We start from the raw sequence: 142,334 nt of genomic DNA on the forward strand, positions 1-142,334 counted from the left end.
CACGAGGGTGTGGAGGGGATTTATGATGCCAAAGCTGCGGTTGTCAGGCAGAGACAATATGTCATATGCTTTTTGTTTGCCCTGTGGCTAGACAGGCTTTTGCCATGGCTAATATTCCCTCTCCAAGTGGCGGGTTTTCTCCTGTTTATGTTGATCAAAACTGGGAACACTTATGGTCTGTAATGCAGGATGACACGATACCAGGAGAGGTGCGGTTTGACATACCTTGGTTGTTATGGGGGATTTGGAAGCATTAACCTTGATAGGAAGATGGCTTATTCCAAAATTCGTGCATAAGGGTAAGGAACTTTGGATGAACTCGCAATACCTTGGTATTCCAAGGGAAAACTGGTGATCTCCGGAAATTGGTTATGACGGCACAGGAAAAGTCTCTGCAATGGAATGCTGTTCAGGCCTTACCATCATATGCAGAGCAGCCCAAGTGTGTACAACAGGGTAAACTAGAGGTCAAATGGTGTAAGCCCCCGATGGGATTTATTAAATGTAATGTGGGTTCATCATGGAGGAATAGCTCTTGTTTGTCTAGTGGTGCTTGGATCGTGAGAGATTACCAAGGCCAGGTTTTATACCACGCTAGACATGCTCTGACTGCCTCTGAGTCACGTTTTCTTGCGACACTGCGCACCTTTCTGTGGGCAATAGAGGCGCTTTTGATCTTGCAGACACCTAAAGTGGAGTTTGTAATAGATAATGCTCTGGTTATCGAGGCTGTTAATAACCCCACAGGTTGTCCACGGTTTCATCTGGTTTTAAATGAGATTCTCATGGCCTTGTCTAAGTTCTCTGCGTGGAGATGCTACTCAGCTGCGAGTTCTGCTAACAAGGTTGCGATGGCGATTGCATCGAGTGTCACAAGGGATGGTCGGTTTAAGTCTTACCTCTCACTTGGAGGGCCTTCTTGGCTTCATGATCAAGTGAGGAGCGAGGGGTTATAGTGGTTGTAGTTGTTTTTCTTTGTTCTTTTCTGCTTTTGTTAAAACTTTTTACTTCGATTCTATCTGATGAAAAAAAAACCTTAAAATGTGTAAAATATTACATTCAATTGTTATTAAAATTTTTTAATTAAGATTAATTTAATAAATATAAGTAATTAAAAATAAAAAACGCTGACATATCAAAAATAAAAAAATCTAGAAAAGTAAAAAAACTATATTCAAATCAAAACTAATTTGCACTTGAAAAAATATAAAAAATAAAAATTAACAGCAAAGATTTTTTAAAAATACATATAATTATGAGTTTAAAAAAATTGTTTTCTCCCTCTAATAAAACTATGGACGAAAATTACTAAATATATTTTTTTTAAATATAAACCAATCAGAATTTTCAAAAACTACGATTTTATATCCAAGTAGACAATCAAATTATTTTAAATAACTAGATTTCAAAGATTTTATTAAGATATCAAATTATGATTCTCCTATAATTTTTTTATTTTATTTACAAATTGGTTGGAATTTTCATATTATACTTATGATTACAAAATATGCAGAATTTTTCTGCATGTGTTGTAATTTGAATTTTTAAAAACAAAGATATATTACTCTTTTTAATGTAAAAGATATATTACTCAATCTATGAAAAAAGAATGTTTGTTTTAATTTCAACATTGGCGGGTTGGTAAAACTAAATTTATATAGTTGATGAATTAATAAATTTATTTGCTTACAATTCTAATATTAAAATTACTACTTCATATTTTACAAAATATTGATGCATATACAACAAACAAACAATATAAAACTATAATATACATCAAAAATAAAATACTATAATATTCGAAAATAGTTAGTATTTAAAAAGACATATATAAATTTATAGAACAATTAAAATAAATATTATCTCAAACAAAATAATATTTTTAAAAATATATAACAATAATTTTTATTATTATATTATATATTTTTTTTAAAATGTTGATCCGTGCTTAAAGCACGGGATATCTTCTAATGTATATAGTAATCCTGTTGTGTAATAGGTTGCGTGTGTGTCACTAGGAGGTTTTATTTCTGGCAGCTGGACATTGTGCTGTATTTGTGTATTGCATATTTTAGCTACCTAAATAATCGGATATGTGAGCTTGGTTTGACTAAGGGCTGTCTAAAGTAGTCAACATCTTTCGTTTTTGAGAAATACAAAGTTCGTTTCGAGTATTAAAACCTTTAGATTAAAACTCAGTCTTTGAATTTCCCATCAAGTGTTTGTGGTTGCCACTCATCTCGTAAAATCGAAAATTCGAGGGGGTATTAAACTTGATATTCTTAGCATTTGGTAAGATTTTAAAATTTTAGAATTCTGAAAGATTTTAGGAGATTTGTTTGTGATTTAGAGTTATTCTATTTAAAAAAGGGACAAAGGCAAAAATGCCCCTTTTTCCTTCCACTTTTTAAAAATGCTTTTTGGAAGGGTCCATTTTTAAGGGTACCCCTTTTTTGGTGAAAAAGACTATTTTACCCTTAATGAAGGAAATCTAATTTTCTCTCCACTTCGCCGTGCTTCTCTCCTTCCTCAACCGACGATTCTCTCTCCGTTGTTCATCGGCGATTCTTCGCGGCGATTCTCGATCCTTCTTCGCGGCGATTATGCGCTTTCGTCTCTCGTACACGTAATTCCCGACATTGATTCTGGTTCTATCGCAGGCAGGTTCATTCTTTCTTTGTTTCTTTCTGGGTTTATCAATTTGGACTATCGCTTTTTTAAATTTAGGGCTTTTAGATTTCTTTGATATCGATTTGGAATATGTAAACTCTTTTAAATTTGGATTTATGTTCTTTTAAAACAGTTTTTAAAAGTCCCTTCAGTTTCTTTGATATCGATCCAGATTCAGATCTGATGCATTCAGATCGATAATTGTGTTTGATATGGATTTGAAATTAGTAAAGTCTTGTAAATTTGGATTTTTGTTATCTCTTGTAAAACACTTTTTAGAAAGTCCCTGTTAAACCATTTGATATCAATTTTTAGATCGGTCGTAGTTGAATTATGTTGATAAAGTGTATTGATAAGATGACTTCAGATCGCTAACGTGTGATGTTGATTTTAAAAACCCTTTTAAAACTCTTGTTAATCCGTTGAAAAGTCTAATTAAGTATGTTTCTTTAACAGATGGCATCAAGTGATTTTGAACCCCTTGCACTACCAGAACCAACATATGGTATGGGTTTAGAACCAATTGTTGGAGCAAACATATGTCAACATTCGGACTTAAGCCTAGTTGCCAAAGTTAAACATACATTAGGAAAAGCATCTTTCACGAAGCTTCAATCTTCCTTCCTTGGGCACATCATCGAACTTTCGGCCAGAGACATCAGATTTTCTGGGAAAATATTCCACTACTTGATGCTGAGAAGGCTGAAGACAAGAGGGAGAAACTTATGGTTTACAGTCGACATGCAACCTCTTCGGTTCTCCTTGAGAGAGTTCTTCCTTACAACAGGTAATTATAAAGTGTTTGCAATGGTTTTAAAACCCTTTTAAAAACCCTTTTAAAACCCTTTTAAAACCCTTTTAAAACCTTTTAAAACCCCTTTAAACTTTAAAATTGTTAAAAGCCCGTTAAAACCCTTTTAAAACTCTTTTAAAACTCTTTTAAACTCTTTTAAAACACTTTTAAAACTCTATTGTAAAAGGGTTCTTCCCGTTTTAAAAGTTTTAAAAGTTTTAAAACCCTTTTAAAACCCTTTTAAAACCCTTTTAAAACCTTTTTAAAACCTTTTTAAAACCTTTTAAAACTATTGTAAAAGGGTTTTATAAGGTTTTTTAAAACCTTTTTAAAACCTTTTAAAACTATTGTAAAAGGGTTTTTCCCGTTTTAGAAGTTTTAAAACCCTTTTAAAACTCTTTTAAAAGGGATTTAAAAGGGTTTTAGAACAGTTTATATTAGGCAAGTTTGAACAAACTAACATCGTTGTTTTATTAAACATAGGGATTCAATGCGAACCTATTCATAGAGAACCAAGGAATAACGGCAAAGATCCAATTAGTGAACCATATTCTTGGGCGGTGAGAGGAGATTACACTTTAACTCAACTTCAATATCGACTATTTAATGAACCAGAAGAAGGTGAAGAACCTTTGGATGACAAGGAAAAGGAATGCCTCGCTGCAGTGGTATTAACAGAAGCTATTTTGATGACACCAAATTCAACAGAGAAGATACCTCTGTCTAGGCTTAAGCATGCATCGGATTTCGAGATGTATACAGCCCAACCATGGGGCAAGGAAGCGTATAACATTCTCGCCACATGCATTCAGAAATTCGATAAAAATACTTGGTCAAAAGGTCAGTATAGTGTCAAGGGATTTCCCATGGCGTTATATATATGGGCCTTGAGTGCTGTTCCAATTTTTGGTGATACATTTGCGAGAAGATGTAATTTTTCCAGAACATTCTATCCACTGATTCTCAACTGGCAATCAAGTCGTTTTGCAAGGTTTGATGATATTGTTGAAGCTATTAAGACAGCAACTTGTGTAAGTTTTGAGTTCTATTAAAAGTGTAGTTTTGATTATTTATTGGTTATCTATATTTGATGAGTTTTGTTTTGATGGATTTTGATTATCTTTGTAGGTTGAAGTCAAAACAATAATTGGAGATCCACAAGAATATAAGCATTTGGTTGATAAAGATGACAATGATTTTGAAGAAGTTATTGACTTGGTTATGAAAGGCTATAGGTTGAAGAAAGAAGAATGGTCTTCTAGATTAGTTGATATTTACTATGCTTTGGGAGAGTTGGGTGACAAAATGGGGGAAAAATTGCCAGTCTTTGAGAAACAAGAGAAAATGGAGAAAAATTTGTCAGATTCAGAAAAACTTGACATAATCCTCTTTATGTTAGATGACTTCAACAAAAGACTAGAAGCCATTGAAGAAGCTGTCAAAACCACATCAGGGAAAGATAAGGATAAAGGAGTAAGATTACAAGATCGCACCTTTTCACATATATTGAACACTAAACTCTTTAAACGGAGGTCCTTTTTTTTCTTTTCCCTTTGCAGTCTCACGAAGATGAAGATGGACAGAATAGAAATGAAGAGGTTATAAATGAAAAGGTCAGTATCTATTTTAAAAGTTTTTCTGTTTAAAAAGTGTTTTTAACGGATTTACAACATAACACTGATTAAAGGGCAACCATAGTGACTTAAACCTTTTAAAACCCTTTTGAAACAGAATGTAAAACCTTAAAAATGATGTTGTTATATGTTCTTTTTTTTTTGTGGCAGGCTGGCAAACAAAATGTTGATGGAGATATTGCTAGAGAAGATTTCGTAGAAAGCCAGTCTGCAGATTCTGTCCGTCCGTCAAACACACAAGATGGGAGCTACGCTGCAGATGATGAAAACACTCAAAAAACTGGTGGTGATGATGGTAATTACTTTGAAGAAACACCAAAGGGACATATATCTAGTATTTTTATAAGTTCTCAAATATCCTTTTAAAAGCCTGTTGTAAACCACAATTGTTATCATCTTTGAAGGATAAATCTCCTTCTCCACGCCCTTCTACACCAAAATTTGATCTTCTTTCTGAAGAAGATGAGGTTAGTGAAAAGGATAAAAGCGTGGATAAAGAGAAAGGAGCAAGCAATAAGAAGAGAGTTTTGAGAGAGTGAAAACAGGTAAATCATTAATTTTTTATATAGTTGTTATGAGTATTTTAAAAGATTTCATCAAGTAAACCAAGAAAATGATGAACTGCAGAGAAAGTGTAAGCAAAGCAATGATGGTGATGATGATGTTATGAACAGAAAAGAGGTTAGTAACTAGTTGTAGAAATTGTTATACATTTTATTAAATGTTTTACAAAAAATTGTGATTATCTTGAGGCACTACAGAGGAAGAAGCGTAAACCAAGTGACAATTCAGATGCTGATATTCAAGCTAGAGAAGGGGTATGTATCTAACTTAATTATTTCTATGAGATATTTAAAATGTTTTCCAGTGTATCGATATAAAGTGCGAAATTTTTTTGTTTTGTAAAGCCACAGAAAAAGAAGAGTAAATCTGATGATGTTGGTGGTGTGCAAAGAAAAAGTGAACGAATAACAATTCCTTCTATTCACACTCAGCCGCCTTACACGGCCGAGAAGAAGAAGGACCCAATACATTATCTTTTTCCAAAGTTGATAAGACCCGGTTAGAAGTATTTAGTGACTGGAAGAATTCAAGGAAAACAATGTAAGTTTTAGTTTCTAGCAATAAAAGTAAAAGTTCAAATTAGTCTTTTAACAGATGTATTCATGGTTTTGTAAGTATTCATGGTTATTCTGTTTATTTTTTGATGTAGGCAACTAACAATTCTGGGTAAAAAAGTTGATGCTAAGTGGTTCACAACACTAGAGACGCCAGGAAAGTCGTTAACAACAATGGTATGATTACAAAGCTTAAGGTTTTACAATGTGTTGTTAACGTTTCATGGGGTTTTAAAACTCTTTAAAAGTTTTTAAAGAGTTTTAAAAGGGTTTTTAAAAGTGTTTACAAGAGGTTTAAAAGGTTTTAAAAGGAATTAAAATATGTCTTCTAAGCGGTTTCAAAGATTTACAATGTGTTTAAATTGGTTTACAAGATGATGTGTGACCGGGTCTTAACTTATTTATATGAATTATTTGACAACAAGACTTGTTTTAATCTGTTTTTTGTTGTTGTTTAGCATGTTGATACAGTTGTGAAGTTGTTAAGCAGAAGAGAAGAAAGTCATCCGCACTTCTTTAAAAGCAAAGCATTGACATTGGCTGAAACTTCTTTTTTGAGAGAGATTGATGAATATTACTCAATATTCGTTGACAACAAAGATGAATATGAGTTCCCTGAAGAAGGATTCAGTCAACTCTTCAAGAAAGCACCTACAAACAAAATATTGGCGCCAATGTTGGTTAAGGAAAGACTTTGGATGCCATTGATGATCAATTTGGAGAAGAAGGAGTTGATTATCTACGACTTAGGCAAGCATTTCTACACCAACAAAATTAAAGACAAACAGGTGGGTGCATATGCTGTTGTAATGCCTTATATTGCCCAGAAGAAGTTTGGGATGAAAAATGATACAGAGAAATCTCCGTTCAGAATCAGTATTATAAATTGCATACCTCAGGTAAATAATGTTGAGCTTGTTTTCTAGTTTTTTGATATGGTCTCTGTAAATACTTTGGACTCTTCACTTTGTTTTTTCTTGATAGGTTGATAAGATTGAAGATAGTGGTGTCTTCATGCTGAAGACAATCGAATGTTTGGCTATGAGCATAACAACACATGGCAATCTTAAAAATGAGTCAATTGGTGATTTACGGAAGAAAATGGCGGTTGATATCTTTGCAGGTCAGTGTAGGTTTCTACATGGTTATTTAAACTGGTTTTAGATGGGTTAACAACTTTTGTATTGCAAATGTATTTTAAATGGTTCTAACATCAATTATATTATATTTGCAGAATTACAAAATGACTAGGATAATGGAAGTTTGCATCTTGCTGGTATATGAACGTGATCGCAGGAATGGTGCTTTAGCTTATTGCATCAAGAACAATATTTTAGTTTTTTTACTGTGACACTATTCTAAAAATATGTTAAGTTACTCCTTTTATATATATACTTCGTTTAAGTTTTACGTATTTACAATGAAGTTTAAAACGTTGTTTATCATTTCCGAATCCTTTTAAAAACATTTTAAAACTCTTGTAAAATCCTATAAAATTTATTGAAATACCCAAAAAAAACTCTTTTAATCCTTTTAAAATACGTTTTAAAACATTTGTAAATCCTTTAAATTCATTGAAATACCCAAAACAAACCCTTTTAACCTTTTAAAATTCGTTTTAAAACGCTTGTAAAAACTTTTAAATGGTTTTAATACTATATTTTAAATGATTTTACAATGTTTTTGTATAATAAGGGTGAAAGCCCTAGGCCTAGGCCCAATAGTAAAATATAACCTTCACTCCCCCCCTGTATCAATTGTCCCTAAAAGCAAGGGTTTCTCTTTCAAAAGGTACAGTTTTCTGTCTGGGAGGTTGAAAGTCGCGAAATTCACTCAAATCTGTGTTTGCTTAAATTGGGTTCTCGATTTCGACGGATTGCAGACATGAAATCGTCGGATTGAAAGTAGGAGTCGGCTGATTGGGTACGCGAGGACTTCAAATTGCAATTTCTCTTTGTCGAATTACGGACTCTTCTTCTCCCTCGTTTTTCCTCTCAGTCCTCTATTCGAATTCGTCGTCTCTTCTTCTCTCATTTGTAAGTTTGGTTTGTAATTTAATTTTGACTTCAATTTCTATTTCAATATGAAATTTTATGATGTTTTGGTGAACTCGGAATACGAAGGTTGGAAATTTATCAATGTCTTTAAAAAGTTTTAAATTGGTTTTAAAATAGGATTTATAAGGGATCTTGGGTGCATGTCTTGAATATGTTCTCTGTAAACAATGTTGACAGGTTTTGCGATATGAGTAATTTTGAATATTCTGCGAAGAAACTGTGCTTTCCAAAAAGATTAATCACGCCAGGCACAGAGGGAGATACATTAGAAAGAGTTACTAAATATTCTTCAGAGCAAGCTGTTTTGGCGACTGTAAAGAATGCATTAAAAAGAAAAGAGTTCCAGCAGTTAGAGAAGTCTTCTTGGGTCCAATTATAGAATTTGTTAATCGGGAAAATATCAACTTCTCGAGTCAACTGGTCCACCACTTACTGCAGAGGAGGATTTTGTCTGCGAAAAACGAGCTCTGGTTTGCATTTGATGATCAACCTATGCGATTTTCGCTAAGGGAATTCGTCATTACAACAGGCCTTCCCGTAGGCACTGTTCCATCAGGTACTGTTACATCGAAAAAAGATTTGTGGATGAATGATAAAATGACCTGCAAACGTCTTCTTGGTACTTTGAAAGTTAAAGGAAAAGACATGAAAGCTGAGGAAAGAATTAGATTAGGTGCTTTGATACTAGTGGAGGGGATATTGATAGCTCAAAATCCAGCAGTTCAAATTCCCTTAAAGAATTTGCTGAGAGCCAGTAGTTTTGAGAATTTCTGTAAGTATCCTTGGGGTGAAATTGCTTACGAATCATTAGTGAGAGATGTGAAACAAATGACTGTGGGAACGTTGGCAAAGAAACAGTATGGAATGGCTGGCTTTCCATTTGCAATCCAAATCTGGTTGTTATCTTCAGTTCGACAGCTAGGGGAACATTTTGGTGTTAGGGAAAGCATTTCAAGCCAAAATCAACATCTCCCACTGATCTTGCAATGGCAAAAGACATCTTCCCCAAAATTCAATGAAATAAAATTTGTTTTCGAGTCTTGCAAGGTACCATTACTTCTCTAGAACTATTTTTTTTTGTTTTCCAACAGTTTTAAAACACATTGTAAACCCTTTTAAAAAAATGTTAGTAATGTAATTTAGATTTACAATGTGTTTTAAACAGGTTTACAAGACTTTACAACGGATTTACAAGGGATTTCTAGAGTTAAAAAAGAGTTTTAAAAGGTTTTACAATATCTATATAAGACTTTTGATATATAATATGAATCGATTTTTCTTTGCAGTTTGAAGTGAAAACAATTGTCGGTGATCCCGATGAATATAGCCATTTGGTTATGCCACCGAATGATGAAGACAAGGATTTTGACGAAGTTGTTAAACTTGTAATCCAAGACTATAGGATGACTAAGGAGGAATGGATTCAAGGATTTATTCAAGTTGAAAAGGGAGAACAAAATCAAAAAAAGCGTGTGAGAGAAGCTGCAGGACCATTCTTGAATCAAACTAACAAAAAAAAAGAATATCTTTTAGTGAGAAAATTGACATGATTTTAAAAACATGTCAACTTACTCACAAAAGATTAGTGAGACTGGAGAATCATGTGGTATCACTACTGCTGCTGCAACACCACAATGGGAATCAAGGGCATTTCAAGAAGAGGAAGTACCAGCCTCGGCAACAGCATTTCAAGAAGAGGAAGTACCAGCCTCGGCAACTGCATTTCAAGAAGAGAAAGTACCAGCCTCTGCAACTGCTTCCCAAAAAGAGGAAGTACCAGCCTCTGCAACTGCTTTCCAAGAAGAGGAAGTACAAGCCTCTGCCACTTCTTTTCAAGAAGAGGAAGTACGAGCCTCTGCCCCCGATTTTGAAGAAGAGGAAATACCACCTTCTCCAAGTAAATTTGTAAGTGAAAAAAAAACTTAGTTCCTTTTAAAATCATTTTAAAAGTGTTTTAAAGAGTTTTTAACAAAATCATATAATCGTTTTCAAAGGTTTTGCTAGTGTTTTAAATAGTATTAACAAAATTTACAACATTTCTAGGTATCTAAAGAAGATAATCAAGATTATCAACATGAGAAACATACTGACTTGAGAGGGGACCCAAGTGTTATTCCTGAAGAAAATACCCAGGATACTAATAAAAATGATCCACAAGAAGAGGATATGAATAATGATAAGGTATGTGTTACTTGAATATGATCGACAAATTTTAAAAACCTTGTAAAAACATATTTGAAAATAATTTACATATGGTTAAAAAAATATCATTATTTATGCAGGATGAGAAGCCTAACAGTGCTGATGATGTATACTCAAGTCAAGAAGAAGCGTACACTATTATATCAGATGACGAAGAGTGTATTAATATTTCAGATACTGAAGAAGACCCAAGCCAAGAAGAAGCTCCCACTCAAAAAGAAGACCCAAGCCAAGAAGAAGCTCCCACTGAACAAGAAGACCCAAGCCAACAAGAAGCTCCCACTCAACAAGAAGACCCAAGCCAAGAAGAAGCTCCCACTCAACAAGAAGACCCAAGCCAAGAAGAAGCTCCCACTCAACAAGAAGACCACTACAAGAATATTGAGTTTTAATACATTATAATATAGCGTTTGTGGTGATAATGCTATAGTTATAAGACAGATTTATTTTAGATAGCATTGGTATATTTGTAAACGTTATGATATATTGTTATTTTTGTTTCACGTGTTTTTTTAGTTTGGATCGATTATTTTTAATAGCAATACCTAATTACAAACGTTATGATAGTGATAGGCGGTAAGCAAAAAATTTAGTACCGCCACACTTAGAAAATTTAGGCTCCAAAACTTTTTCCCGAAAGAAATCCCAATCGACACAATAAAATTTCCAAATATTCAGAACCCTAAAATTTCAATTTTTTTTCCTCTCCCACACAAATCTGATTTTCACAATCTTTGCCCAATCTCACTCTCTCCCATACAAATCTCAATCACAATACCTAATCCCAGATCTAAAATTCTATGTTCTTTCAAATCAAAACACTGTAATCCATCTTCCTCTTTTGCTCAATTGTTGTTGATTCTTTCTGTAAATCGGTTGCTCTCACTTAAACGTCGTTTTATAACCAATCCTCTTGAGAGACTAGACTCATCTCATCTCTCTCACAAATCAGAAGGAAGAAGAAGGAATCTTTGTTTTCTCTTATTCCTCTTCTCTCCTCCTTCTACTTTCGATAAAATTTGAATATCTTTCTTCTCTACGAGTGTGTCTAATTCGACTATTTCGATTTTCTCGATTTTGGTATAAAGAAGAAGGGCGGGTATCAAGGAAACACTCCGGCGGATCCTCCGGCGTTTAATGGATCAAAACAACTCGCGGCTCCGACCAAGACTGTTGACAGCCAATCTGTTCTCTAAAGGTACTTTTTTTTTCTTTTCCTTGGATCTTGTTCCAACATTCGCCATTTCAATCTTAACCGCCTTCGTCTTTTGCCTCTTATATGTTTATCGTATCCATTTCATGGTTTCGTATGGTTTCTTAGTATTTAGCTATTACCCATATCCATATTCTTGTGGTTGATGTACTTCTAAATCCCAATAAATGAAGTGCGAGACTTCTACTATATATATTTGCATACAAACTTTTTGTTAGAATGTCTCTGAGAGTACTAAACCTTTAAGATGTTCTTTGTATTTATCTTGAATCATAACTTATCATTTCCCTTTAGTTTATATTTCACAAAGATTCAGTTTTTATTCAGACTTCAGTGAATCACAGGTTCTTAATCCAGTTTTTTTTTTTAATTATTTGCTTAAACGCAGGCTGCAGTCTGAATTGATGGGCTTGATGGTGAGTTTTATCATATTTCGTTCTCTTGCTTTAAAGAAACAGATAGTGAATTGGTTTTTCTAGTTAAGATTTGCTCATATGGTTTTGACTTGGGGTGTTTTCAGATGGGCGTGGTGGTCCAGGGATATCTGCGTTTCCAGAGGAAGACAACATCTTCTGCTGGAAAGGGACGATAACAGGAAGCTATTGGCAGGGAGTATGTTAAATGCTTTCTTTAAATGGAATAAAAGGATTTATTTAACTGGGACTGTAAATTTATGTGGTTCAATGTGTTTGATTGTACTTGGCTAAGGCTCTAATTTCTCTTGGTGGTTGATTATGCAGGAAAAACTAGTTTTTACAAGAGACATCTTACTGGGGAAGATTGGGTGATTCAGAAGAACTATGAAGTATGAACATCAAAGAGTGTGCAAAGGAGTCCAGATATGATAAATCAGCTCGAGAAACTGCTCAAAACGTTTTTTGCTCATGTCCATCGTTTTTAGTTTCTTTCACGTCATTAGACTCTATCGTAGCTATGGAGGGTTTGGCTGTCTCATCAGGTGAAGGGTCTCAACACGTCTCGACTCATCAGGTGAAGGGTCTCAACATGTCTCGACAACCTCCTGTAAGCTCCCTAACTCGTTTCACTTTCCAAATTTCGATTTGCTTCTCATAAGGTGAAGGGTTGAGGTGATTTCAATAAGTTAAAGTCCCCAGCTTTGTTTGTTGTAGAGAGAGATTTGGAGATAACTGATAAATCATGTGTTAGGTGCTTATTCCAATTGGATATGGTACAGAGGAAATAGAAGCTGTTGTGTTAGTTGATGTACTACGGCGAGCTGGTACTGAGGTCACTCTTGCTTCTGTGGAGCAGAAGCTAGAGGTTGAAGCATCCTCAGGGACCAAATTGCTTGCAGATGTCTTAATCTCTAAATGTGCTGATCAAGTTTATGATCTTGTGGCTTTACCGGTTAGTTCTACATTCTGCTTTGGCTGATTCAGTTGAGGATGTTCTTTGAGCTCTAGCTTAATGGTTTTGTATATTTGTTTCGCTGATCTGAAAATGCAAATTGTGAAGGGAGGCATGCCTGGTGCTGTTAGGTTAAGAGACTGGAATTCTTGAGAAGATCATGAAGAGACAAGCTGAAGATAAGCGTCTCTGTTACTTAATTTTTATAGGTACTGGTGGAAACCCGCTTCTTGGAGAACAAGCTGCAGAAGAATCAAAAGATGCAATTGCCAATGCTCTTAAAAGATCAGACCTTGTTTTCATATGTGCTAGAGTATGGAGAGCAAACTCTAAAGTTGAATTCATAGCTGATGCAGTCGGAACCACTGTGGCTTGGCCTAATGACAAGATTATATTCATTTGAGGCTGAAACATTTGAGTTTATGTAGTACTATGAACTTGTATCTTTAGAATGTTTGTGGCTTTGTAACATTCAATCTTATTGGATATTTTAAATTTCTATTAAGCAAATCAAAATTTTTATCAATAAAAAATAATTAATAAAAATAAATAATAAAAAATAAATAATAAAAAAATAAATGTAAACAATTACATTTATATAAATGTTATAGCAATATTTAAAACAACAATTTAAAAACGCTATATAAAGTGTCTGACCTATAATGACGGGCGCAAATATAGCGTTTGTTAAAACGCTATGGTATTGATAGATAGCGTTATTCAGCTGCTATTAAAACTCAATTTTCTTGTAGTGGACCCAAGCCAAGAACAATATCACACCAGCCAGGAAATGGGCAGTTGTAAGTTGTTGAAGTCTTTATTATAAATGATTTTCCCTGTTGAAAATGACATATAATATTTTGTTTCTTATGTTTGTATTAGTGCAAACACCTACTACGCAGGAGAATAATATAAGTGACGAAGAAATGAAACAAATCGAGGAAGTTATAACTTCTTGGTCGAAGAGCGAGGACCTCAAAACTATGCTTTCGTCAATTGATAAAGTAAGTTTGAAAAAATCATATACTTGTTATCATAGGCGTTAAACATTAATAAAATTTGGATGTTCTACATTGTAGTATCTTTGGCAAGGGAATAAGTGGGAAAAAAGTCTATGCCATGGATTTGATGACTAAAGAAGATGTAAAAAAAGTAACAAGGAGGGCAATATTAATTCTTCATCCTGACAAAATTCCTAAAGATGTTACTCCACAAATGAGATACCTTGGTACCAGAATGTTTTCAAAATTAAAGGTTAGTGAACCTCGACTTTTGTTATTTAAAGATTTTATGCACATTTTACTGTTATTTAATATTAACTTATATTTTTGTTTTCTTTTGCAGGAGTACAAGGACAAATACTTAGGTTAAGGAATTTGGCATCTTGCTGGTCGCATCAAGAAGAAATAATGAATGGCAAAGTATTTCAATGTTTAGTTTGCAAGTAGATTTTTAAAAATTGTCTTTTTAATGTTATGTTATTTCTTTTCGCTTGTAAAATTTTTTAAATGGTGTTAATCCTATAAACAGTTTAGTTATACATGAGTAGTTTGTTCAAACTTGCCTAATATACGAGGTTATTGCTTAAAAAACTGTTTTTAAAAACAGTTTTAAAACCTATAAAAACCTTTTAAAAGGGTTTTAAAACCTTTTAAAAGGTTAAATCTTCTAAAACGGGTTAAAAGAATTTTAGAAGTTTTTGAAAACTTTTTTAACATCTTTTTAAACCTTTTAAAAAACCTTTTAAAACCATTGAAACTCTTTTAAAAACCATTTAGAAATTATTGCTGGTATATAAACGTGATCACATCAAGAAGAATATTGAATAGAATAGTATTTCAATGTTTTAGTATGCAAGTATATTTAAAAAAATGTCCTTTTAATGTAAAGTTATTTCTTTTCGCTTGTAAAACCTTTTAAATGGTGTTAATCCTATAAATGGTGTTAAACTGTTTATAGGTTTTAAAAGGTTTTAAAAACCTTTTAAAATCTTTTAAAAGGTTAAATCTTCTAAAACGGGTTAATATTATTTTATGCTTCAAAAGGTTTTAAAACGCTTTAAGAGAGCTTTAACAGTGTTAAAAACCTTTTAAAACCTTTTTAGATGGTTTCAAAACCTTTTAAACGGGCATATAAATCTTTTAAACCTTTTAAACTTTTAAGATTATATCTTGTTTTAAGAAATTTTAAAAGGTTTTACAAATGGTTTATAATGATACATATCAATTTAGTTTGCTTTTTTAAAAGCTTTACAAGTTTTTCTAATATTAAAACAGTTAACTCTGAATAAAAAATATTTTTTAAAATAGAGTTTACAAGAGCAGAAACTGAAATATTTTATTACAAAGAACAAAAACAAGATAAATTATTCAAGAGTTCTTAAAAATAGATATGAACTATCTCAGTTTCCTCTCCCAGCATATTGATTAGTCATCTCTCTAGCCATGGCTTCAAACCTTCTCCTATCAGATTTGTAGAGGTTAGTAAGATATTCAAAGGTCTGTTCCTCATCATTGACCTCTGGTTCAATCAACTTCTCCACTAATTCCTTGAAAACCTTAACAATGGACATGGGAGTCCAATAGTCGCGCCTCAAACGTTTTAGGTGAATGCCTCTCCTATCTGCTACATTTGGGTGGCAAATTCTTGTGATGAAAACAACCTGCATAATCAAGAAATTTTATTTAAAAAACTATTGAGTTGCTGCAAAAAAAGAGTACTAATAATCATGCTTGCTAAAATAAAAAGGAGTATAATCAAAAATAGATACCTTGGGGGGACTTCTTGGGTAATCAGGTGGAAAAGTAAGCCTAAGTTTAAACACTCCCCCTTCATAAGGAGTATTCACCGGTCCGATTAGAGTAGCCTCCCAACGGAAAATGTCGTCATCAACAGTTACTAAAAAAAAGGCAAACACTCAATCTCTTTTATCCTTAACAGTTAAACAAATCTACTCTGAAGATGTATGTGTTTACCTGCTGTGATGTTTGGCGAAAGATCCCTGTTCAGACATCTCAAATCAGTCCTTATAAGGCTTGAAGGAGAATGACGGGCCATTTCTGACGGATTGAAGGAAGAATGTAAATAGATTTTTTGAATCTGGGAGATAATTTGGGAGACAAAGGTTTGATTTTTCGAATCTGAGAGATGATTTAGGAGTTATCGTGAGACAAAATGTATATATAATAGGCGAAGCGTCGCTTTGGTTTACAAAAAGTACCCCTTCAACGCTTAATTAAAACCGAACCAAAGCGACGCTTCGCTTAATACCCCTTCAATAAATTAACCCTTCGAAATCTTATCCATTAAAATCTTACCCCTTCGTGTGTTTCCAAGTGACTCTTCGCATATTACCCCTTCAATCGTCTTCCACAAAAAAAACTTAAGCGATTCGAAATCAAAATTTGAAATCGTCTCTATCTCTTCAAATCATCTAAAATCGTTGGAGGGTTTTGATTTCCGAAGAAGTGAAGGAGACTGAAGATGGTGAAATCAGAAGAAATTTAGAGTTTTTGCAGTGAGAGAGAAGAGAGAGAGAGATGAAGAAGAGTAAGAGGAAGGGGAAGGGGAAGGGGAAGAGAGAGAGAGTGTGGCGACTTACTTTTTACAAGAGTTTATATATATGGTTTTTAATCGTTGTAGGGTTTTACAAGAGTATATATGGATTTCAACATGTTTTAAAAGGTTTTTAACATGTTTTAAAAGGTTTTACAAGTTGTTTTAAAAGGTATATATATATGGTTTTTAATCGGTGTAGGGTTTTACAAGAGTATATATGGTTTTTAACATGTTTTTAAAGATTTTACAAGTTGTTTGTAAATGATTTTAAAACAGTACGACTTGCTATTTTAAAAGGCAGTACAAGTTGTTTATAATGGTTTAAAACTGTAAAATCTGAAAAAAAATTCTGAGAAAATGGAGTTTACAACACCACAGACTGAAAATTTTTTATTAAAAAGAACAAATTCAAGTTGAATTAAAGAGAGAGAGAGAGAGTTAGATAGCTGCAACACAACTAGATTTGTTGTGTCCACACTGACCGCACCTACTGCATTTGTATTGTTTTGAATTTGTCTTAGCCTTTCCATACTCCCATGAATTAGCTATTCTCTTTTTCTTTCGCCTGCCACTAGGTATACGAGTAGAAGGTGGCCGAATAGAAGTACTAACACTCTCTGGAATCTCCCAATACTCCATATCACCTACTGGGTGAATGCTCTCTGAATATGCTAAACGCCATCTGTAAAATAAAAAAGAGGAAGATAAGACTAATATAACTTTGATAAACCTTTGAAAAACCTTGTAAAACCTTATAAAACCTTTTTTAAACTGTTTATAAACCTTATAAATAACTTATAAAACCTTTTAAAACCTTTTAAAACATTGTAAAAACCTGTCGGATCCGTTACTTTAGCAACCTTTTAAAGACCTTATTAAAAAAGAGATTTATAACCTTTCAGTGGAATGATAATCATCAACAAACATGTTTTCATTGAGATTGACATGTTTAGCAGCAGCAATTCCATGTGCACAAGGGAATTTGTCAATATCAAACATACAGCATGTGCATTTCCTTGTGTCCAAATTCACCATATATGTCTTTAAAGCTGCTTTAACCTCGAAGATATTTTCATTTACTTGACTAACTTCAAGCCAGCGGGTAGTATTATTATAAGATTCATTCATCTTATTCCCAACTTTTGTAGTAACATCATATGGATGTCGACAGCTCTCCTCACGTCGTTCATTAAACCACCTAGTCAAAATAGACCTGATTATATCAAACAGGCAGACAATTGGATACTCACGAGTCTCTTTTAACCTGGAGTTAATGGACTCGGCACAATTATATGTCATAATGTTATACCGGTTTGAAGGAGAATATGCACGTGACCATTTCCTAATATCAGCTTGCCAAAGATATTCTCCAAGATCCGGATCACCATTGGAAATTTGAGTGAACAAATAATCAAAATCATACTGAGTGTAAGCTCTTGAAGCATCATGAACAATTGGAAGAAGAGAAGCTGAAGCTCTAAATCGTGTTTCCAGGTTCTTTTGCAAGTGGAAAGTGCAGATCCCGTGATGAGCATGTACATAATTTACTGATAGCGCAGTTGCAATTGAAGAAGCCCGATCAGACACAAAAACTAGATTCTCTTCATCAGGAATAATAGTCTTCAAACACCGCAAAAAACAATCCCATGATGCATCATTCTCAGAATCAACAACAGCAAAAGCAATAGGATACAACTGAAAATTGCCATCCTGAGCTGATGCAGCAAGCAAAGTCCCTTTATATTTTGATTTCAAATGGGCGCCATCAATAGAAATAACTTTTCCCATCAACTTAAAACCTCTAATTGATGCACCAAAAGCCAGAAAACCATATCTAAACTTATTATCAGAATCAGCTTTGATGTAAGTGATAGTACCTGGATTCTTCTTTTCTATCATGTGAAACCACCTCGGTAAAACCTCATAACTATCAGCAGGTATACCCCTAGCAAGTTCTGATGCATGTTCTTGAGCTCTCCATGCTTTTGAGTACGAGACACCAACTCCATGGTCATTCCTAAAAATTTCCATGAGCTGTTTGGGTCTGAGAGGAAGCTTTCCTCCTGCAAAATGGTTACTAACCAAACCAGCCAAAGTCCTTGCAGATGCTTGGCGATGACTAACATTCCTTAAAGCAGAGTCACAGCTGTGCTGACTAATATACTTTCGAAGAACAAAGCTATCTGATGCTTTAGCCTTAGTTGCACGTAGCCTCCAACTACATTTTTCATCAATACATTTAAGAACATACCTCTTGTTGTCTGACTTAAAAGTATGAAACTCAAAACTATGCTTGACTGCATACATCCGCATCTGACTTCTCATTTCTGTTTTGTCTTTGAATAACTTTCCACAAAACAGTGAATCAACATCGATTAGACCAGTTGAGTGTGAAGAACCAGATGGATACCCAACAGAGGTTGTCATGTTACGAGGAACACCCTCGACATATGGATTTGGTATTGGTTGATCCTGAAAGTACAAATCAATGGTTATTTAAAAGGTTTTACAAGTTTTTTAAAAGGTTTTACAAGTTATTTAAAAGGTTTTACAAGTTATTTCAAAGGATTTAATAAGGTTTACAACCGTTTTCAAAAGGTTTTTTTAAGTGTTTAAAATGTAAGTTACCTGAGTATGAGTAGAAGTAAAATCACCAGAATTGCCAGTATATTGACTTGAAGAAGCAACAGGAGAACAATAAAAACGAGGAACACCCTCGACATATGGATTTGGTATTGGTTGACCCTGAAAGTACAAATCAATGGTTATTTAAAAGGTTTTACAAGTTATTTAAAAGGTTTTACAAGTTATTTCAAAGGATTTAATAAGGTTTACAACCTTTTTCAAAAGGTTTTTTAAAGTGTTTAAATGTAAGTTACCTGAGAATGAGTAGCAGTAAAATCATCAGAAGTGCCAGTATATTGACTTGAAGAAGCAGCAGGAGGATCACTCTCGACATATGGATTTGGTATTGGTTGACCCTGAAAGTACAAATCAATGGTTTTTTAAAAGATTTTACAAGTGATTTCAGAGGATTTAATAAGGTTTACAGTTTTTAATAAGGTTTACAACTGTTTTCAAAGGTTTTTAAAACGGGTTGAAAAGGCAGTAAATTACCTGAGTATGAGTATAAACATCAATAGCATTCCCAACTAACAGATTTGAGCTTGTTTGATCCTGAAAAGATTTGTAAAGTATTTAAAACGTTTTACAAGTGTTTTCAAAGAATTTTATAAGGTTTTGTAAGCAATAAATAATTTAAAATTCTAAAGTAGAAAGTTACCTGAGTAACAGCAGTAACACTCTCAATAAAAGGAGTAGAGCTAGGTTGACCCTGATAAAGAAACATTCCTCAAATCAGTTACTTTTCTAAAACAATATTAGAAAGAACAAGAGAATGAGTTTACTAAAAATACCTGCTGTACAATCTCACAAAAATCCTCAACAGTAACACATAGATGAAGAACTCCTCCACTTTGTGCATATTTGAGTTTAAAAGCTTCAAGCTGCCTATCATTTCTAATAAAGATAGGAATACTACCTATAGTAGAAGACTTAGCAGGCAATGAATAACTAAGCTTTAAACATTGTGCCTGAATATCAATGTCAAAATCTTCTAATAGAATTTTTACCAACTCACTAAATCTAGTATTCTCATCAATGTTAATCAAAGAAGCTCCCCTTTCATTATCCATCTCAAATTCCCAATGAATGTTGTTTTTCAACTTCCACAAACCACATACTGAATACAATTCAATCATTTTTACACCCAAAACAAATCCTGACAAAACAAACCAATAAAACTACATTAAAAGAAGAGAGATCCGAACAACTATATCAAAGAATAACAGTAGATGTCCAAAGATCTAATAAAGGACATTATTATCACGAACAGATCTAAAAGAGCAAGTGTTAAGACCTAAAAAAATTCTGACATCAAATTTGAAATCGAAACAACAATCTAATAGCTAACACAAAATTGAAATTGAAATCAAAACAAAAATACAGAAACAAGCTTACACGATGGGAGAAAAAGACTTTATTATCATGAACAGATGTAAAAGAGCAAGTGATTAAGACCTAAAAAAATTCAATTTATAACGGCGGAGGAGAGATTTGCTTTATATCTCCTAAAAATTCAATTGCTCAATACGATGGGAGAAACACTTACACGAAGGGGGTAGAAGAGACGACGAACTAAAAGAGAGAACTAAGACGACGGGAGAAACAGTGATAACGGCGGAGGAGAGATCCGACCGGAGAAGAAGAGATGTCTCCGGAGAAGAAGAGACGAAGACGAAGACGATGGGAGAAACAATGATAACGGCGGAGGAGAGATCCGACCGGAGAAGGAGAGATGTCTCCGGAGAAGAAGAGACGATGACGAAGACGAAGAAGGTCGACGGCGAAGGTATAATAAGATTGTCGGTATAATTATAAAACAAGGGCAAAAATGTCTTTAAAAATAATGGAAGGGTATAATTAAAAATGATCATCAAAGGGGGTATTATTAAAAAGGGGTATCAAAGAAAGGGCATTAGTAACAAATTCCCTTTAAAAATGTTATTCTATGAAATTCTATTAGATTTTACGAGATTTTATAGTAAATTTTGAATGATTTTAAAATATTTTATAACAAAAAAAAAAACTCTATACCAAACGAGTTCGTGTTTGTTCTCGTGTTTGTTCTCTCTCCTTGCATCTAGATTGTTTATAAACATGATTCGAAATTGTTAACTATATATAAGCTTATACACCATCTCTTCCTACATTTTGTATCTTTTGTTTAGTTAATTATCCCATTGTTTGAAGCTTGTCCTTTCTCAGATTGCTCTGATAGTTTAATTTTACGTTTCATTAAACAAAAAAAAACACTGAACCACTAGGTTGCAAGTCACTAAATGAGAATTTTCAAAATAGAGAAAAGAAAAAAAGACTTTTACGTTTCAGTCAAAAACCAAAACAGAGAAAAGAAAAAAGAATTACCCAACAAAGGGAATGAAACAATCTAAAAATAAAGCATAGTCATAGGACTGCATCATGATCCCATATTCATAGCATCAGTCCACATGCTTGCAGCTATATTTTAAATCCATTGTTGAAATCCTACACAAAAAAGTAACATAGCTATAAATCATAACAAACAGCTCCTAATCAAGAGAGAAAAAAAAATGAAAGCAGCGAATATATAAGATACAAAAGCATAATAGAGAGATAACTGAACGATAAGCATAATATAATACAAAAGCATAGAACTATGAAAAAATTTGGAACTTACAAGGGGAAACTGACGGCTGGTGTGTGGAAATAAAACAAATGAGGTTTTTGCCCTACCTCTAATGGTTTTTGCCCGCCACTATGTCCTAAAAAACTATATTTTACCCGGCAAAAACAAATCTTATAACTAGAACATGAAAATATGCAACATGTATGAATTTTGACATAGCATAAACGTGTATACGTTTCTAAGTACTAGTACGTTGCACTATACTGTAGAAACATCCATGGACACAATACTGAAAGTGTATGTGTTGACTGAGTTTTATAAGCTGTCTGAAACATGTCATGGGACTGCTACTAAACCAGGATGTCATACAACATTGTGATATATGAGACAACAAGATAGAATTATCACAGATGTCTCATAGATGGTGTGAAGACAATGAGCAGAACTAACAAAGTTGTTGAGGCACTACTTGACACAATTGCAGTAAGAACATATGTGAAGTTCCAAAGTAGTACATGAAGTTATACAGGAAGCCGAACTGTGTGAGTACTTTGAAGAGTTGAAATAAAGAAGTTTGGGGACAACTTGGACAAGCTAAGAGGGTCAGATACAACAGAGATGGTATCAAACGTCTGAAGCAGTTCTTGTACTAGTTCCGAGAATAATACAGGAAATAGTACAAGAAGCTGAGTTGAAGAGTTTGAGTACAAAGGCTTGGGGTTGACTTGGACAAGCCAAGTGGCGGCTGCTGAGCTGGATGAACATCTTGAATGGAAGATTCAAGATGGGATCATGGAGAGAAACTTTCTTATTTGTTGTATAATAGGAAATTCCTATTTGTTGTATAATAGGAAAATTGTCAATCCTAGTGATTGTGCAATTGTTAATCTCCCAATTCCTATTTGTTGTATAATAGGAAAGTTGTCAACCCTAGGTGTTGGGCAATGGATATAAATACCAAGAGGGCGCTTCATGAAGACTTGCGCGCTTCAAGGAATTCTCAAGAGATGCACACAAGATGTGTGGTGTCGCCCCATCAATAAGATAGAGAGATCTTTTGATGGTTTATTCATCTAGAAAAGAATGATAGGCATAGTAGTGCTTGTATCATATGCAGTTGTAATTGCTATCTTGTTCTAGTGAATTTGTTCTGGACTAGGTCCCGGGGATGTAGGAAAAACCGAACCCCGTTAACAAAGCTTGCGTCATTTACTTTATGCTCATACATACACAAAGTCGATCGTAACTAGACTTAGCCACAAATATGCGTTTTCAAATACCAGTATTCAAACCAGTTGTCTATTTCTTAACTCAATTCACAAATAACTACACCATAGCACACACTTGACCAATGAGCAGAACATCAAATAAGCCCAGTTGTTGGCTAATATTTAGAAAAACACTAACGGACATATCGTTTCCACTAAAGCTACAGAAAAAGAGTAACGAAGGAGAAGACTTACAGTAACATAATTCCGAGATAGAGAGCATCCTTGCATCCTTAGAGAGCATCCACAACAACAAACTCGAGCTGGAGTCCCATAGCCAAAGCTCCTAGCGTTACCAAAATTTGCAGGCTCTGAAAATTGTATAACAAAGCCTGGAGAGAGATACATCAGTTGGGTTAAACTAGTTAATAGAAAAATCTCAGAAATAATTGAAGGACTGGAGAAGACACGGCCAGTAGAGCTACATGAACGAGGAAAAGCAGAGAAGCAAATCGCAGCCATGTTCATTGAAGGTAGAGAAAAAACATAACAAAGGAGAAGACTTTAGCTTTGTAGATAGGTTTTGTAAATTACTAGATATTCACCGGCGGTGGTTAACTTTATAAAAAAAAATGTAATTTGTTTTATAGATTAACTATATATATATAACTAATGTTTAATTTATATGTTTTTAAAAATTTACAATCTTACAAATATAGATATATTAGTTAGTATAGAAATTAGAAAGTATTTTGTTAGTAGTATAGAATCCCTAGTGTAGGAATGTTATATCGACCACTATTACTTAACTATGTATGTTTTGTTCATATATTTATAGAAAAGTAAATGTTATATTCATAAAATGTAAACAAACCAATAAACTAATTGACCCGTGGTTCAGTTGGACCGACTAATTGATCCAGTAACCCGAAAGACTTCCGGTTCACCTTCCGGTCTGGTTTTATAAACATTTTCGTTTATTGATTAGGCTGATTGTTTAGGAAATGTATGTATGGAGAAAATATTGTTTTGTAAAATTAGAAACTTAATAATAATTAAATTAATTATAAACTTAATAGTTAATGTTAAAGGGAGTGGTTCCTATTGTTTTGGAAATTTTATTAGGATAGAAAATTTTGTTTCCAAAAATCAAAACTTAATATTAATTAATTAAATCAAAACAAATTAATAATTAATGCTAATGACATGCTTGTAAATAGTTTGCAACTCCAGGATTTATTTGCTAAATGTCTCCAAAAATGTATATATAGATTTTAAATGATTTTACATAGATTCCAAGTTGAATAACATAGAATTTTAGAAAATTATTAAAAATCATCAATTGAATAACAAGTAATTTTAAAAAGAGAAATACCCTAGAATAACACACTTTTAAGTTTTTCTTCCAAAATTAGCACACATGATCCAATTTTCCAAAACTAGCATTTGTATATTGAGATCATGATTTAATTTAAATAACAAAAATTATTTTTTTTAAAGATCAAATTCACATTCTTAGATCTCAAAGCTCCGACGAAACTTGCGGTGAAGATTTTGAACTCAAATCTTCATATCTTTTCAATTAAGTGTCAAAATCGATCGACTGAAACCAATACAATACAAATCCACATCAATAGCATCTTCACTCACTAGATTATGATCAAAGATCAGAGTTTAATTAAGCTACGGTACTTTTGTCGTCTACAATAGTGAATACGGTGGCGGAGAATCCTTCGAGTACAATTACGATGGATGATTGGGGAAAAGTATCAGCGGTTTTGTTTGATATGGACAGTGACGGTGTGCTTTGTAACAATGATGAGCTTTACACTTTCCTCCGTTGATGTTTTTGGCTGAGATGGGAGTTAAAGTCATTGTGGGTGATTTGATTCCTCTTACGGGAACTAGTAAAAAGCTTTGGCAAATCAATTTTTGAATCTGTTTTCATGTTAATGTGTGTTTAGATTGATTTTGTTGATTTCTTGGGTTGGGCAATGTACACCTGAAGGCATGTCATAAAGTTGTATCTGACTATCTGAGTGTTCATGTTGCAACGGAGATGCTCATGATATTTTCAGGAAAACCATCCTGAATTTAGAAAAATCCTTCCTAAACATCATTCAATCATTTGAGAATTGGTGTTCTGTAGAAGATTGTTGAGTGGAGGAAGATGAGGAAACGGTTTATTAAGAGTAAGAGAAGTTCATCGTTGTCATTGGTTTCAGTGTCGTCGACTTCTTTTGCTACAATTTTTCAGAGACATACAACCTGCAAATCCAAAGTTTGCCATATAGATGCTGGTTTCAGACATTTAGGAAGACATTCATAAAATTCAAAAACATCTTCCTAAAAAATATGAAATCCTTCTTAAATTTAAAGAAATGAGTTTTGTCCCATCTTTTGTTTATGTTTTGCTTTAATATATCACAAATTACTCCATTTATTGAGGGATATTGATTTTGTTTTGTGCACATCATGAGTAATGATTTGATTTGATTTTTGGGTGTTTCAAAATTGTTATAAAAGCTATTCTGAATTGTAAAGGTGTCATTCCTAAATATTATTGTATCCTTCCTAAATTTAAATAAATGTGTTTATAAGTCTCATTTTAGTGTTTTACCTTAATATGTCAAAGATTACTCCATTAGTAAAGGATAATAATTTTATTTTTGTGCATACCTTGGTGTTTACCAATATAAAGATTTTTATTAAATTCATCTTGATATCTTATTTTTTTATGAAAGTCATCATGCAATTCAAAGAATCCGTCCTGAATTTTGTGTAATCCTTCCTAAATAATCATTCATGAATACTTTTGTTTATTAGTTACACTTTCTTACACAGTTTGTAAATGTTTTGGGTTCGAATCCGATATATGCCAAAAAGCTCACCTTTTTTTTATAATGAAAACTATCCTAAATTTTAAAAGATATTTCCTAAACATCAATCAATCCTTCCGGAATAATAATTTTTGCAACAAAAACGAACAAACTTGTTTCCTTTCCACAGATCACAACATAAAAGATCAGTCACAAATAAATGTTTACAAGGCATTATCACAACGTGAAAGACCAGTTACAACTTACGAAAGAAAACAATAAAATACATACCCGACCTCTTTAGAAGTATCTAGGACACTCTCTAAGCTCTCTTGAACGAGTATAGCTTTGATTGCCTAATCTAATCGGTTTCAATGTCAAGACTTGAGATAAATTTTGGATATGAGATAACAATCATGTGGTACTCCTGCTCAAATTGTTACCATAACCTAGCATTATTGTATCCCTTAGTCTACTACTTTTTGCTTCATACTAAAAGCAACTCAAAACCTGCAACCAGAAAATAGAGTTATTTATCAATCTTCAGTTATGCTGAAGGCTGAACCCATATTAATGGTTTTAAAGAACTCAAATTTGAATAGTAGTAGTAAAACTGTTTAACTTTGAATCCACCAAAATGAGTTCTAAAGATCAAAATGTTTAGAACTTGATTCACAAGAAGTTGATGGAAAATTAAGGGGAAAGAACTATAGAGCTTAAAGCATACGTGATAACGAAAAAAGAGCATATGATACTAATAAACAACCGTATATACAAGATCACCCCAAAAACAAAATCATGATCGTAAATTGAAACGTAATGAAGTTGAGCATCAACATCAAGAAGAGAGAGGGAGAGATCACCCACAATATGAATATCTGATTTCAAAGCTGACAAAGGATTTTGCTAAAACTAACGCCAAAATCAATGGGAGTAGAGATTGAGGCAACAGAGTCAAGTCATCTTCGTCGGGTAATCCGATTTCCCATTTCAGAACTCTATCTTGTTCATCGTCGTCACCGTAATCGCTCATCCTAATTTCCTTCCCCATTTTTTCACACTCTCTTCTTTCTCTATGGATTTTAAATCAATCTAGTCCTCTTCAAGCTTGAGCTTTCCCGATCGTCATCGTAATCCAATCTCCCATTCCGGTAAAGCTGCTTCAGCATCTCCAATTAGAGATCCTCGCCGGTGAAGCTGCATCATCCTCTCCAAATTCTTAAGAACCATGGAGAAAAATGAAGATTTTTTTATAAAATATTTTAATTAATAATTTTAGTAATTTGAATATTAAATTAGAAAATGTGTGCTAAATTTGGAAAAAATAAGTATGTGTGCTAAGTTTGGAAGAAAAACCTAATTTGGTGCTATTTTTGAGAATCTCCCTTTTAAATATACCCTAAAATTTTCTAAAATACAAGTTAGTTACTTTAACATGACTTATTAGTTTTTTTTTAAAACATGACTTATATTAACTGTTACATCGTGCCGTGCCGTCGTGGTTTCCCGTGGAACATTTTCTACGCTAATAATAGAGTATTAGGTACCAACCCGCACTATTTGCGGAATAAATCGATTTAAATAAATTATTATGAGTAAAATTATTATTTGAAATTTAAGATTCGTTTGTATAAAACAAAATATGTAAGTCAACTTTTTTCGTTTATTCAAAATAGCATTTATTTTCTGTTAAATACGTTTCACCCGTGAAATATTTAAACTTTGAAAATAATTTTAAGGCGGTGTAAAATACGTTTAATGATGCTATGCTGGCGAAATATTTCTGGCGTCTTATTCATTATCCGACTTCCTTAATGGCTCGGGTAATGCGAGGTCGATATATTAGGAATACACACCCTCTTTTGGCCAAAAAACCATATAACCCTTCCTTTGCTTGGAGGAGTATCTATTCAACTAAGGCACTGGTGAAGCAAGGCGCGAGATGGGCGGTAGGCTCTGGCTGTTCTATCTCGGTGTGGCGGGATCCATGGTTACCGGATATTCGTCCAAGACCAGCTAATGGTCGAGGTCGACTGTTGCTTCCAAGTTTGATGGTTAACCATTTAGTTAATCCAACTACGAAGGATTGGCACTTACCTATTCTAGAGGAGTTCTTCGATCCGGTGGATATACCAATTATTCGGAGTATTGCGGTTAGTAAATTTTATAAGCCAGACTCTTTAGTATGGCATTATACTAAGTCAGGGAAGTATTCGATGAAATCCGGCTATCGGTTAGCATGGGAATTAATTACGGAAGTTGAAATTGGACCTACATGTATGGCTCTTCGAGCCCAAGCGTGGAAACTTGAGGTTCCATCCAAGGTTCAACATTTTTTCTGGCAGGTCGCTTCTGGTACTCTTCCTGTATTGAAACGGCTTGCATATCGAGGTGTCCGATGTGATACCCTGTGTAAGCGGTGTGGTCTGGAGTCAGAGACCATCAACCATGCTCTTTTTGAGTGTCCGCGTTCGCAGAGTATTTGGGATCTGTCTCCTATATCGCTAGATGCAGAAGGCTTTCCATATGCTTCAATCTATGCGAATCTGGATTTTATATATTGGCGGGCGGCACCGCATTTGGGGATTTCTGATATTTCTCTTCGTCTTCCCTGGATACTTTGGTCAGTCTGGAAAGATAGGAATAAAACGGTTTTTCAGGGTATGGAGGCAGAGCCGATAGATATTTTAAATCAGGCGACTAATGACAAGTTATTGTGGGATGATGCCAAATCTTTTACCGGGAGTTATTTAAAACCTCCGGATTCTTTGGATGTTAAGGAGCCTTCTATCCATTGTCAGATTGATAGTTCTTGGAAAAATTTGGATGCTCTACAGGGCTTGGGGTGGTGGTTTTGCAGTGGTTATGATTTGACGCTTCTCTTGGGAGCCCGGAGTCAGCGACGTGGCCTTACTCCCTTACATGCGGAACTTCAAGCCCTGATCTGGGCTATGGAATCTATTTTGGCGGCAAGAGTAGATTGTCAAGCTTTTGAGACGGATTGTGCATAGTTACTCGCGATAGTGCAGAAGCCCGGTGATCGGCCTGCCTTTTCAACTCTACTGGAGGACTTTTCTATGCTCAGATCATCTTTCCCTTCCTTCACCCTGGACAGGATCCCTCGTGAGTCTAATGCAAGGGCAGATTGTTTAGCCCGGTCTTCAAGAACCTTAGTTTCAAAAATTTCTTTTGGAAACTCATTTCCTCCGGTTTGGGCAACCAACCTCGGAGTTCTCCTTTAATTTATTGTTTGGTTGGAAAAAAAAAAGCTTTGATGTCTTTTTGTGTTTCTAGAAACAAATTTACATATTTTATGTTCACATTATGATCTATATCACTATACCATTAAATAGATAAAGCAATATTTTTAGACTAACCGATTTAATTTAAACTAATCCTAAGTCTAAAAATGTAATGAGAAAAATGATAAAAGTGGTAAATAAATGAATAATTTTTTTCCTTGTTTGTGAAATATAATTTACTTTTAATAAGTAAATAGGTTATGACAATCATAATTAAATATATTTTTGGATTTAATAGTTGATTAAATTTTTTTTTTTAAATAATCGAAAAACATTGGTTATAATATTTCAATAGTATATTTATGTAAATAATAATGAGAAATAAAGGTATTTATTGAAAAAATGTACAGGAGCTCTCTAAATGTAATACCTCAGCTTTTTTATGAGAGTACTTCTCTTTTATATATATAGGGGATATTTTTAGGTCGTGGTCTTCATGGAACGTTTTCAAGTGCTAATATAATATTTTCTGATTTTACACATAAAAACAAACAAAGTCCACTATAAACGACGTCGCGGTTGAATATTTTATGTTTAGTGGATTATAAAATTAACTTTTAGCGTTAAGGATAATATTCTTTTTTTTAATATATTTATTTATTTTCTTAACTGGATTATACGTTTATAACTTTTGTTAACGTTAAACTGATGATGGAAAATCAAGTACGATGTTGAGTATATTAAGTTGAACTATGTGTTTAATTTTGTTCATGTATTTTCCAAAAGAACCAAAAGATCTTGTATTGTAAAAAAAAATATATAAAATTTTATCAAAGTACTCTTTTCTCTTTTAAATGTCAGAAAATAAGTTTTTATAAAAACAAATCAATAAAAATAGAGAAGTTTCAAAGTTTAATTTGTACTGAAATCTTTTATTAATTATACTTTTTTGTTTACGCCAAATTTTTTTATTATGTAGATTTTTTTTTATAACAACAAAGATAATATGATATTATGTTAAGATAGTGGAATAGTACGAAGAAGCAAAGAAAAGCTGGTGGAAATTATTGCGAGTATTATATATAATTATCAGCCAATGGCGATCTCATTTTTATTATTATTGAGAGTATGATCATCGTCATTATTCATTAGCCAAAGAGGTTCGATTCGACCTTCTTCTTTAATGGTCGTTCACTACTTCCTTGGCTGAAGTCGTCGCTAAGAACACTGTCAGGTTATTTCTTACTCCGTTACACTTTTCATCGATCATTCAATTCGCTTTAGCTTTTGGCACATCCTTCATAATTCATCTCTCTCTCATTTGGAAGATAATTTCTTTTTTTTTACTTTGGATATTACAACTATTTTTTGGACAGTTATTGCAACAGTATTTCGGTAACTTATTTTTTTGATGAAAGTGAATATCGATTTTGTTAGAACGTTGAATTCAAAACCAAATAAAAGATCTGCGGGTGTGTTGCTTTGCTATTTTGTTCATGTTTAGATGACAATATATGTAGAACCTTACTTTGAAGTTTGAATGATGGTAAATAAGTTTTAGTATAGCATTTAAACTTTAGTTGGAGACTAATTGTTTCTTTATGGCCTTATTTGTTTGGAGAATTACGTCATCAGAACAAAAGGGTTATACAAGGATAATTACTAGTTATGATGACCATACGTGCAGATAACTCGGAAACTATATAATAGATATGGCTCCAACCGATATGATTTATGAGCCAATCTTGGAGCACGGAGTTTTCCGGTTTGACTGTTCCGTGGAGCATTAGGAAGCCGCATTCCCTAGTGTTTCATTTAAGAACAGCAAAGACAGGGAAGTGCCTATTGTATCTCAAAGTATTCCAACATATATTCCGACGTGTGATAGTATTCAGGAGCAACAAGTTGTCACTTTTGAGGTTAGCGTTTGTATTTCTTTTTTTCTTCTCAAACTGGTCTTCGATGTCAATTTTGACATGATCCAAGAGCAAAAGGTTGTCACTCCTAAGTCTTAATGCTAACTTGTGAGTTGTGATGCAGTTTTATCCGGGCACATCGTTTTATGGGACGGGAGAAGTTAGTGGCCAGTTGGAAAGAACAGGGAAACGGGTGAGTCATTCACTTAGAAACCATCATCAACTCGTTACCCTAATTAATTTGGTGAGTATAATGTTCAGGTTTTTACATGGAACACTGATGCATGGGGATATGGCCCTGGAACCACTCCACTGTACCAGTCACATCCATGGGTACTAGTAGTCCTTCCAACTGGAGAAACACTAGGGGTTCTTGCTGATACAACACGAAAGTGTGAGGTATATATATATGATTATTTTAGCTCGTTGACTCATTCAATTTTTATGGACCTATATCTATCTTTTTCATTGTATTGATATATATTTTCTTGTCTAGATTGATCTAAGGAAAGAGGGAATTATAAGAATTATCGCCCCTACATCATATCCGATAATCACCTTTGGTCCATTCTCCTCACCTATTGCTGTCTTGGAGTCCTTGTCGCATGCCATTGGTAATTTCTTATTTGTGCTTATTTGGTTTTTTGAAAAAAAAAAGATCATTGTTTATGCAAGTTGTATGGTTTGAGACTAGTGTTTCGTCTTTACTTTTTGTTCTCTTCTTTTACTTCTCCTTGGTTAATACTATTTGTTGTTTAATTAAGTTATATTGTCTATATATCAGGAACTGTCTTTATGCCTCCAAAGTGGGCCTTAGGCTACCACCAATGCCGTTTTAGTTATATGTCTGACAAGAGAGTAACTGAGGTCAGTGTTTTTGTCCATATATATATTCGGGCTCTTTAGTGAAGCTAAAGAGAGGAATGCAACTTTATGATCAGTTACCTTGATGATTACAGATAGCTCAAACATTTCGTGATAAGAAGATTCCTGCTGACGTGATATGGATGGATATAGACTACATGGATGGCTTTCGCTGTTTCACATTTGATAAGGCATGAATGGTTATTCGTTTAGATCAATAAGTAGAAACTTATCAGTGCTTACCATGGTTTACGTAGACTAAATTTTACAAGTTTTAGGTATTGACATTATAAGAAATTTATGTAATACTATGTTCAGGAGCGTTTCCCGGATCCTAGTGCTTTGGCAAAATATCTCCATAACAATGGTTTCAAAGCGGTCTGGATGCTTGACCCTGGGATAAAGCAGGAGGAAGGTTATTCTGCTTACGATAGCGGAAGTAAAAATAATGTTTGGGTTAGACAAGCAGACGGGAAGCCATTTATTGGTATATATCACTTTCAATTTATGATTGTTATGCCGTCTTGTTATGTTATTTTGATATGTATGCAAATTTTTGGATATTTATGTTTGGTTTCATCAGGTGAAGTATGGCCGGGGCTTTGCGTTTTCCCTGACTATACAAACTTTGAAGCTCGCTCTTGGTGGGCTAATTTGGTTAAGGACTTTATGTCAAACGGTGTTGATGGTATATGGAACGATATGAATGAGCCAGCAGTTTTTAACGTAATTTGGTCTACTTTGCTTTTATCTTTTGATTTCTTAGGTAGCATTTTTATCCAATTATTCATGTGTATTTATTTTTCAATGCCCAGACCGTTACAAAGACGATGCCGGAGAACAATATTCATAATGGAGATGATGAGCTTGGAGGTGTTCATAACCACTCACACTACCACAATGTAACTTTCTTGTTGTACTCTAATCTCACATTTTCTCTACGCACATCTAATGTTATATAAGTATGCAGAGGGTTATTGGCTTTATGGATTATCACCGTTCTAGCGTGGTATTGTGTATGTATACATAATACTATTACCTGTATCTCCATGGTTTTCTTTTTTTGATCCTAAGTCTCTTATGAATGTACTATTACCTGTCTTTGTGTACGTTGATAGGCACTTCAACTTAGCTTTGTCAAGTTTTTCGCTGTCTAGGTCTACGGGACGCTGATGGGAAGGTCAACTTATGAAGGGATGGAGCTAGCTGATAAGAATAAGCGACCTTTTGTATTGACAAGGGCTGGATTCATAGGTAGCCATAGATATGCTGCGACTTGGACAGGAGATAACCTTTCAAACTGGGAGCATCTACATATGTCTATATCCATGGTCCTTCAGCTGGTAAATATTTTAGGTGTTTGCTACATCCTTAATAAAGAAAAAGCATGATGTTAATCTATTTTCTTGCTCATACCATAATAAACACCTTTAAACTGTGACACAATCAATTAAACTGCATTTAGGGGCTTAGTGGTCAGCCTTTATCAGGGCCAGATATCGGTGGCTTTGGTGGCAATGCAACTCCGCGGCTATTTGGACGTTGGATGGGCATTGGAGCTATGTTTCCATTCTGTCGTGGCCATTCTGAGGTGGCCACTGATGATCATGAGCCATGGTCATTCGGAGAAGAGGTACTTTTCTGCTTGCAAATCTTGTAAGAGCCATCACTAAAACATTTTTTTTTAATCACCAAAATAAGAAAGATAACTACTTACAAATTTGCAGCCTTAAAGAAAGTCAACCATTCGTTTGACAAAAAAAAGGGTCAACCATTCATATGTTGTGATTTTTTATGTCACTTATGAAATTTAGTATTTTTATCAGTGTGAGGAAGTCTGCCGTGCCGCATTGATGAGGCGTTACCAACTCCTACCACATTTTTACACCTTATTTTACATTTCCCATACAACTGGTGCTCCAGTTGCAGCTCCAATCTTTTTTGCTGGTACGTTTGTGTAAATGATTGTAATCAATCTCTTGAACTTATGCAATCAAATCTCATACTCAACTTTTTCGTTCTGTCTTAATGCAGATCCTAAAGATACCCGGCTAAGAACTATCGAAAATGCTTTTCTTTTGGGTCCACTTCTTATATATGCAAGGTTTTCTTCTTCCCATTCAATCATTTTGCATGACGAAGTGTTTCAATGCTATGTCAATGAATTTTTGGAAAGAAAAATGACCAGATTTAGATGTACTAGGAGTTTTAGAATGTTGAAGTAATTAGAACCATTTGTTGGGCTTCATGATATATTTACATCTTGTAAGCTTTGGTCATGGAGATGTTTCAAGTGTTTCTAACCTTTTTTTGATAATATAACACAAATAAATATCATCACAGTCATCATTAAAAATTCACCTTATAGTCTTTCTCTTTATAAGTCATTTATTGTAAATAGTTTGAGGCAATTTTTGTTATTTACTCATCTCCCAAACATTTATTCTCATCAACTTGTCTTTGGTTTGTTTCTACCGTTATCTAGCACGTTATCTAATCAGGGATCACACGAGTTGCAACACATATTGCCTAGAGGAAGTTGGTTGAGATTTGATTTTGAAGATTCACATCCGGTACGGTCACTGGCACTTGTGGTCGCCGTATCTCTTTAATTTCATTGGAAAATAACTTAAATATGTTTTTTTTTCTTTTATGTTTTCTACATTAATTTTTCGTTTCATGATGTCAGGATTTACCGACATTATATTTACAAGGTGGATCCATCATAATATTGGCTCCTCCACATCTGCATGTTGGAGAATTTAGTTTGTCAGATGACTTGACACTACTTGTGTCATTAGATGAAAATGGTAAGTTCTACACTTCTACTTCTCTTAGTCTTCTTGTTTCAACTTATTTATCAAATAGCTATGTTTTATATTGAGATAGATATCATAATGTAAATTAAGAGAATAACTAGTTTACATTGTCTCGGTTAGGGAAAGCTGAAGGAATCTTGTTTGAGGATGATGGAGATGGATATGGCTACACTAAAGGAAGATTTCTAATTACACACTACATTGCTGAGCAACACTTCTCCACTGTTACTGTCAAGGTTTCAAATAGTGAAGGAGAGTGGGAGAGGCCAAAGCGCCGTGTTCATGTCCAATTATTACTAGGAGGCGGTGCAATGGTACTGCTCCTTCTCTTGTTAATTTTTTTTTTGTGTAACTATAAGTTCAAAATAATTAAATATAGATAATGTTAAACAGCTTGATGCTTGGGGAATGCATGGAGAAATTATCCACATTAAGATGCCTTCAGAAAATGAAGTTTTAGAGTTAATATCTACAAGCAATGAGTGCTTTAAACTTCATATGGGTAAATTTTATCTTCTAATTTTGTCTATAGCTACTTTTCTAATAAGCTTTGTAGTTATAATTAGGAATCAATTTTGTATTTTCTACATACTCATCATGAAATAGCTACACCGAAATTTTAATTCTCATAGATATTAATTCTAAGGGTGTTATTGTAGAAAATACAAAACTGATTCCTGAAAAGGAAATGTTAGCTGGACAAAAGGGAATGGAACTTTCAAAGGAACCAGTTGAGCTAAACAGCGGTGATTGGAAACTTAATATAGTTCCTTGGATTGGTGGAAGGATATGGTCCATGACACATGTTCCATCAGGTAATGCAGCGATGAACTGCTTTTATTTTTGTATACGTACTATTAGGCTTGAAAACGTTGCAAATCGCATAAGAAAGATATACTTTCGACGATCTTTTGAGGATCAACAGGGGTTGCATTTCTATATTTTCTCAAGTTTTCCTATTAGCTCTCCCTAAAAACCTTCTCCTGCCATGATTAACACTTGTTTTTTTTTTTTCTATGGTCGTATAAATGTAAATAACTAAGTTATATATAGAAATTTTACAACCTTAGAATCAGCGTATGGTGGACTGTTTGATCATTTTATGTCTAGATTGAATTTTGAATATGCAGGGATTACAACTCTGGTTGATTACAATTTGCAGGAGTCCAATGGCTTCATAGCAGGATAGATATCAATGGTTATGAAGAGTACAGTGGTACTGAGTACCGGTCAGCTGGATGTACTGAGAAATATAATGTCATTGAGTGAGTTTATACTTTGACGATCTCTTCCACTTATGCATATTTCTTGCATGTAATGATGTTGACATGTACACACAACTATCCTCTCTCTTCTTGTTATCATTATTTATGTTACCCAATTTATAGTTTCATCTCGTGTAGGAGAAATTTGGAACATGGAGGAGAAGAAGAATCTCTTATCATGGAAGGTGATGTAGGTGGTGGACTGGTTCTTCGGCGGCAAATAAGTATACCCATTGACATTCCCCGAGTTCTAGCATCGAAGCCCGTAGTGTTGGTGCTGGCTCTGGTGGATTTTCAAGGTTTGCGTGATTACTTCACATTTTCCTTTCTTTTTGCATCATGTCTATGTTTTTGCAATAATTTATCTACATCATATATTCTACCAAGAATGAAAAAAGAGTACATAGACTTTCGTAAGACAAGCTGCAAGATCTGGATCTGGCATACATACCAATATATTGTAATCTTGTTGAGTAGTTTGAGTAAGTAGAGTGTGCAAGTTAACCATTCAAATTCTTCTGTCTTTTTCTTTTCCTTCTGTCTGGAAAATGATGGTCTTTATGGTTCTGGTTACTAAACGATGCAGGCTAGTATGCTTAAGAGTCCATCCAACTTTCACTCTTTTGCATCCAACTGAATCTTTTGTCTCCTTCACATCGACTGATGGCTCAAAGCATGAAGTTTGGCCAAATTCTGGAGAGAAACTATATGAAGGGAACATCTCCCACATGGTAAGTATCTTCATGCTCTTCCCATTTTCTAATCAAATAGAGAGAGGGTTGTGATCCTTCAGTTCAGCTTAGCAGTAAAGAAGAACTAAAAAAACCAGCAGAGGCTTAGCAACTTTAAACATGCGAAGAGCCTTTCCTTATTGATCGACTATAACATTTGTGGGCAAACAATCTTCTTCTATGTTTCTTCCAGGTGAATGGATGTTGGTGGACAATAGCCTCAATCTACGTCTGGTAAACAGGTTCGATGTTAGTCAGGTCTTCAAATGTATTGTCCACTGGGACTGTGGAACCGTTAACTTGGAGCTATGGTCTGAAAACCGACCTGTATCCAAGGAATCTCCTTTGAAAATAGATCATGAATATGAAGTCCTAAGTTTCCCATAAATGTGTTCGCACAGTTCAGTTTCCTACTTGGATTGTTTATTATAAATACAAAATAAGAGAATGAACAGTTGTGGTTTCGATTTAAATTATCTATGTATGGGACATTGTGTTATATTTGATACTCCCTCTGTCTCATGAAGATTGATGTTTTGAGACTTTCACACATATTAAGAAAATTTTTAGTTTTTATTTGTTAATTAATTTATAATTATTTTTTGGTAGAGAGAGAAAATATAAACCAATAACAATTCAAAAATTTTAATATTTTTAATGATTACTTCTTGAAGTTTGCAAAACATCAATCTTTGTGGGACAAAAATATATCCCAAAATATCAATCTTTGTGAGACAGAGGGAGTATTTCGCTACCTAAATAATTGAACTCGGAGCTTAATTAGTAGCCAGTTTGACTAGAGCGGTCTAGTATATGTGGAGCCTAGGACATAAAAAAATCATTCGGATTAATGATTAAATCCGGTTTTTGGTGTAATTATTTTGGTTCTATTGGTATAAATGTATAACAGTTGAGAGACAGATGAGGAAAATAGTCTTCTCTTTGGTAGCATATGTATTCACTTCCAGTTTGTTTCAACTTTCCACTTTGTACGGTTCAAATTTCCTATATGGCTCTAGTCCATATTCATTTTTTCTCTCCTAACTAGTTCACATTTATAAATCATCCCCTATATATTAAAAGAGAAACATTCTTGAAGAAAAGCTGACATGTCATGGTCAGAGAGTTCTGTGCTCAATTTATTAGTTACTTGCCATTAATATTCTATAATATTATATAAAACTGCCATTACTGTTCAATTTATTTATATACACAATATTTTGTTCCTATAAATTCTAAAATTGGTAAATATTATTCAAATATTAATAAATATTATCCTCTACATATTTTTGAAATTATTTTCAAAACCTATGTATTATAATATAATAAAAATTATAACATGATATGTAAAAAATATATATTCTAATTGTTAACTCAAAATTATAACTTTGAATAATAGATATTGGAAAATCTTTCAAAAACAATTTGACCGCATCTTAAATTTATTTTAAACTATAAAATATTTAAACTTATGTAAATCCTAATTGTCAGTTTTCCATATAGAAAATTTCTGATATATAAGACTAACATATATTAAAGATTCCTTAATTTCAAAATTAACATATTAAAAATATAAAATCTTATATATATTTTAATATTATTTCTTAAAGATTTCGAATGACGGTTTTTATAGATAAAAAAATATTATATCCCTTATGGAGTATGGCTACCGGGACGGGTTTGACCCGCTTAAGAATTTAGGTCATTCGTTTCAAGAAGTTTTAATATTTTTGATGGTTTTTATCCGTTTCATAATTTACAAGTTTTATACAATTCTGATTACTCACTAATTCGGTAAACGTTAGATTCGGGTATGTTGTTTTGTGAATCTTAATTTTATGCTGAAACTTTTATTATTTCAAAAATCACAAACTGAATGAAACCAAACTAATATAATTTTGAACTGTAAATAATTTAACAAATAATTATATCTACAAATGTAATTCTATGTGTACATAATATATTACAAATCTTATAGTAAACATAGTTTTTGAAATCAATCACGCACGTACGTGCGGGTCCATACCTTTTTTGAAATCAATCACGCACGTACGTGCGGGTCCATACCTAGTAATCATCTTATTCAGGAATCATCTTTATTAAAGTCACAAAAGAAACTCATCTTAAGGAACATTCGAAATCTCATGAAAACCAACTAAATAATTTTAAAAGAAAATCATGTCACTGCATTAACGAAAACAAAACCTAAATCCCGAAATATCACCATGAAACCTAAAATATTAAGCTACATTAAACCACACAAATTTAGACATTGCTAAAACATCAAGGTCAAGATATTTTTTCATTTTTTATAAAATAATACAAAAGTATTACTAGTTTACCATTATTAACAATCAACAACATTTTTAACACTTTTAAAAATACAAAAAATGAAGGTCAATATGTATGTTTTTTTTTCCAAATATGTTCCATATTGCCGAGCAGAAGGACGTTACGTTATCAAGCTTGAGAGAATACTTGTTAAAGGGATCTGCCACTGCCAGTAGATGCCCCAGTGACTGAAGGGCAAGTAAATTAATTTTACTAGAAACAATTTGTTTTATCGGAGTCTTAATAAAAGCTTTGGAAACAAAATTATAAGTTTACAAGAATGATTTTTTTTTTCACTGAATAAGTTTATATTTTTAATGCATCTAAAATTAGTTTGATATGAAATTAAATTTATGGAAAAAAAAAAATAATATATATATATATATACCGGTTGATAGCAAGAAAACTGAACGATTGTCAATAATTGTTATGTATCATGGTGAGGCAATCTCCCAACACCAGTAACATTGGTAGAGGCAACTCTAGTAATAGCTTGAACATCATATTACATGGAACTGTTGGTTCGAGGTTTAATTAGTGAAATATATATAACTGCGGAATAATATTTAAAACCTAGTTTGATGTGCATAGTTCTCTGAGATTCTGTCCACCAGAATCTCCCAGTTGCGTTTGTGATTAAAATTGAGAAGCCATTTCTTGTTTCATATGCAGACATATTTGAGGTTTAGAAACTCAGGTTCAGGAGACAAGGAAGCAGTTGAGCTCCCTTTTAACTCATTCCGAGGTGTATGATGATATGAGAGTTAAGCGACCAAATAGTGTGATCTTGGATGGTAAGCCATGCATTGAGAAGACATTGCCTTTAAGGACATCTCCATCGAAGATTTCTAAGCGTATCTTAAAAGTTGCTTAACATTAAAATTAAATCAAAATGGGTCCCAAATCAAAATACATAATAAATAGAAGAAACCATCCTATGTTAAAGCAATTTTTGTTAAAGGATTGTGTATGTGTCGGTTTATGATTGGTCGGACTAATTAAATAAGAAATTTTGTTTTTCCGCGTGTTTTTTTTATCTTTTCTCTCTTTCGTTTCACGACTCTTTCTCGAGCGATGCCGGTGACTGGGATCAGAAATTCTTTCTCGGCAATGCGACGCTGGTTCGCCTCGAAATCCCTCTCCAGAGAGGAAACATCGTTTTGGCTATTCTCTTCTTCTTCGGCGACGCGTTTCCTCAAGTCTCTTCTTCTTCGGCGACGCGTTTCCTCAAGTCTCTTCTTCTTCTTCCTCTGCTTTCAGATCCAAGACAGACATGTCCGCTAATTCTCATCCTCCTAATTCCAAAAACGTCCTCTGTAATGCAGCCGCCGGTGCCGCCGCTGGTAAATATATATATATATATATATATTTAAATATATATATATATATATTTAAATATATATATATATATATATATATATATATATATATTTAAATATATATATATATATATATATGCTCTGATCTCCTTCTCTTTCCTACTAAACTTTTTTCTTGAATTTTTTTTTTTTGATTGATTGAAAAAAATTTCTGATTCTTTTTCAGGGGTTTTTGCGGCTACGTTTGTTTGTCCTCTTGATGTTATAAAAACGAGGTTTCAAGTTCATGGGCTTCCCAAGCTCGGTGATGCCAACATCAAAGGTTTCTCCTTTTTTTTTTTCTTTTCTTTTCTGATCAACTCGGGAATTGGATTCGAGGATTGCGCTGATATATATCATCTACTTTATTCTGATCAGGTAGTCTAATTGTTGGCAGTCTTGAGCAGATCTTTAAGAAAGAAGGCATGCGTGGCTTATACCGCGGACTGCTCAACTGTGATGGCTCTTCTCTCCAATTGGGCCGTGAGTTTTTTTAACTTCTTCTTTATATATGATTCGTCTTTCCACTTGTTGGATTCTATTGGACTTATTGGAGCTGTAAGACTTTACTTTTGCAGATTTATTTCACAATGTATGACCAGCTCAACTCAAGAGCTTTCTTTGCTAAAAAGGTTAGTAGTAGCGCTTTTTTTACCTCAAACAAAAAGAAAAACAAACCTTCTTAATCCCTTATTAATATTAACCTCATCTAATCAAACTTCTTCTCTGTTTGTAATTAGATGTGGATCGCAAACTCAGCGTTGGTGCTAACGTATTGGCTGCTTCTGCTGCAGGAGCTGCTACTACCATTGCCACAAATCCTCTTTGGGTTGTCAAGACTAGACTTCAGGTCCGTTTTTTTTCTTTTTCTTTGCTTCATCTATGCAATCATAAGGAAACAACAAGGTGGGGAACGTTAATTAGTTGTAGTATACACAACACCTGCTTTTACCAAGCTATTTTGGTATAACAACTAAATTACTTAGTCCTCAAGAACCTCACCTAACTTAGAATGTTGTTAATTTGTGTCACGATAAGAATCTATTTCCAACACCTTATTGATTCTCCTTCAGACACAAGGAATGAGAGCGGGAGTTGTGCCATACAAAAGTACGCTTTCTGCTCTAAGGAGGATAGCTTACGAAGAGGGGATTCGAGGATTGTACAGGTTTTTTTCCATCTTGCCAACACTTTTTTTTTTTTTTTTGTTTTCTGTTAGCATATCAAAGGTCTTTTTTATTTATTTATTTTAAAAGTCTTTCCATTTCTCTCGCTCTTTGTGCTACCAAAACCAGTGGTCTTGTGCCTGCACTAGCTGGTATCAGTCATGTTGCCATTCACTTTCCTACATATGAGATGATCAAAGTCTACTTGGCCAAGAAAGGTACAAACTGATGATCCATAAATCTTTTGAATTGGATGAAGTAAAGAAAACGGTAAAACCTTTGTGGAGATGAGATCAACTAAAAAAAAGGTTTGTGAATAAATCAGTTGATAATCTCAATGCTCGTGATGTAGCAGTTGCCTCTTCCATTGCCAAAATATTTGCTTCCACATTAACATACCCGCACGAGGTGATTTTGCTTGATTTTCAAGGTGGATCTGTTCGAGGACGATAGAATTCGAAATCAACGAAGGTGACGTTTTTTTCTTTAATTTCACTCGCTGCTTCTTTGTTTTTGATGTCACTTTGCGGTGTGAGATATGTTTATGCAACGATGAAGCTACAATCTTTCATAACTTCACTGATAAAAAGACCAGTTTTATGATTTATCAGCTACTGATTGGTGATTAGGTTTAGTGTTGAATAGGCAATGCTTCATTTTATGGTGGAATTGGAAATAATTTGGGGGCTTTGAGTAGCTTGGAGAGAGTTGAGATCCTCTATTTTGATTTTGATTTCCGGATTCTTTTTGATTCTGCACTATGTAGTATTGTTACTTGATGATCAGATTCTGAGTTTAATTGAGTCTTGAGATTTAACTAATAGTTTTATTGAATGAATCGGTAAAGAAGGACTCTATCGTATGAGTTTAATTTGGTAGTTCTGATGTCGATCTACTTTAGTGTCAATTTTATGGTCTAAGTCAAATATCTCATGGATATTGTTTAAGTCAAACAGTGAGAGATTGCGGGTGTTTTGAGAGGGTCACCTTTTCTTGCCCCTATGATTTCAGGTACCATGTTCTGTCTTCACTTGATTAATAATGTGATTTGGGAATTGATATTAGTAAAATTAATAATGTGAAGGCTTTCTCTTTGGCAAATTGTCTGTGGATCAGGGACTTCAACGCAGAATCACCGCTACTATCAACCAGTTGCTGCCTTGGGTTCGGGGATGCAAGTCTTGCTTTCTTGGGGAACTTCTGTCATCAGCTTCAGGATGTTGAACTCTATGGATTAGATGGAGTGACAGATGCAGGTGTGAGCGAGTTACTTCAGAGCAAAATTGTTGGCCTAGTGAAGGTGAATCTGAGCGGATGTATAAATGTTTCAGACAACACAGTGTCTGCAATTTTGTTTGGAAGCAATGATCAAGTTTGTGTTGTAAAAAAAGTTCTCTTGTTTTTTTTTCAAAAAAATGTTAAGAAACTTGCTTTATAACTTTATCAATGGAGGCATATATTTTCTTTGATCTTTAAAAAGTTCTTAATTCAAAAATTTGTACTTTAGCAATTTGTTAACAAACTTATCAATGGAGATGGTGTAAGCTTATAGTGTATTAATTACTATAAGTTTCCTAGTTAGAAGGTCTTTGGTTTGTTCACCTATATATATTTGAGATATAAGATCACAAAGGAGGGTTTGTACTATTTCAAATGGAGTATGTTTGTTCGTCACCTGGATTTATCTAATGGAGGGTTTTTCTTTTTTTTCTTGCGTGTGGTCTGTGGTACATACGTAGTAATCAAGAACACAATTAATAGAATTCCTTTTTATTGATGAAAATATATATGGTCGATAATATTTTCACAAACATATAATTTAAGATAGATAAGTCTGCTTTCATCATAAATACCAAATAACCATATATAGAAGGAAGTCTATATGCTTCTTTTCTCCTCTCATGGACCACCACCGGGAACTTTGTATACTGAAACACCAAACACCAATATGAGACTTTGATTTTAATGTTACTTACATCATATATGTTGTAGATGGAAAAACGAGATAAATATTTTAGAGAAAGTGGTTACCTCCACAGTAAGAGCCAGGAACTAATAGATCACCACATGCGTGAGATAATAAGCTAAGCTTTCTCACATCAAATTGCTCCGCAAATCGAGGGTTGACAGCATCACAAAGGCAATACATCTTGTCAATTTTTAAATTGTTACAGCATTGTGGAATAGGAGGGATGAATGGGGTATTCAGTCTCAAAGACTTAGAACAATAAACAAAATCTCCATAACCTTTTGTTACGCTACATCCACGATAAGGTTTGAACGATGATGTTCCTGTAACAAGCAATATAAACATAACAATATAAATCTTCATCATCTTCAATTCGTTTTTTTCTCTCTATGATATGTCTTCCTCTTATAAATCATTACATATATATATATATATGTATACTAGAAAGTTTATTAAGGAAATTTCTGACTGGCAATTATGAAAATTACCAAAATACTATAGTCAATGCAATAAAGAAGAAGAAAAGGAAAAAGGAAAAATAATATTATTTACAAAGAAATACAATATTTTTATTGCTAATTTTCCATTTTTAAAAATCAACAAATCTTGCAATTATTAATTAAGGAAAGAACAAAAAAAAGTAAGGGTTTTTCCCTGGTAATTTCGTTAGTGAAGGCAGCCGCATATGATTTATAGGCCAGATATCAAACAAGGCCAAATTTTTAAAAAGGGCCGATAATTATTTAATTAGGCCCAAATTGTCAAAAAGGAAAAGAAGAAGTCGCCTGAACTGAAGAGATGATCATCGATGGTCGGCGGCGAACAAGGAAGAGCTATGATGAGTTGCAGCGACGACAAGTTAGAATTGTGTAAATGAATCGTAGCCTTGAAGGTCTCTCTTCATTGCAGTTTCAGGAAACATAGGAAGAAGAAGAAGTCGCGAGACAGAGTTGTCTGCTGCATTAAAAAGCTTGGACTTAAAAATCACGTCTACCAAGTGGTTGTCTTCTAGAGGTGCAGCTGTGTTTATCACACCACAAGATGTAGGGTAGGGTTTAGCATGCTAGTTCATATGAGTATCGCTATCAACCAATGTTTGGTTAGATGCAGTTTCTTGATAATAAAAAAGGTTGCAGCTGTTTGAAGTTTTAGATGGTAATATTGAACCGACGGCTTAGTGTTCCTCCTTAAAAGAAAACATATAGCAGCCTAGCAGGTTTTGTTGGGGCTAATCTATTCTCAGGGATATTTCTTTTAAGGAGAAGATATTGTTTAAGGACTAATGTATGTTTTTTTACGGCTGTAAGTTATATCATTGGTTCTCCAGTAGCTGTAAGAAGAGTCTCAGGGGTATCACTTAAATTGCTGATATGAGGCAAGGTTAAGATTTGATGGTCGGAGAATCATAGCTAGTTGCCTCAAGACTTGAACTAGTGTGGTTCTTTTTTCTGTTTTTTTGGACTCACTGCAAGAGTAAAATTGTGAAGGCTAGCTTGGAGAACCACACTACTTGGCAGAGGTACATACATATGACGTTACATTTCTTAACTATAAACTAACTGTGATGTCCAATATTATAAACTATAAACTAAGTTTTCAATTATAAACTATACACCATGAGACGTCAAAGACTGTATAAGGTTGAGCTTTTAAAGATGTAACAGATCATTCGTTTGCAATAAAAACACTTAGAAGGCTACGTACGTCTGCTTTAAGATAATTAAATAAGTCTGCTTTCATCATAAAATACCAAATAACCAATACATAGAAGGAAGTATATATGTTTCTTTTCTCCTCTCATTGACCACCGGGAACTTTGTATACTGAAACACCAAACACCAATATGAGAATTTGATTTTAATGTTACTTACATCATATATGTTATAGATGGAAAAACGAGATAAATATATATGAAAAAGTGGTTATAATTAATGTTTAATTACCTCCACAATAAGAGCCTGGAACTAATAGATCACCACATGCGTGAGACAGTAAGCTAAGCTTTCTCACATCAAACTGCTCGGCAAATCGAGGGTTGACAGCATCACAAAGACAATACATCTTGTCAATTTTTAAGTTGTTACAGCATTGTGGAATAGGAGGGATGAATGGGGTATTCGGACTCAAAGAGTCTAAGCAATAAACAAAATCTTCATAACCTTTTGTTACGCTACATCCACGATAAGGTTTGAAAGATGATGTTCCTGTAACAAGCAATATAAACATAAAAATATAAATCTTCATCATCTTCAATTCGTTTTTTCTCTCTATGAATATGTCTTCCTCTTATAAATCGTTAAATATATATATATATATATATATATATATATATACTAAAAAGTTTATTAAGGAAATTTCTGACTGGCAATTATGAAAATTACCAAAATACTATAGTCAACGCAATAAAGAAAAAGAAAAGAAAAAAGGAAAAATAATATTATTTACAAAGAAATACAATATTTTTATTGCGAATTTTCCATTTTTAAAAATCAACAGATCTTGCAATTATTAATTAAGGAAAGAACAAAAAAATAAGGGTTTTCCCTGTTAATGCATTGTATTGTTCATGGTTGTATATAACATAACATCCTAAAGAACAGCTTAAATATTCATTTCGTGGAAAGAAAACTTTTCATACTTGTAAAGATTGAAAACTTGTAATGGTTTCATCTGAGAACTTATGGATCTTTTTTACAAGACAAGTAAATGTTTTCTGGTGCCTCTTGGGGTTTGGGAGAGCTTACTGTTGTAAAACAAACCGTAAATAAAGTTGTTTACGATTCCAAACCTTATGATCGGTATTTCAATCAACAATCGTTGGGAAAGATCACGACAATCACAGTATTGCAAAACAAGTGACTAATAAGGTCATCATCATATTCATATATATAAACGAACAGATATAGCATCGTCTTTACATAAGTTCTAATATAGATTAGACAAGGAAATAGAAAAACACATTTTCATAAGTGGGCACAGACGCGCGCTGCCTTGTAGATCTTCCCAGGTCGACAGAAGTAACCATTGGTAGGGGAACAATGCACATCTTTCGAACAGATGCACAACCCCTCCAATGCACAACCTTCTGTATCTACGGTAAGGTCGCCTCCCAAACCCAATACTGCGTCTGTCCATTTGCTTGAAAATAGGCCTAGTGGGTCAAACATCTGCTTCATCATCAAGAAAAAAGCTGCATCCTGGTACTTGTCAATGGCGTTGATAAATGCAACGTTTCTGTTCTTGCCCCAATGTGGCAGCCCCTCGTACTTGAACAAACCCATCTGCTCGATCTCCTCGAAAAAATCTTCATACATCCGAGGCATCAACGGGTCTCTGCTTCTATAGTATGTAAATTCGAATTCCATACCCTCAAATTCGATGCCCAAGTATGCAAATGATGGTTGAACATACCGGATCAACACACCATTGTATAAATCGAGTCCGCATAAAGCCTTTGGTTCGATCTTGACCAGACTTTGGATGTCGCTGATAAATGCCTTCACGTTCCTAAGGGGTATGGTGAAAGTGGTCTGATGAAAAAATTGGCCATGTATGCGGGAGTCCCAGGGACAAGCCGTGGCCAATGCATCTTCTTTACTATCCAGACAACCTCCTGATGACATCATATCGCTGTGGTTTCCAATCACTGGATAGCCAGAATAATTCATACCTGCATGCAAGATTTGAAACATTACTTCATAATCTGATTTCACATATGATATACCATCATTATTAATTTTTCAGTCTGTTATTTAATAGTCTGTTATTATTAATTTTTCAGAGTAAAAAGGAACATACCATCATTCGACAAACCATATGATAGACTATTAAAGTAAGCGGAAATGCCCTCCGCCACTGTGCAAATCTTTTCTGAGTTCCTTTCCAATTCTAGCTCTTCTTCTATTTGTTTTTTTAAGATAAATAAAAACGAATCACAATTATCTAAATGTTTTAACTTTTTTGTAATGAAATATATAGTAGAAATGAATGTACCTCTTGATCTTTGGAATGCCAGCAATTTTGAGTTTTTGGCTGCGAACAGTAAGGAATCATATGAGCCACTGCCAGGGATGTCCACTGAAACCCGATCATCCATCCGGTAAGTGACTTCTCCTTTGCTGGGGTACCACATTATATCAGGAAACTCGTACCGACTTCCGTGCTTCTCAACCATCTCTACAAGATCGCTATCCTTAATGGTCATATAGCTGATTGATCTTTTGAACATTAACTCCAACTGAACCGTCACCTGAAAAAGGAACCATACAAAGGTTAAATCATTTTTCCAAACAAGATTTAAAGAAGCCTATTATGTATGTATCTTAGCCGCAAAACAGTTTAATGAAGAAAAGCAAACCAGTCAATTAGATAATTCATCTTTGATATAAACAGAAAATGTAAAGTCTTTTACCTGAGATATAACACCAAATACGCCTAGAGAAACTCTAGCGGCGTCCAACTCAGTGAAGTTGCTCTGCTTGAAAATTCTAACCATGGAGTACCCTTGATCAGGAGGAGCAGAGGTTACCATTCGCATCTCGATGACGTAGTCATGAAAAGCAGTTCCCCCATGCTCCCCATCCCAAGAACTTCCGTGGGCTCCGGTAGACATCATACCACCAACTGTTAGCCCCCACCAGTGTGGCGCCATTCTCAACGCCAGTCCGACTTTTGCAGCATCACCTATGAGCTGGCGCAGTGAGACACCACTGCGCCAGAGACAAGTTGATTTTTGGATCATGTCACAGAGCAAATCAACTGGAACATCTACTAAGTCCAGTTCTACTCCCAGTAATTACTACTGATCCCAACAACAATTGCAGAGTATAAACAACAGAAGAGAAGAAGAAGAAGAAGAACTCTCACACTCCTTCCGATTCGAACTACAAACAAAACGTCTCTCGATCCTCTCGGGTCTCGGCTCTCGGGCGTCTTTCAAAGTAAACGCACGGGCCTCATTTTAGTCACTAGGTTAGTACCCAAACTTTGTTTTTATATATACTAGGATGTCGGCCCATGCGATGTCGGCCCGTGCATTTCCGCACACCAGAAAGTGAAAACTTGAAATGACTAATATTGTTAATTTTACATTTTGAGTAGAAATTTTATGGTAATTCTTTAATTATAGTATAAAAGTCCGAAATAATGACTAAGATGAATCAACAAATTAATTAAATAAATTTTTTGTTGTATCTATAAAAATCGATTCTTTGACAATAAGAGAATAATGTTAAAGATATATGAATCAAGTCTTACTGAATCTTACTCAGATAATCAATTTTGAAAGATATTCAAATAAAACAAAATTTAAGTCATTATTCTATCAAAATTTACAAAAAAAATAATAAGATAAGCAGGGAGGAAGAGCTAAATCATTATTCTATCAATTACCTAAATTAATACTTGGAAGATATGATCGATGTGGGTATTAGGTGAAAAATGACACCAAACAAAAGTTAGATAATTGAATATATAAATAAAGTAGATAAAACAATCCATGAGTGAATCAATGTTGATTAATAAATTGAAAAAAAATAATACTCATAATTTTTAAATTTGGAGGTGTTATCAAAGAATAAAATCTCTTTTCAAAGTCCATAAAAATTTATATATAAAAATAAAAAGATGTGAAACAAAAATGTAGGACAAAAACAAGTGCGAACATTGAAAGCTGGGAGTACGACGAAGAAACACAATTGTTGGATCAAAACATTGTAACTTTTGAGATTATTAACAAATTTAAACAGTTAGAAGAGATAATAAAAAAAATCTCATCCGTTAGATTTAAATTGACCCATAAAAGTGGGTTTGCTATAATATATAAACATATAAATCTATAAAAAATTAAAAATCACAATAAATTACATAGATTACTACTTGGAAGAGATGATTGATGTGATTTAAATGGAAAACGACACCAAACAAAAGTTGACAAAATGAGCAAGAATTGATAGCAAGGCTGAAAGAGTGTTTACTTTGAAAGACGCCCGAGACCCGAGACCCGAGAGGATCGAGAGACGTTTTGTTTGTAGTTCGAATCGGAAGGAGTGTGAGAGTTCTCTCTTTCGGACAAATCTTTTTTTATTTGTCGTCAACTCGTTCGGACAAATCTCACACTGTTGTTGACTTAGTTGTATGTCTTTCCCGGTCCTAGATCTATCTGGTCTCGTCGATTAAACCCTCAATATATAGTAAAATCGATTTTCATCCTCCAATTTTCCTTGTAAAACTAATTGGTCTATGGTATCGTGCTAAACGGTGGCGTATTGTCCCTTTATTATTCACTAGGGTTCACATTTTTATTTACCATACGGCGGCGTAAAACTGGGGACTTTGCCTCATTATAGTCACTAGATATATACCCAAATTGCGGGTTTGTTTTTATATATATATATATATACATTTATTGCAATACCTTTTTTACTTCTTTTATTTTTACATTTGAAAAATTAAAAATTATATATTACCGAACTAAATTAAGACATTTATACGAAGAAACAAAGAATATTAAATTTTGTTTAAAGTTAAATTTTATTTTAAACTTATTTTTGTTTATAAAAACTATCAGCATATTTTTTAGGAAGTAAAATAATCATACAATTTGCACATTTGATTGGTAGATATAAACATTTCATCATCCTATAATTCTTGTCTAAAAATTAGGTATTTAGATATATTTGTATTTAAGTTTCTCAATTAAATATCATGAGACTCTCAAATTCTCTTTTATCGAAAAGATTTTCATGCAGCTTGGTTAACTCTTTAATGGTTATAATTAAAATAGACAACTTTCCTTCCAGCTAGCTATTCAATTTCTTGAATATAACTCTAGAATTTAATTTAATTTCCTTCTTCTTTTCTCTCCGTATTTTCCTAAACCAACATTATATCATTGATTTAACTATCTTTCATTCGACAATGAACAAAACTCTGATTTTTTTCATATATAAATTTTTTATTTCTCTAAGAACACACTTTCATGAATTTCTATACAATAGTAACCAAATTACCAGTCACTGCTACAACCCTTCAAATTGTTGAGAAATTCTAGCGCCTAAACCATATGTTCATATCTTTATGGTTTACCCTAAGAGGACGAAGCAAATCTTTGGTTTTACTCTTGATACTTTTTTTTTCTTTTGGTGATGCTTCTACTTACTTAAAGAATACATCAACATGTTCTAAACCTCTCTAGATTTCATATATAAATATTAAAATTATTTATAATATGAAAAATAATAAAAGACATGAAGATGTTTCAAATTCCTCTTTAATTTTAAATATGTTTGCTTTTAAATTAGATTGATATGTGTCACTCTCTCCACTGCTGACGTGTCCATTCATATGGAAAGAGTTAGCAACTTTCATAATATAAATTATTTAATAGAATCATGAGTAGAGTTATTTGAATCCTCCTCTTCTGATGCTCAGCTCAGGTATTAATCAAATTGAACAGTGACGAAAATTGGCCAAGCCTTCAAACCAGCCATACAAGATTTAGAGAGGATAACTAAGAGAGGTTCGAACCCTTTCGGCTGGGGTCAGTGATAGTGTGATAATTCTTTCGAATTATGGAAGCATATGATGGCGTCGCTTCTCTCTGAGGGCGATTTTCTCTGCGATCTGCAGATCGGTTTTTCTTCTGTTTCTCCTTGTCGGAGTTTTGGTCCGATTGAAGTTTGTGACACTAACACTGTAATTTCTTTCGGGGTCTTTCTGTCAAAACGGTTTTGTGGCAGTTTCTTTTGTCCGTTTATGTCGTTGGATAACCGCTCGAGGAAACCGCCATGGACAATTCAATATAAATTCGGGATTCCCGGCATTTCTTCTCTTCTATCCTTGTTCTCAAATCATCTATCTCTGATCATCTTCTCTAAACTGTTGAGTATGAGTGATTACATCAGAAAATCTCTTCAAGATTTAGACTTGGGCATAACTGATGCCCCTGTTCCGCTTCCGCCGCAATTCATTGCAAAAGCGGTGACCGCTAATCGGTACTCTTTGGTGGTTTCTACGGTACTCATTGTTTCTTCTTCGTACTCCCATCTTTCAAAAATCACACCTATTAATTTTTACATCTTTTTGTTTCACACCTCTACGTTTTACAACTCTGTATTTTACACCTCTTTGTTTATTATATATAGATTTTTATGGACTATTAAAACAAGTTTCGATTTTATTGTTTTCTGAGTATTATTTAATTTTAAACTTACAAGTTAATAAATAAAATCAAAGAATTGATTTATTGGAGTGTTTTTTTTTTTAAATCTGTATATATAATAGCAAACCCACTTTTAAGGGTCGATTTAAATCTAATAGATAAGATTATTTTTATTGTCTCATCTAACGGTTTAGATTTGTTAATGATATCAAAAGTTGCAATGTTTTTCTTCTTCTTCTTCTTCTTCTTCTTCTTCTTCTTCTTCTTCTTCTTCTTCTTCTTCTTCTTCTTCTTCTTCTTCTTCTTCTTCTTCTTCTTCTTCTTCTCTTCTGTTGTTTATACTCTGCAATTGTTGTTGGGATCAGTAGTAATTACTGGGAGTAGAACTGGACTTAGTAGATGTTCCAGTTGATTTGCTCTGTGACATGATCCAAAAATCAACTTGTCTCTGGCGCAGTGGTGTCTCACTGCGCCAGCTCATAGGTGATGCTGCAAAAGTCGGACTGGCGTTGAGAATGGCGCCACACTGGTGGGGGCTAACAGTTGGTGGTATGATGTCTACCGGAGCCCACGGAAGTTCTTGGGATGGGGAGCATGGGGGAACTGCTTTTCATGACTACGTCATCGAGATGCGAATGGTAACCTCTGCTCCTCCTGATCAAGGGTACTCCATGGTTAGAATTTTCAAGCAGAGCAACTTCACTGAGTTGGAAAAAAAACTTGCAACTGTTGGGATCATTAATAATTTTAAACAGTTAAATGAGATAATAAAAATAATCTCATCCGTTAGATTAAATTTGACCCCCAAAAATAGGTTTATTAGAAATAGAACAATGCGAAAAGGAATAAAATAAACTTTGTATGAGTGAAGGTTTATGTTTTTATAGATCATTGATGTTATACTCTTTTCGAACTATATGACCACACATATAATAATAATAATCTAAAAGAGAAGAAATTAACTTTATTCGTATTTAACCGAATGGACACTAACAAGTTCATAAGTAGACACAAACATGTTCATTCGTAAGCTTTTGTCATTGGTCGGTGAGTTTCATAAATCTATCTATAATTTTTTTTGTCAACCATTGGGCCACAACTGGCCGGTCTATTAGCCAAATCTCTACATTCGTAGGGAGCAGAAATTGATCCCTGGTGTGATGGTGCCTTCTACAATTGGACTTACCTCCTTCTACTGCACTAAGGTCACTTCACATCTATCTAGATCTATTACAATACAACGCAAATATAAAAATACCTTGAATTGAAAATTGATGCAAGTTAATTAAAAAACACTCCAATAAAAAATTATTTGATTTTATTTATTAACTTGTAAGTTTAAAAAATACTCAGAAAACAAAAATTTGAAAGTTGTTTTTGTAGTCCATAAAAGTTTATATATAATAAACAAAGAGGTGTAAAATATAAAGGTGTAAAACATAGAGGTGTGAAACAAAAATGTGCAAAAATTAATAGGTTCGATTTTTGAAAGATGGGGGTATGACGAAGAGATGCAAAAATTAATAGGTGCGATTTTTGAAAGATGGGGGTAAGATGAAAAGACACGATCATTTGAAGAAAACAAAAACTTACAACTATTGGGATCATTAATAATTTTAAACCGTTAGATAAAATAATATAACTAATTTCATCTGTTGGATTAAAGCTGACACAAAAAAAGTGGGTTTGCTATTATATACAGATATATATATATATATACATTTATTGCAATACCTTTTTTACTTCTTATATTTTTACATTTGAAAAATTAAAAATTATATATTACCAAACTAAATTAAGATTTTTTTATGAAGAGGCAAAAAATACTAAATTTTGTTTAAAGTTAAATCTTATTTTAAACTTATTTTTGTAGATAAAAACTATCAGCATATTTTTTAGGAATTAAAATAATCATACAATTTGCACATTTGATTGGTAGATATAAACATTTAAACATCCTATAATTCTTGTCTAAAACTTAGGTATTTAGATATATTTGTATTTAAGCTTCTCAATTATATATCATGAGACTCTCAAATTCTCTTTTATCGAAAATATTTTCATGCAGTTTGGTTAACTCTTTAATGGTTATAATTAAAATAGACAACTTCCCTTCCTGCTAGCTATTCAATTTCTTGAATATAACTCTAGAATTTAATTTAATTTAATTTCCTTCTTATTTTCCTAAACCAACATTATATCATTGATTTAACTATCTTTCATTCGACAATGAACAAAACTCCGATCTTTTCATATATAAAATTTTTATTTCTCTAAGAACACACTTTCATGAATTTCTATACAATAGTAACCAAATTACCAGTCACTGCTACAACCCTTCAAATTGTTGAGAAATTCTAGCGCCTAAACCATATGTTCATATCTTCATGGTTTACCCTAAGAGGATGAAGCAAATCTTTGGTTTTACTCTTGATACTTTTTTTTTCTTTTGGTGATGCTTCTACTTACTTAAAAAATAGATCAACATGTTCTAAGCCTCTCTAGATTTCATATATAAATATTAAAATTATTTATGATATGAAAAATAATAAAAGACATGAAGATGTTTCAAATTCCTCTTTAATTTTAAATATGTTTGCTTTTAATTTAGATTGACATGTGTCACTCTCTCCAGTGCTGACTTGTCCATTCATATGGAGAGAGTTAGCAACTTTCATAATATAGATTATTTAAAAAAATCATGAGTAGAGTTATTTGAATCCTCCTCAAGATTTACAGAGGATAACTAGCCATACAAGATTTACAGAGGATAACTAAGAGAGGTTCGAACCCTTTCGACTGGGGTCAGTGATAGTGTGATAATTCTTTCGAATTTTTTTTGTTGATTCGGTTCGTATTTCGGTTTTGTTAACCAAATATTTCTAAACAAAAAAAAAAATCGGTTTGAATAAGTTGGTTCATTTTCGTTTTCAATTTTATATCTCCTCCTATCAGAAAAACATGTTTTGATTCCTTATTTTTAATTTGTTTCAATAATTCAGATCGATTAAACCTGATACAATATGGTAGCACTAACCTTTCTTACAAATCACATTATTCATGTAAGTATATATACCAAACCGGCGAGTAAATAAAAATGGCGGCGGTTCTCAATTCTTACCTTATATATTAAAAGAGAGTTTTTGGTGCTGATGAAGACAAAAGTGTGAGCATTCCTTTTTTAAGCATCATCATCCCTCTAGTGTTGTATAACTGATGTTGCTTCATCTTCATGGTTATGTGATTACTAATTTTCTCTGCTGTTGTTTGTTTTGTGCCATTTTAAGATGTCATGGCCATGGGGAGGCTTTACAGACCAGTCATTACGGTTTCCTTAACAAGGTACTCTCAACCTTTCAAGTTTCCTAAACCCTTGTGACAACTAGCAGTATAGCTTTTACCTCTGTTACTGTATGTATCTTGACATATTTCGATTATGGGATTACTTAAGAGTAATCATGGTGACTTCGGTGTCAAATTGCTTCACTACTTGTCTAAATTTCATTTTCTGTCCTATTTTTGGATTCCAGTGTTATGGAGAATTTGTGGAACCTTCTTCGGCAATGTCAACAGAGATGTAAAACCTAGCTAGTGAGGCTTTTACTGTGCCAACTAGGTAACTTGTAGCTAGCCACCACAGAGGCATGAAACTTCAAAGACTACTATGCAGTATATACCAAAGTACAGCTCAAAGACAGATCGGCGTTCAAGTTTTCCGACAGACCTCTAGATAACTAGCTTTCAACCACTCTAAGTAAGGCTGTTGTAGCCCCAAGCTGATATAGTAGCGGATGGAACACATAAAAGTACCATTGTGCAGTAAATGCAAATGCTATATCACATCTGATGCCCAAGAACCACGCATCACTTTAATCTCTTGAGTTAGTAATTGTGGACAAGTCACAAATTACAGAAAAGTCCAATTTCCAAGTTCCTAAAGTAAGAGTCGTGGCTTTCATTTAAGAGAATTTTTTTTATGTTCCTCATTTGTCGAGTGTAACAATATGGTGGGATTTTTTTTGCACCTGACGAGCAGTGGAAAAGATTCGAGCAGGTCAGATGAGAAATGGCTTTGGAAAAGCTCTGCACAAAGCCTCTGTATAATCACAGCTTAATCTGCTGGTATGATCCTTGGCTCCTTGCTTATGTTCTGTTTTGCTAGCTTCTCTACTTCTTACATAACTAAAGAACCTTTCTAACTGTGTCTGGAAAATTGAGCAGGTGCAATAGTACAAACATGAGAGACAAAGAGAGAGAGAGAGAGTGCAATGATAGTCCTGAGTCATTGGACGATAGTTCTGAGAAGACCATTTGTTGGATGCACTTTAAGAAGAAGCTTGAACAAGGGTGGAATAAAGCTTGAAGACAAGATGAAAAAGAAGAAGAAGTCGCAGAGGAAGTTGTTTCAGAATTGGCCAAAGTGTATTGTAGACTCCAACTTTGATTTAGAAGGTTTCAAGTTCCTGCAATCAAGGCTCCCAAGCTGCACACACGTGAGGATTGTTAAAACCCTTAACCGACTCTGTTTTGTATATACCGCGGTGTTGCCACACCTGTGAGAAGACGTTGGGACTTGGGATAAAAATGTTAGCTTTCTTTTTCTCTGAATCGTCATCCTTATTGTGTTGTATAACTGGTATAATCATAATCTTCATGGTTATGTGATAACTAATTTCCTCCACTGTTGTTTCAGATTCCTGGAACAATCATGGTAATGGGGAGGGGAGGCTTAACAGACCAGGCATTATGGTTTATAGTGAAACCAGACCAGGGTACTCTCAAGTCTCAACCTTTCATGTTTCCTAATTGAAGTTCCCTGAACCCTTTGTGAAGACTAGTTAGATGACTTACTTATTCACCTTGCTTTCCAAGTATCTTTGCATGGTTATAATGTTAGAGTTTTGATTTGAACAGAGTAAGAAAGCAAGAGAAAAAACAGAGTATGAATATATCACAATCTTGTATCGATTGTGATTAGAAACTCAGTATAAGAAAGAACTTTTTATTGATCTCGAACTATATTTTTACATCCATAATAAAATAGGTTTATATACGTAGCAAACAGACACAACAAGTGAATCGTTGTGTCTTGTAGTTCTATAACTAAACATCACACCTCAATCTGTCACGACTCTAAATAAAATAAACTTAACATAGACATAAACTCAATTAACGATCAACATATAACAATATATCCACCTTGTTTTAGTTTGTAATGTTACTGTACCTTAAGCTTTTTGGATTATGGGATAAGTTAGAAATATTATGCAGATTCTTGACTCATCAATGCAGAGATGCTTCCTTACCTATATCGCTGCAGCTTCTACAGGACATGTATGAGAACAACCCTGAAGTGCAGCAGACGAAGATTAAGTTGTAAATAGTGTAAAAATAGCTGGAAAAGTTTCAAAAGCTTCGGTGGTGACATGGCGGAAAGGAAATTATTATTGGAAGAGATTCAGGATTTAAAGGAGCCACTACAACGTTACACTGACCCTTTTTCTTACATCAGCTAGGAAAAGGGGTTTCATGCTTAAGGCTGACATATACTTGTGACTCTAGTAAAACGATTCCGCCACTTTGTACCAGCTAGGAAAAGTTTTCGTCATCGACGATATTGTAAGTTCCATGTGGGGTGGGGGAGATTTCATTTATTGATATGTACAGTTTCTACAGGATACACTGTTAAAGAACAGCTTAAAGCAGACTGAAATAAACAAAGAAGAATACTCTCTCATTTCCCTTAACCCCTGGATGTAATGGTACAGTAACTTCTTGGGTATGCTGTAACCGTACAACTTGCTTGTATATGCCAATCATGATGGTTCTTGATGCTGTGACGGTTAAGTGCATCCATGATTTCAGCCATAGTCATCACGTCTTTCAGGTCCTGATCGTTTGCAAACACAAGTATGACCGAGCTTTGAAGATCCCCATGACCAAGTAACCTTGAGAGCTCCTCTTTCCCGGAAGAGATCCTCACTCTGTCTGTGCTATAGATAACCATAATCAGCAAGTCATCAACGTTTGATTTTTTTTTTTTGTGGCTATTCTTATAATCAAATTGAAAGGTATCTGGAGGTTTTTAAGTCAGCAAATGTACAGTAATGGATATGTAAAAGGATATGCGAGAGGCGAGTTGCTCAAAATAACATATCCTTCGATAGATTGCATCAACATGATGAAAAAATCTTGGACGGACCCAAGAAAACAAAATACTTGTGCACAAGATGGATAAGAACTCTGAAAAACATTATCCTCCACTATACACCTAGTTCATGTCAATAATGAGAGTACACAGCTATTAACATCATAAAGGATACAGATGTATATAGCAATAGGCTTACCCCAAAACATCATTAGCATTAGGCCCGAGTAGTCCCATACCTAAAACTCTTAAGGAAAATGACAAATGACTTCGTTTTTGTCTAGCTAATCATTATCATTTATCAGTATACTTTACAGAGTAGAGCAGGACTGTACTTTTGGTTTTAAGGTTAATTTCAAACAAAGTGATAGCTTTTATTAACATGTAAAGAGGCAAGTCGAGGTAAAAATGTACAAAATGACGAGAGCCAACATCAAGAAACATATCCATTAAAATTATAACCACAAACATGTGAAAGTGATTTATATGTGGTCATACAGAGGAAAAAATTCCAGCAGCCATCATACAGAAGCTTTGGAAGGAATGTAAAAGACTATAATCATTACCTGCATTTTATCAAAATAGGCATGTCCCTGTGCTTCAATGTATTTTTTAGGCACCAGTACCTGTATAATTTAAACCAAATACATGATTCCACAGATATAACTAATAGGATATTTATGGACTAAATCAAGACAATGACTAGCAAAGATCTTGGTTCGAAGTGGCAAGTCGGCATCTTAAACTTAGATAAAGCTCATGCTACAATTGGGAAGCTCTTCTTTAGCCAATTCTAGAAAATTCATGCCATTTTGGAAGAATAATGAGCAGAAACTGCGGGCAGAAACAAAGAATCGCAGGAACGTAGTGTAACGTACCTTTGAGGAAGGATATTGTTTCAGGTGTGACTGGACTGATCAAATGAAGTTCAAGACTAGCAGCAACCATTTCTTACCAGCCATTCCACCACCGACAATGGCAATGTCATGTTGTGGAGCATCGTCAATAGAATTTCTTTTTGCATTACTCTCCTAAATCATTTAGTAAATCGAGAACAAAACCAATAAAAGACATTACAACCCGACATTACAACATTAAAAACGGAACAACTGATAAGCTAGTCCAAGGCTTGAGCAAGACCTATGTTTTTCTATAGCAATACCCGCGGAGGTTTAAAGCATGCACTAACACTAGTATTGTTTACATTGTGTGCTAAACACATAAAGCAAGTAACAAAGTCTATGTTTACATTGTCTGCTAAACACATAAGGCATGTAACAAAATCCAAAACAGGCAATGATAGCATCTCATAGCTCAAACAGCACAGAACCTATGTAAATGCATCAATAGATGAACTAACCCTATTAAACCCAATACTGTACTTAGCTCCACAATCAAATCCATTATCCATAAATATTAAAACTTTTGCACATCATACCCATTTTGTTGGTCGATACAAAGAAGATGAAAGATTGCTGAACCTAGACTAGAAAAATAGAGAGAGAAGGACCTCGAGATTGACACCAAAACTTGAGTAATAGCTCCGCCGGCATTGGATTGATTCGGCATTAGAGATTCCTCTGGTTGGCGAACTCGGCGCTCAGATGTGTAAGGCATCTATTTTCTACAGCGGCCTGCAACTTCTCTCGGTAGTTGCACCACTTCTCTCAAGCTAATATTTATAAACAAAAACAGATTCGGTTATCAAATTTTTTACAAAAGATCAAAGTGTTGTTTCTCAAGATTTAACACCAATTACTGACATTTTCTACCTGCATGCTTCATTCACTCAAAATTGCTCTCAGCCTTTCGTTTTCTTCAACCACAAACAAACTTAGAATCTTCAATAAGTGTAAAGATATTCCCTACAATACTGGTACTGCTGACACGCTGCACCCATCTGCATCTCTCTCGTCTATCAATGAACGAGCAAGCCATAGCTCAGATTGAAGTTGATTCATCTGCAAGGGAGGTGTTTACAAAAACATTCACATTGGTAATATTTATAGAGTTTTGTTTCATCATATGGAGATTAAGCTTCAGAACAAGTCTTACCTCAGCTGAAAGTGTCCTAAGCTCTTGATCTCGAGCAGCTAAAAGATTTGCGAGATCAACCTAGCAAGCATTATTATAAACTTAACTGTAGCAAGAGTAGTTAAGCTATTTGATATTATAAAGGAAGCCAGAGCCAATCCTCACCTGAGGAGTATTGGTGCACGAAACCTGAAAGCACAGAGCACTTTATCAATATCAAAAGCACCAAAAGTGCTTTGCCAAAACTGTTGGTCTCAAATTGGAGATAAAGATCGGTTTAGAATTTAGTTCCACATTAGCATATAACATTCATTCCAATGGTTTTTTCCATTACAAACCAATTGTAAGAACATTCATTTAGTGTTCTGATTTTAGGAAACACAGTTAAATTTGGCATCAAAAGGATATGTCAAGAGCTCTGTAACATCCTGGAATATAAAAAACTAGCGACGTGACGTGATAGGCAACCAGCCATTCACAGATGTATAAACCTATGAAATCATAAACGAGACCAGAGCCAATTCTCACCTGAGGTGTGCTTCCATGATCAGATTGTTGGTAAATGCTGAAGAGGAGAATATAATGACTTCAACATGTCAGGACGGGAATTAACAGAATTGCAATGCATGCAGCACATAACCTGAAATCACACAGCATTTATCAAAATCAGACAACACCAAAAGTACTTTAGCAAAAGTATTGGTTTTAAATCTAGTTCTACAGTAATATATAACATTTAGTCCACAACCCCAAAGTAAGCATTTTCATCCAGTGTTCTAATTTTAGGCAACACAGTTAAATTTTGCGTAAAGAGATTATGTCAAGAGCAGAACGAGTCACTCACCGATGTACAAACCCATGAAGAAAGCCATCGCACATTGCTTCAACCAACATGATGATGATCCTGCAGTCTGCAGAGTGCAAATCATATTTACATTAAATAGTTTTCCTCCACCCACACATATTATAAGTGTGAAAGAGCACAACCAGAGTTTTACAACATTAAAAAAAACGGAACAACTGATAAGAAAAGAGAATAAGCTATTCAGAGAATCCAAGGAAGGCTTGAGTAAGACGTATGTTCTTCTAAAGCAACAGCCGCGTAGGTTTAAAGCATGCACTAGGATTGTTTACATTGTGTGCTAAATACATAAAGCAAGGTAACACAGTCTATGTTAATTCCAATCAGAATGAAAGCAGAGAGGGAAACAGCAGAACAAACAAGTGTGGGTGTGGGTGGGCTTTATCTCAAACAAACAGCAGACTCAAATCTCATCAAGTCTCTGGCTTTCTCAATTCCAATAGTCAACAACACATTTCTACTCTTACTGCAACCTCTAAGATTTTTTATAACAAAATCATTAAGCAAGTCAGAGATGAAGAAATCACCGGCGAAAATAAGAGTGTGAGCTTGGCCGCCAATGAAAGCTCTGATATTGTGATCACTCAAGTCTCCATTATAACTCCAAGTTTCTACACACACACACACATACACACACCGTCTTCTACAGGAAACACCAGTCGGACCCAATTTCGAATTTCTCCAACTAACCCACTTGAATGATTCGATCCCTGAAGAACCCTCGACTCGGGAAATTCAAATTAAGCCGGATTTGAAAGAGATGTTGTTATGGGTAGTTAGAGGCAACAACACTGCGTTACTAACGACTGTCGAAAGAACAGAACTGGAGAAGATTTGTACATTGCTCTCAATCTGGGGAGGAGACTGTAGCGGAGACGCCGGAGAGAGAACAAGGAGGAGCCAAGGGAAAAGAAATATGACTTATTATTTTTTTTTTTAAATAAATTTAAATTAAATCATGGACTTAATTAATAGCTAAGTAATTAAAAGATTATTCTTTCCAAATTTATATCCTCACTTAATTTGTTACCCCCATCATATTGTTATTATTTCATAATTTCAATCTCAAAATAAGACATTGAAAATGTTTCTAAATAAAATTGGAATATAAAATGATTAAGCGTAATAATCTGAGTTTATGAGCATTGCTAATCAAAAGCTCTATGAATAATAACAAACATAGTGCAAGGGAATAGAAATTTTAATGAGACTATAAGAGATACAAATGTGTCCAAGATATTAAAGAAGGTTGTTGGTGGAGGAGGAGGGTGTGTTACAATTTTTGTTTAACAACCTTAAAACCTTTTTGTGTTTTTATCCTGTTGGAATTTTTTGATTTAAACTTTTTATTTAGTGGAAATTAAACCCTACGGAATGATGCATTCCATTTATGTTATTAGTTTAAAATGTTACATTCTCTCCATAATTAATCTGATCTTCGTTTGATTTGAATATTACAAACCATGAACAAAAATATATATATACATATTAATTTGGACTGAATCTATTATATTACATGTTTCTATTGGATAACAGTCATTGAATTAATTAATATCCAAAAGTAAATCTTTATAAATGATAAGGTAATACGGATTCCTTACTACAAATACTTTTGAGTATTTTTCGAAAATTACTAACTGAAATCTCACTAGATCGGATGAATGTCTTATTTCTGGATTCCAACATTTTGGATGTTTTTTACAACATATATTTTAGATATTTGTTAAAAGCCATAGTATGAATTTGAGTAATATTAAGTATATTTTTCAGAATAAAATATTATTTTTAATTACCTAAAAACATGTGTGTAATCTGGTAGTCAATCCTCTTTTTTTTTTTTTTTTTTTCTTGTAACCAACTAATCGATTCGGACACTACTTTTATGTGTTAAAAGTTAAAACAATAACTCATCTTGATCCAGAAAAGATAAACTACATTATATATTTGAGTTACCCTAAAAAGATCTAGTGATCCGGACCGGATATGGATATAGGATCCGTTGACCCGCTCAAAATTTGAACACGAAGAATAAGTGGGGGAACATTTGAAACACAATGTAATAAATTGATCTCTAACGAAACGAAAGTATAAATAAAAATATTCATCTACTTTTCATTTCAAATGCTTTTTTACACATAAAGAATACTTTATAACACCCTCAGAAGAACTCAGAACTCTGTAGGTCGACTGTAAGATCTGTACCCCACTTCCCTCATTGACCGTTATTTCCGTTTTTAGTTAGCATAATATTATATATCTTTGGTTTGAGCTTGCCCAAAAGGGACACGAAAACAGCCTATTTTTAGAATAACGATTGGTACGTCTTCGTATGCAAAAGCAAAAATATAATAATTGTTAAAAAATAATAATAACTCTGAACAAAAGTAATAAGTGACAGAGACTCACCATCTCCATCTTCTCTCTTTCATGGCAAATGAGTGGGATAAACTAAGAAAAGAAACCTCAGAATACCAAAATCTCTAAAACAACTTTTGTTACTCCATCTTTAGCTCTTGATTCAAGCTTCTGATTCTTCATCTGTCAAATCTTCTTAAAGGGGGCGTTTCTCTGAAGCATCTCCTTGCAGTTCTATATCGGAATCCTTGGAACCTCTTTCTTTGCCTGTGAAATTCTTCTCTTCCGATGAGCAGATTTTGTCGTTGACAGTCTATGCATGGTTTTGACTCTCTTAGTTGCTGGTCTACTCTTCGCTGAGTTATATGGATTTTGTTGTGATTTGGTGAAGGAGCTGCGATCCTAAATATTAAGGCTTGTTCGCCGTGAGATACAGACAGGTTGAACCAAAATCTGAAACTGTCCGGTCTAAGCTAAGGGAAGGTCTTGTCCAAGTTAATCATCATTCATCATTTTCCTCCGGTTCATGAGGTCTTCTTGATGCATCGTTCTCTCTAATTTACCTCAGAGTCAGTATATTTGGCTTCTCCTGCTGGTGCGAGTCAATTCAGTATCATCCTTTTCCTTTGGAAAACACAACAGCAGGTATATTTTAGACTGAGGATTGACCTATATTAATTGCTGATTAAGTTATGCCAAATCTTTTGCAATTGGAACCGGTTATCTAACATGGTTTATTTGATTTCGGCACAATGATAAAAACATACTTGCATAATTTGGGCACGCGCGTGTAAAAGACATTTTACATTACTCCACTTTAATTATACACATATATCAGTGCATGTGTATTTCCATCCTTTTAAAATACTCCACTTTGTTTTGGATAGGTACCATGAAGGTGATTCACTTCATCGTTTTCTCCTTCTTCGTTATTGTTACTGCTTCACAAGATGATGATGGCGCTGCAATGCTAGCGGTCTCGAAGGGCTTTCAACCGCATCCACCTGATTGGTCCACTCGGTCTTCCTTGGCATACTGCAAGTGGAAAGGCGTGGAGTGCAACCGCATCAACCACCGGGTTACATCTCTTAACCTTTGTGGTTTATCTTTAGGTGGCATGATTTCACCAGCAATCAGTTCTCTCCTTGAACTGGTTGAGGTTAACCTCCAAAACAACCAGCTGATTGGCAAAATACCGAGAGTTCCAAGACATGTCAAATTCATTTACAGACCTGGAAATCAGTTGCTTGGACAGAGGCCAAGAGACAAAGAAACGAGTATTTGGATAATCATTGCAGGTATATGTGGAGGAGCACTTGTCTTGATCACCATCAGTATCCTGGTTTACATTTATCAGCTCAAGAAATTTTCTGTGCGAAACATTGAGAATGGTAGAACTAGGGATGTTCATAGGGCGTTGATTAGAGATGGTGCACTTGATGATGAGACTGAACATGATCGTGATGAAGACCGTTTATACCCGTTAGACTCTCTTCGGCAAGCCACCAATGATTTCAGTGAAGAAAATATATTGGGCGAAGGTGGTTCTGGAATCGTTTATAAAGGAGTACAACATGATGGCACCATCATTGCTATTAAGAGGATTAACGTTGGAGCTGTTGATGAAAGGGCAACGAATGAGTTCAAAAGTGAGATAAAAGTACTTACTAGTCTCCGACACAAGCATTTGGTTCCACTTCTTGGATTTTGCAATGATGGAAATGAGAAGCTGCTTGTGTACGAGTATATGCCCCTGGGAACATTGGCGCATCATTTGTTTGAGTGGAGTAACCGTGGTTATACCCCTTTGACATGGAATCAGAGGATAGTTATAGCGTTGGATATCGCACGGGGAGTTCAGTATCTACATGGTCTAGCCAGAAGAAACTATATCCATGGAGACTTAAAGCCTTCTAACGTCCTTATAGGAGATGGCATTAGAGCAAAGATTTCTGACTTTGGCTGTATTAAGCTCATACCCGAGGGAATAGAATCTGTTGAGACAGCAACAGTGGTCGGGACCTTCGGTTATCTTGATCCAGATTATGTTGGTAAGTTAGATTATCGTCAATTAATTTAATCTTAATTATTATATGTGTACGCGTTTGTGCTAATCTAATAATTTTTGAAATTATATTCGTAGGTACTAAGAGGGTTACAAAAAAGGCGGATGTTTATGCATTTGGGGTGATTTTAATGGAAATAATCACAGGAAGAAAAGCAAATGACGATACATTGAGTGATGAGGAACAGAATGTGGTCATGTGGTTACGTCCGAAGATAAAAGATACAACGTTCTTGACGTGGATTGATGGCACGATAGCAACGGACGATGAAACCATTGAGAGCATCAAGAAGATTGCCAAATTGGCAGAATACTGCACTTCTCAAGAGGTTGAACGCAGACCGAACATGTTTCAAACAGTAAATTTGCTGGTTCCTCTGGTGGAGCATTGGGAGTCACCACCTAGTGAAGAAGATACAGAGAAGGACACCACGACTCTTCTAGAGAAGTTGCATAGGTGGAAAACTGAAGCAGACGAAGGAACATCTATGGCTAAGTATGGTAAGACCTTCTTGACTCATCATTTCATACACTTGATCATTTGTGGTTTCTTAATAAAATTCATTCTGAATTACTATATTTGTAGGTGAACCCAGCGGCACCAAATATGAGAAGACCAAGTCACAGCGTTCTTCAAGTCGTCTAGAGGAAATAGAAATGACTAGTCGCTAGTCTTATGGAGTTGTGTGGTCTTGAAGAACACTAAGTTTGACAGTGGTTTTCTATATATCTTCAAACGGGTGAAATGCTCCAGGAGCGGCAAATCCTCCATTGTATTTGCTAATCACTGATTCTTCGCATAATAGACTATATATCTTCTGAAGATTAAATCATGTTTTGCTAATCACTGATTCTTCGCATAATAGACTAGTAGAGATATAATTTTTACAGTAAGGGGGGTTATTGGTTTAGGATTTAGAAAGAATTTGAATGATTTTAAAAGTTATGTAAAATATGTTGTTATTCAATCAAGATTTTTTAAAACTCTTTAAAAATTTGGTGTTATTGGTTGTGGATTTGTAAAAAGTTATCTAAAATCTTGATAAATCTAGTGTTATTGGATTAAGAGTCTTATAAAGTCATTAAAAGTTTTATGTTATTCAATTAAAACAAAAGAATCATGGATTGTTAATGAATTCAAATTTTGTGTTATTGGTTTAGGATTTTATAACATTTCCTTCATAACAAAAGTCATGAAAACTCTTTCATCAAATAGAAAGATTTTGAAAGATTTTATGAAATATTTTACAAGATTAGGAAACACAAATCAGCAAGATTTAAAATAACTTCCTAAACAATCTCTTATAGAATCCTTCATTTTTACTTTCTAATTTTCTATGATTTTAAAAATCAGCAAGATTTTTAAAAACACAAAGTCATTAAAACTCTTTCTAAATCCTAAACCAATACCTCCCCCTAAGATTAGCTTCTTTGAATATAGAATCAGAGGTACTTTGCTTTTTTCAATTGGCCTGTAGTAGACAGATTTTTATTTCGCAGTTGCAAGTAAGCTCTTAGTGCTGGAATGATTTGTTAGGCGTGGTATCTTCTATACTATTAATTGGGGAGTACACTTAGGGTTAAAAAAATAAAAATAAAACAGAATTCCATATAATGCCCCTATTATAAAGGGTGTATCCAAACAGACTTCTAAAGCCAAACACTAAAATTAATATCTAATGTTATTCCGATTATGGATAAAAAATTCAGATTAAGATTAATAAGACGCAGATCCTATATTAGATTTAAAAGATTCGATTTTATATTTTTGCAAATGTTAAGTTTTTCCCTCCTATAATTAAGTCATTTGTTTCCTATTATTTAGATATTATCTTTAAATAATATTTCATTTCCTTACAATTGAATTGTAAAGTAAATTGAAAACGTCCCCTACTAAATTGATTAGCAATATTTTGGTTTCCTTATTATATGGTCATAAATTGATTCGCATTATTAATTTGTTTCCCTTTTGATAAGATCCTAAATAAATTATAATTACAATCAATATTTATAAACTACACAATTAACTCTTATTGTAAAGGCATATTCTTTTCATTATGCCTTTATAATAATATTTAATTTTTGTAATATGCCTTCTTAGCCAATCAAATTAAATCAAAATTTTTCCCCAAAGATCTAATATGTCCTTTGTAGTTGAATCCTGTTAACTTGCTAACCACTTATAAAAAAAACAAAATAAAAACTCAATTACTTTGATTTCCCGAAAGAAACTATCATTTTCCCTAAAATATATTATTATATCACATTCATTTAAATACTGTTAATATAACAATCATGAATTTCGAATTTGTTAGTTTCCTAAACTCACAATAGACATCTTCCAAAAATATTCAAAATTTTAAAATCTTCCCAAAGATAAATGAACTAGAATATTCAAACAATAATATGCTAACTATAATATTTAATTTATAGTATTTGATATATTTGGAAAATTCTAAAGATTGTGGAAGAAGACACTTTACTTTTCTATAAATTCATTTTTATGTGCTTATTTTTTATTCTTACGCTAGACGTCGAATTCCTACGGTGATGGGTTTTCTTATTTGATCGTATTTTGATATATTTTTTGTTAACAAAAAAAACTTCAAATTCCATCAACGGTCAGTTTCGGATTGTTTATTTACTAAAATTGTTTTTTAAAAATATCTTGATATAGAATCTAACTAATGTTCTCTGTAATCGCTAGGGTTAGGAAGAAATTAGGAAGAAATCCCTAATCCCTATAGCTGTTCTTTAATTTAGTGTTGATATTGTCGCTGTCAAGGACATGTTCATCACTAATGTTATCAATAGAGTGTCATTCTCTATCATCCTTTGTCTGCCCTATTACAAAGGTTAAAAGTATGACATCAAACTCCATGAAAAAATTACTTGTGTAACACTAGATACAAGTGATGTGCAATAAGCTAATGTTGTTTATATTGTTGCAGGATGTCATGAATGATCCACACATTGCTGTCTTTGGATTCACATACAAAGCAGAAGCAAATATCAAGAAGTGGCTTCGCAAATCTCACAAGCCGATGACAAATCTCGAACTTCTCCATCTCAACCTTATCTGTAACCATGCTCTCCGGTCTGCGATTCAGGAGTTGGTTTGATTCTTAGCTGTTTTTCGAACGGATTCAGTCCTCCGATCTAACTCGTGTGCTTTGTAATTGGTAGGGTTTGGAAAAAATCGGTCGCTGTCAAGGTTATATTCTTGCTTAGTTTGAAGTCTTTCCTTTATCTGTCATTCATTCTTGGATTGTTTATTTAACATTTTAGATTTGGTGATAATGAAATTCAGTTACTCTAATCTCTTTGGTTTCCTCAGATTTGAAAGAAGAATGTTGAATCGAAATGTGTGTATTAAATGTATCAATGATTTTTTAAAAAACTTTCGGATCCGAAAATTGATTTAAGCTCTGTTCAGGCTGCGACCAATAATTATAACTTAATTCGCTTTGACACTTAATATTGACTTTAGTAGGTGATCATTCTAATTGAATCTGTTTCATCCAATAAGGCTTTTTTAATTGCTTGCTGCTTTAGCTGTTGAGATCATTTTTTTTTTGTTTTAATGTTTCTTTGATGCATGAGTAACTTGGCTTTATTTTGTTATTGTTAGTATGATTGTCTCCGGTTTGATAATTTAAGTTGATTATTCATTAATCATTATGTTTGATTGTTGCAGGCCTACATGTTCAAGTACAATTTTCTTTACGGTCAATGGAAACACAAGAACAGAGATTAGGAGTATGTTGTCGAATCTACCGGTGGATCTTCATTATTTTGATTGGTGAAAATAATTTTGGGGGAAAACGGTGACAGGAGATTTTTTTTTTTATGAGGATAAAAGTTGTTAAGTTCAAAATATCTATACTATTGATTGGAGAGCACACTTAGGGATACAAAAAAACAAGAAAAAGAAACATGACATATATCCATGTTGCCAAACAGGTTCAATTATTTATATAATTAAAAATAAAAAAATAAACAATATATGGTAAACAAAAACTGTTAGTCAAAAATCTAATATTTATGGAAACAATAATTACGAAATTAATTATAAAATAAAAATTACTCTATATTTTTGGAAATAGTTTAAATTTTAAAGTTTGAATCCATAAAAATCAAATAATTTAAATCGAAAATTATATATATATCTATACTATTAATTGGGGAACACATTTAGGGATACAAAAAAACAAAAAAAAAAAAAACATGACATATATCCATGTTGCCAAACAGGTTCAATTACTTATATAATTAAAAATAAAAAAATAAACAATATATGGTAAACAAAAATTGTTAGTCAAAAATCTAATATTTATGGAAATAATAATTACGAAATTAATTATAAAATAAAAATTACCCTATATTTTTGAAAATAGTTTAAAGTTTAAAGTTTGCTTCCATAAAAATCAAAGAATGTAAATCGAAATTATATATATATATATATATGTGTGTGTGTAAACATATTTGATTTGATTTTAAATTGTGAAATATTTACGGAAATAACAAATCAATTTAATACAATTAGATAGAAACAAATAATCATATAACTATAATATTAATTAGGAAGCACACTTAGGTATACAAAAAACAAAAAAAAACATGACATATATCCACTATTTAAACAAACAATCAGAAAGTTTCATTTAAAATAATTAATTACAAAGTTATATTTTGAATATGTAATTTTTATGAATGCAACCTTTACAACTTTGAAAAAGTTTTTTATTACTTCGACATGATCAAATTGAATTGCATATACTGTTTTGACTCATTATTTTTTTATTTTCTTTTATTTTTACCAAACTAATAATAATATTAATTTTTACATATTTTTAACTTCATTTTTTATTTTATCAATACTTATTATAATGGACTTCTATAATTATGGCTCCTAAAGACTTTGGGTTGAATTAAATTAGACAAATTTATGTTTTCTGTCAAAATGTATATATTATAGGTCTTCTCACTATTTTTAATAAATTGCTAATGTAAACAATTTAAACAAATTTTTTAAAAAGTTAAAACCCTGCACAAAAGTGCGGGTTGGTCCATAGGTTTACTTCACAGAAATTAACCCCAAATAATTTTAGTTTTACTAATACATAATTAATTAAAAAATATAATGTAGAGGGAAGATCAGATACGAGACGCGAATGGGTAATTTTTGTGAAAATAAAAACATTATATAAACTATTTTTCATAGAAAAAAAGAACAAGAAATAAATATATCAAGATGAGATTATAAAATTACAATAGTTAAATTAAATTTTATGTGAATCCAAAATATATTGTGAAGCGGTTATTATTTCAAACGTTTAGAAATTTGATGAAGGTAAACCAATATAAGTTTATGTTATAAATGCTATACCAAATAATTATATTTACAAATAAAATGTTATGTGGATGTGAATCTTTTACCTACTTCCTTATTTGTTGAACTAAAATATACAATCTCAAATTGATAAAATATTATTAAAACTACGGTTATAAGATAAAAAAGGGACATACTGTATATGGGATGAGACAGGTTCCAGAAACACATAAACATATATACTATCTTTCTTTTACTATTTTTTTAATGTACTTAAATCTAAACATCTTCTTTCCAAACCAAACTGAAAATAAATTGGTACACAGTTAGATTATGAACGTTAATAACATTTTTAACATTCATAATTACAAATGTAACTCCGCATAATCTAAACTTAATTACAAACTTAGTTCTTTTACAATTAACCCCGCACGTATGTGCGGGTCCAATCCCTAGTTGTTGTGTAAAACTAAAGCTTTCTATTGAGCTAATATTATATCATAACCATGAAAAATTGGAATGTATGTTGTTGTTCTGTAAAACTAAAGCTTTCTAGTGAGTTAATATTTACATTACACTGCTCGGTTATTTATATCACAGGAACTTGTCTATGGCTTTGATAAAGAAAAGTCTGATGTGGTCAAGGCAAGATTAGCTTCTCTACAAATGGAATCAGAGGTACTTCACAGCATCTTTCAATGCCAAGCAAGTGCGTGATCCCACTAGCCACCTGCATCTTCTACCCTCCCTTAGGCTCCGCTCCGATTTTACAGCAAATATTTGGATCTACCCCTTCTGCTATCAGTGTAACCACTTCTCCGGGAGCTCTCATCAAGAACCAAAAAGGGTTGGTGAAGAGCTTTGACAACTCTTCTCTCCATTGCTCATCCCCTGCAATTGCTGATGGTTCCACTGATAGCATTGCTATGAAATGAAGCTTGCAAAGATTCAATGGGATTTTTTTGACTCTGCAGTGTGTTGTTGGTTTAAGAGTGCTGATTTCGTTTTTTGTGTGTTCCTCTTCAACTTGTCAATCCGTTTATATGCTTATGATGGTTCATACTCTGCATCCATTGCCTGTTTATGTGAACAGGATTATAATATTGGACATCACAGTTAGTTTATAGTTAAGAAATGTAACGTCATATGTATGTACCTCTGCTAATTTCAATCCTTCTTCAAGTTCCTGCTGCTTGAAAAGCGTCAACTGTATCTCTCAGTTGTGAGTGGAGGAGACTCTTGTTCTCATCCCTGAACTATTGTGCCTCCTCTCTTTGCACATTCAAAGCTGAAATTTCTTCAGCAAGTGTGTTTATGAATCTGGACTCAGCTCCTTAGACTCTTGCTCTGGCTGCTCCTCTTTCAGATTGTCTATTCCATCTCAAATCTTTCCATGCCTTGTACTAACTGGTGGAGACTGATTAGAGTCATATTCTTCACAAATCCAAAACGATTAAATTAGCTTAATGATACTCACAAACAACTTGTTACAGCTTGACTATCAAGGCTCTCTATATTTTGTAAGGAAAGGCTTGCATATCATTGAGAAGGATTTACAATATATATACACAAAGTCTGTAGGGTTTCACCCATCCTATATTACACATATATCCTTTACATAAATAACTCTCCTATACGCCCCCTCAAGATGGAGGAAGGTGCTGAACTCCAATCTTGACATTAAGCTCACGGAATCGAGGACCAGGTACATGTTTAGTCAAAGCATCAGCCAATTGATCATCCCCGGAAATGTGAGCCACTCTTAGAACACCCGATTGAACATGCTCTCGTACGAAGTGGTAATCTATAGCAACATGTTTCATCTTAGTATGAAACACTGGGTTTGCGCACAGATACGTTGCTCCAACGTTGTCACAATAAATGACTGGAGCAGTAGGTAACACAATGCCCATCTCCTGAAGTAACGAATAGACCCAACAAAGTTCCGATGCCGTATTCGCAACTGCTCTATACTCAGCTTCGGCTGAAGATCGAGACACACTACGTTGCTTCTTTGAGGACCAAGAAATAGGACTTCCACCAAAATAGATTATATAGGCATTTGTAGAAACATAGTTGGCCTGATCACGACCCCAATCAGCATCAGAAAACGCATGAACCATCAGTGGAGCATCGCGGCGAAGAAGAATACCAAGTGAACGAGTCCCATTGAGATAACGTAAGACACGTTTGACCGCCTGCCAGTGCGCAGTCGTCGGCTTATGCATAAATTGAGAGAGACGATTCACCAGAAAAGCAATGTCGGGTCTTGTGAAGGCCAAGTATTGAAGACTGCCAACCACCATTCGATAATCCTTGGCATCCGCAAGCGGTGTTCCCGAAAGCACTGTAAGCGTCGAAGTTGAAGACATGGGCGTGGAGACCGGATGGGAGGTGAGCATGTTTGTCTTGGTTAAGAGATCTGTGATGTATTTGCATTGCATCAAATGTAGACCCTTCGATGTTCTTGTTGCCTCAATCCCCAAGAAATAACTCAACGGACCAAGATCCTTAAGAGAAAAACGTTGAGCCAAAGAAACATGGAACGCCTTCACCAAATGAACCGGACCTGTGATGATGATATCATCCAAATAAACAAGAACATAGAGATAAGCAGGACCATGTTTGTAAATGAACAACGAGTTATCAGCCAATGATGTTTTGAAACCAGATTGTAGCAAAAATTGTCGAAGTTCTTGGTACCACGCCCTAGGAGCCTGTTTTAAACCATACAAGGCTTTCCCACATCGACATAAATGATGCGGTCGGTCTCTATCCACAAAGCCTGGAGGCTGAGACACATAAACCTCCTCTTGTAGAGTACCTTGTAAGAAGGCATTTTTTAATGTCCACTTGCTGAATTGCCCAATCACGCTTCACCGCAACTTCAAGAACCAAACGTATAGTGGTTGATTTAATGACCGGACTGAATGTCTCAGAGTAATCAATGCCATATTGCTGATTGAACCCACGAGCGACGAATCTGGCTTTGTACCTGTCGATAGAGCCATCAGACCGATATTTCAAGGTAAAGATCCACTTACAACTTATAACATTCTAATTCGGTTTGGGAGCCTCCAAGTCCCACGAGTGTTCTCTGATTTGGGCATTAATCTCCTCGGCCATTGCTTTCCTCCAATTTGGATCTTTAAGTGCTTGGGCAACCGTCGTTGGGATAATAGGAGAAAGAGCAGCGGTGAGACTGAGTTTCGATTTTGGTTTGGTGATGTTGTTCTTTGACCGTGTTTTCATCGGATGCAGATTTGGTTGTGGTGGTGGAGACGGAACACGATCAGGCTCAACGGCCGATGGTGACGATGAGGAAGACAATGGTGTCGTAATAGGCCGAGAAGACGATGTTGATGAATCGTGAACTAGACTTGTTGATATTGGGCTCGATGACACAAGAGATGGAGAAGAACTGCTTACTGGACTTTGTTGGGCCGAAGAGGAAGCTGGGTCATGAGCCCTTTTGCTTCTTGTCTCATGATCACGATCAGACGAAGCAGACGAGGACGATTGAGATGTCGACGAAGGCGCGGGTTCAAGCGAGGAGGACGATGACCTATACGGTGTAACAATGGCCAGTGGAGGCGACGAGTGAGGGTCTAAACACGGAGGCAGGTGAGAGGGAGTGGTCAAAGACGGCATAAGCGGCAACGGATTCACCGAGTTCCATTGTGAAGTCTCGGTGACTGACGACGGAGCAATAACCGGAGAGACACCAGATTGATGAGCCGGGGAAAAAGGATAACTCTTTTCATCAAACTGCACATGACGGGATGTATAAACCCGCTGATTCTCGACATCTAAGCACAAGTATGCGCTCTGGGTGAGAGAATACCCAAAGAAAACACACTTAGTGGAACGCGGCCCAAGCTTATTTTGACGATATGGACGCAACCACGGATAACAAGCACAGCCAAATACTCGAAGCTTGAGATAGTTGGGAGTGACCTTGAATAACCGTTTGTATGGCGAGTCACCATGAGAACATCGGTGGGCATCCGATTGATTAAGTAAACTGCCGCCACAAATGCATAAGGCCAATACGAACTCGGAACAAAAGCATGACTAAGCATCGCAAGGCCTGTCTCAACCACATGACGATGCTTTCGTTCAGAGATACCATTATGTTCAAGGGTATGTGGAGGCATCGTAAAGTGTGATATGCCATGATTTGCCAAGAATGATCTCAGGGCAATAAACTCACCACCATTATCCGAATAAAGAGTTCGAATTTTGGTCTGAAACCGATTCTCCACTAGAGCTTTAAAAGCTATAAAAACATTTTTGACTTGGGATTTTTGTTTGAGAGGATAGAGCCATGTGTATCTTGTAAAATGATCAACTAGAACCAGATAGTATTTGAAATTTTCTGTGGATATAATAGGAGATGACCAACATCTGTATAGATGTATTCGAGAGGTTGAGATGAGTGAATGGTGTTTGAAGCAAAAGGAATCTTGTGACTTTTATTGATGAAACAATCCGAACAAGACAAATGTTTTTGTGTGGGAGATGTAACAGGTAAAGAAAAATTTGAAACACAAGATTTTAAAACGGAAAAAGAAGGGTGACCAAGTCGAAGATGCCAAGAGCAGAGATCGGTTTTTGGTGAGACTGAGGCCGCAAGAACATTGATCGAATTATGAAGAACCGGCCACTCATACAACCCATTTCTAGTTCTGCCTTGGAGTAACTTGACCCCCGTGTTCAGATCCTTCACCTGAAAGTAAGCAGGAAAGAACGCAACCGAAACATTATTAGCATTGCATAATCAATACACAGAGATAAGATTCTTTGCAATATCCGGAACATAGAGCAAATCGGTTAAAGCAAGGTGACGAGAAGGCGTAGGAAGTAAACCGGAACCCGTGTTAGCAATCTTGAGGCCAGAACCATCGGCGATTGCAACCTCCTCGCCCCCAGTGTATGGCTGATGAAGGGAGAAGTTAGCAAAATCGGAGGTCAAATGATGCGTAGCACCACTGTCCATGATCCAGTTTGACGGGTTGTATGGAGGAATAGCGGCAACATTGGCACGAGGTTGCCACGGCATGGACGGTGTGTAGCCGCCGGTGAAAGATTGAGAGCCGGAAAGCTGAGGACACCTTCGTGCACTGTGACCGTACACACCACACAGTTGGCAGCGACCTTGGTAACCACGACCCTGGGAGCCACGAGAATTGTGGTGTTGACCGCGAGAACCATAGCGGTTAGAGGAACGATTGTTGGTGTGTTGGCCATTGTTTTTGAAAGAAGCAACATTGGCAGTGACTGGAACAGACGACACAACGGAACCTTGCGACATAAGCTTCAACTCATAGTTGATTAATTTTTCATGCAAAGCCGTGACAGAGGGAGGAGTATCACGGCCATCGATCTGATCCACCACCGGTTTGTAGTCTTCCGGAAGTCAAGCGAGAATGTAATCAACTTGCTCTTCATGTTCATAAGGTTTCCCAAGCAGAGCAAGCTGATCAAACCGATTGACAAAACCTTGAACGTATTCATCAACCGAACGAGAGCCCTTCTTCCAGGTGTGGATTTGTTCACGGAGCTGCTTGATGTGTCCCCAACTTGGACGAGCATAGGTGGAGGAGAGGAGAGTCCAGATCCCAACAGATGTGGATGTTTGAGACAAGATAGGCTGGACTTCAACAGAAATTGCACCCAGCAGAGAGGAATAAATGAGCTGATCTTGTCTCTCCCATAGCGTGTACTCAGGGTTGACTGTGGTAGCACCATTTGTGGTAACAGTGGAAGCCGGTGCAACAACAGATCCGTCTAGATACCCAGCGAGTCCGTAACCAGCGAGCAGAGCCTTAACTTGATGATTCCACATCAAGAAATTAGAGGCGGTCAGTTTGGTTACGTTCGACATGTTGACGGTATGAAGGGTGGTAGCATTAGAGAAGTCAACAACATCAGAGAGAGAAGAAACCATTGAGAAAAACGAACGAAGAAGACAGAGAAAGAGGGGTGGGGCGGCGAAAGAGGAGAGAAAGAGAGAGCTAGGTCAAAGATCCTATAGCTCTGATACCATGTAAGGAAAGGCTTGCATATCATTGAGATGGATTTACAATATATATACACAAGGTCTGTAGGGTTTCACCCATCCTATATTACACATATATCCTTTACATAAATAACTCTCCTATATATTTGTCGATACATACTTGTAAAGATTGTCTTTAGCCTGATCAGTACACCATATAATCATCTCAGATATTTAAGAGCTTGAGATTAACAATTGAAACAGATCCTTCACCAAAACTCTCAACTAAAAAATTTGAATCTCCTCAAAACCATGAACTCCTGCTATATTTTAACAGATTACTTGATCCAGTTTTTTTTTTAAAACTCATCAACAACTATTCTCTACATGAACACCAACAGATGAGCAAAAAGATTGAAACTCCGGAGCTGTCCCCAATTACTCAGAATCTATAAACCAGCCAAGATACAATCTAAACCAAGATCATCTTGAAGATAATCAGACAAGTAGTGTGGTTCTCCAAGCTTAGCCTTCACAATTTTACCCTTGCACTGAGTCCAAAATCTCAAACTTGTCTTTCAGATTTTATTTTAAAAAAACACAGAAAACAAAACCACACTAGTTCAACTCTTGAGGCAACTAAACTAACTATGATTCTCTGACCATAAAATCTTAACCTTGCCTCATATCAGCAATGAAGAGACCTTCAATTTTTTCTCTTATACAGAATCTTCAAGGCTCCGATTCATTTCCACAATTCATGAACTTCTGAACCTACTTCTCATCTTCCTGAGCTCATAACCTTTTGATTCAATTCAATAGATGCCTTACACATCTGAGCGCCGAGAGAAGTTGCAGGCCGCTGTAGAAAATAGATGCCTTACACATCTGAGCACCGAGTTCGCAACCAGAGGAATCTCTAATGCGGAATCAATCCAATGCCGGCGGAGCTATTACTCAAGTTGAGATCTCCCTAACCATCTCATTGAAGAAGCAAAAGAATTTTCTCTCTCCTCTCTCCTGAGGCGATAGAAAAGGCGATTAGATCTCCCTAACCCTAATCACCGCCATTCGCCAGCCTCTCGCCGGTGGGTGAGAAATTCCTGATGACAAGGAAGAAAAAGAAGAGGGGATCTCATCCCCTAGTCCCTAGCACATCCCAATTCGCTCGCTTCGCCTCCGCTTTGATGCTGTTGGCTTCTGCTTGTACCTCTGGTTCAGGCACGCTGGCCGCGGAAATTTCCCCACCCACCCCTCCTTCGGATGCTCCTCTTGCGGTTCTACCGCCTCTCTCGGCCCCTCCGGAATCAGATCTGAGTCCCCAAGTTGCCCCATCTTCTGTGACTGTTGCAGACGCTCCCTCTCCTTGTGTGATTCTAGCGTCTCCAGTTACCGAAAAATCAACTGAACCAATAGTGGATTCGGGTCCTGCTCTCGCTCCTGCGAATATGCGCGAAAACATTCAAACAACTCGTCCTCTGGCTAATCCCTCAGAGCCAGCTCCGGCAGGAGCAGACAGGAAATGGTCATCTTTGTTTGGAGACTCTTCTCCATTAGAGGAAGTAGGCACTCCAACTACTCATATCTCTGGCGCCCCCTTTGTTCTCATCCCTGATGAAAACTTAGATGACGCTCGAGAGGAATTCAAGGACTTTGTCTTTGCCCAGTTCCATGGTAATCCCCCTGAGATGGGTCGAGTAATAGGTGTGGTGAATGCTCTCTGGGCTCGTTCAGGGCCTCGTATTTTTGTTCACAAAATCGGATATGGTGATTTTCTCCTCCGTGTTCCTAACCCTCGGACCCGATCTATCCTTCTGGGTCGGAATGTTTGGAATATAGCTGGCTTTCCAATGTTTGTCTCTCCGTGGTTCCCAGACTTTACTCCGGATTCTCCCCCGATAACTTCAGCCTCTATCTCAGTTGAATTCCGTGGAGTCCCTTATCTCCTGTTTAATCGTCAGAGTCTTAGCCGTATTGCTACGACAGTGGTAAAACCGGTAGCTCTAGCTCCTGAAACAGAGAGAAAAGAAAACTTCGAAGTTGCCAAGGTGTTGGTCAAGGTTGATCTCACTAAGGAGCTCCCCTCCAAGGTAATCTCTGGGTTTTCTAATGGGCGCGAAGTGGAAATAGATGTCTCCTACCCCTGGCTCCCTCCTAAATGCTCAGTGTGCTGTGCCTTTGGGCACAATACTTCTAATTGCCCCTCTCTTCCAATTGGTCAAAGGAAGCGTAGCACCAGGTCTCGTAGTAGACCCCATAGCAGAAGGCGATCACGGCAAGGCAGGTCTAAGGAACGCCCACCGAAGACTTCTGCTAGTGCTAACTCTCTCTTGGTCTGGAAAGTCAAGGAAGGACCGGATGTTGTGCAGATAGGGCCTCCTTGCGCACCTGCTCTATCTGAATCAGAAAACCCTTATCAATCTTGCTCTCTCAGGGAGGAAGAACTTGGCTCCACGAACCAAATTTTAGAGTGGCTCGCAGATGAGAACTTTAATGAACCTGCTCCCATCTCAGCAATAGTTGCAGATACAAATGTTGCAGAGGTTGAGGGTTTGGAAGGTTCCATTCCCCCTGACAAAGGCGAAATAACGGTTCCGGAGGCGGTTGTTGAAAGTGAAACCGAAGGTCCATTCATTCTGGTTTCTCGCAGGAGAAGTGGTCGTAAGACCACGATGTCACATTATCCCCATCATCGATGTTTTTTGTGTGGAATATAAGAGGTCTGAATAGTTCCAGGCGTTAGGACTTTACAAAAGAATGGATCACCATCCATAGGCCACTTTTTGGAGCGTTCTTGGAAACGCATATTCAAAATAATAATGCAAGCAGAGTTGCAAGAGCTATTCCAGTTGGTTGGAAGTATTTTGGAAATTTTGATCACCACAACTCCGCGAGGATTGTAGTGTGTTGGGACCCCTCTGTCTCATTAGTAGTGTACCAGTCCTCTGCTCAGCTAGTCACATGCGGTATCTATATTCCCTCTACAAGTCTAAGTCTTACTGTTTCTTTTGTTTATGGACACAATCTGCCAGAGGAGCGTGTGCCATTATGGGAGGAGTTGATTTGGCTCCATGATAATACTCCAGTTAGTCGCTGCCCCTGGGCGGTGGTTGGTGACTTCAATCAAATTCTTCGACTTGAGCATCATTCTCACCACTTGCACCAGGACGTTGATACTACTGGCATTGACGAATGTACTTTGGCTCTGCAGGACGCTGAGCTCTTCGAAGCTCATGCCCAAGGAGTTCCCTTCACTTGGTGGAACAACCAAGAGTATAATCCCACCTCCAAGCGAATTGATCATGCACTCATTAACCAAGCGTGGGCAGTCTCACATCCAGATGCTTTTGCTGATTTTATGGCGCCACAGCAGTCGGACCATGCGGCCTGCTTATTTCATGTACCGGCAATGAGGCGTCCAGTCAGGAAACTGTTTAAGTTCTTCCACCATGTCATTGACCACCCGGAATTCTACCAGTCCATCTCCCAGGAATGGTCTCCAGGATCTATACTTGGTACTTCTCAGTTCAAACTGGTCAGATCTCTCAGGAAGCTCAAAAAGATTCTCCGGAAGCTGAATAAGCGACACTATAGCGGAATAAGCCAGAGGGTAAAAGACCAAGCTGAGAAAGTGGCAAATTTGCAAAGAAGTCTCCTCTCATCTCCGGATTCTCAAACTGCCTCTGAGGAGCATCAGGAAAGAGTTAGATGGCAGATCCTGCTCAATGCTGAGGAGAAATTCTTCAGACAGAAATCGCGAGTTATCTGGCTGAACCTGGGAGACAGGAACACCTCTTTTTTTCATAAGTCTGTCCTGGAGCGAGCTGCAAGGAATCACATTCATCTCTTGTATGACGGAGACCAACGAATTATGAATGGAGATGAGATAAAGTCCTATGCGGCTTCTTATTTTGAGGGTATCTTGAGTCAAACTGATATGCCCATCTCGGGTGCATCAGTGGACATGCTTAAAGAACTTCTTCCCTTCCGCTGCTCTGATGCACAAGGACAGTCTCTGATAAATCATGTATCTCGAGAGGAAATAGAATTAGTTCTTAAGGCAATGCCTCTCAACAAAAGTCCTGGCCCTGATGGATTCTCGGTTGAGTTCTTTCGAGCCACTTGGGATATTGTAGGCAAGGAGGTTGTAGATGCAGTTCAGGAATTTTTTCGAAATGGCCGCCTTCTAAGGGACATCAACACCACAATCCTAGCCCTCATCCCGAAAGTCCCTCAAGCAAGTCAACTAGGGGATTTCAGACCAATCAGCTGTTGCAACCTGATTTACAAGATCATATCCAAAATCATTGCAAACAGGATGAAGCCAATTCTCTTGGAGTGCATCAGTCCCTACCAAGCGGCTTTCCTTAAGGGAAGAAGTCTAGGAGAGAATGTATTACTAGCATCGGACCTGATCAGAAATTATCAAAAACCTTCATGCCCAAAGAGCTGCATGATCAAAGTGGATATAAGGAAGGCTTTTGACACTGTCTGTTGGGACTTTGTTCTTAAAGTGCTGGAAGCTCAGAACTTTCCACCTCTGTTTTGCACTTGGATCAAGGAATGTATCTCCTCGCCTCGCTTTTCTATCGCCATTAATGGAGAACTTGCAGGTTTCTTTCCAGGGAAGAAGGACATCAGACAAGGGGACCCCATCTCTCCATATCTCTTCATCATGATAATGGAGGTCCTTTCTAGACTGTTAGAAGCTGCGGCTGCAAGTTCTGGAATCCGCCTGCACCCTCTCTGCTCTTCTCCACAGATCACCCACCTACTTTTTGCAGATGACTTGCTCGTCTTCACGGACGGGTCAAGGCACTCGCTGACGGGGGTTGCAGAGGTCATGCGTCAGTTCAAGCTCTTCAGTGGCCTTGATATGAACCCTGCCAAATCGGAAATATTCTTTGGAGGCTATAATGAGGTCGAGGTGGGAGTGCTTAGTGCTTTATCGAGGATCACTGTTGGTTCCTTCCCGACCATATACTTATGCCTACCATTGAATCCGGCCCGAATCTCTATTGCCACTCTCCAACCTTTCCTTGAAAGGATCAAATGCAAGCTCCATTCTTGGACAATTAGGCTGTTATCCTTCGCCGGTAAGATCAGACTCATCTCCTCTGTCATATATGGTATAGTCAATTTCTGGAGTGCGGTTTTTAATCTCCCAAAAGGGTTTTATGAGCAAGTTGATTCTCTTTGTGCTGGCTTTCTCTGGAAGAACAAAGTTGGTTCTGCACGCGGGGCCAGGGTAGCCTGGAAAGATGTTTGTAGGCCTAAAGAAGAGGGTGGTCTTGGCATTAGGAAGCTTGAGGACTACCAAGTTGTCTTTCAGCTCAAGCTTATATGGATTATGTTTTCTAATGCGGGTTCCCTGTGGGTTGCTTGGCTGAAGTCCAATGTTTTCCACCGGAAAAGTTACTGGGAATTGGAAGACTCTCAGAGACTCTCACGCACGGTTCGAGGTATGATCAGGCTTAAACCTCTACTAAAGGATTTCCTTTGCTGTGAGTTTGGTAATGGGAAAACGGCTATGTTTTGGCATGATAACTGGTGTCCTCTCTCTCCTCTGATCGAGACACTGGGGATCAATGGACCTAGACAAATAAGAATCCGGAAGAATGCAGTAGTCTCTGATGCTTTAAGGAACGGTGATTGGTGGATGCCTCCTGCTCGATCAGTACAAAAACAATCTTTTATGGAGCTACTCACTACCATCTCGCCACCAAACGATTTTAATGGAGATGATTCTTATCTCTGGCGACGTGTCTTAGGTACGTTTGCAGGTTTCTTTTCTTCTAAGGAAACTTGGGAGCAGATTCGTTCTCACTCTGCCTTGGTACCATGGTCCAAGACAGTTTGGTTCAAGGAAGCAGTGCCTAGGTACTCCTTCATCACCTGGCTTGCATTTCTCGAGAGACTCCCTACAAGGGATAGACTGCGACGATGGGGGATCAATGTTCCTGCTCAGCGTGTTCTTTGTTCCTCCGGTACTGAAACTCACTCTCACCTCTTCTTTGAGTGTCCTTTCTCTGCCTCCCTATGGGCTGCTTTTGCTTCTAGATTTTGGCCGTCTCCTCCCCAGGATCTCCTTTCTATCTCAGCATGGATCCTCGGTGCAAGACCACATCATCAAGCTCATAGCGCTACACTCCTAAAGCTCATCTTGCAAGCATCCTGCTATGTCATCTGGCGTGAACGTAATTTGAGGATCTTCTCGGATACACCATCAAGTGCTTCGTCAACTCAACTGTTGCTGGACCGTTCAATAAGGGATCGACTGCTTTCCCTTCCCTCCTCCCTCCTTGGCTCTTATTTTAGTTGTATCTCTTTACCTTTCTAGTATGTTCTTCTTTAATAAGTTGTATCAACATGTACAAAAAAAACTTGAAAAGCTTGGTATAAAATTTAACCTTTTTACCAAAAAAAAAGCTATTACTCAAGTTTTGGTGTCAATCTCGAGGTCCTTCTCTCTCTATTTTTCTAGTCTAGGTTCAGCAATCTTTCAACTTCTTTGTACCGACCAACAAAATGGGTATGATGTTCAAAAGTTTTAATATCTATGGATAATGGATTTGACTGTGGAGCTAAGTACAGTATTGGGTTTAATAGGGTTAGTTCATCTATTGATGCATTTACATAGGTTATGTGCTGTTTGAGCTATGAGATGCTATCATTGTCTGTTTTGGATTTTCTTACATGCCTTATGTGTTTAGCAGACAATGTAAACATAGACTTTGTTACTTGCTTTATGTGTTTAGCACACAATGTAAACAATACTAGTGCTAGTGCATGCTTTAAACCTCCGCGGGTATTGCTATAGAAAAACATAGGTCTTGCTCAAGCCTTGGACTAGCTTATCAGTTGTTCCGTTTTTAATGTTGTAATGTCGGGTTGTAATGTCTTTTATTGGTTTTGTTCTCGATTTACTAAATGATTTAGGAGAGTAATGCAAAAAGAAATTCTATTGACGATGCTCCACAACATGACATTGCCATTGTCGGTGGTGGAATAGCTGGTAAGAAATGGTTGCGGCTAGTCTTGAACTTCATTTGATCAGTCCAGTCACACCTGAAACAATATCCTTCCTCAAAGGTACGTTACACTACGTTCCTGCGATTCTTTATTTCTGCCCGCAGTTTCTGCTCATTATTCTTCTAAAATGGCATGAATTTTCTAGAATTGGCTAACAGAAGAGCTTCCAAATTGTAGCATGAGCTTTATCTAAGTTTAAGATGCCGACTTGCCACTTCGAACCAAGATCTTTGCTATTCATTGTCTTGATTTAGTCCATAAATATCCTATTAGTTATATTTGTGGAATCATGTATTAATTATACAGGTACTGGTGCCTAAAAAATACATTGAAGCACAGGGACATGCCTATTTTGATAAAATGCAGGTAATGATTATAGTCTTTTACGTTCCTTCCAAAGCTTCTGTATGATGGCTACTGGAATTTTTTCCTCTGTATGACCACATATAAATCACTTTCACATGTTTGTGGTTATAATTTTAATGGATATGTTTCTTGATGTTGGCTCTCGTCATTTTGTACATTTTTACCTCCACTTGCCTCTTTACATGTCAATAAAAGCTATCACTTTGTTTGAAATTAACCTTAAAACCAAAAGTACAGTCCTGCTCTACTCTGTAAAGTATACTGATAAATGATAATGATTAGCTAGACAAAAACGAAGTCATTTGTCATTTTCCTTAGAGTTTTAGGTATGGGACTACTCGGGCCTCGTATATACGAAATATAATGCTAATGATGTTTTGAGGTAAGCCTATTGACATGAACTAGGTGTATAGTGGAGGATAATGTTTTTCAGAGTTCTTATCCATCTTGTGCACAAGTATTTTGTTTTCTTGGGTCCGTTCAAGATTTTTTCATCATGTTGATGCAATCTATCGAAGGATATGTTATTTTGAGCAACTCGCCTCTCGCATATCCTTTTACATATTCATTACTGTACATTTGCTGACTTAAAAACCTCCAGATACCTTTCAATTTGATTATAAGAATAGCCACAAAAAAAAAAAATCAAACGTTGATGACTTGCTGATTATGGTTATCTATAGCACAGACAGAGTGAGGATCTCTTCCGGGAAAGAGGAGCTCTCAAGGTTACTTGGTCATGGGGATCTTCAAAGCTCGGTCATACTTGTGTTTGCAAACGATCAGGACCTGAAAGTCGTGATGACTCTGGCTGAAATCATGGATGCACTTAACCGTCACAGCATCAAGAACCATCATGATTGGCATATCCAAGCAAGTTGTACGGTTACTAGAGGATGGGCTCGGTTGGATGGCCCAAGAAGTTACTGTACCATTACATCCAGGGGTTAAGGGAAATGAGAGAGTATTCTTCTTTGTTTATTTCAGTCTGCTTTAAGCTGTTCTTTAACATTGTATCCTGTAGAAACTGTACATATCAATAAATGAAATCTCCCCCACCCCACATGGAACTTATAATATCGTCGATGACGAAAACTTTTCCTAGCTGGTACAAAGTGGCGGAGTCGTCTTACTAGAGTCACAAGTATATGTCAGCCTTAAGCATGAAACCCCTTTTCCTAGCTGATGTAAGAAAAAGGGGTAACATTGTAGTGGCTCCTTTAAATCCTGAATCTCTTCCAATAATAATTTCCTTTCCGCCATGTCACCACCGAAGCTTTTGAAACTTTTCCAGCTATTTTTACACTATTTACAACTTAATCTTCGTCTGCTGCACTTCAGGGTTGTTCTCATACATGTCCTGTAGAAGCTGCAGCGATATAGGTAAGGAAGCATCTCTGCATTGATGAGTCAAGAATCTGCATAATATTTCTAACTTATCCCATAATCCAAAAAGCTTAAGATACAGTAACATTACAAACTAAAACAAGCTGGATATATTGTTATAACCATGCAAAGATACCGGGAAAGCAATAAAATCAAAGCAAGGTGAATAAGTAAGTCATCTAACTAGTCTTCACAAAGGGTTCAGGGAACTTCAATTAGGAAGCATGAAAGGTTGAGACTTGAGAGTACCCTGGTCTGGTTTCACTATAAACCATAATGCCTGGTCTCTTAAGCCTCCCCTCCCCATAACCATGATTGTTCCAGGCATCTGAAACAACAGTGGAGGAAATTAGTAATCACATAACCATGAAGATTATGATTATACCAGTTATACAACACAAGAAGGATGGCGATTCAGAGAAAAAGAAAGCTAACATTTTTATCCCAAGCCCCAACGGTATATACAAAACAGAGTCGGTTAAGGGTTTCAACAATCCTCACGTGTGTGGCACACGCTTAACCAATAAAAAACAGCTTGGGAGCCTTGATTGCAGGAACTTGAAACCTTCTAAATCAAAGTTGGAGTCTACAATACACTTTGGCCAATTCTGAAACAACTTCCTCTGCGACTTCTTCTTCTTTTTCATCTTGTCTTCAAGCTTTATTCCACCCTTGTTCAAGCTTCTTCTTAAAGTGCATCCAACAAATGGTCTTCTCAGAACTATCGTCCAATGACTCAGGACTATCATTGCACTCTCTCTCTCTCTCTTTGTCTCTCATGTTTGTACTATTGCACCTGCTCAATTTTCCAGACACAGTTAGAAAGGTTCTTTAGTTATGTAAGAAGTAGAGAAGCTAGCAAAACAGAACATAAGCAAGGAGCCAAGGATCATACCAGCAGATTAAGCTGTGATTATACAGAGGCTTTGTGCAGAGCTTTTCCAAAGCCATTTCTCATCTGACCTGCTCGAATCTTTTCCACTGCTCGTCAGGTGCAAAAAAAATCCCACCATATTGTTACACTCGACAAATGAGGAACATAAAAAAAATTCTCTTAAATGAAAGCCACGACTCTTACTTTAGGAACTTGGAAATTGGACTTTTCTGTAATTTGTGACTTGTCCACAATTACTAACTCAAGAGATTAAAGTGATGCGTGGTTCTTGGGCATCAGATGTGATATAGCATTTGCATTTACTGCACAATGGTACTTTTATGTGTTCCATCCGCTACTATATCAGCTTGGGGCTACAACAGCCTTACTTAGAGTGGTTGAAAGCTAGTTATCTAGAGGTCTGTCGGAAAACTTGAACGCCGATCTGTCTTTGAGCTGTACTTTGGTATATACTGCATAGTAGTCTTTGGAGTTTCATGCCTCTGTGGAGGCTAGCTACAAGTTACCTAGTTGGCACAGTAAAAGCCTCACTAGCTAGGTTTTACATCTCTGTTGACATTGCCGAAGAAGGTTCCACAAATTCTCCATAACACTGGAATCCAAAAATAGGACAGAAAATGAAATTTAGACAAGTAGTGAAGCAATTTGACACCGAAGTCACCATGATTACTCTTAAGTAATCCCATAATCGAAATATGTCAAGATACATACAGTAACAGAGGTAAATTAGCTATACAGCTAGTTGTCACAAGGGTTTAGGAAACTTGAAAGGTTGAGAGTACCTTGTTAAGGAAACCGTAATGACTGGTCTGTAAAGCCTCCCCATGGCCATGACATCTTAAAATGGCACAAAACAAACAACAGCAGAGAAAATTAGTAATCACATAACCATGAAGATGAAGCAACATTAGTTATACAACACTAGAGGGATGATGATGCTTAAAAAGGAATGCTCACACTTTTATCTTCATCAGCACCAAAAACTCTCTTTTAATATATAAGGTAAGAATTGAGAACCGCCGCCATTTTTATTTACTCGCCGGTTTGGTATATATACTTACATGAATAATGTGATTTGTAAGAAAGGTTAGTGCTACCATATTGTATCAGGTTTAATCGATCTGAATTATTGAAACAAATTAAAAATAAGGAATCAAAACATGTTTTTCTGATAGGAGGAGATATAAAATTGAATTCGAAAATGAACCAACTTATTCAAACCGACTTTTTTTGTTTAGAAATATTTGGTTAACAAAACCGAAATACGAACCGAATCAACAAAAAAATTCGAAATAAATATTTTTTTTTCAGCAAAGGAAACTTATTAAGAATAAAATCTGTCAAGGTATAAAGGTTCCATGAGCCATACAGGGGGATTGGAAGAAGCTGAATAAAAATCTAAGATATTACATTCCAACTTAGCTAACAAATGGGCTATCTCATTGTTTATGCGATGAATAAATGAAAATGTTACATGAGAAAAATTGCCAGAGTAGTGTCTGATATCTTGTAAAAGACTATGGATGGAAACATCTTGTAAAGAGCCATTTAGGCAATCAATTAACGTTTTGCAGTCGCCTTCAAAGCATACATTGGTGAAACCCTTAGCCGCTGTTTGTTGAATAGCCAGTAATAGAGCTTGAGCCTCACCTTCTAATGGACTGCTCGCATTTCGAAGAACACTCGAACCCCAGTTAATTGCTTCTCCACCGTGATTACGAATTATCCATCCACCAATAGTTTTCCTTGTATATGTTCTGAAGCTGACATCAAAATTACATTTCACCATTGGAAATTCTGGTCTCGACCAATGGGGGTCAAAGGGATGGTCTCTAGAAACAGATTTTGAAGAATGAGATGGCGTTGACTGAATCCATTCAAAAACATCAGCCTTGGATTGAGATACAACTTGATAATGATCACTAGTAATATTTTGAAAAATGAAATTGTTACGATCCTTCCATATGTTCCACACAACCCAAAAAGGTAGTAGCTTATGTTTCTTAGGCCTTGATTGGAAGAACATATGAAGAAGCTTTTTTAATTTTATCATCCAATCAACATTTATTAGAAGAGCATATAAGGGAGCATTTAGAAGCTGCAGATGCTCTCATATGCTCTCTTCCTGTATGCTCTTATTTGAAGCATTTCCCAAGCATTTGACTCTAAAATATTAATATATATTAAAACAATTTTAAATAATTTATTTATTTTGTAAAAATAGAAAATTATGATTTCATAAAAGATAAATTTATTTGTTATAATATAATATATATGAGAAACTACTTAATGTTATTATTTGAAATAATATAATAATTTATTTAAAACATTAAAATATTAATGTGGATATAATGTTTATAATATATATTATTGTTTTATTTTAGTTTAATGTGTTATATTATATATATTTTAAAAATTTATTGAAATTAAAAATGTAAATATAGATATAAACTTTTATAAAAAATTATAATAGATATTAATTATTTTTAATTAATGTGTTACATTATAAATATATATAATTAAAATTATTAAATTACATATATATATATATATATATATATATAATTTTATTAAATTTATTAAATTTAAAATATATTTTTAAATATATATATATAGCAATGAGTGATAATTAATTTTTTTAATGAAACACATTTAAATTATATATTTTTTTTATTAATATCATATATTAAATATAAATATAATATCTAATACACCACTGCTATACCAATCAACTAAATGTGTTATATTATTCAGAGCATACAGCTTATGCACCTTAATGCTTATGCTGCATAATGCTAATGCTCTAGCATATGTTGTTCCAATCAAGTCCTTAGACAAAGAGAGATCATCTAACAAGTGTATTATAACCGATATATTTATTTCACAATCTGTGCTATGAAAAGGTAAAAGTGGAAAATTAGTTAGATCCCAAACCAACTTCGATGCAGGACATGTGAACAAAGTGTGGTTAATAGATTCATCAGCGCCATGGCATCGTTGGCATAGTGTACTAATATTCACACCCCGAGAAACTAATCTTGTAGTTGTACCTAATGATTTAGATAAAACATTCCAAAGAAAATGTTTTGTTTTTGGTAAAATTTTCAGCTTCCAAATCTTGTTTTTCAGATCAACCGAGCCATGTGGGATGGGAGGGCCGGGAACCAACAAAGAAGGATCAAGTGTAGCCAACCAGTAACCGGATCGAACAGAGTAATCACCAGAAGCATTATAATGCCAAATAAGCTTATCTTGAGAGGTATATTGTGGAATGTATATTTGTTTTAATGCATCAATATCAGTCGGTTTTATCAAACTAACAAGTGCAGATGTGTCCCATGATTTGATACAGCCAGTATCATCGATAAGAGAGGAAAGAAAGCCCGTAGCATTAGGGTCAATGGAACTAACAGGACGCGGGGGATGCTCTGCAATAACATTATCCACATTGAGACGTATTGTTGAACCATCACCAACACAAACACGAACTCCCTTTTTAAGTAGCTCTAAACCCGTAAGAATGGGTGACCAGCCATATGATTATGATTTTTTAGGTGTGGCATCAAGAATCGAAGTCTCAGAAAAATATCTAGCTTTCATAACTTTAGCAAATAAGCTGTTGGAACATGTTAGGATACGCCAAGCCTGTATTGCTAACAAAGCATCATTAAACTTAGCTAAATCACGAAATCCCATACCACCTTCCTTCTTAGAGTATTGTAGCCGTTTCCAAGCAATCCAAGGGATGCCTCTAGACGAAGATGATTTCTACCACCAGAAATGCATCAGTATCGATTCTAATTCAGAGATTAGTCCAAGAGGTAATTTAAAACATGACATTGCATAGACCGGCATTGCCGCTGAAACCGACTTAAGCAGAACTTCTTTCCCCGCAGGAGATAGAAACTTACCGCTCCAATTTGTCGTACGTTGTCTCACTCGTTCAACAATATATTCAAACATTTCTTTTTTCTTGCTACCAAATTGTTCTGGTAAGCCAAGAAATTTCCCTCCACCCCCATGATTTGGTATGTCCAAGATTCTTTTCACAGCAGCTTGTCGATGACCAAAAACTCTTGAGCCAAAAGTGATAAAAGATTTGGAGCTATTGATTACTTGGCCTGAATAGTATTCATATACATCAAAAACATCTTTCAAGGCCTGACAGTTTCGGTTATTTGCTCTGCAAAAGAATAAGCTATCGTCTGCGAATTGCAAATGAGTAATAGGTGGAACTCCATTTCCTATTTTGATTCCTTGTAAGCATTTGGAGGATACTTGAGACTTGATGAGGTAGCTTAAAATGTCTGCACACAGAATGAAGAGATAGGGAGAAAGAGGGTCACCCTGTCTTATCCCACGACTCGGCTGGACCTTCCCATATGGTGTACCATTGATCAAGACTGCAAATTCAACTGAACGAACCGTAGCCATTATCCAGTTAATCCAAGTAGTTGAAAAACCAAATACTTTCATAGCAGTTTCCAAGAAGTTCCATTCCACCCGATCATATGCTTTACTGATATCCGTTTTAACAGCCATATATGTTTGAGAAACTCGTTTCCTTGCCTTTAGAGAGTACATGAGTTCGTGAGCAATCAATATATTATCAGTAACAACACGTCCAAGAATGAATGCAGCTTGAGAATCAGAGACAATAACATCCAAATGGCGTTTTAAACGGTTGACCAAACGGTTAGAAATAATTTTGTAAATGACATTACAAAGACCTATAGGTCGATAATCAGCTAGTGTCTCAGGTTCTGTAATTTTAGGGATCATACAGATATTTGTATTGTTAATTCTCGGTTTCATGTATGCAGTTGTAAAAAATTCTTTAACCTTCTTGGTTATATCCTCACCCACTACATCCCAACATTGTTTGTAGAATCTAGCAGTTAAACCATCAGGACCGGGTGCCTTGTCATCACCAATCATTGAGAGAGCCTTAAAAATTTCCTCAGAAGAAAACTCTTTCGTCAAATCATCGTTCATAGCCTGTGTGACAGTTGGTATGAAATCGGCAAAGTCCAAAGGTGAAACCAAGTGATTTGTTGTAGAGAACATGTTTTGAAAATACTCTGCAGCATGATGTCCAATATCTTTGTCCCCACTAAAAACCTGTCCTTGATCATTCTTGATCGAAGTAATATAATTTTGAGCAAATCTGTTTTTAGTAGAGGCATGAAAAAATTTCGTGTTTCGGTCACCAACATGTAGCCATAAATTTCTACTTTTTTGTTTCCAGTAGATCTCTTCCTGTTTGTAAGCCGTGTTTAGTTGTTGTTTCAATCTGGGGATCAGATCTCTATCTGATCTGTGTAAACTTGACATTGCTCTGTTTAAACGATGTTGAAGCACATCTATTTGCTTAGCTGAGTTCAGATTGCTTTTACGTTTACAAGGAGCCATATATGTATGATAGTGTCATATTTGATCCACAATGGTATGATGTCGTTGGTCTTTACAAAACTTCCATCCCTCTTTAACGTAACTTTTGAAATTAACGACATCCAGCAGTCTCTTATCAAACCGAAAGGGTTTCCGTAGAACCGGATCATGGCAACCAAAGCGGAGCAGTACAGGTCTGTGATCAGACCCATTAAAGTCAAGAAACTCCGCTTCTTCTCTTGGAAATGTAGCTGACCATTCCGAGTTCACCAATACTCTGTCAAGGCAACACTTGACAGTGTAAAAATGTCTCTCACCAACCCAAGAAAACCTATCACCCGTAAAATTGATATCCCAAAGATCACAGTAAGAAATCATATGTCTAAAATCCCGAAATGTCCAATCTGCTCTCAAAGGTCCACCAACTTTTTCATTGTTAGAGAGAATCTCATTAAAATCTCCAACCAAGACCCAAGGTCCATCTTTAGAATGTGATAATTGTTGCAGGTAATCCCAAAAGAAGTGTCTCTGATCTTGAACAGGATGACCATAGACACAAGACAAATAAAACTGAAAGTTATAATATTTAACAGTTACATCAATGATCCTAGCATCCTTAGAAATTAAGGACACATGAACATTGTTTTTCCACAACAAAGCCAAACCGCCACTCCTTTCACAAGGGGGCACAGTAATTACATTAGTAAATCCTAATGAATAAGCAAGGTCGACAACCATATTACAGTTATTAAGAGTTTCAACTAGAAATAGCATATTAGGTTTATAGATACAGCAAATACTATGTAGTCTATATTTAGTCATAGATGCGCCAATTCCATGGCAATTCCAGGAGATGATCGTCATGGACACAGTGGGGGTACCGGGCCCCCCGCGCCTCTGTCGATCGCATTTGTTGCAGAGCAGGAACCAGCAGACTCGACCCGTTCCTTCTTTTTGATCTGACACAGGACCGCCTGATCTTCAGCAGCTTCCCATTGTTGGTAAAAAGCTTCAACCTCCACCCTCTTACGCTTAGTGCTACTCTTTCCCTTCTCAAGAATCTCACACTTATCCTCATGGATGGGAGAAAAAGTGTCAATGAATTGCTTACTAAACTTGGCATGAAGATAACGAAGTCTTTCAGCCGTAAGTTCAGTATCTTCAAATACACTAGGAGTCTCGCTTGGAGAAGAAGAACTCGGGCCAGCACCCGGAGTCGAGTAGTGATTCTTTAGTCTTGGTATTACTTCAAAAGGATCAACTGTTTTGAGGGTATTACCATCATACAGGACATCACGAACAGCCTCAGGACCAGCCATGTTTTGGTCATCATCATTTGGCGGGTCCTCTTGATAGAAATCAGGATCCTCATCATTCAGATCACAGTTAGAAACATCATGTTTAAGAGAACCGCATTTAGCACAGAACTTGCGAAGCCTCTCAAAACGGTACTTAATGATTGTGTTATCACCCACAGTGAATTGAAAGTTACGCTTAAACCTTAAAGGCCAGTCTACATTCCAATCTATGCTAACCCTTACAAATTCAACCATATTGGCATTTTCATCAAAGTCTACCATTTCCACTGGTCCTAATTGATCCCCAACATACCTGGCCATATCATTGGAGAGATAGAGCAATGGGATTCCTCGTATTTGAATCCAGAAGGGGATTATCTTCATAGCCTCTTCTGTGATGTTTGGATGCCAACGATGAACCGTCAACATCCATTCATTGAAGGACCAAGGACCGCGACGTAAGAACATGTTGAGAGACTCCTCCGATTGAAAGACAAACAGAGCCTTTCCCGGCCCTAAGATACGCCCAACGACGGTTCCTTCAACCCCCCAGATTCTGGGCATATGCCCTATCAATGCCCGCAAGTTCTGTTTGTGAGGGTTCACCGTAGAAACCACCAAAGAGTACCGATTAGCGGTCACCGCTTTTGCAATGAATTGCGGCGGAAGCGGAACAGGGGCATCAGTTATGCCCAAGTCTAAATCTTGAAGAGATTTTCTGATGTAATCACTCATACTCAACAGTTTAGAGAAGATGATCAGAGATAGATGATTTGAGAACAAGGATAGAAGAGAAGAAATGCCGGGAATCCCGAATTTATATTGAATTGTCCATGGCGGTTTCCTCGAGCGGTTATCCAACGACATAAACGGACAAAAGAAACTGCCACAAAACCGTTTTGACAGAAAGACCCCGAAAGAAATTACAGTGTTAGTGTCACAAACTTCAATCGGACCAAAACTCCGACAAGGAGAAACAGAAGAAAAACCGATCTGCAGATCGCAGAGAAAATCGCCCTCAGAGAGAAGCGACGCCATCATATGCTTCCATAATTCGAAAGAATTATCACACTATCACTGACCCCAGCCGAAAGGGTTCGAACCTCTCTTAGTTATCCTCTCTAAATCTTGTATGGCTGGTTTGAAGGCTTGGCCAATTTTCGTCACTGTTCAATTTGATTAATACCTGAGCTGAGCATCAGAAGAGGAGGATTCAAATAACTCTACTCATGATTCTATTAAATAATTTATATTATGAAAGTTGCTAACTCTTTCCATATGAATGGACACGTCAGCAGTGGAGAGAGTGACACATATCAATCTAATTTAAAAGCAAACATATTTAAAATTAAAGAGGAATTTGAAACATCTTCATGTCTTTTATTATTTTTCATATTATAAATAATTTTAATATTTATATATGAAATCTAGAGAGGTTTAGAACATGTTGATGTATTCTTTAAGTAAGTAGAAGCATCACCAAAAGAAAAAAAAAGTATCAAGAGTAAAACTAAAGATTTGCTTCGTCCTCTTAGGGTAAACCATAAAGATATGAACATATGGTTTAGGCGCTAGAATTTCTCAACAATTTGAAGGGTTGTAGCAGTGACTGGTAATTTGGTTACTATTGTATAGAAATTCATGAAAGTGTGTTCTTAGAGAAATAAAAAATTTATATATGAAAAAAATCAGAGTTTTGTTCATTGTCGAATGAAAGATAGTTAAATCAATGATATAATGTTGGTTTAGGAAAATACGGAGAGAAAAGAAGAAGGAAATTAAATTAAATTCTAGAGTTATATTCAAGAAATTGAATAGCTAGCTGGAAGGAAAGTTGTCTATTTTAATTATAACCATTAAAGAGTTAACCAAGCTGCATGAAAATCTTTTCGATAAAAGAGAATTTGAGAGTCTCATGATATTTAATTGAGAAACTTAAATACAAATATATCTAAATACCTAATTTTTAGACAAGAATTATAGGATGATGAAATGTTTATATCTACCAATCAAATGTGCAAATTGTATGATTATTTTACTTCCTAAAAAATATGCTGATAGTTTTTATAAACAAAAATAAGTTTAAAATAAAATTTAACTTTAAACAAAATTTAATATTCTTTGTTTCTTCGTATAAATGTCTTAATTTAGTTCGGTAATATATAATTTTTAATTTTTCAAATGTAAAAATAAAAGAAGTAAAAAAGGTATTGCAATAAATGTATATATATATATATATAAAAACAAACCCGCAATTTGGGTATATATCTAGTGACTATAATGAGGCAAAGTCCCCAGTTTTACGCCGCCGTATGGTAAATAAAAATGTGAACCCTAGTGAATAATAAAGGGACAATACGCCACCGTTTAGCACGATACCATAGACCAATTAGTTTTACAAGGAAAATTGGAGGATGAAAATCGATTTTACTATATATTGAGGGTTTAATCGACGAGACCAGATAGATCTAGGACCGGGAAAGACATACAACTAAGTCAACAACAGTGTGAGATTTGTCCGAACGAGTTGACGACAAATAAAAAAAGATTTGTCCGAAAGAGAGAACTCTCACACTCCTTCCGATTCGAACTACAAACAAAACGTCTCTCGATCCTCTCGGGTCTCGGGTCTCGGGCGTCTTTCAAAGTAAACACTCTTTCAGCCTTGCTATCAATTCTTGCTCATTTTGTCAACTTTTGTTTGGTGTCGTTTTCCATTTAAATCACATCAATCATCTCTTCCAAGTAGTAATCTATGTAATTTATTGTGATTTTTAATTTTTTATAGATTTATATGTTTATATATTATAGCAAACCCACTTTTATGGGTCAATTTAAATCTAACGGATGAGATTTTTTTTATTATCTCTTCTAACTGTTTAAATTTGTTAATAATCTCAAAAGTTACAATGTTTTGATCCAACAATTGTGTTTCTTCGTCGTACTCCCAGCTTTCAATGTTCGCACTTGTTTTTGTCCTACATTTTTGTTTCACATCTTTTTATTTTTATATATAAATTTTTATGGACTTTGAAAAGAGATTTTATTCTTTGATAACACCTCCAAATTTAAAAATTATGAGTATTATTTTTTTTCAATTTATTAATCAACATTGATTCACTCATGGATTGTTTTATCTACTTTATTTATATATTCAATTATCTAACTTTTGTTTGGTGTCATTTTTCACCTAATACCCACATCGATCATATCTTCCAAGTATTAATTTAGGTAATTGATAGAATAATGATTTAGCTCTTCCTCCCTGCTTATCTTATTATTTTTTTTGTAAATTTTGATAGAATAATGACTTAAATTTTGTTTTATTTGAATATCTTTCAAAATTGATTATCTGAGTAAGATTCAGTAAGACTTGATTCATATATCTTTAACATTATTCTCTTATTGTCAAAGAATCGATTTTTATAGATACAACAAAAAATTTATTTAATTAATTTGTTGATTCATCTTAGTCATTATTTCGGACTTTTATACTATAATTAAAGAATTACCATAAAATTTCTACTCAAAATGTAAAATTAACAATATTAGTCATTTCAAGTTTTCACTTTCTGGTGTGCGGAAATGCACGGGCCGACATCGCATGGGCCGACATCCTAGTATATATAAAAACAAAGTTTGGGTACTAACCTAGTGACTAAAATGAGGCCCGTGCGTTTACTTTGAAAGACGCCCGAGAGCCGAGACCCGAGAGGATCGAGAGACGTTTTGTTTGTAGTTCGAATCGGAAGGAGTGTGAGAGTTCTTCTTCTTCTTCTTCTCTTCTGTTGTTTATACTCTGCAATTGTTGTTGGGATCAGTAGTAATTACTGGGAGTAAAACTGGACTTAGTAGATGTTCCAGTTGATTTGCTCTGTGACATGATCCAAAAATCAACTTGTCTCTGGCGCAGTGGTGTCTCACTGCGCCAGCTCATAGGTGATGCTGCAAAAGTCGGACTGGCGTTGAGAATGGCGCCACACTGGTGGGGGCTAACAGTTGGTGGTATGATGTCTACCGGAGCCCACGGAAGTTCTTGGGATGGGGAGCATGGGGGAACTGCTTTTCATGACTACGTCATCGAGATGCGAATGGTAACCTCTGCTCCTCCTGATCAAGGGTACTCCATGGTTAGAATTTTCAAGCAGAGCAACTTCACTGAGTTGGACGCCGCTAGAGTTTCTCTAGGCGTATTTGGTGTTATATCTCAGGTAAAAGACTTTACATTTTCTGTTTATATCAAAGATGAATTATCTAATTGACTGGTTTGCTTTTCTTCATTAAACTGTTTTGCGGCTAAGATACATACATAATAGGCTTCTTTAAATCTTGTTTGGAAAAATGATTTAACCTTTGTATGGTTCCTTTTTCAGGTGACGGTTCAGTTGGAGTTAATGTTCAAAAGATCAATCAGCTATATGACCATTAAGGATAGCGATCTTGTAGAGATGGTTGAGAAGCACGGAAGTCGGTACGAGTTTCCTGATATAATGTGGTACCCCAGCAAAGGAGAAGTCACTTACCGGATGGATGATCGGGTTTCAGTGGACATCCCTGGCAGTGGCTCATATGATTCCTTACTGTTCGCAGCCAAAAACTCAAAATTGCTGGCATTCCAAAGATCAAGAGGTACATTCATTTCTACTATATATTTCATTACAAAAAAGTTAAAACATTTAGATAATTGTGATTCGTTTTTATTTATCTTAAAAAAACAAATAGAAGAAGAGCTAGAATTGGAAAGGAACTCAGAAAAGATTTGCACAGTGGCGGAGGGCATTTCCGCTTACTTTAATAGTCTATCATATGGTTTGTCGAATGATGGTATGTTCCTTTTTACTCTGAAAAATTAATAATAACAGACTATTAAATAACAGACTGAAAAATTAATAATGATGGTATATCATATGTGAAATCAGATTATGAAGTAATGTTTCAAATCTTGCATGCAGGTATGAATTATTCTGGCTATCCAGTGATTGGAAACCACAGCGATATGATGTCATCAGGAGGTTGTCTGGATAGTAAAGAAGATGCATTGGCCACGGCTTGTCCCTGGGACTCCCGCATACATGGCCAATTTTTTCATCAGACCACTTTCACCATACCCCTTAGGAACGTGAAGGCATTTATCAGCGACATCCAAAGTCTGGTCAAGATCGAACCAAAGGCTTTATGCGGACTCGATTTATACAATGGTGTGTTGATCCGGTATGTTCAACCATCATTTGCATACTTGGGCATCGAATTTGAGGGTATGGAATTCGAATTTACATACTATAGAAGCAGAGACCCGTTGATGCCTCGGATGTATGAAGATTTTTTCGAGGAGATCGAGCAGATGGGTTTGTTCAAGTACGAGGGGCTGCCACATTGGGGCAAGAACAGAAACGTTGCATTTATCAACGCCATTGACAAGTACCAGGATGCAGCTTTTTTCTTGATGATGAAGCAGATGTTTGACCCACTAGGCCTATTTTCAAGCAAATGGACAGACGCAGTATTGGGTTTGGGAGGCGACCTTACCGTAGATACAGAAGGTTGTGCATTGGAGGGGTTGTGCATCTGTTCGAAAGATGTGCATTGTTCCCCTACCAATGGTTACTTCTGTCGACCTGGGAAGATCTACAAGGCAGCGCGCGTCTGTGCCCACTTATGAAAATGTGTTTTTCTATTTCCTTGTCTAATCTATATTAGAACTTATGTAAAGACGATGCTATATCTGTTCGTTTATATATATGAATATGATGATGACCTTATTAGTCACTTGTTTTGCAATACTGTGATTGTCGTGATCTTTCCCAACGATTGTTGATTGAAATACCGATCATAAGGTTTGGAATCGTAAACAACTTTATTTACGGTTTGTTTTACAACAGTAAGCTCTCCCAAACCCCAAGAGGCACCAGAAAACATTTACTTGTCTTGTAAAAAAGATCCATAAGTTCTCAGATGAAACCATTACAAGTTTTCAATCTTTACAAGTATGAAAAGTTTTCTTTCCACGAAATGAATATTTAAGCTGTTCTTTAGGATGTTATGTTATATACAACCATGAACAATACAATGCATTAACAGGGAAAACCCTTATTTTTTTGTTCTTTCCTTAATTAATAATTGCAAGATCTGTTGATTTTTAAAAATGGAAAATTCGCAATAAAAATATTGTATTTCTTTGTAAATAATATTATTTTTCCTTTTTTCTTTTCTTTTTCTTTATTGCGTTGACTATAGTATTTTGGTAATTTTCATAATTGCCAGTCAGAAATTTCCTTAATAAACTTTTTAGTATATATATATATATATATATATATATATATTTAACGATTTATAAGAGGAAGACATATTCATAGAGAGAAAAAACGAATTGAAGATGATGAAGATTTATATTTTTATGTTTATATTGCTTGTTACAGGAACATCATCTTTCAAACCTTATCGTGGATGTAGCGTAACAAAAGGTTATGAAGATTTTGTTTATTGCTTAGACTCTTTGAGTCCGAATACCCCATTCATCCCTCCTATTCCACAATGCTGTAACAACTTAAAAATTGACAAGATGTATTGTCTTTGTGATGCTGTCAACCCTCGATTTGCCGAGCAGTTTGATGTGAGAAAGCTTAGCTTACTGTCTCACGCATGTGGTGATCTATTAGTTCCAGGCTCTTATTGTGGAGGTAATTAAACATTAATTATAACCACTTTTTCATATATATTTATCTCGTTTTTCCATCTATAACATATATGATGTAAGTAACATTAAAATCAAATTCTCATATTGGTGTTTGGTGTTTCAGTATACAAAGTTCCCGGTGGTCAATGAGAGGAGAAAAGAAACATATATACTTCCTTCTATGTATTGGTTATTTGGTATTTTATGATGAAAGCAGACTTATTTAATTATCTTAAAGCAGACGTACGTAGCCTTCTAAGTGTTTTTATTGCAAACGAATGATCTGTTACATCTTTAAAAGCTCAACCTTATACAGTCTTTGACGTCTCATGGTGTATAGTTTATAATTGAAAACTTAGTTTATAGTTTATAATATTGGACATCACAGTTAGTTTATAGTTAAGAAATGTAACGTCATATGTATGTACCTCTGCCAAGTAGTGTGGTTCTCCAAGCTAGCCTTCACAATTTTACTCTTGCAGTGTGTTGGAGATTGGTTTCAGGTTAGCTATCGGTTTACTCTAATTGCAGTTGGTTTCGTCATGGTTATAGGTGACTTGGCCGTGAAGCTGTTTGGTCAATATGTCAATCCCGTAAGATCAGCAAAGTTAATATAGCTTTCCTTGTATGTATAGATATGATTCGTATGGATCTGCTCTCTCGAGTATATATGTTTTTGTAAATCAAGTCATAAGGGACACACAGAAAACTTTGGAATCTCTGTTTCTTCATGGTATCAGAGCTTGAATCATTTTTGTGAAATTAAAGGTTTTTCTTATCGTTTTTTTTTTCACGACAATGACGGACGGACAGACTCAGACGAACCTGAATGGGAATTTTCCCACGAACCCGAATGGCACTCCTGCCACGAACCCGACGAATCTGACGAACGAAGTGAGAAGAACTATCTCACCCTATGATTTGACTTCAGCTGATAATCCTGGCGCTGTGATCTCACATCCACTGTTGAAGGGAGCCAACTATGATGAGTGGGCGTGTGGAATGAAGACAGCATTGTGTTCTCGAAAAAAGTTTGGATTTCTCAATGGAGCAATTCCCCGACCTGAAGAAGGATCTCCAGATCTAGAAGACTGGTGGACGATTCAAGCACTACTTGTGTCTTGGATAAAGATGACAATCGATCCGGTGCTTAGGTCGAATATCTCACATCGAGATGTTGCTAAAGACCTCTGGGATCATTTGCAAAAACGGTTCTCGGTGATGAACGGACCAAAACTGATGCAAATCAAGGCTGAACTCGCTGGCTGCAAGCAAAGGGGGCTGTCCATCGAGAATTATTATGGCAAGTTAACAAAAATTTGGGATAGCATGGCTGCGTTTCGTCCTTTGCGAATCTGCAAGTGTGGCAAGTGTGTGTGTGATCTTGGCACCTTGCAAGAAAGAGATCGTGAAGAGGACCAAGTTCATCAATTCCTCTTTGGGCTTGATGATACTTTGTATAGGACTGTGCGATCAAGTCTTATTTCTCGTACTCCGGTGCAGCCTTTAGAAGAAGTGTATAACATTGTGAGGCAAGAAGAAGACTTGCTCCGCAATGGCACAAAAGGGTTGGAGGATCAACAAGACGTGAGTGCCTTTGCTGTTCACATGCGGTCACGCTCAAACTTCTCTCAAATGCGGAGTGATGACAAGGATAAAGGTGTGGTGTGTAAACATTGCAATCGTGGAGGGCACGCATCGGAGAGTTGTTATGCTATCATTGGATATCCGGAGTGGTGGGGAGAGCGTCCTCGCAGCCGTTCTGTACCAGGACGTGGCCGTGGTGGAGCAAGCTCCAATGGAGGTCGAGGACGCGGGTCTGCAGCATATGCTAACCGTGTTTGTGTTCCGAACCTTGACGTAACAGAACACGCCAACCATGTGGTGACTGATCGTGATCGTGAGGGTCTCACTTTAACTGAGGATCAATGGCGTACCATCAAAAGGGTCCTCAATGCTGGCAAGGACGAGCCCACCGAAAAGTTAACCGGTAAGTCCAACGTTCCCTCTTGGATTATGGATACAGGCGCCTCTCATCATTTGACAGGAAAGTTTGATATTCTTACAAATGTAAGAGATATGCCTCCGGTTTTAATTATTTTGGCTGATGGTAGAGAAAGGGTTTCTGTGAAAGAAGGGACAGTTAGACTTAGTTCAGATTTGGTTATGAATTCAGTCTTCTATGTTGAGGAGTTTCAATCTGATTTGATTTCAATTGGACAATTGCTGGATGAAAACCGTTGTGTTTTGCAAATGACTGATCACTTTCTTGTGGTTCAGGACCGCACTTTGAAGACTGTGATTGGGACGGGTATTAGAGCAGGAGGAACTTTTTACTTTCGTAGTATGGAGATCGCAGCATCAGTCACTACGAAAGAGGAGAAGGCGTATGAGCTGTGGCATAAAAGGATGGGTCATCCTTCTGCGAGAGTAGTCGGTTTACTTCCTGCAATTTCTGTTTCTGTTTCTTCTTCAAGTTTAAATCAAGCGTGTGATATATGTCTCCGCGCAAAGCAAACTCGAACTTCATTTCCATTGAGTATGAATAAGACATCTCGTATTTTTGAGTTAATCCACTGTGATTTATGGGGACCTTACCGCACAACTTCTCATTCTGGGGCCAAATATTTTCTGACAATAGTAGATGATTATTCTAGAGGAGTTTGGTTATATTTGTTGGCTGAAAAACGTGAGGCTTCTGGTCATTTAAAAAATTTCTTAGCTTTAACAGAGCGTCAATTTGGGGTGCAAGTTCAAACAATACGCAGTGATAACGGTTCAGAGTTCATGTGTTTAACAAAGTTTTTCCAAGAACACGGTATTCTTCATGAACGTTCGTGTGTTTCTACGCCTGAGCAGAATGGCAGGGTTGAAAGAAAACACAGACACATTCTCAATATTGCGAGGGCTTTACGGTTTCAAGCGCAACTGCCTTTAAAGTTTTGGGGCGAATGTGTTTTAACAGCGGCTTACTTGATTAATCGAACTCCCAGCTCTATTTTGAACAACAAAACTCCGTATGAACGTCTTCATAAGAAGCCTCCTCAGTATGGACATTTAAAAGTTTTTGGGAGCTTGTGTTATGCTCACAATCAAAAACGTCACGGCGACAAATTCGAGTCACAAAGTCGACGGTGTTTGTTCGTTGGTTATCCAAATGGTCAAAAAGGTTGGAGATTGTTTGATTTAGAATCACAAGAATTTTTTGTCTCACGAGATGTGGTCTTCTCCGAATCTGAATTTCCATTTTCTCCAAGCTCGACAATGGAGGTCTCTCACGTTGATGAAGAAGATACACCAAAGTTGTGGGCTTCAATTTCTAGTGGCCCATTACAAGAAGAACATCTTAATGTCCCTCAAGGCCCGTTACAATATTCAGGCCCAAATGAAGAAAGTCAAGGTCCACGTGAATTTGAGACCACGTCTTCATCTTCCAATGACTCTCCTGCGGCTACGACGGAAGCAGAAACCTCGCCGGTGCTCACTCCCTCTGGATCAGCCTCGCCACCGGAATTAAGACTAGATTCCGATTTGACAGCTTCAACCTCTACAGTTGCAGCTCCAGTTAACCGGCCAAGTTCTCGTCGGAATAAACGTTCGAAAGCGACGGTTGGTGGTCCGATAGCACAACCTCCTCCCCGTCAAAGTAAGCGAAAGAGAGAAGCTCCTGTCCACTTAAAAGATTATGTTGTTAATTCTGCTGCTTGTGAATCACCGAATTCTTTCTCCACCAAGGTACGGTACCCAATTTCGAAACAGGATTCTAAAAAGCGTTTTTCTAAATCTCATGTTGCGTATATGGCTGCGGTTGCAAAGGCCGTTGAACCAAGATCGTATAAAGAGGCTGTTGCTGATGACCGTTGGAATAACGCAATGACAACCGAAATTGATGCTCAAGAGGAAAATGGTACATGGACGATAGAAGATTTACCTCCAGGAAAACGAGCAATCGGCTGTCAATGGGTCTACAAAGTTAAATATCACTCTGATGGATCCGTTGAGAGGTATAAGGCACGACTTGTTGCACTTGGCAACAAACAAAAAGAGGGTGAAGACTATGGTGAAACCTTTGCCCCTGTGGCTAAGATGGGAACGGTGCGAATGTTTCTCGACGTTGCATCAAAACGAAACTGGGAAATCCATCAGATGGATGTCCACAATGCATTTTTACATGGAGATCTTCGCGAAGAAGTCTACATGAAGCTACCTCCTGGCTTTGCTGCTTCTCATCCCAACAAGGTATGTCGTCTACGCAAAGCCTTGTATGGTTTAAAACAGGCTCCACGATGCTGGTTTGAGAAGTTGACAACATCATTGAAGAATTATGGATTTAAACAATCCTTGTCCGACTATTCTTTGTTCACTTTGACCAGGGGAGCTGTTCGGATCAATATACTGATTTATGTTGATGATCTGATAATTTCGGGGAGTTCACCAAAGGCAAACCAAGATTTTAAAGATTATTTGGCATCATGTTTTCACATGAAGGATTTGGGACCTCTAAAATATTTTTTGGGGATAGAGGTTGCAAGGAACTCGGCAGGCATATACATATGTCAGCGCAAATATGCGTTAGATATCATCTCTGAAACTGGTATGATGGGAGCAAAACCAGCGACTTTTCCACTAGAACAAACTCATGAGCTCATGTTGTCTGAATCACCTCTTCTTCCTCAGCCCCAACAGTATCGACGGTTGATTGGGCGTTTGATCTACTTGGCAGTAACACGGCCAGACCTCGCATTCTCTGTTCATATGCTGGCCAGGTTTATGCAACAGCCACGTGAAGATCATTGGGAGGCTGCGCTTCGAATCGTTCGTTATTTAAAGTCTAATCCCGGCCAAGGTATTTTGCTGCGTCGAACAGGTGATTTTCAGATCACTGGGTGGTGTGACTCTGACTATGCGACTTGTCCCATATCTCGAAGGTCTGTTACTGGTTATATAGTTCAGCTTGGTGATTCACCAATTTCATGGAAAACTCGAAAGCAAGAAACCGTGAGCAAGTCCTCTGCAGAAGCGGAGTATCGGGCAATGTCATTTCTTACATCAGAACTTTTATGGCTCAAACAGTTGTTGCTTACTCTGGGAGTTCGACATGATCAGCCAATGGTGGTGTGTTGTGACAGTAAACCGGCCATACACATCGCAACAAATCCCGTATTCCATGAACGCACTAAACATATAGAGATTGACTGCCATTTTGTTCGTGATGAGCTTGTTCGTCGTAATCTTGTTCTTCGTCACGTTGGCACTGAATTTCAGCTTGCGGATATTTTTACAAAACCCCTTGGTCGAGACAGCTTCGCATCGTTTCGGATCAAGTTAGGCATACGAAACTTGTATGCTCCAACTTGAGGGGGAGTGTTGGAGATTGGTTTCAGGTTAGCTATCGGTTTACTCTAATTGCAGTTGGTTTCGTCATGGTTATAGGTGACTTGGCCGTGAAGCTGTTTGGTCAATATGTCAATCCCGTAAGATCAGCAAAGTTAATATAGCTTTCCTTGTATGTATAGATATGATTCGTATGGATCTGCTCTCTCGAGTATATATGTTTTTGTAAATCAAGTCATAAGGGACACACAGAAAACTTTGGAATCTCTGTTTCTTCACAGTGAGTCCTAAAAACAGAAAACAGAACCACACTAGTTCAAGTCTTGAGGCAACTAGCTATGATTCACCGACCATCAAATCTTGATCTTGCCTCATATCAGAAATTTTAAGTGATACCCCCGAGACTCTTCTTACAGCTACTGGAGAACCAATGATATAACTTACAGCCGTAAAAAACATACATTATGGTATAGTCCACAAGAATATCATAACACCCTGAGATCTTAATTAAACCTTAAAAACAACATCTTGTGGTGTGATAAACACAGCTGCACCTCTAGAAGACAACCACTTGGTAGACGTGAATCTTTAAGTCCAAGCTTTTTAATGCAGCAGACAACTCTGTCTCGTGACTTCTTCTTCTTCCTATGTTTCCTGAAACTGCAATGAAGAGACCTTCAAGGCTACGATTCATTTACACAATTCATGAAGTCTTCTCTTCTTTCTGAGCTCATAATCTTTTTGATCCAATAGAACAGCTCACAAGCTTCTCTCGCTTCTGCCTCCAATTTCAAGACTTCACTCACTATGAAACCCAAAATCTCAAAATTCTAACTTGTCGTCGCTGCAACTCATCATAGCTCTTCCTAACTTGTTCGCCGCCGACCATCGATTCGATGATCATCTCTCTCTCTTCAGTTCAGGCGACTTTTTTTTTTTTTTTTTCCTTTTTGACAATTTGGGCCGAACAATGTTAAATAAGGCCCTATTTGACAATTTGGGCTTGTTTACCGACGAATTAAACAAAGAAAACCCCTTATTTTTTTGTTCTTTCCTTAATTAATAATTGCAAGATCTTTTGATTTTTTAGAATGGAAAATTAGCAATAAATATTGTATTTCTTTGTAAATAATATTATCTTTCCTTTTTCTTTATTGCGTTGACCATAATATTTTGGTAATTTTCATAATTGTCGGCTATAAATTTCTTTAAATAAACATATATATTGAAGGATTTATTAAACAAAGAAGACATATCATAGAGAAAAGAAGGATTGGAGATCTGATGATGAAGATTTATATTGTTATGTTTATATTGCTTGTTGCAAGAGCATCGTCGTTCAAACCTTATCGTGGATGTAGTGTAACGAAAGGTTATGAAGATTTTGGTTATTGTTCTAAGTCTTTGAGGCTGAATACACCATTCTTCCCTCCTATTCCACAATGCTGTAACAACTTAAAAATTGACAAGATGTATTGTCTATGTGATGCTGTCAACCCCCTATTAGCCGAGCAGATTGATGTGAAAAAGCTTAGCTTACTTTCTCACGCATGTGGTGATCTATTAGTCCCTGGCTCTTACTGTGGAGGTAAGTAAACATAAATTATAACGACTCTATTACATATATTCATCTCATTTTTCATCTACAACACATATGATGTAAGTATCATTAATATCATATTGGTGTTTGGTATTTCAGTATACAAAGTCCCCGGTGGTGCATGGGAGGAAAAAATTAAAAAGTTTGCTTCTTCTATTTCTATATATGGTTATTTGGCATTTATGATGAAAGCAGACTTATTTATCTTAAATTATATGTTTGTGAAAATATCTTCGACCATATATATTTCATCAATAAAAAGGAGTTTTATTATATGTGTTCTTAATTACTACGTATGTACCTTTGGCCCTGGTTGTCCGAGAACCCCGAGTCGTACATGGCCTTCTAATCATCTTAGTTTTTTTTTTTTTTTTTTTTTCATTGCAAACGAATAATCCGTTACATCTTTAACAGCTCAATCTTGTACAGTAGTCTTTGACGTCTCATGGTGTATTGCAATTAAAACTTAGTTTGTACTTCCAACCAACGAATTAAAAGAAACAAGTCACATGAACCCCTACCTTTCATAATTTATTAACCAGCAACACGTTACTCTCCACCAATAGGAAATATCTTCAATATTCCTATTTTCCCTTTTCGCTTATCATCCTCCGTATGATGATTAGTGCGCTTATTCTTTTTTGCTAAAGCGCAAATATCATATAAATGAAAGATATGGTGTTACATATGTTACAACCGAATAAGTTGGTTCCTCGGCAAAAAGATAAAACAAGAAAGCAACTGGGTTGAACTTAAAAGGTCCAAATCATCATCGGCGTAGCCATAAACTCATAAGGTTTTTAAAACGCTTATTGAGATTTCTTGCCATGATGGAGTTTTTGATTTCCCGATCGATGTCTTTGAAGATCACCGAAGGCAGCACGTGAGTCTGATTGTGGTGTAAGTTATTTCTCTGTTTCCAGATAGCATACAGAACAGATTGTGCGATCAACTTCCGGAGATTCGGCGGTGACCTACTATTCTTTACCTTCAGCCAAACGAGTAAGTCGGACCAAGTATGAAAAATGATAGAAGGCATTTCCAGTCTCCTAGCCACCGAGTGCCAAAGGAATAAGGCAAGGTCGCAGGATAAAAACAAATGGTCTCTGGTTTCTTGATGGACGGAACAGAGACCACAAGTAGGGTTGATCTGCATACCCCAATGCTGAAGCCGTGACTTAGTTGGTAGACGGTCGAGGGTTGCTATCCACATAGTGAAAGCATGTTTGGGGGTTGCTCTGCTCCTTTGAACCAAAAAGCGTTGCTTATTCTCATATAGATATATATATCCACGCACACCACTCGAGCAATTAATGTAATATCAATGATCCGTATGGCAAGTCATTACGCGTCCATGGTAATGTATGTGATAAACTATGAATAGCCTATATAATGGGAGACTAATATATCTTAATTAATTCTTAAATTATATGCTTGAATCATATATATGTTGCGAAAATATTATCGACCATACTTTGTCAATAAAAAGGAACTAGGTAACAACCCGCACTATATGTGGGATAAATCAACTCAAATAAAATGATTACAAGTAAAATTATTATTTGGAATTTAAGGTGTCATAATAATAAATTTACACATAATTTTTATTTTATTTTATTCAAATTTACATTTAAGTATTTTGTGTAAAAATATGTTTCACCGTGATATGTGGAAAAGAATGTTAATTATTGTGATAATTATGATAATGTTATTAATTTTTAAGATTATAGTGATAATTAATTTTTAATATATACTCTATTTGTTTCATAAAAAATGTCATTTTAGAATTTTATGTTTGTTTCACAAATAGTATCAATTTACATTTCCAATACACTATTTTATATTTTCAATGCATCTTTTTCATTAGATTTTCTAGTTTTACCATTAATCTATGACTAAATTAACCTATTAAACAGTTATTAAATAAGGGCATATATGTATCTTTAAATATTTTATTAATTTGTGTGAAATGTATCAAAATGACACTTATTGTGAAACAGAGGGAGTAATTGAATAGTCATCAAAAAATTTTAAATCGGAGAATAAGTTTTATATTTCAAAAAGTTAAATAGATGACTAAGTTTTTCAATAGTTTATGAAATGTAATTTACTTTAAATATTTAAATCTGTTATGAAAATGATAATTAAATTGTTAACTATATTTCTTTTTTAAATAGTTGATGAAGTCTTTCATTTTTAAAAACTAATAGAAAGAAACATTACCTTATATATTCTAATGATACATTTATGTAAATAACAATGAAATAAATATTTTTTATATATTTTAATGGCATATTTAATAAATCAAAAGACTTATTTTGTAAATATGCTTATCTTGAGATGCTTAATTGACACATCAGCATTTTCAACAAAATGTAATTTAAGAATCAGTAAAACACAAATGATTGCACGGAATGATCTATATTCATTCATAGGTTCCAATGCTTTTATAGGAAATACACAAGAAACTGCAGCAACCGAAAATAAAGGAGGGCACACCCTCAACTAGATCAACTAGCAACGAAAATATAGCAAAACGTGATTGACCTGTTCTACTCTAGATTAAGGCCATTATTAAAACACTTAAACAAACTCAACAGTCCCTCCCTTGAACTGAACTCGATCAAGAGTTGCAGTTCACAACTCTCATTCGATCAAGAGTTGCAGTTCACAACTCTCATCCCAAACGCTTCTCTGATCCACTCAAATGATGCCCACTTCAAAGGCTTTATCAAAACGTCGGCCAACTGCTCTTCTGTGTCACAGTGAACCAGCTTAACAACACCTTCCTTTGTCAATTCCCTGAGAAAATGATAACGAACCCTTATGTGCTTTGCCTTCCCGTGCATGACTGCATTTTTGGACAGCTTGATTGTAGATGTGTTATCACAAAACAACACCATTTCTTCATCTTGTTTGCAGCCAATCTCACACAGTATTCTTCTCATCCAAATGGCTTGACAAGCGCAAGTAGCAGCTGCCACATACTCTGCTTCAGTGCTTGAAAGAGTCACAATCGGTGGCTCCTCCACTCATCAAAAACACATAACCTGAGGTGCTCCTACTATCATCTGTATCGCCAGCATAATCACTGTCTGTATAGCCTATGAGTTCACTCTCTCCTCCATGCTTGTACCATATCCCAAATTGCAGAGTTCCCTTTAAGTATCGCATGATTCTTTTTGCAGCAGCAAGGTGAGACTCAGTTGGATTAGCCATAAAACGACTAATAAGACTTACCACATACATGATATCCGGTCGTGTTGCTGTAAGATACATTAAGCTCCCCACCATTTGCTTATACAGCGTTGCATCAACTCTAACACCAGCTCCATCCCGAGTGAGCTTCTGTCCAGGGACCATTGGAACTTGAACTGAGTTATAATTTTGCATTCCAAACCTCTCGAGTAACTCAGCAGCATACTTTCTTTGACATATGAAAATGCCATCAGACTTCTGCACCACTTCAATACCCAGAAAGTATCTCATCTTCCCCAGATCTGTCATGTCAAATTCCTCTTTCATAGAGCGTTTGAAATCACGCAGCATCTCCTCATCATTACTAGTGAACAATAGATCATCAACATAAATGCTCACAATTAGAATGTTACCTCCCCTTCTCTTGATGAATAGCGTTTGTTCACTAGTGCTGTTCACAAACCCCCTCTTTGACGAAATAAGCCTCAATACGACTAAACCAAGCTCTAGGTGCTTGTTTAAGTCCGTAGAGATCCTTCTGCAGCTTATAAACCTTATCTTCTTCCCCTGCAACTTCATAGCCTTGTGGTTGCTCTACAAACACATCTTCTCTTAGCTCACCGTGAAGGAATGCAGATTTAACATCGAGTTGATAGATTCCCCATCCTCGTTGTGCTGCTATAGAGATGATCATCCTCACTGTATCCATTCGAGCAACCGGTGCAAATACCTCTGTGTAGTCTACTCCATACTCTTGAGCATACCCCTTTACAACCAGCCTGGCTTTGAACTTGTCTACTTCTCCCAGTTCATTCAGCTTGGTCTTGTAAATCCATTTGACCCCAATAGCCTTGGCTCCAGCGGAAAGAACAGTCAGCGACCATGTGTGATTACGTTCAATGGCCTGTATCTCTGCATCCATCGCTTGTTTCCAGTTTTGATGTCCTACTGCTTCTTGAAAACTAGTCGGATCTGATATTACCATGAATGCTAAGTTATCAACTTCGACTCTGACCATGTTTGCTTCGTCCTCTGAATCAGACAGCTCTTCTCATGTAGTATAATCTGCAGACCAGACTGGTGGTTTTCTCACTCTACTCGTTGTTGCTGTTGTATCTACAGTTGGTGGATCATTTGGTAAAGGAACAGCAACATCATCACCTTCTGCTTCTTCTTTTGCTTCTTCTTCTGCTTCACCCTCATAATCATTTTACCATTCAAGGTCTATGCTTTCATCAACAGAGTAACCTGCACCTTCCCATTCCCACTTCTTATTTTCCTCAAATATCACATCTCGACTGATGTGAACCTTTTTCTCCACTAGATCGAACATCTTAAAAGCTTTGGATTCGCTGCTGAAACCCAACATCACACATTTCACACTTTTGTCATCGAGCTTGCTTCTTTTCACATCAGGAACATGAACAAAACCGATACAACCAAAAACCCTGAAGTGCTCTACTGACGGCTTGCTTCCACTCCATGCTTCTTCTGGAGTCATATCTTTGACAATAAGTGTAGGAGATCTGTTGAGGACGTGATTCACCCAGTGTACAGCATCTGGCCAAAAAACTCTTGGTACCTCCTTCTCGAACAATGCTGCTCTCACCATATTCATAATTGTGCGGTTTTTGCGTTCAGCAACGCCATTCTGTTGTGGTGTGAAAGCAGTGGTGAGTTGTCTGTTGATCCCATGCTTTTTGCAGAATTCCTTGAACTCATTTGAGTTGTATTCTCCCCCTCTATCTGTTCTCAGACATTTGATGAACAGACCAGTTTGCTTCTCCACAAAAGCTTTGAATAGCTTGAACTGATAAAACGCTTCAGATTTTTCCTGAACAAAGTATATCCATGTTTTTCTTGAGAAATCATCGATGAAGCTTATCAGGTACCTTATGTGACTGTTCGATGGTGGATTGATCGGACCACAAAGATCAGAGTGGATAAGCTGTAGTCTTTCAGTGGCTCTCCACTTGCTCTGCTTCGGGAAAGGAACTCGATGGTGTTTCCCTCTTACACATGCTTCACAAGTGACTTTCACATCTCCGATTTCAGGTAAACCAATCACCATCTCTTTACTGCATAATGTGTGTAGTCCCTTGTAGTTGAGATGCCCATATCGATGATGCCACAACTCTGCTTTGTTTGAGACATCAACCTGCAGACACCTCTCCTCCTTTGTTTTACTACTCGATTCACTCAACAGGATGAACATTCTATTAGCACTCATGACAGATTCTGCTATTTTCCCCCTTGTGGGATGAAAGATGCTACATGTTGCTCGCTCACCTCCTTTGAAAAGCACATCTAGGCCTCTTTCTTGAAGTTGCCCAACGCTTAGCAGGTTGTTGCCCAACGCTTAGCAGGTAGTTTCAGAATCAGTAAAACACAAATGATTGCACGGAATGATCTATATTTATTCATAGGTTCCAATGCTTTTATAGGAAATACACAAGAAACTGCAGCAACCGAAAATAAAGGAGGACACACCCTCAACTAGATCAACTAGCAACGAAAATATAGCAAAACGTGATTGACCTGTTCTACTCTAGATTAAGGCCATTATTAAAACACTTAAACAAACTCAACACCAAATGCTTAGTATAATGAATGGTTGGTTCTTACTTTTTAGTAATTGACACGAGAAAGGCGGAATCAACAATAATCCGTGCTTGAGACTTAGGCACAAACAGAGAAAGAAGACACTGGAAAAATCCAAATGACTCTCACAAACTTCCTCACTTTATAATATCTTTGATCCATCGTATCTTCCTTTCCTCCTTAATCGATTCTGTTTCTACCGACCTATCAGTGTGGCCTGGCCGTGTTAAAGGTTTGCTCTCGTGTTAAAGCCGTTGCTTCAAATACGGCACATGGTAGAGAAAAAAAAAAGAATTAAAAAGTGGAAAACTTCTCTAGCTATTATTCTCGACAACTTTGTCTTAAAACATTACACAAACTTATATTGATTGATATGGTTGCAAGTTGTAACCGTTCGATTAGTAACGGAAACAACACAACTATTAAACATACACCTATTGACACACACACATTTAAGTATAATATAAAACATGTAGCATAGTAGCCTACGACCGAACTCAATTATCACTAGCTAACAGGTCGAAGACGTGTTACGACTTTGAATTTCATTCATGTTAGTTTATATATTAATCTAATTTCTTTCCTTTTACGAGCTATTTAAAAGTCAAAATACGTACTATTGAATTTGTTTTGGAATGGTAAATTACAATGTTTTGAATTGACGTCGTCGTTCATTTTATATCAGGATTATATGCCATCGCTGAAGCAACGTCCAGATCATTGCTATCAATGGATCATGTTTGTGTAATTGTATTGTATTTAAGGCATACAGATTGATGCCAACATGCAGAATCAATCTTTACTATGCAAGCAGTTATGTCTTCCCAGTGCATGGTTTACTATACAAGATCAGACCCCTTTTGGTTGCTTAGTTCTGATTTCTTCATAAACACGTGCTGAGTTAAAGGGACCTCAACTCGTATAAATTCGTTATATAGATTTTTTTTTTTTTTTTTTTTTTTTTTTTTTTTTTGTGTTTTCACTCATCGATAAAAATCTCGCAACAATAAAAATTAATTTTAAATTATTTATATTATATTTTCAATTTGAGCTCTTATTGTGTATGCATTAATACACATGGTAAATATATATAAAAAAATTTGATACATTTCAAAATAAAATTGACCAAAAAGTCAATGCCAACTTGTTTTGATGTTCCAATAAAAATCAATGATTGAAGTTGAAGTGAAGAAGAATTCGATCAAAAGAACAGCTCTGAAAATGTTTCATATGAAAAATCCTTTAAGGTGCGTTTAAGGTAATGAAGTATCTTGAAAAAAGGGAGCTATAATGAATCCACATGAAGGAAGGATGGTTGGAGAAATACACTTGATTCAGTCTACACTTAAGTGAAGACACATCAGCTTTAACCAATCAAAATATAATAATTAATACAACTCAACATACCAATAAAAATTGAACTTTGTTCCATGTGTACTATGTCTCTCACATATTTTTAAATTAAAACATACTGTTCAACCAAGCCCACAACACAATTAAAAAAAACTCAATATTAACGTATTTTTTTTCAAGTTTGTATCTTCACAAATAGTTAGTTACAAGAAAAGGACATAATAAACCTAAATAAAAAACTCCTCTTTTTAGTCGCTGCCTCATTACATGTTTTTTTCGATTCAAATTCCACCGAGTTAAACAAAAACTGAGACTGTGAATCATGTGGGAAATAAAACACATGGTCATCCCGAATCTAATGACTGTTCTGTGATTTTTGTTTTTCTGATTTACCTTTGTGTCGTGGTTTTGGGTAGAAGAGAAGTTTTGATTTTTCCTGACTGAATCTCGTTACAAATTCGGTATTCGCTGATTCGGGGTAGAAGGGAAATTTGACACTTTGGAAGTATTTATTTGTTAGGTGAGTGATGATTATGAATAAAGCCGACAACTTTATAATATAAACAAGTTCTGGCTTGTGAACATTGTTCAAATTGGTATAAAACTATAGGATTTATCTCAAAGGTGTTTGTTTTAGATATATTACTGAATTATTTTATGAATTAAACTTCAGTTTGATATCGAATTGAATATGTGAGCTCATATTCAGGGCAAAGTTGCTTTTGTTTAATTTTGCTTAATCTGGAATTAAAGTTTTGGAAGTTTTTTCTTTTACAGTTTAAGAATGCTAAACCAATTGAAGGAACCTTATTTGATACACAGAAGAGTGTGGCAAAGATCAAGCAGAATTCATTAACATCAACATTAGTGGATAAGCAAAGGGTTGAGTTAGCTAGGAAGAATGTGAGAGCTCTTCATAACAATATTTAAGGTGATTAGGTGTACAATTGTGTTTTAGAAAATATTATATATCTTTGTTCAAAAAAAATAGAAAAAAATTATATAATATGACTAAACTAGCTTAGTTTAACTGGCAACAAGAATAAGAAAAAGATGGAACCTATGAGACGAAAGTCTACTTGATATGAATAGAATCCATGGTATGGAAGTTCTCTCATGACCCCCATGCACCGAATTGGTTTTAGATTGCTAAAAAACTCTTAATCTCAACAATTTCCCTACAAAGAAAAAACTATGATTTCAATTTATCTACAAAAGCTAAATAGAGAAGCCAAGAACATGGTCAACAAACCATGTCAATTATCTAGATAAATCCACTAAAAGAACAAGACAAGTCAATAGAAAATAACATCTATAGATCTAAAGAAATGCCTAAGCATGCAGCTGTTCGAATCAATAAAATTAAAATGGAAATCAAATTGACCGATTCCTAGAAATGCATGATTGGAGTGGAATAACACGACTTTGAGTTGAGAAGAAAAGCTTTGTTTTCAAGAATTTGGTGACTTTAAGCGAAGATAGAGTTAAAGTATATGTGAGTCAACATGGTATGACATGAGGTGGTTGAAGAGAGACAACAAGGATGAGATTAGGAGAGTGTCTCTTGTCCAGGAAGCCTAAGCTTTCACAAGCTAGATATGTCTACAAATAATAATTGTTCTAACAATAAAAGAAAACCCTATATAATACGTGATTAAATATGTATAGATTACAAAAAGTACACCACAAATTCAAACTACACTAATATATCTCCTACAAATATTAAAGAAAATAAAACAAAACATACATTAGAGTTAGATCATCTCCAATGGTCCTCTATTTTTGCCTCTATACTCTATTATAGAGTAATTTTTGCTTCAATCCATCTCTATTTTCACCTCTATAATAGAGATTGCTATTTTTTCTCTATATATAGAGGAACTCTATTTTTTCCTCTATAAATAGAGTTGAACTATTTTATTTGCAAAGTATTCCTCTTAATCTTTAACTTCTTTTATTTATGACCAAAATAAATAAAATAAGTATTTTTAAGAACTAATAATATAAATTTAAGTATGAATATTTATTCTAAAATATTGAGACTACCATTTGCAAAAGATATTTTTATGAAAGTGTTACAAAATTTAAAGTAAAATGGGTTAGTTTGCAATTTTTATAAATAAACTGTGTTAATTGTTAAATAAAAATAGTATCTATTTAGAATACTCTTTTATAGAGAAATAAATAGGGAAAACCATTGGAGTAAAACTCATCTCTATTATACAGATCCTCTATTATAGAGGAAAAACTAGAGAAAACTATTGGAGATAGTCTTAGTTAGGCTATTTATACAATTAAGTATTTAAGTTTATCCAATTTAAATGTAAACATTTATAAGTTATCTTAAATTTGAGATTTTTCTACTTTTAGTTTATTAATGCCTTTTTCTATCTTGTCATTGTACCCTAGTTTTTACAGTTAATCCAATTTTTAAAAATTTCTTTTTCTATAATTCAATATATCTATAAATAGTTACAAAAAGTATCCCGCAGCGTAGCACGGGTCTAACCTAGTTACTACTAATAAAAGGGATAATACTGTTAAAAAATCACTTTTAACAGCGTGGTGAGTTGCTCCGGAAACATACTTTTTAGTTTTAAACAATCGTTTCCTTAATTAGATTAATCTTCTCTATCTTTTGCTTCTTCAAATTACAAATACCTGTAGCAGCAATATGACATTTCAAACCATACATTATACATAATTATCCTCTTTTTTTCCTTTCTTAAATTGGGTTAGGTTGTATGGGTGCCTTGGGTTATTTTCTTTGTTTAGTTTGCAGTTGCTATTGTCGTAAGCTACCCGTTGGCAAAAGAGTTCATTACTTCCTAACCTTCTTTATTATTAACATCTTGGTTTTAAAATTGGCATGGAAATGTGGGTTGTGATAATAGAATCGCATGCCTATGTCACAGTTAGAAAAAATATGCCCTCAATACAAGTAATTAGTTAGTATGGTAGTAAAAAGATTCATCTAAATTGTCTTTCGCAGAAATCTAAGAACTGGAAAGCTGTAATCAATATTAACACACTTAATAAGATTGTTCACAACATATAATTTTATTAATTCTGGAATAATAAACAACAGAAACAGGTCATACACTGTATATCAAGCCTAGACCTTAAAACTATTAAAGGGGTTAGAGAACAAAAGTAGAAAACACACTACAGGAAAACATGATATTGCCGACTACAAAAACAGTCACTATACAGTCGCAAACTACTTAGTTGCGACTGATTTGTTGCGACTGATTGGCGACTGACATACGTAGTCGCTAAACAGTACGTCGCTAAAATAATTAGTCACCAAACAGTCAACATGGGGCTACTAATTGGCGACTGATAATTGTGGTCGTTCTACCCTCGCCAAACAGTTGCTAAAGTTGCGACTGAATTGCAATGCTTTAGCAACTGATCTGGTTACTCATTTGCGACTGTTTTGGTTATTGTTTTGTGTACGTTCGGTGACTGTTTTACGACTGTTTAATTATCATGTTTTTTAAAAAATTCTGGTAAAAATGAATTATTTGATTTTGTAATACCAAAACTGATTATGAAAACTATAACTAAAACATAACAAACATGAAATTAAACAAAGACGTAAGTTTAATTTTACATCCAACATAAGTTCCAGAAAACATCCAAACATCCAAGAGTACAAGTCACAAATATTACAAAAGTTTTCATAATCATAAGGGAAGGAGGGTTAGTGAAGGAACCTAACTTTGAACATCAGCAGGGTTTGGGTCATTGGTTTGAGACTCGAGGAAGGCGACATAGTTTGGGTTAGTATTGAGGAAGCTCACCAAGCGTGAGATCTCTGTTTGTTGCTCAGATGCAACCCGTAAAGCCTCAGCTGCAACCCGTGAAGTCTCTGCGTCACACTCTGCTTGTAGAGCTGCTTGTTGCTCTATTTTGCGGTTAGCTTCTTCAAGCTGTTGTTGCAGGCTTGTGAAAGTAGAAGAGCTTCCAGGGAACTTCCGCTTCCCGTTGATGTAACTCCCTAGGCTTCCAACTCCAAAGTATGTTCCTCTATCATTTATGAAAGTAGACTGCATAAACAAAACAGAGAGAAAAAGTTAACATAATTACTTAACAATGAAAAACTTAATAGCTTATTAGAAAGAAGCAAATTACCTGAAGAAAGAGCTCATCATCCTCCTCTTGAGATAGCTCTGTGATAGACAGGTTTTCACCCAGGGTATCAATCCCCTATGCAGTTGTAGTACAAAGGGTTATCAATCCAAATGGTTGTGTATTGCTAGCAGGAAGGATATGATCAGTACAATACAAGTCAAGCCAAGCAATTAAGGTTTGGGTTCTAACAGTCCTAAAATAAACAAAGTAAAAGAATATAATTAACAAGTAAACCACACGACCTAAGCACTCGATGCAAGCAATCAAGTACATGATCGAGTGGGGGTGATCGAGTATGCAAGTAAGTTATGAACAGCTCGAGGTATTACTCGATGCAGGTTATCGTGTACCTAATCGGGTAAGTGGTCGAGTAAGTAAAGAAAATGTAAACAAATAAAATACGAAAGTTCCTAAGGATGGGGGTAATCGAATCCTAAGTGTTATAGACCAGTACAGATGCCTTACATGCCTCAAGCAATTATTTCCTAGACAATGAACCTCTAAAACCTTGTCACCACACTTTCGCACTAGCAACAATCAACCTTGAACATACTACCACACTGTCGCACTAGCAATATGAACAAACAGGCATTAAGAACAATTCATTTTTGTCAGTAGACTTAAACTCATCTGATTTTGTCACTCAGAGTAACCTCTAGCATTGACCTAATCAAGCATTTTATCTACTCCTTTTGGCCTGTAGCATTGTAAACGCCCTAGATCTAATCTCAACCTTTCGGTCTGTTGACAGCATTAAGAACATCAACCTAGAAGGAAATCTATCAATCGTAACAATCAACTAAAGCATCTTAACCGATCAAGAACACCTAATCATCTATCCCATCCCTAGAAACTTTGCTACACTACTCGGACATAGAAACAAATGAAAAAGCAATCATGATAAACGAAAATGACATTTTATTAAAAGATAGAGTAGAGTAGAAAGAGTATGGGATAAAGATCTAAGAAAACTACAAAATAAAAGTGCAAAATCAAGAAGAAAATGTTGAGTCCCTCAGTTCTCTCATAGAAGCTCTCGCTCTCTGGTTTGAGGGTCTGCGGCGTGCTCGTTTGCGAGCTAGGGAAAGAGGGGGTTTATATATGGAAACCCATTTGACTTAGCTTCCCAGACCTGCCCGATGGTCTACTCGATGGGGTACACGAGGGTGAAGTCGGGTAACTCCTCGGGTTGATCTTTGGGTTGCTCTTCGCGCTCTTGGATCCTCTACGATCGTGTTGGGGTTCGGACTTGTTCTTGTAGCTCGATGGCTCCTTCGGGTACATGCTCGAGTTGTCCTTGTTTTTCCCCATTTTTGGCTCTTTAGCACCTGTTTTCATCCAAAATATGCAAATGCAGAAATGCAACACCCTAAATGCTCTAAAAGTTGATTCCTACAGTAAATGACCTAAAAATGCTAAGTTAGAGGTATGAACAATGCAAAATATGGACAAAAAAGGATGCTAAAAACATGTAAATTAGAGTGTTATCAGACCCCCAAACTTAAATCTTGCTAGTCCTCTAGCAAGGAAGTAAGAGGGTACGGTTTGAAAGTGGGGACTCATAACCTTAAGATGCTAACCGAAGGATTCAAGCTATAGTCCTTAAAGATAGTTTAATGGTGCTAAGATCAATCAACATACTTACAAATATTTTTTTATGCTTATTACCATGCATCGATCTAGCTCCACCTCCAACTAAAGATAAGGAACATCTCTTTCACATTCAATTAAGTGTTTGGCGAATTCTTGCAAATGGAAGGTGAATCAAGCTCAATCGGTTTCAAGGGTAAGACGTTTTGGTAAGGTGGTTTCAAACAAATTCTTTAGGTGGTTTTCTCTCAAAAAGGGAATGCTAGACAGTCGTGAAAACTATCTAAGACTGAGAACAATTTGGGCATACAAAGCTTAACTCTTGATGATCTACCCTTTTCTCATACATTCATCATATATTTTTTTATTTAAACCTCCTAGAATTAAACTACCCACATCCTTGATTTTAACTCTCTTTTTTTTTGTTCCCTAAGGTTTAGACTTTTTTAGATTTTAAACTTCTACCTCTTACTCTCTTTTTTTTCTTTTCTCTTTTTTTTTTCTTTCTTTGCTAAACTCATAATATTCATATATTCTTTTCTTTCTTTCTAGGAGACTATAGCAAGAACTTTTTTTTTTTTTTTTTTAATTACTTAGAGAATTAGAGCTAATTAAATCTAACCTTAGGGACTTCCTTCTCTTTTTTTTAATTATTCCACAACTCAACCCTAAATAAACATTCTAACCACCTATCTTTCAAAACCGAATCTATTAGCTAGTTCAAATCTAACTTAGCTAAATCAAGAGGCAGTTCTTTGTCGTTCTCAATACTCTCAAGGTTTCACAACCTATAACACAATGAAAGAGGCCTCACTCAACAATTCACAACAAGGTTTGAAAGAAAGGTTTGGGTTCAAGGGTAGGACAAATGAATCGGGTTAAACGAAAAGATTGGTAAAAATTTGGAGTGCTAACCCGAGTTTAGAGTTATCATGAGTAAGTATTCAAGTTCCATAAGCAAGACAATTAAAGTTCAAATTAAATCCAATAATATAGAGATGTTCTAATGTTCAAGCAAGTGGAGGAAGCATTCAATCGACACAAAGGGTCTAAGCAAAGATTTTTCATTTTTTTCCAAAGATTGATCTAGCAACAATGAACTGTGACTAAGGGCTATAGCTTCAATCCTAAGGTTTGATTTTAAATAAGGTGGTTTTAATCATTGTCCCCTAAGATGCATATGCAACAATCCTATATGAAACAAACTAGACTCAATCCTAATATGTAAATGCAACTACATGAACACTCTTTTTTTTTTTTTTTTTTTTTTTCAAAATTTTTTGGGTTTTTTAATGCACATAAATGCAGACTCAAATGAATAAAAATAGCATGCAAAAATTTGAAATAATAAAAATAAGAAAATAAAATACAATGTTAAATACATTCTAGGACCCTCCCCCAAACTTAAATTACACAGTCCCTATGTAAATAAAAGTTGGAAAAGAATCCAAGAATCACACAAAATGAATTAAACTAAATGCAATTGTATATACAAGTGTTGGATGAAATAGGTACCTCATGGGTTTGTGAAGAAGGAGATTGCAGCAGCCTCCATACTTGCCAACGTGTAGCCAGGGTCGTCGCCGGCTTCAGCAGGTGCCGGTTTTGCTCGTCAGAGAGCTCAGTAATGTGCACGGACGACTTACTCGGACCAGCATCCGAGGTGTTGATCGAGGGTGGGATCGCATAGCTCATCGGGTAGGGCATCATGTAGTAGGATGGAAATGGTGGAAGAGGTCCAGAATGATCACCCGTGTATCCACTCGCAGGGTGCATCGTGTACGGCATCGTGAATGGCATCTGGTACGGTGGAGGAAAAAGTCCAGCATAATCACCCGATTGGGTGCTTGATGGGTGCATCGGATAGTGCATCGGTACCCCATCGGGTTGGGTGTCAGGTAGGCGTCAGAATGGCTTTTCCTCGATGCTTCTGGTCGGGAGATGTCCTCCTCAGCTCGGGGCTCATATGATGATGCTCTTTGAGGTTCCGGAGGTGGCAGTCCTCGATTTCCTCCTAGCGGTCTGCTTCTCCCCATCCAAGTAGGTGCTTGTGCCGAGGTAGGAGCTGAGGCATAGCTTGCCTTGTCTTGAAACTCCTTGATCTGACCTCCCATTATCTTCACCAAACCGGCAAGATCCTTCACCTTCTTCACCAAGAACCTGTTCATCTTCTTCAGCTTCCCTCACTCCAACTGGTTGCTTTTGAGAGCATGCATACTCCTTAAAATCAAACTCCTTCGAGCTATCTCCTTGTCTCTGCCCGGTCTCCTCTCTCTTCTCAGCTTTGTACTCCTCCTCCGGGTTGTATAGCTCTTCCAACGGTGGTGCGAAGTCAATGTTGTGTCCTAGCCAAACTTTGGTGCATACGACATTGGGTAAAACCATTTGAGCAGCTCCGGCGGTTGGATGAACAAACTTGAACAATGTCATGTCATTAGGCCTCTCATAGGCCAAAATCTCGCCAGCACGAGGTAGTCCACATCCAGCCACCTTGGTTCATGAACAATTCCCTTTAAGGGCACATCACATGCCACTAGGATTGGTGTGACTAGTCCCCCAATAGAGATCTCTCCGCCTCCTTCTCTTCTTTTCACGGCCCACGATTTCAAGTATAGGAATTGATCGAGTAGTACAAACAACATGCTAGTGTCAGCAATATCTCTTACTAGTGGTGTTCCAACCCTAGCACTATCCAAAACTCCACACAGTGCAACATCTAACAACTGAAGCTCATGGTCGTTCACATTCCCAGTCTCTTTTCTAGCAAAAAGAGTGCATGCGAGGGACTTGTGAAAATACCTCAAAACAGGGCTCCTTATTTGAGCGGATTTGGAGCTTGTGGACTTGTAGGGGTGCTTGTCCCCTATTGTCAGCCATAGGGACCTCATATCTTCCTTGCTAACCTCCATACCTTCCCCACTACCAGCTTTGAAGCCATACAGCTTCTCCATCTCTTTGAAACTGAGTTGGTAGTCTTTGTTCCTCACGGAGAAGGTGATGAACCCGATCCCCCATCGGGTAGTAGGGTCGGGTGGTCATCGAAATAGTGCAGCTTCAAGGTTGAAAGGAAGTGGACCGTCTCCTCCTCATATGCTTCTAGGTGGGATCGCATCATCTGGCCCAGGTAGCACATATCGAACACAAATTCTACATCTCTAGCGATTCCCAATTGCTTCATAGTCTTACGGTGAGGGTATCGGGTACCAACAAAGCTTATCTTCCGAGGAAGACCTTGAATAGTCTTGCCGGATTGTCTACTTCCTTTTGCTTCAGCCTCCGCGAGGCTTGGCGGGTTCTCTCTCTCTGCTCCTCTTCTCTTTCTCTTTCCTCCTCCTCGGCATGTTGATCTTCTTCCTCAAGTACTATCTCAACCACCTTCTCAGCCTTCTCTGAAGCTGGTCTCTTCCCCCTTGCAATTGCGGCTCTACTCCTTGATCGAGAGGTTTGGAGCTCACCTTGTTTTTCTCCTCCAGCATCAGCATCGACCTCCATAGGGTCGGTAAGTGTCTTTTCGGACGTAGACAGGTCCCTACGTCGAGGAGAACGGCAGACAGCACTCGCCATTGGACTCGGTGAGCGAACTCGGTGGCCTACTCGATCGGTTACACGAGCATCAGGTCGGGTGGTGGATCGAGTTGTCCATCGGGTTGGGGAGGCTAAACATCCACCCAACGGTTGGGAATGCGGAACATTTCCTCTCCCTTGAGATTCTCGAACTTTGGCGGCATCTCCTCCGGTTGTAGCAGCGGCGGAGGTGGATCTTTTTCCCTTCCTTTGGTAGGTTCTAGCGGTTGGTTCCATGTCAAATCCTTGCGAAGAAAAAGAAAGGCTAGTTCTTGAGGTTAATAGGGTTAGTCTCCAAAGAAAATCGAATAAGCTTAGAATCGAGAGAGAAGAATAGAAACTTATGGAAAACGAAAAGCTTAAGGGTTTTAGGAGAGTCTTATTGGTGATGAAGAGGGAGAAGGGTTCGACTCCCTTAAATAGGCTAGGGTTTCGGTTGATGGGCTTCACCGAGAGTGGGCTTCCTTGCTGCATTCGGACTTCACTCGCTACCCGAGTTGAGACACGATCAGGCGCATCGAGTACGGTGTCGGGTTGACCCTCGGGTTTACCAATTTCCCTCTTTCCAATTTTCCATTTTTTTTTATATTTTTTTATTTAAATTGCAAAAAGAGAATAATTAAATAAAAGTAAATAAAGCAAATAAACTAAAATTGAAAGATACCTTTGGGACTTCCTCCCAAGTGAGCTTGTTTAAAGTCACTAAGCTTGACTCATCATGCTCCTTAAGCATGGGATCCATGTGGAAGAGGTTCTGGAACCCTCTCCACTACAGTAGGCTGGTTCAAAAGGTCTTCCAGATGTTTTTCAGGTTCCATGGCAAATGTGGTTTTGACCTCTTCAAGATGTAGCACTTTACTTTGTTTGGTCTTGCTGGAAAAAGCTTGACCATCAATGGTTGGCCTCTTAACCCCTTTCTTCACATCAAACTCCATCTTGAAGTGCTCACCATGCTCTATCTTGATCTTGCCTTGTTTCACTTCGATCACAGCACCAATTGTTGCCAAGAATGGTCTTCCTAGAATCAGTGGATCATCTGGTTCCTTATCCATATCCAGGATCATGAAGTCGGTAGGCACTTCCAGTCTCCCAATCCTTAGAGGCAGATTCTCCAGAATGCCAATCGGATGTCTCACCGTTCTATCGGCTAGAACCAAATACAATTTACTTGGTTTGAAATCAGTGAATCCCAGCTTGTTAGCAACTGAAAGCGGCATAATGCTGACCGAAGCTCCAAGATCACACAAACAGCTCTTGAAGATCTGAAGTCCTATCAAACACGGCAAGGTGAAAGAGGCAGGATCTTCAAGTTTTTCCTCAATTCTCACCTCAGGATCCAAGTGATAGACTAGTTTTCACCAAGGGTATCAATTCCCTATGCAGTTGTAGTACAAAGGGTTATCAATCCAAATGGTTGTGTATTGCTAGCAGATAGGATGCAATCAGAATCAAGCAAGTCAAGCCAAGCAATAGGGGGTTTGGTTCTAACAGTCCTAATATAAACAAAGTAAAAGAATATAAACAAGTAAACCACACGTCCTAAGCACTCAATGCAAGCAATCGAGTACAGGATCAAGTGGGGTGATCGAGTATGCAAGTGAACTATGAACAGCTCGAGGTATTACTCGATGCAGGTTATCGTGTACCTGATCGGGTAAGTGGTCGAGTAAGTAAGGAAAATGCAAGAAATGAAATACGAAAGTTCCTAAGGATGGGGGTAATCGAATCCTAAGCGTTCTAGACCAATACGGATGCCTTACATGCCTCAAGCAATTATTTCCTAGACAATGAACCTCTAAAACCTTGTCACCACACTGTCGCACTAGTAACAATCAACCTTGAACATACTACCACACTGTCGCACTAGCAATATGAACAAGCAGGCATTAAGAATAATTCATTTTTGTCAGTATACCTGGACTTATCTGATTTTGTCACTCAAAGTTAAGTATACCTCTAGCATTGACCTAATCAAGCATTTTATCTACTCCTTTCGGCCTGTAGCATTGTAAACGCCCTAGATCTAATCTCAACCTATCGGTCTGTTGACCGCATTAAGAACATCAACCTAGAAGGAAATTTATCTATCATAACAATCAACTAAAGCATCCTAACCGGTCAAGAACACCTAATCATCTATCCCATCCCTAGAAACTTTGCTACACTACTCGGACATAGAAACGAATGATAAACCAATAGAAATAAACGAAAATGACATTATTAAAAAGATAGAGTAGAGTAGAAAAGAGTAGGGATAAAAGATCTATGAAAAACTACAAATTAAAAGTACAAAAACAAGAAAATATGTTGAGTCGCTCAGTTCTCTTACAGAAGCTCTCGCTCTCTGGTTTGAGGGTCTGCGGCGTGCTCGTTTGCGAGCTAGGGAAAGAGGGGGTTTATATATGGAAACCCATTTGACCTAGCTTCCCAGACCTGCCTGATAGTATACTCGATGGGGTACACGAGGCTTGAGTCGGGTAACTCCTCGGGTGGATCTTCGGGTTGCTCTTCGCGCTCTTGGATCCTCTTCGATCGTGTTGGGATTCAGACTTGTTCTTGTAGCTCGATGGCTCCTTCGGGTACATGCTCGAGTTGTCCTTGTTTTTCCCCATTTTTGTTTCTTAACCCCCCCTTTTCATCCAAAATATGCAAATGCAGAAATGCAACACCCTAAATGCTCTAAAAGTTGATTCCTACAGTAAATGACCTAAAAATGCTAAGTTAGAGGTATGAACAATGCAAAATATGGACAAAAAAAGATGCTAAAAACATGTAAATTAGAGTGTTATCAGACCCCCAAACTTAAATCTTGCTTGTCCTCTAGCAAGGAAGTAAGAGGGTACGGTTTGAAAGTGGGGACTCATAACCTTAAGATGCTAACCGAAGGATTCAAGCTATAGTCCTTAAAGATAGTTTAATGGTGCTAAGATCAATCAACATACTTACAAATATTTTTCTATGCTTATTGCCATGCATCGATCTAGCTCAACCTCCAACTAAAGATAAGGAACATCTCTTTCACATTCAATTAAGTGTTTGGCGAATTCTTGCAAATGGAAGGTGAATCAAGCTCAATCGGTTTCAAGGGTAAGGCTTTTTGATAAGGTGGTTTCAAGCAAATTCTTTAGGTGGTTTTTCTCAAAAAGTGGAATGCTAGACAGTCGTGAAAACTATCTAAGACTGAGAACAATTTGGGCATACAAAGCTTAACTCTTGATGATCTACCCTTTTCTCATACATTCATAATATGTATATATATTTTTCTATTTAAATCTCCTAGAATTTAACTACCCAGAACCTTGATTTTAACTTTTTTTTTTTACTCCCTAAGGTTTAGACTTTTAGACTTTAAACTTCTAGCTCTTAATCTCTCTCTTTTTTTTTTTTTTTTTTTTTTTTTTTCTTTCTTTGTTAAACTCCTAACATAGATATATTCTTTTCTTTCTTACTAGGAGACTATAGCAAGAACTTTTTTTTTTTTTTTTTTTTTTTTTTTTACTTAGAGACTTAGAGCTAATTAATTCTAACCTTAGGGACTTTCTTTTATTTATTTATTTTTTATTCCACAACCCAACCCCAAATAAACATTCTAACCACCTATCTTTCAAAACCGAATCTATTAGCTAGTTCAAATCTAACTTAGCTAAATCAAGAGGCAGTTCTTTGTCGTTCTCAATACTCTCAAGGTTTCACAACCTATAGCACAATGAAAAAGGCCTCACTCAACAATTCACAACAAGGATTGACAGAAAGGTTTGGGTTCACGGGTAGGAAAAATGAATCGGGTTAAACGAAAAGATTGGTAAAAATAAGGAGTGCTAACCCGAATTTTAGAGTTACCATGAGCAAGTATTCAAGTTCCATAAGCAAGATAATTAAAGTTCAAATTAAATCCAATAATATAGAGATGTTCTAATGTTCAAGCAAGTGGAGGAAGCATTCAATCGACACAAAGGATCTAAGCAAAGATTTTTCATTTTTTTCCAAAGATTGATCTAGCAACAATGAACTGTGACTAAGGGCTATAGCTTCAATTCTAAGGTTTGATTTTTAAACAAGGTGGTTTTAATCATTGTCCCCTAAGATGCATATGCAACAGTCCTAAATGAAACAAACTAGACTCAATCCTAATATGCAAATGCAATTACATGAACACTCTTCTATATATATATATATATATATATATATATATATATATATTTTTTTTTTTTCGAAATTTTTCAAATTTTTTGGGTTTTTTAATGCACATAGATGCAGACTCAAATGAATAAAACTAGCATGCAAAAATTTGAAATAATAAAAATAAGAAAATAAAACACAATGTTAAATACATTCTAGGACCCTCCCCCAAACTTAAATTACACAGTCCCTGTGTAAATAAAAGTTGGAAAAGAATCCAAGAATCACACAAAATGAATTAAACTAAATGCAATGTTATTTACAAAGTTTGGATGAATGTGGTACCTCATGGGTTGGTGAAGAAGGAGGTTGCAGCAGCCTCCATGCTTGCAAACGTATAGCCAGGGTTGTCTCCAGCTTCAGCAGGTGCCGGTGTTTGCTCGTCAGAGAGCTCAGTAATGTGCATGGACGACTTACTCGGACCAGCATCCGAGGTGTTGATCGAGGGTGGGATCGCGTAGCTCATCGGGTAGGGCATCGGGTAGTAGGACGGAAATGGCGGAAGAGGCCCAGAATGATCACCGGTGTATCCACTCGCAGGGTGCATCGTGTACGGCATCGTGAATGGCATCTGGTATGGTGGAGTAAAAAGTCCAGCATAATCACCCGATTGGGTGCTCGATGGGTGCATCGGATAGTGCATCGTGTACCCCATCGGATTGGGTGTCGGGTAAGCGTCAGAGTGGTTTTTCCTCGATGCTTCTGGTCGGGTGATGTCCTCCTCAGCTTGGGGCTCGTATGATGATGCTCTTTGAGGTACAGGAGGTGGCAGTCCTCGAGTTCCTCCTAGTGGTCCGCTTCTCCCCATCCATGTAGGTGCTTGTGCCGAGGTAGGAGCTGAGGCACAGCTTGCCTTATCTTGCAACTCCTTGATCTGACCTCCCATTACCTTCACCGAACCGGCAAGATCCTTCACCTTCTTCACCAAGAACTTGTTCATCTTCTTCAACCATCCGATCCTTTTGTGAGCTTCTCTCACTCCAACCGGTTGCTTTTGAGAGCATGTATACTCCTCAAAATCAAACTCCTCCGAGCTATCTCCTTGTCTCTGCCCGGTTTCTTCTCTCTTCTCAGCCTCGGACTCCTCCTCCGGGGTGTACAGCTCTTCCAGCGGCGGTGCAAAGTCAATGTTGTGTCCTAACCGAACTTTGGTGTATACGACATTGGGTAAAATCATTTGAGCAGCTCCGGTGGTTGGATGGACAAACTTGAACAATGTCATGTCATTAGGCCTTTCATAGGCCAAGAATCTCGCCAGCACGAGATAGTTCGTATCCAGCAACCTTGGTTCGTGGACAATTCCCCTTAAGGGCACATCGCATGCCACTAAGATTGGTGTAACTAGTCCCCCAATGGAGATCTCTCCGCCTCCTTCTCTCCTTTTCACAGCCCAAGATTTCAAGTACAGGAATTGATCGAGTAGCACGAACAACATACTAGTATCAGCTATGTCTCCTACTAGCGGTGTTCCATCCCTAGCACTATCCAAAACTCCACACAATGCAACATCCAACAACTGAAGCTCGTGATCGTTCACATTCCCAGTCTCTTTTCTAGCAAAAAGAGTGCATGCGAGGGACTTGTGAAAATACCTCAAAACAGGGCTCCTTATTTGAGCAGATTTTGAGCTCGTGGACTTGTAGGGGTGCTTGTCTCCTATTGTCAGCCATAGGGACCTCATCTCTTCCTTGCTGACCTCCATACCTTCCCCAGTACCAGCTTTGAAGCCATACAGCGTCTCCATCTCCTTGAAAGTCAGCCGGTATTCCGTATTCCGAACGGAGAAGGTGATGAACCCGATCCCCCCATCGGGTAGTAGGGTCGGGTGGTCCTCGAAATAGTGCAGCTTTAGGGTTGAAAGGAAGTGGACCGTCTCCTCTTCATAAGCTTCCAGATGGGATCGCATCATATTGCCCAGGTGGCACATATCGAACAGAAACTCTACATCCCTAGCAATGCCCAATTGCTTCATTGTCTCACGGTGAGGGTATCGGGTACCAACGAAGCTCACTTCCAGAAGACTTTGAACAGTCTCGCCGGAGTGTCGACTTCCTTTTGCTTTAGCCTCCGCGAGGCTTGGCGGGTCCTCTCTCTATGCTCCTATTCTCTTTCTATTTCCTCCTCCTCAGCGTGTTGATCTTCTTCAACCACTGCTCTCTCAACCACCTTCTCAGCCTTCTCCGAAGCCGGTCTCTTCCCTCTTGCTATTGCGGCTCTACTCCTTTATCGAGAGGTTTGGATCTCACCTTGTTCTTCTCCTCCAGCATCAGAGTCGACCTCCATAGGGTCGGTAAGCATCTTTTTGGATGTAGACAGGTCCCAACGTCGAGGAGAACGGCAGACAGCACTCGCCATTGGACTCGGTGAGCGAACTCGGGGGCTTACTCGATCGGTTACTCGAGCATATGGTCGGGTGGTGGATCGAGTTGTGCATCGGGTTGGGGAGGCTAAACGTCCACCTAATGGTCGAGAATGTGGAACGTTTCCTCTTCCTTGGGGTTGTTGAACATCGGCGGCGTCTCCTCCGGTTATAGCAGCGGCAGAGGTGGATCTTCTTCCTTTCCTTTGGTAGGTTCTAGCGGTTAGCTCCATATCGATTACTTGAGAAGAAAAAGAAAAGCTAGTTCTTGGGATTAATAGGGTTAGTCTCCAAAGAAAATCGAGTAAGACTTGAGGTTGAGAGATAATAGAAACTATGAAATACAAAAGCTTTAGGGTTGAGAGAAACTTATCGGTGATGCTTGGGAAGAGAAAGTCGAGACCCTTAAATAGGCTAGGGTTTGATTGGTGGGCTTCGCCGAGAGTGGGCTTGGCTTGTGGAATTCGGACTTCACTCGCTACCCGAGCAAGGACACGATCAGGCGCGTCGAGTACGGTGTCGGGTTGACCCTCAAGTTTACCAATTTCCTCTTCCCAAATTTTTTTTTTTTTTTTTTGAAATAAGATTGCAAAAATAGAAAAATTAAATAAATGTAAATAAAGCTAATAGACTAAAATTAAAAGATACTTTTGGGACTTCCTCCCAAGTGAGCTTGTTTAAAGTCACTAAGCTTGACTCTTCATGCTCTTTAAGCATGGGATCCATGTGGAAGAGGTTCTGGAATCCTCTCCACTACAGTAGGTTGGTTCAAAAGATCTCCCAAATTTTGTCCAGGTTCCATGGCAAATGTGGTGTTGACCTCTTCAAGATGTAGCATTTTTCTTTGTTTGGTCCATGTGGAAAAAGCCTGACCATCTATGGTTGTCCTCTTATACCCTTTCTTCACCTCAAACTCCATCTTGAGGTGTTCACCATGTTCTATCCTGATCTTGCCCCGTTTCACTTCGATCACCACACCAACTGTTGCCAAGAATGATCTCCCTAAAATCAGTGGATCATCGGGTTCCTTATCCATATCCAGGATCATGAAGTCGGTAAGCACTTCCAGTCTCCCAATCCTTAGGGGCAGATTTTCCAAAATGCCTATCGGATGTCTTACCGTTCTATCAGCTAGAACCAGATACTGCTTACTTGGTTTGAAGTTGGTTAATTTACAGCTTGTTAGCAACTGAAAGCGGCATAATGCTGACCGAAGCTCCAAGATCACACAAACAGCTCTTGAAAATCCGAAATCCTATTGAACACGGCAATGTGAAAGAGCCAGGATCTTCAAGTTTTTCCTCAATTCTTACCTCGGGATCCAAACAAATTCCACTTCTCAGAATTTCAAATCCGATCTCCTTGACAGCTTCCTTAACCTTATCCTCCAATCTAGCTGCTTCCTTTGCAGCTTCCTCCTGAACTCATGTGGGGGCAAAAGCTTAGGTGATGGAGCTTTGCGCTTAGCCATTCGCTCTGCAAGCGCCTCCAACTGGATATCAAGTGCAACATTGAACCTTTCCTCCAACTCCCCTCCTACCAGTGCAGGTGGTTGAGGCTCATCTCTCTTCTCAACATCTACTCGATGCATCATCCGATCAACACCATCGTGTAGGTCATCGGGTTCCACTTCGGGTTGTTCTTCAGTTTGTGATTCTCGAACCAGTGCTCGATCATCAACTCGATCAGTCTCTTCGGGTGAAGGCTCGGGTTCATACTCGGATATATAGTATTTGGCCTCATTCTTCATTGAGTCATCCACATCCTCCCCATTTTGATCACCACTGTCCCCAGTGAGGTAGTCCTCATAGTCATTATCCAGGAAAATGGCTTGAGCAGTCGCATAATCCTTGGGATTTTGAACAGCTTTACCCGGCAGTTGATTGATCTTTGGTGCGGGTTGGTTGTTGTGGTGGCCTTCCAGGTATCGAACCTTTATGTTGAGTGATTCGTACTTGGCATTGAGGTCATTGTATCCTGAGTCGATCTTGTTGCTCATTTCGGTGAATCGATTCGCGATGTCCATAGAAGCTATAGCCTGTTGCTGAATCATTTGCTGAATAAGACCACGTAACTCGGCTTCTTATGACTGGTTCGGTTGACCTTGGTGTTGTGGGAACCCTGGTGGTTGGTTGTAGGTCCCTTGGTATTGTTGTTTAGGCGCATACCCTTGGTTGTACTGGACAAAAGGCTTCTGATGGGTCTGGGTCCCTTGAACTGCAGATGGGTAGGTTTGATCTTGAGGATTCGCAACATCGGGTTCCGATAAGACAGATTCGGATTCGGCTTGAAGTTGTTGTACCCTCTGTTGTAACCCCCTTGGTTGTTGATATAGTTAACATCCTCTAGCTGCATAGTCTCCCCATCTTGTTGTTGAAACTGCTCTTCCTCTGATATAGCATGTACATGCTTCTGCTGGTTGAGGAGCTGATCGAGCTTGTCATTGAGGGCTTTCATGTCCCTCTTGTACTTGGCATCTTCCTCTCCTGTAGATCGCACAGAGCGATCATATTCCTCATTGTAGTTGCCATCAGATTGAGCCAAGTTCTCAACTAGGACCCACCCTTCATCAACATCCTTGTTGAGGAAGTTACCATTGCTTGCGGTGTCCAGCAACATCCGTATCTTGGAGACCACTCCTCGGTATAGTGTGCTCAGCAATGAAGCATTACTGAATCCGTGATGTGGACATCGAGTTGTGTACCCCTTGAAACGTTCCCAAGCTTCATTGAACGTTTCGTTGTTCTTCTGTACAAAGCTGGAAATTTCATTTCGCAGCCTTGCAGTTCTGGAGTTTGAGAAGAATTTGGCCAGGAATGCCTTCTTGCACGCTTCCCAAGTGGTGATGGACTCCTTAGGGAGCGATTTCTCCCATATGTGTGCTTTATCTCCCAAAGAGAATGGGAAAAGCCTGAGCTTGAATCAATCTTCGCTGACTCCATTTATCTTAGTTCGGCTACAAAGCCTATCAAATTCATCCAGATGATCCAATGGGTCCTCCATTGGCAGTCCATAATACTTGTTGCTTTGTATCATCTGGAAGAGACTACTCTTGATCTCAAAATTGTTGTTCTGCACAGCTGGTGGCACAATGCCATTCCTCTGAGTGTGAGTAGTCGGAGCATCTCCTGCTCCTATGTTGGTCCTTGCTTGAGGAGCTGGTGGACCGTTATGATTATTCATCGTCTCCTCAATGATTGCTAGTGCCGGTTGAACTTGTTGTTGTCTGAATAGCCAAGGTCTGTCGATGTTGTCGATGAAAAGACTCAGGTTCTGGCTACCTATGGATCGCGTTTGCATGCACAGGCAAGTATCCGAGTGTGTACTCGAGGATCAACTCAATCCAGGTGATCGAGTGACGGGTCGGGTGGGTGCTCGGGTTATACCTGAGATTCAAAACAAACAAAGGCGAAAGCAAACAAGTAAGTATCCGAAACAAATATAAACAAACAAACTTGATCTAGCAAGTCCTGAAATCCTAAACGTAGCAAAATAAAACAAACCAAATGGCAACAGCGCCAAATTGATAGACTAGTTTTCACCAAGGGTATCAATTCCCTATGCAGTTGTAGTAGAAAGGGTTATCAATCCAAATGGTTGTGTATTGCTAGCAGATAGGATGCAATCAGAATCAAGCAAGTCAAGCCAAGAAATAGGGGGTTTGGTTCTAACAGTCCTAATATAAACAAAGTAAAAGAATATAAACAAGTAAACCACACGACCTAAGCACTCGATGCAAGCAATCAAGTACAGGATCGAGTGGGGTGATCGAGTATGCAAGTGAACTATGAACAGCTCGAGGTATTACTCGATGCAGGTTATCGTGTACCTGATCGGGTAAGTGGTCGAGTAAGTAAGGAAAATGCAAAAAATGAAATACGTAAGTTCCTAAGGATGGGGTAATCAAATCCTAAGCGTTCTAGACCAATACGGATGCCTTACATGCCTGAAGCAATTATTTCCTAGACAATGAACCTCTAAAACCTTGTCACCACACTGTCGCACTAGTAACAATCAACCTTGAACATACTACCACACTGTCGCACTAACAATATGAACAAGCAGGCATTAAGAACAATTCATTTTTGTCAGTATACCTAGACTTATCTGATTTTGTCACTCAAAGTTAAGTATACCTCTAGCATTGACCTAATCAAGCATTTTATCTACTCCTTTCGGCCTGTAGCATTGTAAACGCCCTAGATCTAATCTCAACCTGTCGGTCTATTGACCGCATTAAGAACATCAACCTAGAAGGAAATTTATCTATCATAACAATCAACTAAAGCATCCTAACCGGTCAAGAACACCTAATCATCTATCCCATCCCTAGAAACTTTGCTACACTACTCGGACATAGAAACGAATGATAAAGCGATAGAAATAAACGAAAATGACATTATTAAAAAGATAGAGTAGAGTAGAAAAGGGTAGGGATAAAAGATCTATGAAAAACTACAAATTAAAAGTACAAAAACAAGAAAAATATGTTGAGTCGCTCAGTTCTCTCACAGAAGCTCTCGCTCTCTGGTTTAAGGGTCTGCGGTGTGCTCGTTTGCGAGCTAGGGAAAGAGGGGGTTTATATATGGAAACCCATTTGACCTAGCTTCCCAGACCTGCCCGATGGTCTACTCGATGGGGTACACGAGGCTTGAGTCGGGTAACTCCTCGGGTGGATCTTTGGGTTGCTCTTCGCGCTCTTGGATCCTCTTCGATCGTGTTGGGGTTCGGACTTGTTCTTGTAGCTCGATGGCTCCTTCGGGTACATGCTCGAGTTGTTCTTGTTTTTCCTCATTTTTGGCTCTTTAGCACCTGTTTTCATCCAATATATGCAAATGCAGAAATGCAACACCCTAAATGCTCTAAAACTTGATTCCTACAGTAAATGGTCTAAAAATGCTAAGTTAGAGGTATGAACAATGCAAAATATGGACAAAAAAGGATGCTAAAAACATGTAAATGAGAGTCGAAGAAGTCTTTCTTTTTAGATCGAAGAAGTCTTTTAAAACAAATATTTTAAAGTTTCACCTTTAAAGGTGTGATTTTGAAAGACATATTTTTGAACTAAAAAATGTTAGAAAAGTCTCCTAGAATCACATTCAATAGATTTTTTATTTTTTTTTTGTGATTTTTGAATAACAGTGGATTTGAAGTGAGATTTATAAATTATTGATTGACTAACAAGAGAATGTAAATGATTTTTATAAATTTCACTTTCAATAACATAGGGTTTCAGATGATTTTTAAAAATCATCAATTGAATAACATGAGATTGAAGAATATCCCAAAATCTCTTAAAATCCTCAGTTCAATACACCCCCCTTAAATAATTGGATCGACAAATACATATTGATACGATAAAGAGATGATGAAATGTCTCAATATCTTTAAAGTCTTATGCACCACCAGGAATTTTGTAAACTGAGACATCAACATAATTACAAATTAGATAAATATAATAATAAAAATGAAACTTAAGAACGCAAATTTAATGATACTTACTTCCACAGTAAGATCCAGGAGCCAAGAGGTTACCACATGCTTGAGAGAGTTTAGGAAGCTTATTTACATCATAATATTGCATGAACACTTTTGTAACACCTTTGCAAAGGCAATACATTTGATCAATCTTTAAATCGTTGCAGCATCGTTGTGATGGAGCCGCCCAGGGAGTATTGAGAAAAAGAGATTGGCTACAAAAGAACAAATCATCAGGACCTTTTGTCTGGCTACATGTAGGATTAGGTTGGGATGATATTGATTTGTTCACCAATAAAGGAAACATTAGCATATACAAGATATAAGTCCTAACCATTCTCTCCCTCTCTCTTTTTTTGTTTCTCTTTCTTATATGCTTTGCTTTGGTTCTTCAAAATATACATACTTTGTTCTTTGGTATATATAAGCATACTTCCAACTTTGTTTAAGAAAGATAAATATTGTAATTATGAAGAGAACAAAAATACAATATCACACATTTAATAACCCATTAACCAAATTTTAAAAATATCTTATCTTTATTTTTTTTCTTACTTTTTACATAGAGTTTTAAAAATAGTTAAAAATTCAAAAAAAGAAAAAAAAAACAGAAAATTTTAAAAGAAGTCAAAATAAAATATGAAAACATTAATTACTTACCATATTAGTTACTAACCGTATTAATTACCCACTACATTAATTGAAGTTTGATGGATTTGTGAATGAATCAAAACTAACTTTAATTACTGAATGAAAAATATATTTTGGGGGGGGGGGGGGTTAACTACTTTCATTCACCCCTCTTAATTAACCAATCAGAATACAACAATATGCCATGTTATATCATATTTTTAAAAATAAATCAAAATTAAAATAAAAATACAAAACAAATTATGTAGATTTTTTATTAACGAAACTATGACAGTTTAGGTTTATAAAAGAAGATTAAAGTCTGAATTAATAATTTTAAAAACTTTATGTCGGTTTGGGTTTATAAAAAATTGTTAGGATTTAGATTTTACAATTTACAAAATTATATGTCGGTTTGGGTTTACAAAAGAGTGGTTAGGGTTTAGATTTTACAATTAAATGAAATTATATGTCGATTTGGGTTTACAAAAAAGTCGTTAGGGTTTAGATTTTACATTATATGAAATTATATGTAGGTTTGGGTTTACAAAAGAGTAGTTAGGGTTTAGATTTTACAATTAAACGAAATTATATGTCAGTTTGGGTTTACAAAAGAGTGGTTACAGTTTAGATTTTACAATCAAACAAAATTATATGTCGGTTTGGGTTTATAAAAGAGTGGTTAGGGTTTAGATTTTATAGTTAAACAAAATTATATGTCAGTTTGAATTTATAAAAAATGTTTAGAGTTTAGGTGTGATAATTAAAAACTGTAATATAATATTAAATCTAAAATTTTTAAAATTGATTGATCTACATAATTTTTTCCTTAATTAAGATTTGTTTCCTTAAAATTTTCCTTAGTGTATCCTTGACTTCCTGAATTCAGTTGATGGTTTCATATTTTAATACTTCTAGTATACTACCAGATTTTAACCAACAGTGGACAATTTTTTAAAATAATATATATTTTTTAAAAATTTATTTGTTAATTTTTTGTCTTTTTAGATTGTATAATTGTATTTTGAATGTTAATTCTAAGTTTTCACCCGCAATTAACTACTTTCATTCACCCCTCTTAATTAACCAATCAGAATACAACAATATGCCATGTTATATCATATTTTTAAAAATAAATCAAAATTAAAATAAAAATACAAAACAAATTATGTAGATTTTTTATTAACGAAACTATGACAGTTTAGGTTTATAAAAGAAGATTAAAGTCTGAATTAATAATTTTAAAAACTTTATGTCGGTTTGGGTTTATAAAAAATTGTTAGGATTTAGATTTTACAATTTACAAAATTATATGTCGGTTTGGGTTTACAAAAGAGTGGTTAGGGTTTAGATTTTACAATTAAATGAAATTATATGTCGATTTGGGTTTACAAAAAAGTCGTTAGGGTTTAGATTTTACATTATATGAAATTATATGTAGGTTTGGGTTTACAAAAGAGTAGTTAGGGTTTAGATTTTACAATTAAACGAAATTATATGTCAGTTTGGGTTTACAAAAGATTGGTTACAGTTTAGATTTTACAATAAAACAAAATTATATGTCGGTTTGGGTTTATTAAAGAGTGGTTAGGGTTTAGATTTTATAGTTAAACAAAATTATATGTCAGTTTGAATTTATAAAAAATGTTTAGAGTTTAGGTGTGATAATTAAAAACTGTAATATAATATTAAAACTAAAATTTTTAAAATTGATTGATCTACATAATTTTTTCCTTAATTAAGATTTGTTTCCTTAAAATTTTCCTTAGTGTATCCTTGACTTCCTGAATTTCAGTTGATGGTTTCATATTTTAATACTTCTAGTATACTACCAGATTTTAACCAACAGTGGACAATTTTTTAAAATAATATATTTTTTTAGAAAATTTATTTGTTAATTTTTTGTCTTTCTAGATTGTATAATTGTATTTTGAATGTTAATTCTAAGTTTTCACCCGCAGTGTGCCATACAAGATGATTTGTTTTTACAATCGTAAATTAATCAACTTAAAAATAGATATGTCTACTGTTCTAACATTGATTGTACATCGACAAAATTTACCTTTTATGGTTTAAATGTTAGATTTTAACAGCTTTTTATTCAATATTACAGTTATATAATTTAAATTATTGTTTTTAGATTCAACCCATAAATCTCACTTAATAATCAATAACATTATTAGATTGGGTCATGCATTATTATAACTTAGACCATTTTAACTTCGAGATATGGGAGACTATAACGCATTAACAATAAATTTTGTTCCCATATACAATAATATATATACTCTTCAATAGCTTTCTGTAACATCCGTGAACCAAAATCACGATTCGGGAATTGCATCGGTCGATGCAGAAGGTGCATCGGTCGATGCAGGTTAAGTCCTCAGCGTTTTGACTTAAGTTAAACGCTGCATTTTGGGTTAGAAAACCCTTAAGTCGAATTTTGTCTCAATCGACGGATTTGGCCGTTTTTGAGAGAGAACGAAAGAGAGAAAAAGTTCTTGAGAGTTCTTGGAGTTTTTGGGTGATTTGAGGCAGTTCCTGTAGAGATCTGTAGCTGGGATCGTTGTAGGAGCTTTTTGGGTGATTTGAGGCAGTTCTTGGAGTTCTTGAGAGTTCTTGGAAGGGATCTGTAACACACAACAAGCAATATCCAAATGACCGACGCATGCTTGTTTGGAGGTTCAGATTCGTCTTGGCAAAGGTAAGTGCAGGACCATGGCTTATCTAAGCTAATGAACTCTCTAATTTGCTTGTTGTGTGTTGTTAGACTTGTTAGATCGTTATTTTGGACGTTAGGAAGCTTTCTTGTGGCTTGGGATCGAGTTTTGTGGTTGTAGGAACGAAGATCCGGCGAGAAACTTCAGGGAAAATACGATGCTCGGCATTGCATCAGTCGATGCATATCTTGCGTCGGTCGATGCAAGTGCGAGGACGGCGCGTAAAACTCTAGGGTTTTTTGTGTTATGTCAAGCATGCGTCGGTCGATGCAGTGCGAGTGTCGGTCAATGCAAGTGCATCGAGCATCGATCGATGCAAGTGCATCGAGTGTCGGTCGATGCAAGTGCATCGAGCATCGATCGATGCAACCCCTGTATTGGTCGATGCATCCCCAAGTTGTCTCGGTCGATGCATGTTGGTGTCTGTCGATGCAGAGTCCTGGTTTGTTATTGTTGATTGATGATTGTTGTTTGATGGTTAGAGATGACTCTATTGCTTGTGTGTATAGCCCAGTAGATGGGAGGATTGTCTTACTGAGTGTTTATTAAATACTCATGCATTGCAATATGTGTTTGTGGTGCAGGTAAAGGCAAAGTTTGATCGTGGAATCAAGGCAATGAAGAGGAGGATGTTCTAGAGACTCGATTGAATGTTGTCTGGCATTGCTAGGTTGCTAGAGTTGAGCATTAGAAACATTGCTAGGTTTTTGGTTCCATGTTTTCTGATGATTGGTTATTTGGATATTGGTTATGTTATGAATATTGGTTATTTATATTTATTGGGTATTGGTATTGTTATTCTGCTGTTGATTGTGTTTGTGATTAGGTGGCTAGTGGGTATGGGACCACTAGTTGTAATTATTTATTATATTATATTTATTATTTATTATTAAAAAAAGAAAACGGGTCGGATCGTTTCAGTTTGGTATCAGAGCCCTTACGGTTCTAGGTTTAGGTTCACTAGGTTTCTGTTGTGATGTTTGGGATTGCATGTCTTGATTGATTATGTGAGTTAGTCAATTGTGTGTGGCATGGAGTCCTAGAACATCCTCTTCGAGCCGACTGTGTGATTCCACGGTGAGTTTATGTTTTCTGTGTTATAATAAAAATTTGTGTGGTTAGTCTTATGTCCATGGTAGTGCAGATGACTAGAGATAGTACTGTTGCTGGTCGTGGTCGTGGACGCGAACGTGGTCGTGGATGCGGACGTGGTCGTGGTAGGGGCAAGGGTCCCAGAGGTTAGTGAGACTGAGGACCAGAGTGTGACAGTTGAGGGTGTTGGCGTGTCGCAGGATGTTCCGGGGGATTCTGTGAGTGTGGCCGGAGGGGGCGGTGTTGATGCTCCAGTGGCCGGTGGTGCTAGGGTTCCAGGTGTGGGAGTCCCAGTGGGTGGAGTCCCTGGTGTTGATTTTGCGGCTTTGCTAGCACATGTGTTAGAGCGGTTGCCAGCTGTGGTACCGGCTCAAGCTCAGGTTGTGCCACCAGTGGTGATGGAGGAGCGGCAGCCAGTGGCTGCGGATGCAGGAGCACATGGACGTTATTTGTCCATGCTCAAGGAGATGAAGGGTCTCTTTACTGAGAGGTTTTCGGGTGGTACAGACCCTACTGTTGCGGATGCGTGGAGGACGAGTGTGGAACGTAACTTCCATACTTTGAGATGTCCTGAGGAGTTTTGGGTGGACATAGGGGTCCACCATCTGAGTGGTGATGCTGAGGTGTGGTGGAGATCAGTGGCTGCGAGGAAAGTGCAGAGGGAGATGACTTGGGCTGACTTCGTCTTGGAGTTCAACCGCAAGTATTTTCCTAGAGAGGCATTGGATCGGTTGGAGGTGCAGTTCCTTCAGTTGTCTCAGGGGACACGGTTAGTGCGGGAGCTGGACTTGGAGTTAAGTCGACTTCTGTGTTATGGGGGTCAGGCTATGGAGCCTGAGGAGGCTCAAATCAGGAGGTTTATGAGGGCTCTTCGTGATGACTTGAGGGTCCATTGTAGAGGACGTAGTTATGCTACGCGTGCAGAGCTGGTTGAGACTGCAGCAGAGATTGAGCAGGATATCCGGGCACAGTCAGTGGCAGTTAGTTCAGCAGTTCTGCCTAGTAAGGCTCAACATCATGGAGGTTCTAGCAGGTGCGGGAAGCCTATGCAGGAAACCAAGAGGAGGTGGGAGGCTACGCATACGCAGAGCGGTGCGGGTTGCTTCAAGTGTGGGAGCAAGGATCACAAGTTTGCTAGCTGTCCCAAGAGGAGTGCTCCGACGGCAGGGCCTGGAGTATGCTATCATTGGAGGGAGCCAGGGCACATCAGGCCCTTGTGTCCCAAGTTGCAGCCGGCAGCAGTGGCAGCGTTGCAGCAGGTGCAGCCTGGAGGTCAGCAGGTGGCACGGATTGAGCAGGCGCCACGGGTTTACACGACAGCAGAGACTGGTGGAACCAGTGCCGGGGCGATCACATGTATAATTTCTGGTACTTAAGCTTTGTGAATTTTTAGTAGGTTCAGATTTTATGTTTTCCTGTGATAAAGTGTTAGGTTCTTAACACATGAGGTTTGTGTAGGGACCTTGTTGGTGGGCGGTGTTAAGTCCCACGTTATGTTTGATTCTGGAGCTTCTCACAGCTTCATTACTCCGGAGTGTGCAGAGAGTGCGGGGATCAGAGGGGATCCTGGAGAGCGTACAAGAGTTGTCAGAGTTTCGGAAAGCAAATTCTTGAGAGTTACTGGACGAGTTGGAGGAGTTGATATTCAGATCGCAGGAGAGTCGTGGCCAGCGGATTTGCTTATCAGTCCAGTGGAGTTGTATGATGTTATTCTCGGGATGGATTGGTTGCATCGGCATATGATGCATTTGGATTGCCATCGGGGTAGAGTGGAGTTTGAGCGTCCAGGAGGGAAGTTGGTTTTTCAGGGTATTAGACCGACTTCGGGGAGTCTCGTGATCTCAGCCATTCAGGCTGGTAAGATGATCGAGAAGGGCCGTGAGGCTTTTTTGGTTACTATATCTATGCCAGAGTCAGTGGGGAAGTCTACGGTTAGCGGTATTCCGGTAGTGGAGGAGTTTGAGGATGTGTTTCAGTCATTGCAGGGATTACCACCATCTCGGTCAGATCCTTTTACTATTGAACTTGAAGAAGCAGCTAGAGGATTTGTTGAGTAAGGGATTCATCCGTCCTAGTGTATCATCGTGTGGAGCACCAGTGTTGTTTGTCAAGAAGAAGGATGGGAGTTTTCGGTTGTGCATTGATTATCGGGGTTTGAACCGGGTCACTATGAAGAACAAGTACCCTCTTCTTAGGATCAATGAGTTGTTGGATCAGTTGAGGGGTGCTACTTGGTTCTCCAAGGTAGATCTGGCGTCGGGTTATCATCAGATACCGATTGATGAGGCAGATGTGAGGAAGACGGCTTTCAGGACGAGGTATGGGCATTATGAGTTTGTGGTGATGCCTTTTAGATTGACTAACGCAGCAGCAATGTTTATGAGATTGATGAACAGCGTGTTTCAGGAGTTTTTGGACGTGTCTGTCATTTTCATCGACGATATCCTGGTATATTCTAAGAGTCCTGAGGAGCTTGCAGTGCATTTGAGGGCAGTTCTGGAGAAGCTGCCGGAGCAGAAGTTGTTTGCTAAGCTGAGCAAGTGTAGTTTTTGGCAGCGTGAGATGAGTTTTCTGGGTCACATTGTTTCTGCAGAGTGGGTTTTTGTAGATCCGGAGAAGATTCAGGCTATCAGGGATTGGCCTAGACCGCAGAATGCCACAGAGATCAGGAGGTTCCTTTGGTTTGGCAGGTTACTACAAGAGGTTTGTGCAGGGTTTTGCAAGTAGGGCACACCCTATGACTAAGTTGACAGGGAAGGATGTTCCTTTTGTTTGGTCACAGGAGTGTGAGGAGGGCTTTGAAAGCCTTAAGGAGATGTTGACTACTACGCTAGTGTTGGCTTTGCCTGAGAAGGGAGAAACCTATGTGGTTTATACTGATGCATCTAGAGTTGGTTTGGGGTGTGTGCTGATGCAGCATGGGAAGGTGATTGCCTATGCTTCACGGCAGTTGCGGAAGCATGAAGGCA

At 36.6% G+C, this 142,334-nt stretch overlaps 11 protein-coding genes, 4 long non-coding RNA genes, 1 other non-coding gene and 4 pseudogenes across 28 annotated transcripts; 11 read left to right on the forward strand and 9 right to left on the reverse strand.

Annotated features, from left to right (window-relative positions):
• Positions 1 to 371: 371 nt before the first annotated feature.
• Positions 372 to 956, forward strand: LOC104748491 (uncharacterized). The gene has a single exon (XM_010470124.2). The coding sequence runs from the start codon at positions 372 to 374 to the stop codon at positions 954 to 956; it is 585 nt and encodes a 194-aa protein (XP_010468426.2).
• Positions 957 to 11,034: 10,078 nt separating this feature from the next.
• LOC104746871 (protein DJ-1 homolog C) lies at positions 11,035 to 13,565 on the forward strand. 5 transcript variants are annotated; one of them, XM_087488759.1, is made up of 7 exons: positions 11,035 to 11,297; positions 11,563 to 11,672; positions 12,076 to 12,103; positions 12,208 to 12,299; positions 12,428 to 12,710; positions 12,855 to 13,055; positions 13,164 to 13,565. In XM_087488759.1, the coding sequence occupies exons 5-7, from the start codon at positions 12,495 to 12,497 to the stop codon at positions 13,206 to 13,208; spliced, it is 462 nt and encodes a 153-aa protein (XP_087344885.1). In that variant the 5' UTR covers positions 11,035 to 11,297; positions 11,563 to 11,672; positions 12,076 to 12,103; positions 12,208 to 12,299; positions 12,428 to 12,494; the 3' UTR covers positions 13,209 to 13,565. The 5 variants fall into 5 exon arrangements, 1 of the variants encoding a protein (XP_087344885.1); XR_015582378.1 differs by having other exon boundaries at positions 11,069 to 11,297; positions 12,818 to 13,055; XR_015582380.1 differs by having other exon boundaries at positions 11,090 to 11,297; positions 12,883 to 13,055.
• A 1,891-nt stretch (positions 13,566 to 15,456) lies between these two features.
• Positions 15,457 to 16,112, reverse strand: LOC104748419 (ubiquitin-conjugating enzyme E2-16 kDa pseudogene; annotated as a pseudogene).
• A 902-nt stretch (positions 16,113 to 17,014) lies between these two features.
• On the reverse strand, positions 17,015 to 19,077 carry LOC104773369 (uncharacterized). Its single transcript, XM_087486821.1, has 2 exons — positions 17,509 to 19,077; positions 17,015 to 17,295 (listed from the first exon to the last, which is right to left on the reverse strand). Exons 1-2 carry the CDS (start codon positions 19,038 to 19,040, stop codon positions 17,052 to 17,054), a joined length of 1,776 nt encoding a protein of 591 aa, XP_087342947.1. The 5' UTR covers positions 19,041 to 19,077; the 3' UTR covers positions 17,015 to 17,051.
• An 8,604-nt stretch (positions 19,078 to 27,681) lies between these two features.
• Positions 27,682 to 28,878, forward strand: LOC147926642 (uncharacterized). The gene has a single exon (XM_087487132.1). It carries the CDS (start codon positions 27,682 to 27,684, stop codon positions 28,876 to 28,878), a length of 1,197 nt encoding a protein of 398 aa, XP_087343258.1.
• A 1,902-nt stretch (positions 28,879 to 30,780) lies between these two features.
• On the forward strand, positions 30,781 to 37,288 carry LOC104773363 (uncharacterized; annotated as a pseudogene). Its single transcript, XR_015581485.1, has 22 exons — positions 30,781 to 31,028; positions 31,150 to 31,218; positions 31,287 to 31,424; positions 31,522 to 31,639; positions 31,810 to 31,892; positions 31,985 to 32,080; positions 32,208 to 32,376; positions 32,473 to 32,615; positions 32,705 to 32,791; positions 33,047 to 33,232; positions 33,355 to 33,522; positions 33,716 to 33,836; positions 33,924 to 33,993; positions 34,375 to 34,462; positions 34,579 to 34,699; positions 34,829 to 35,022; positions 35,102 to 35,210; positions 35,368 to 35,523; positions 35,871 to 35,973; positions 36,112 to 36,272; positions 36,560 to 36,704; positions 36,898 to 37,288. The product of XR_015581485.1 is annotated as an uncharacterized LOC104773363 (transcript).
• Positions 37,289 to 40,104: 2,816 nt separating this feature from the next.
• On the forward strand, positions 40,105 to 43,038 carry LOC104773364 (nicotinamide adenine dinucleotide transporter 1, chloroplastic-like; annotated as a pseudogene). Its single transcript, XR_015581411.1, has 10 exons — positions 40,105 to 40,378; positions 40,581 to 40,676; positions 40,772 to 40,876; positions 40,972 to 41,025; positions 41,188 to 41,243; positions 41,467 to 41,561; positions 41,689 to 41,777; positions 41,915 to 42,030; positions 42,516 to 42,570; positions 42,676 to 43,038. The product of XR_015581411.1 is annotated as a nicotinamide adenine dinucleotide transporter 1, chloroplastic-like (transcript).
• A 420-nt stretch (positions 43,039 to 43,458) lies between these two features.
• LOC147926643 (uncharacterized) lies at positions 43,459 to 45,589 on the reverse strand. The gene is made up of 3 exons (XM_087487133.1): positions 45,472 to 45,589; positions 43,591 to 43,851; positions 43,459 to 43,487 (listed from the first exon to the last, which is right to left on the reverse strand). Exons 1-3 carry the CDS (start codon positions 45,587 to 45,589, stop codon positions 43,459 to 43,461), a joined length of 408 nt encoding a protein of 135 aa, XP_087343259.1.
• Positions 45,590 to 46,446: 857 nt separating this feature from the next.
• Positions 46,447 to 48,355, reverse strand: LOC104773365 (putative L-gulonolactone oxidase 6). Its single transcript, XM_087486863.1, has 4 exons — positions 47,940 to 48,355; positions 47,522 to 47,777; positions 47,327 to 47,428; positions 46,447 to 47,198 (listed from the first exon to the last, which is right to left on the reverse strand). Exons 1-4 carry the CDS (start codon positions 48,267 to 48,269, stop codon positions 46,492 to 46,494), a joined length of 1,395 nt encoding a protein of 464 aa, XP_087342989.1. The 5' UTR covers positions 48,270 to 48,355; the 3' UTR covers positions 46,447 to 46,491.
• An 8,967-nt stretch (positions 48,356 to 57,322) lies between these two features.
• Positions 57,323 to 61,675, reverse strand: LOC104773367 (uncharacterized). 6 transcript variants are annotated; one of them, XR_015581523.1, is made up of 10 exons: positions 61,261 to 61,675; positions 60,716 to 60,782; positions 60,400 to 60,511; positions 60,037 to 60,060; positions 59,893 to 59,952; positions 59,610 to 59,798; positions 59,348 to 59,509; positions 58,716 to 58,868; positions 58,404 to 58,463; positions 57,323 to 57,682 (listed from the first exon to the last, which is right to left on the reverse strand). It is a non-coding gene; the product is annotated as an uncharacterized LOC104773367 (long non-coding RNA). The 6 variants fall into 6 exon arrangements; XR_015581524.1 differs by having other exon boundaries at positions 57,323 to 57,677; positions 59,601 to 59,798; positions 61,261 to 61,661; XR_015581522.1 differs by having other exon boundaries at positions 57,323 to 57,677; positions 61,261 to 61,659.
• Positions 61,676 to 63,980: 2,305 nt separating this feature from the next.
• LOC104773371 (receptor-like kinase TMK4 pseudogene) lies at positions 63,981 to 65,825 on the forward strand (annotated as a pseudogene).
• Positions 65,826 to 77,592: 11,767 nt separating this feature from the next.
• LOC147926644 (uncharacterized) lies at positions 77,593 to 82,826 on the forward strand. The gene is made up of 2 exons (XM_087487134.1): positions 77,593 to 79,160; positions 79,262 to 82,826. Exons 1-2 carry the CDS (start codon positions 77,593 to 77,595, stop codon positions 82,824 to 82,826), a joined length of 5,133 nt encoding a protein of 1,710 aa, XP_087343260.1.
• Positions 82,827 to 83,369: 543 nt separating this feature from the next.
• On the forward strand, positions 83,370 to 84,674 carry LOC104773366 (uncharacterized). Its single transcript, XR_765104.3, has 3 exons — positions 83,370 to 83,578; positions 83,825 to 83,884; positions 84,573 to 84,674. It is a non-coding gene; the product is annotated as an uncharacterized LOC104773366 (long non-coding RNA).
• Positions 84,675 to 86,706: 2,032 nt separating this feature from the next.
• Positions 86,707 to 87,954, reverse strand: LOC147926645 (uncharacterized). Its single transcript, XM_087487135.1, has 4 exons — positions 87,640 to 87,954; positions 87,535 to 87,551; positions 86,948 to 87,002; positions 86,707 to 86,757 (listed from the first exon to the last, which is right to left on the reverse strand). The coding sequence occupies exons 1-4, from the start codon at positions 87,952 to 87,954 to the stop codon at positions 86,707 to 86,709; spliced, it is 438 nt and encodes a 145-aa protein (XP_087343261.1).
• Positions 87,955 to 88,805: 851 nt separating this feature from the next.
• On the forward strand, positions 88,806 to 91,024 carry LOC147926646 (uncharacterized). The gene is made up of 3 exons (XR_015582963.1): positions 88,806 to 89,068; positions 89,295 to 89,424; positions 89,518 to 91,024. It is a non-coding gene; the product is annotated as an uncharacterized LOC147926646 (long non-coding RNA).
• A 568-nt stretch (positions 91,025 to 91,592) lies between these two features.
• On the reverse strand, positions 91,593 to 92,420 carry LOC147926647 (uncharacterized). Its single transcript, XM_087487136.1, has one exon. The coding sequence runs from the start codon at positions 92,418 to 92,420 to the stop codon at positions 91,593 to 91,595; it is 828 nt and encodes a 275-aa protein (XP_087343262.1).
• Positions 92,417 to 93,589, reverse strand: LOC147926648 (uncharacterized). Its single transcript, XM_087487137.1, has one exon. It carries the CDS (start codon positions 93,587 to 93,589, stop codon positions 92,417 to 92,419), a length of 1,173 nt encoding a protein of 390 aa, XP_087343263.1.
• Positions 93,590 to 95,324: 1,735 nt separating this feature from the next.
• LOC104773373 (putative L-gulonolactone oxidase 6) lies at positions 95,325 to 98,632 on the forward strand. 2 transcript variants are annotated; one of them, XM_087486899.1, is made up of 5 exons: positions 95,325 to 95,501; positions 96,768 to 97,065; positions 97,228 to 97,483; positions 97,577 to 97,678; positions 97,807 to 98,632. In XM_087486899.1, exons 2-5 carry the CDS (start codon positions 96,826 to 96,828, stop codon positions 98,511 to 98,513), a joined length of 1,305 nt encoding a protein of 434 aa, XP_087343025.1. In that variant the 5' UTR covers positions 95,325 to 95,501; positions 96,768 to 96,825; the 3' UTR covers positions 98,514 to 98,632. The 2 variants fall into 2 exon arrangements, with proteins under 2 accessions (XP_087343025.1, XP_010496265.2); XM_010497963.2 differs by lacking the exon at positions 95,325 to 95,501 and having other exon boundaries at positions 96,718 to 97,065.
• Positions 98,633 to 132,116: 33,484 nt separating this feature from the next.
• LOC147926649 (small nucleolar RNA R71) lies at positions 132,117 to 132,223 on the forward strand. The gene has a single exon (XR_015583138.1). It is a non-coding gene; the product is annotated as a small nucleolar RNA R71 (small nucleolar RNA).
• A 2,392-nt stretch (positions 132,224 to 134,615) lies between these two features.
• On the reverse strand, positions 134,616 to 135,325 carry LOC147926650 (uncharacterized). The gene is made up of 2 exons (XR_015582671.1): positions 134,945 to 135,325; positions 134,616 to 134,863 (listed from the first exon to the last, which is right to left on the reverse strand). It is a non-coding gene; the product is annotated as an uncharacterized LOC147926650 (long non-coding RNA).
• Positions 135,326 to 142,334: the final 7,009 nt, after the last annotated feature.

This window comes from Camelina sativa, chromosome 15, assembly GCF_030686135.1.
Source record: "Camelina sativa cultivar CO46 ecotype springtype chromosome 15, ASM3068613v1".
NCBI classification, from domain to species: Eukaryota; Viridiplantae; Streptophyta; class Magnoliopsida; order Brassicales; family Brassicaceae; genus Camelina; species Camelina sativa.

Bases quoted from the DNA above. Each gene is read 5' to 3' on its own strand.
- LOC104748491 (XM_010470124.2), top strand. From the start codon at position 372: ATGACGGCACAGGAAAAGTCTCTGCAATGGAATGCTGTTCAGGCCTTA.
- LOC104746871 (XM_087488759.1), top strand. From the start codon at position 12,495: ATGAACATCAAAGAGTGTGCAAAGGAGTCCAGATATGATAAATCAGCT. The intron at 12,711-12,854 runs GTAAGCTCCCTA...ATCATGTGTTAG, and splicing joins ACATGTCTCGACAACCTCCT to GTGCTTATTCCAATTGGATA. The intron at 13,056-13,163 runs GTTAGTTCTACA...CAAATTGTGAAG, and splicing joins ATGATCTTGTGGCTTTACCG to GGAGGCATGCCTGGTGCTGT.
- LOC104773369 (XM_087486821.1), bottom strand. From the start codon at position 19,040: ATGACAACCTCTGTTGGGTATCCATCTGGTTCTTCACACTCAACTGGT. The intron at 17,296-17,508 runs GTTATAAATCTC...TTTATTTTACAG, and splicing joins GATTATCATTCCACTGAAAG to ATGGCGTTTAGCATATTCAG.
- LOC147926642 (XM_087487132.1), top strand. From the start codon at position 27,682: ATGGCTCGGGTAATGCGAGGTCGATATATTAGGAATACACACCCTCTT.
- LOC147926643 (XM_087487133.1), bottom strand. From the start codon at position 45,589: ATGTATTGTCTTTGTGATGCTGTCAACCCTCGATTTGCCGAGCAGTTT. The intron at 43,852-45,471 runs GTAATTAAACAT...TGCTTGTTACAG, and splicing joins TCCAGGCTCTTATTGTGGAG to GAACATCATCGTTCAAACCT. The intron at 43,488-43,590 runs GTAACCACTTTC...TTGGTGTTTCAG, and splicing joins TCCTGGCTCTTACTGTGGAG to TATACAAAGTTCCCGGTGGT.
- LOC104773365 (XM_087486863.1), bottom strand. From the start codon at position 48,269: ATGATCCAAAAATCAACTTGTCTCTGGCGCAGTGGTGTCTCACTGCGC. The intron at 47,778-47,939 runs GTAAAAGACTTT...TTCCTTTTTCAG, and splicing joins TATTTGGTGTTATATCTCAG to GTGACGGTTCAGTTGGAGTT. The intron at 47,199-47,326 runs GTATGTTCCTTT...TCTTGCATGCAG, and splicing joins ATATGGTTTGTCGAATGATG to GTATGAATTATTCTGGCTAT.
- LOC147926644 (XM_087487134.1), top strand. From the start codon at position 77,593: ATGACAAGGAAGAAAAAGAAGAGGGGATCTCATCCCCTAGTCCCTAGC. The intron at 79,161-79,261 runs GTCACATTATCC...CACCATCCATAG, and splicing joins AGTGGTCGTAAGACCACGAT to GCCACTTTTTGGAGCGTTCT.
- LOC147926645 (XM_087487135.1), bottom strand. From the start codon at position 87,954: ATGGTGAAATGTAATTTTGATGTCAGCTTCAGAACATATACAAGGAAA. The intron at 86,758-86,947 runs GTACTCTCAACC...TTTGGATTCCAG, and splicing joins ATTACGGTTTCCTTAACAAG to TGTTATGGAGAATTTGTGGA.
- LOC147926647 (XM_087487136.1), bottom strand. From the start codon at position 92,420: ATGACGATCATCTCCTGGAATTGCCATGGAATTGGCGCATCTATGACT.
- LOC147926648 (XM_087487137.1), bottom strand. From the start codon at position 93,589: ATGAGTGATTACATCAGAAAATCTCTTCAAGATTTAGACTTGGGCATA.
- LOC104773373 (XM_010497963.2), top strand. From the start codon at position 96,736: ATGATCCAAAAATCAACTTGTCTCTGGCGCAGTGGTGTCTCACTGCGC. The intron at 97,066-97,227 runs GTAAAAGACTTT...TTCCTTTTTCAG, and splicing joins TATTTGGTGTTATATCTCAG to GTGACGGTTCAGTTGGAGTT. The intron at 97,484-97,576 runs GTACATTCATTT...AAAAACAAATAG, and splicing joins GGCATTCCAAAGATCAAGAG to AAGAAGAGCTAGAATTGGAA.